This window comes from Lissotriton vulgaris, chromosome 1_1 (assembly GCF_964263255.1).
Source record: "Lissotriton vulgaris chromosome 1_1, aLisVul1.2, whole genome shotgun sequence".
NCBI classification, from domain to species: Eukaryota; Metazoa; Chordata; class Amphibia; order Caudata; family Salamandridae; genus Lissotriton; species Lissotriton vulgaris.
Window position 1 is genome coordinate 1,867,571,709 of NC_141685.1, and position 144,179 is coordinate 1,867,715,887.

A 144,179-nucleotide genomic window follows, 5' to 3' on the forward strand; every position below is an offset into this window, starting at 1 on the left:
CCCTTGTCAGCATTATGTACTACAATTTCCTTGTTTCTTTCTTCATAAGCTGATGATATTGTAGTGCTTTTTTTTTTGTTTTTGTTTCTTTGATAATTGTTTTATTGAGGTTTTTCAGATCAGTGATGTCCTGTTCCTGAAACATATCGATATTGTCCTTAACCATCAAAGGGTAGAATTTTGAAGGTGGTTTAAATGGTGTGACTACTCGAAGTTCAGATGGTCCTGGTCTTTCACTGGATATATTTGTTTCTTGGTTTATCTCCAGCAATATTTCTACCCAGCTCTTGTGTTGAAGGATTTCTGTCTATTCCTGAGATTGGCGGTTGGATACTAGTGTTATCAGCCGATATTGCACCCAGAGCCTTCCTATTTGCTTGTTCATGGAATTCGCGTAATTTAAGCTTTCTGGCACTTTTGTAGACATCAACTCTTGATTTGGTGTAGTTGAAACTGCTTTCCGGATAAAATGATAACCCCAGGGTAGCAGTTGTGTTTCAGCTGTATTTAGTACTAGATCAGTTAAGTTCACCACTGTTTTAGCACTGCTCTCCAGGATGTTTGGTGGTGTTATTTTTTCTAGAAGGCTTTCTGGAAATCTTCTTCTGTTGCTGCTTTTTGTTGCTGTTGTTGGGCAATTCCCCTTCTGCAGGCTTTTCTCCTTTCCCGCCTGCTTTTGTTCCTCCTTTGTTTTCGCCTGATTGAGGCTTCCTCAGTCTTAGTGTTTGCAGGCGTTACCAACATAAAAAATCCACTTCTTCAGAGAGTGAAAACTTGCGTCCCCTAGTTTGCTTTGCCTTATTCCGGATATCAGTTTCTGAGCCGCTTTCCACTGTTGAGCTGTCTTCCGATGCCGAGGTCAGCTCAGAGAGTTGATTTTCTGTTGCTGGCCCCTGCTTGGACGCCCTATTATCTGCTTTCAGAGCATCGAATTTACGGGCAAAAGTAAAGATTCTCCCTTGCTCATAATCACAGCGGTTGCGGTGAAATTTTAAGTTTTACGTTCCCTGATTATGTCCTCCTCTTTTTTGAGTCATTTCTTAATTTTGTCTTTTAGCTTAATAATTTCCTCTTGTTCCTCCATAGCATCAAGCTCTGTAGTTAGAGAGTCAATTTCCTCTGCCAATTTAGCACAGTCTTTTTCTGCGTATTTTACTAATATAAATAGCAATTTGCGGGATGAGTCTAAGTTTGTTTCTGCACATTCGTGCATCATTTCGCGATCCGGTGCCTCATAGCTCGGCGCTATCAGGATTCTCAGCCCACGAGGGACTCTCCCTACATCAATGTATCGCTGTAGTGATTTTGCCTCCCACCATCTTTTTTGCTCAGTTCTCCACAATTTTTCTAGTTGCTTACATTTTTCTTTTATCCCAATGTTCATATTGGATACTGTTGCCCTCTGGGAGTTGCAGTCCATTATTGGAACTGTGTCATCACTGAACAGGGTTACTGCCGCCTCCTCCCTTTCTCTTCTGGCGCCGGCTGCCAAAATTCTGTTTGTATTTACTGTGTGTGCTGAACAATTTCGTTGGCTCCTGTCAGACTGATAGGTTCGATAAGGAAATCCTCTTGGGTGGCCGTGCTGGCTGCTTACTGACCCAGAGTCTGTCGGTATGCTACTTCTTTGCACCCAGCAATAAATTATTCCCAGGTTAGATGTCGCGTGGCTCCTTACGGGTGCACCAGTGTCCCGCCAGTCGCGTCCTCCGACACTCCTCACATTTACCTTTGTGCTTCCTCTGGGCATCAACAGCTATGTCCCGGCGTTGCTTTGCTAGAGGGCTCGTGTGCTGTTACTCCTTCCGGATTGCTCTGCTAACTCGTTGCCGAGTAAGGAAACTCCTTTGTAGCCAATTGAGCCAGTTGTCATTTGAGATGTCATCAGTGATGTCACTGACCATGTCATGAATGATGTAATATGTGACGTCATCAGCAGTGCATTGCGGGGGTGTGAGTTATAGTTAGCTCAACTAACTATAACGGCCGAATTTCTATGGTGTTGTACGATTGAAATATATATATATTACCTACTGGCGGTCACCGGTAGGTATATATAGTTAGGACCTAGTTTCCATAGGAAATCCGCAACATTCTATTTGGAATAACTTTGGCGTCGATTGAGGAATTTGCGTGCAATTTTCCAAACTTTTGTCCAGCTCAGTTCTGCTCCTTCCCTGAAAGTTTTGGGGGGATTCATCAAGCGGGGGCTGAGAAAAAAGAGGGGGCCCAAAACGGGTTTTCCTCATGTTAATTTCCATAGGAGAAGTGTGGCTCACTGGTTAGAGCCGGCAGACCCTGAAGCAGAGGTCAGACCCGAGACCAGGGTTCAATTCCCGACGCAGCAGGGTCTTGAGCTCAAATGTCCATGGACTCGATAATTCTCGCTTCGGTGCCTGACCTAATCATGGGTTCACACTCTGCAACTCTGCGCATTAAGCTTGCTTAATCTCCACAACGGCCCCCCCGCGGCGGGATGCCTGGCTTTCACCTTGGGGATGCCCTGTAGGGGCTATCTCACAGGGAAAAGCCAGGACAGGTTCCCAAGGCAAGCTCGGAGATACCCCTTTGGGGGTCGATTCAGGCGCTATATAGGAAACATAATAATAATAATAATAATAGGACGTGTAGACACGGCTACAGCCCAAACCGCTGAATGGAATTACACCAAACTTGGCAAAATTGTAGGGACTGGTACGCAGAAGTGTCTTTTCTTTAAATGGTGTAAATCACTCCAGTAGTTCCTGAGAAAATCAAAAGAGAAAAAATATATATATCTATAGCAGCTTACTGTAAGCTTACTGTAAGCTTACTGTACTCTGTACCATTCCGAGCCCGAGCTGCATGATGATTGGCTGTCAATGTCTGTCCTTGTGGGACCCCCTGAGCAGGCCTAGGGGGTCAGGGTACTTCTACCCTGCTCCCCTTGCATGTTTTGCACTGCTTTCTTGTGCCTTGGTTAAACCGAGGCACAAGATGGCTGCCAACACTTCCTGGTTTGGAGTGCTAACAGACAGTGGCAGCCAATCAGCATGCCTTCCCGAGAAAGCTGCATGCTCATTGGCTGTCAACACTTCTAACCAGGAAGTGTTGGCATTCATCTTGTGCTAGTGTTGACAGACAGTGGCAGCCAATCAGCATGCCTTCCCGAGAAAGCTGCATGCTCATTGGCTGTCAACACTTCTAACCAGGAAGTGTTGGCATCCATCTTGTGCTCGATAGACAAAAGAAAGCAAAAAAACAAAAGTGAAGAACACAAAAAGGGGGCAGGGTAGATACACCCTGACACCCAAGGCCTGGCCAGGTTGTCACACAAGGACAAAAAAGGACCATGTGGGGGTATAGTGATAAAGAAGAGTGGGGGGGTCCACAATCCCCCCACACTTCCCCAGGGACCGCCGCCACCCCGGGGCAAAGCAACACAGCCCCTTGGCACATACTGCAGGTTCCAGGTGGGCTAGTTGGCCCCCAGGGACCCCCAGTATGCAAGGGGAATTAGTTCCCCCTCTGCAAACACACCCGGGGGCTGCATTGCAGAGAGGTGTAAAAAAGGGTGTGGCCTCATTACACCTCTCTGCAAAGCAGCCCACTGGCACATACTGGAGGTATTTTACAAAGAGTGATGAAAGATTTTACTAGTGTATGAAAAGGTGTATGTGATTGTCACTTGGATGATTTCATCAGTGATGTCATCATTGATGTCATTTGAGATGTCATCAGTGATGTCACTGACCATGTCACGAATTATGTAATATGTGACATCATCAGCAGTGGACTGGGGGTGCGCGAAATATAGTTAGTACAACTAACTATATAGGAGCAATTTCAATGGTTTTGTATGAGTGAAATGTCCAGCTAACTATAACACCCCTACAACTTATAGTTTTTTGAGTGAATTTTAAAGGTTTTTTAAAAGCTAATTCCTAACTATATAAGGCCTGAAACCTATGTTTTTTTCATATATATATATACATATTCACTGAAAAAAACATAGGTTTCACACCAGTTATAGTTAGCTGGAAATTTTACTGACAGAAAACCATTGAAATTCCCACGTTATAGTTAGTTGGACTCACTATAACTTGCGCGCCTGCAATGCACTGCTGATGACGTCACATATTACATCACTCATGACATGGTCAGTGACATCACTGATGACACCATCCTTGTGACAGAGTGACAGACCTCCTTTCAGTGTAATGTAACCCTTGAAACACATATTCAAAAATAGAAATTAACATTTTCAAAAAATGGACATACCCATACCAGTTACAACAACCAATTCAGTAATTCCACCATCTATATACACATCCACTCATTCACCAATATTTCTATATAGTCACTCATACATATACTCACTCATCATATGTAGTGATACACCTATACATCCTGTTACACACCGACAGTCATCCAACAGTTACTCACACACATAATCACACATGCAAATAAACTATTGAACATCCATTTTTTTGCATATACAACTAAACACACACTACCAGCTTACTTCTAAGGAAACTTACACATACTTACTCTTTTAAACAATCACTTATAGAAACACATACTTATTTAAACAGGAACTCTTACAATCTCTCACTCTCACATATACTCACTTATATACATCAATACTCACGTATACTAGATTAAAACATATGTCGTTACTAATAAAGACAATAGTGAGACAGTCATTCACTCACTAATACACACATATACACACTCATCCACCCATACAGTCCTGCACATATGCTGTCTTCAAAACACATACAAACAGTGAGTCAGTCACCAACCCATGCAGCCACTTATTCACAAAGTGAAACACTGATACATATATTTCAATATTTCAAAGTTACTCGCTAATATATGTATATATGTATTCACTAAGATACACTTAATAAGCCAGTTAACCACTCGATTTTTAAACAAAATCCATTTAGACACTTATTTAAACATTTATTCTTCCATCGACCTTTACATATAAATAAATAAAACATATTTATTTTTCAGAAAGACACACATTCACTAAAAACATTACATTACATTAAAAATTACATTAGTGATGTCCTCAGTGATGTCATTTGAGATGTCATCAGTGATGTCATCAGTGATGTCACTGACCATGTCATGAGTGATGTAATATGTGACGTCATCAGCAGTGCATTGCAGGCACGCAAGTTATAGTGAGTCCAACTAACTATAACGTGAGAATTTCAATGGTTTTATGTCAGTAAAATTTCCAGCTAACTATAACTGGTGTGAAACCTATGTTTTTTTCAGTGAATTTAATAGGTTTTTTAAATGCTAATTCTTAACTATAACTGGTGTGAATCCTATGGTTTTTTCAGTGAATTTCATAGGTTTTTTAAATGCTAATTCCTAACTATATATAAGGCCCCAAACCTATGTTTTTTTCAGTGAATTTCAAAATGTTGTTAATAGCAAATGTCTATAGCTATGAAATGTAATATTTTTGTAAATGAATGAATCCTATATTATATTTGTATTTAAAACAATTTTTTAAATGTATTTTTTTTGTTTGGTGTTTTTGCCCTGGAGCGCTCCTGGGGCGCGTCCTGGTGAGCGCCCCGGAAAGCGTAGTCTTTTGAAGCGCCCCAGGGCGTGCTCCGGAGAGCGTCCCATTAGCGCTTTTGCCACGAACGAAAACATCATCGTGACGTATCGCGTAGCCGCGTCCACGTGATACACACAGCGTAAGCGCACCCGGAAGCACTCGAGTGAATACGATCGCGCAACGTAAACATCAAACGCGCTTACGCGACGCGACCCGGGGCGCGCCTACGGGCGAGCCCTTGGGCGCGTCGCGTAAGCGCGTCGGGTCATGTGACCTGAAAATAACACTTTCAATTGGTGCAGAACAGTTTTGGTTTAATAATGATGAAATCCCTAGTATTGTGACCTGAAAATAACACTTCTCATTGGTTCAGGACATTTTTTTTTCCAAATGATGAAAGACCCCACCTTTTTTCCTTATTCTGACTTTGTCCTTTGACTGAGGAAGACCTGTTTTGCAATCTTTGAGGTATATTTTGTACTTTGAAATGGCTACAGTAGCAGCATCAGCTGGAGCATCTCCACCACCACCACCACCACCACCAAGAGGACCACCACAACATCACATTGGTGGTCAAGAAGAAGAGGAGGAGGAGGGGACGAGGAGGAGGTGGCTGGAAGAACACAATACCCCATACCAACCCAAGCCACACATTGCATGGGAGTTTTTTTCCATCCCTGAGGGAAAAAAGAAAGTGAATGTGGCAAAGGTGACTTGCCTTATTTGTGACACGGAACTCTCAAGGGGTAACCCAAATAAACCCAAATGAAAAATATTGATTTGGGAACAATACCATGATAAGGCATATGCAGCGCAAGCATCCTAACAACTATGCTTCCGCCGAAATGAGAGAACTGGCCAGCAACCCTCCCCAATCTACACCCAGCACCTCCAAACGAAAACAACCCACTCCATTGGGACCAGAGACAAGGGAGACAATCCCTTGCATTCAACCACGGTTTGGAGAATTTAGAGTCACCTGTATTTTTTGTGGTAGGACCATCTCCTATGGTGAGCAGAGCCTAAAGCTCATACTCCTTGCTGGTGACAACCACAATTGCCCCAAAAAAACCCTAATTTTTTCCTGATTTTTTTTTGCTCCTGTTGAGCCATTTTCAATTCCCTGTTTTTTGTTTCTCCCCATAAAAATAACCCCAAAAAAATACAAAATAGTTCATAAAAGCCAAAGAAAGTACAAAATGTTCAAAAAAACATTAAAAAAAATATAAAACAACAAAAAGAAGAAAAAACAATTCTTTTTAGAACTACCTCCAATTTCTAAAAAAAGGCTACATTTTTTAAAAAGTCTTTCATTCATTTTTCCCCATAGAACGCTCCCCGGTCCGCTACCCGGTGCGCGTACCGGGCGCTCCCCCCGCGCAAATCAAAAATTTTTTTTTTTCAACCGGGGGGCCCTTTTATAGCCCCCACATCAAACTTAGGAGGTCAAGGGGGGTCTACTCTTTCCCCTTATTGTCATTTCCCCCTTTGTTTTTCCCACCTCTTGTGTCTCGATCCTACCGAGACACATGATGGCGGCCGCTCCGGACTGTTTCGAATGTTTACAGACACCCGAGAGCCAATCAGCTTTCCGTGCGCACCTCACGTGGCGCGACCAGATCGATGCCCGGTGCGCGTACCGGGGCGCTGCCATAAATATATATATTTTTTTTAACCTAAATTACTCAAAAACCACTGGAGCACATATCTTGAGACATAGCAAAGGCACATCGGGCTACAAGTCCCTACAATTTTGCCAAGTTTGGTGGAAATACATTCAGCCGTTCGGGCTAAAAGTGAGTTCAACCGCCCTATGGAAATTAACATGGGGAAAACACGTTTTGGGACCCCCTTTTATCTCGGCCCCCGCTTGACGAATCCCCCCCAAACTTTCAAGGAAGGACCGGAGCTCCGCGAGGCAAATTTGAGGAAATTTTCAGGCAGATTCGTCAACCAGCGCCAATGTTATTCACAACAGAATTTTGAGATTTTGCATTGAAAAAAATCCTAATTATAACTACCTATTGGCGACCGCCAGTAGGTAATATACACACACGTATATATATATAGTTCACATGGAAACACTGACCTAATGTCTAACCATACAATGGCAACAATATTCAAGAATATGCCACTAGCAACTCACTTGCTCCATTTATAAAATTTCGTATGTTGAGGAGCCCTTAAAGTCAGCTGCTGGATCAGTGCCCTTGAAGATGATGATTATAAGTTCATCCAGTACCTTGAGAGAAAGATTAATGTGAATAATGAGTTAAGGAATTATGAAACAAAATGTACCAGTTGTATGGGACATCATATTTTAATACAGAAAGCTATACATGAAAGACAGCATAATCCATAGTAAATAAATAGAACATCATGAAGCAGCCATTAAACATTTTTATCAAAAGATGCTGAGAAAGTACAAATGATGAGATATAATAGTAGATGTCAGATTTTCACAGATGTATGTGATCAAAGGTTGTGTTAGCGCCCAAAGAATAGCAAAAAATCAGGGTTTTCTATCAAACACCCCAGCTTACGGTTTGAACCCTCAAAATCCTGTGGTGCTTGACGGGTCGGATAGACCCTTGCCACATCATTGCACAGGTCTTATGCATAAATAATCAACTGTCAGGTTCTCCATCCTCAGTCAATGATGAGAAGTTAAAGAAGTTTCCAGAACCTTTATTTATCTTTAAAGAAATAGTTTGATTGTTTCCTCTGTATTCCAGTAAGTCCACATTACAGGAATATTGAGAAAAAGGTTGATTAGTGACACCATAAATCAAAGAGAGTGTTCCGTAAAGGAGACTTGTCACTAGACTAGCTGAAAGAGCCTAAAATACCTTGATAGAGAACCCATGAAGAGTTCCTTCTAGAAAAGACCAAGATGTTAGGAGCATAGATAAAGTATTGAACTTTCCATAAAGAGCTGTTTTTTCTGGAAACTCAGCCAAATTCCCCTTAGCTTCAGTACCAACCATTAAAAATAAATGAGTGATAAATGGATGATTATTGCAGTAGCATTGAGCAAGAAGAGTCAAGATAAAGGAGGGTAAAGTTACTGTAAGCAGTAGCTTTCAGCAATGAGGAGCAAGGAGGGGGTCGAAATAGGGTCAAAATGGGTCTCACACTGCCTAATTAGAAACACTCAATTATAATATAAAATGCTCAATAATATAATGAAAATGAGTAAGTACATGATGCTTTCAGCCAATGGAAACCGGTCATTCGATGATGTTGTTGGCATCTGCTGCTTTTCCTCCTGATTCCCTCTGTAAACATTCACGCAAGTAAATAGTAAATTGAATGTTGCAGTAATGGTAGCATGAAGGAAGGTTCTCATGAGAGCCTTCTGACCTAAGCTATTAGCTGTGTTCAGTCTCCCATTGTGAATACAAAGGGCTAGTCAAATGAAATTAAACAAATCTATTGACAATGTTCTGGTTAAGCATACATAAATATTTCTAGTTATTCTTCATTCTAATAGTCAATTAATTATAAATCTACATCAAAGTTCATTGTTAAAGTAGGATGATCTAATATGGTGTGATGAAAGAAAGGAACATAATCCTGAAGTCAGCACATTCTTTAGTAGTATGCTGGTGCTAATAAACATCTATTTAACTGTGAGCAAGATTCGAGAGAAAAAAATGTGGGCCTAGTTACAGAAGCACATTAAAAATGATAGCCTCCTAAATAGATTTATTTTTTTCTTTATTTTCCTAACCTTTTAAAGCAAGCACATTTTACCTACATGTGATTTTCCTGTGAATTCTTTTAGCAGACTTTAAACGCATTCTCAAGTGATTCTTACACGTTCAAAGAGAACACATTCTTCCCACGTTTTATTTTTCTATGCAGAATTATTCTTTTAAAGACTTCAGTGCATTCTTAAGTGAAATCCTAATATGGTATAGAAGTCGGAATTTTATTTAAAAATGTATTTCTCACAGATATTAGGGGGCTGAATTGCTGCAGCAAGGATCTCCCTGAAGTCATCTATGGTGTTGGTCACCATATCGATACCAGGGGGCTGTTGCTTCACTATAGCTGGCAAGAAAGACTTATACAGAGTAATAGAAATGATAAGACATGCCTAAAGATGGTTTGTTTACATGATGGATGGACAGTAAAACAAACACAGAGGCACTGACTACGAGTTTAAGTGTTATTTAACACACAAGGTAAATAACGATATCATGGGTAAGTTATTTATTGTGTGCAATACATATTACCTATCACAAGTTGGTGGGGAAAAGTTTGCGTATTTAGGAGTGTAACACACCAAATTCCCACATGGTACTGTAAATACTGTACAATTGCCCCTGTTAAATTTCAGCAGGGTTGATGTGCCGAAATGTAATGACAGCTGAGGTATTTAACGCTTCCGATAAATATCAGATGTGTTAAATACAGTCAAACTCATAATTCTGACACATGTGTAAACCGGAGTTTAGGCATGGGTTGGAACTTCCCGCCTACTCGTAATCAGGGCCACCGTGTTTCTCCTGGATGTGATCAACTGAGCTAAAGCAAGATTTGAGTGCTTCCATTAAATGTTATTTTATGACATTAGGAAGCATAAAAAAGGATATAACAGTCAGGCTAAAATGGGAGCAAGGGTGGATGTAGAGATGTGTGACACTAAGCATACTCCTATCATACCACTTACAAAGAGATTTGTTCGACTCAATCCCAAAAGAGCAGATTGTATTTTTACCAGTCTCTAGTATCTATCTGCTGTGTGTGGCCATTTGCAGCGTTCATGCAGCACTAGGAGTAGATGTAGAGGTATACAAACAGAGGTATATAACTTGCAGAGTTTGTTGAGTTTTCCGCACTCTACATTTCGCGGAGCTCGCAGAGTTCCAAAAAACTCTGCTCTATCATAGCGGACCCTAGTTTTTTACTTGTTCACGTTTGTCAATGTCAAGCTTGTGAGCGTGAGCGAGGAAAATCCACCTCCCAGCAAGATTTTTCCTTGTTCGTGATCGACAACAGCAAGTTGGCAGCACAAGCGTAGAAAATCATCCTCCCGGCAAGATTCCTCAATGCCAGCGTTTAGATATCTCATTGCAAGTGGTCATGTATGCTTGCAACTGCTCGTGTTGAGAAACTGTCTGTTTGCGTTGAGAAAGCTGCCGCTCAAGTAAAAATCTACTCGAGCGGCAGAAAGGACGTAGCGCCTGTTTGCACTGTGCATGGTGCCGTTTGTGATGATTGCACAGTGCGGACAAGCATCTGGCACTGAAAATAACTACGAAAGGCATTCATCTAATGGAAAGGGGCGACCACTCGGTCCCCCCGAACGTATGGCAGAGTGCCTCGATCCCCCCGGGAAGACATTTTTGGGCGGGAGGCGCGTCTCGGCTGGTATGCCCGAAGCGGCGTAGCCGGGGCGCGCTTTTTCCCGCCCTTGAGTGGGCTGGCCTAGACACGGACGCCGCCGGCCACGCCCTCGGGGCAGGCAGGGGCGGGTTTACGCCCGCCCTGAAGATGGATAAAAAGAGACGCAAGACCAGAAGACGTCCTCTTGTTCCTGTGCTCTGAAGCTGCACCTCCCCGCTGCACGTGAGCTCGAGACGGAACGAAGAGCCAATTTTGAGCGTTTTAATCGTTCTTGTTTGTTTTTCAGTTACTTTGTTGGAGAATGCCGAAGAAGGTTGGAAAGCGCATGAATACCGACCAGATGCTGCGTGTTCTCATGAAGGAGATGTCCGAGCTAAGGAAGCGGGTGGACAAGAATGAAGAAAGGGGTCCAAAACGTCCTTTGGCGGGAGCAGCCCCGGGGGGGAAAAACAAGAGGCCCAGGAGGGGGGCAGCGGGAGAGGAGATCCCCGGTCCCAGTGCTCCGCTCGAGGCTCCAACTCCCGTGCCAGAGGAGGGGAATCCGATCACCCCCGTGTCCGAGGATGATATGCCGCCCGAGTTGGCAGCACAATTGGCAGCGTGGTTGGGAAAAGGTAACGAGGGCGCCACGGCTGTCGAAGCGCAGGAGCTGATTAAGCAATTGCGTGAGAAACAGGAAGCAGCCAAGGTGCCCGTGCCGGCTGCAGTGGGGGACAAGGCACCAGGGACGGTTGCGACCACAGAGGCAGCGTCAGGTGCAGGTAAGCGGCCATTGCCGATCGCGAGGGATGAGTCAACACCCTCTCGGAGGGAAAAGTTGGGGCAACATGTTCCTTTGGCAATTAAGGAAAAGATTTGGGCGGGGGAGTATGTGAACATTTTTTCGTTACTTGTTGATCATTATGAGGTGGAGCATGTAAAGAGTCAGAAGGACCTAATGCATCCGAGTGTTTGGCGCGCAAAAATGGCCGCCTTTAAAGTGAATGAGAATATCGCCAATTGGGGCAATGCCTGGGGAATCTTTACATCAATCCTGGGGGAACGTAGGCCTGAGTTGCTTTCCGAGTTCCCAATCTACCAATCACGAATCATGGGGTACTCGACATCGCACCAGGGGAATCATTGGTTTTGTTACGATAATATGTTCAGAAAGGAAAAGGAGCATAATAAAAGTTTAACCTGGGATTGTTATGATGCCTTGACCTGGGATAAAATGAAGGAGTCAGGGATGTTAAAAATGCCGTTGGTGGGAAGTAATGTGGGTGAATCCTCCCGACAATATGCGGGGACGCCCTTTCGATCAGGTTCGGGGGCCGACGATCACTCGAAACCTACCGGCAATACCGGAAGAAAGGGTTTCTGTTTTAATTACAACAGAGGAAAATGTACGAGACCGCAGGGATCGTGTAAATTCAAACATGAATGTAGTGGTTGTGGGTCGTCCCATCCTGAGGCCTCGTGCAGAGCCAGAACGGGTGATAACGGGGGGAGAGGAGGTGCCAAACAGGTCTAATATAGTCCGAGGGGCGCCTTTACCCACTCCCATTGATACCCTGGCAATGATCCCTTGGCTTAGTGATTACCCGGATCGTACTTCTGCTGGGGTGCTGCGAAACGGTTTTTCGTATGGTTTCCGCATCCCGGTAGGGGACTTTCAGGGTGTGGATAAGTGTAAAAACCAACTTTCCGTCCTGCAGCATACAACCGTAGTACAGGATAAGATCCGAAAAGAGGTGACTCGAGGTCGGGTCGCTGGCCCGTTTAGTGTACCCCCAGTCCAGAATTTTGTTTGTTCTCCCTTAGGGGTAGTCCCCAAGAAAGACCCTGGAGAGTTCCGACTAATTCATAACTTATCAGCTCCACGAGGTCTTTCCGTAAATGAGGCAATCGATCCAGAAGTGTGTTCGGTGCGGTACGCATCCTTCGATGAGGCCGTAGCCATTTTGAATCGCCTGGGGCCCGGGGCGCTGATGGCGAAGTCAGATATCGAGTCAGCGTTCCGATTGCTCCCGGTACACCCAGACGACCAGCGTCTCCTAGGTTTCATGTTTCAGGGTTGTTATTACATGGATAGGTGTATGCCAATGGGGTGTTCTATATCCTGTGCTTATTTCGAGAAATTCAGTTGTTTTCTACAATGGGTCTTCACAAAGAAAACGGGTTTCCAAGATGTAATGCACTACCTTGATGATTTCTTATTTCTTGGGGCAGCCGGGGGTCTTGAATGTGGCCGGGCCTTGGCCGAATTTTGTGTGTTGATGAAACAGTTAGGCGTGCCATTGGCGCCGGGTAAAACAGTGGGTCCTACGACTTGCCTCGAGTTTCTGGGGATCGAGTTGGACTCCATTGAGGGGTGTTTCCGTTTGCCAGCCGAGAAAGTGTTGAAATTCAGGGCTGCGCTGCAACTGTGTATAAATGCATCAAAAGTTACGCTGCAACAATTACAGCAGGTGGTGGGACAGTTGAATTTTGCCCTGAGGGTAATACCAATGGCCCGCCCCTTTTCCCGTTCAATTGCCCAAGCGATGGTCGGCCTTAAAGAAGGCCATCATCGCACGAGACTATCGGCCGAGATCCGCCAGGACATGCGTATTTGGTTAGCATTCTTGGCGGATTTCAATGGTAGAATCGTCTGGAATAAACCAGCCGTGTCTTCTGAGGAGCTGGGGCTATGGACAGATTCGGCGGGAAGCATAGGTTTTGGCGCCATCTTCGGCACAAAATGGTCGGCACAAAGATGGCCGACTTGGTGGCATGAGAAGGGTCTGACGAGTAATATTGCTTTCCTCGAACTGTTTCCCATCTTGGTGGCCTTGAGAACATGGCCCGATGGGTTCAAAAATCACTCGGTCATATTTTGGTCGGACAATATGACTGTGGTCGAGTGCATCAATAGTCAGGCAGCACGTTGTAAACTGATCTTAAGACTGCTTAAAGAAATTGTTTTACTATGTATGCAATTGAACGTGCTATTCAGAGCAAAACACGTGCCAGGGGTGATGAATCAGGCAGCTGACGCACTGTCTCGTTTTCAAATGCAGGCTTTTTCGGGTTTCCTTCCCTCAGCGGACCCGGAGCCGGCACCCTTTACCGAAGCTCTCTGGTCTCTCGGTGCCCCGAACTTCGTCACCTCGTGGGAGAGAGTCTAGCACCAAGGACGAGGAAGGCATATGAAGGGGCGTTTCGGGCCTATTTAGCCTTTTTGGGGAGTGATAGAGAGCGACTTTGGGGTCATGAGGAATGGGTGGTGAATTTCCTGATGTCCTTACGTAGGGCTGGGAAATCGGTGGCAACGGCCCAGAGGCATCGTGCTGCCATTTCCTTTGTTGCCAGAGCACACGCTATCCAGGACCCAACAGCGTCTTTCGTTGTGCAGAAAGCGCTGCGTGGGTGGCAACGCCTTGAGGGTCGCAGAGTAGATGAAAGGCGCCCGATAGGTTTGGATAGATTGTCCCAGTTGTTGGCTACACTTCCTGCCACATGTTCATCTCAGTTTGAGGCAGTGCTGTTCCGAGCCGCGTTTACGCTAGCATTTCACGGAGCAATGCGGGTAAGCGAACTAGTTGCAAGGAACAAACTGGATGTGGCGGGGGGTTTGTGCCAGGAACACGTCCAGATCAGGGGAGAAACAATGACTGTCTCCTTTGTAAGGTCTAAGACTGACCAAGATGGGATGGGTGACTGCGTCATCATACGCAGGATTCCTGGGTCCTCCATATGTCCGGTAAAGTGTTTAGAGGATTAACTAGCACGAAGGGTGGCATCATGGGGGGGGACTTTGTTAAGACACGCGGACGCCACCCCACTGACGAAATTTCAGTTTCAGCGGGTGCTTGCGATGTCAGTTGCCGCTGCGGGCTTGAACCCGGGCGAATTTGGGACCCATTCCTTTCGGATAGGGGCTGCTACGGAAGCTACAGCCAGGGGTCTTAATGTTGAGCAAGTGAAACGAATGGGGCGTTGGTCCTCCAATTGTTATAAAAGATATGTGCGGTTGCACATGTTGTGAAGCTGTAATTATGTACTCTGTACTCACGCTTCTTGTTTTTGTTTGGTTTCAGTTACGCAAGCCTACGAGGCGGGGCGGACTATGCAGTCGACCTTACACCGGGTCAGCGGTCAGACATCACCGGCTGTGAAAAAGGAGGTGTGGGTCGTGGGCCACTCATACGTGAGGCGTGCCGCAGACGTATTCAAAGCAGGTGACATGATTCACGTAGCTGGGGAATACGGGTACAGGATGTCCTTCTACGGAAGGGGCGGTCTCTGTATTGACCAGTTTCAAACATTTTTTGAGGGTTTGTTAGGGCGGACAAGGTCACCGCCGTCTATAGTTATAGTGCATGTTGGGGGCAATGATTTGGTCACCATCGGTAGACGACTACTCCTGGAGGCAATGCTTTCCACTGTAAGTTGGTTGGCGAGGAGAGTTCCGGGGTGCACGATTGCATGGTCCCATTTGATTCCACGAAAGGTGTGGCGGGGGGCTATCTCTATACCTGCTTTGAATCACTCTGTTAGAAAGCTTAACAATAAAGTGAGTAGGTTGTTCCGTTCCAGGACATTGCATTCTATTTCTCATAGCTGTATTAATAATGACAGGATGTATTCGGGGGATGGTGTGCATTTGTCTTGGGTGGGGAATGAGTTGTTCTTAGGAGACCTCTTAGCATGGTTGAAATCTTTGAAACATGACCTTTAGGTAGGAGTTTTGTGGGGGGTCCGGATAGCCGGTCAACTATCCGGCCTGTGGCGGTAAGGTCATGATCGGTGAGCACTAATTGGAAGATCCCTATGAGTGGGCGTCACCCAACACGGATGGGAGCGCTCGGGGGAGGTGGCCTTTGGCCCCTCAACGGGGAGGCGGTCCCTTCTAAGGACGGGTCGCCGGAAGAAGAGGAAAGGCGGTCAAGGCCCCTTCCTGTGTAGGAGGGGTTACAGCCCCCTCCTGGGGAATTTCCCGGGGCCAGTGACATCTGCGACGGCAGATGCGGTAAGTTGTGTGGGGTTGGGGGGAGGTCTACGATACCTTCTAGATACCTCACACGAGTCTTCGAACGACCTTTAACTGGCGTCGAGTTGATAAGTGCCCCCGTCAAGACAAGGGAAATTGTAGTAGTTGCACGTGAGTACGCCTCAGTGCTGTCGCCCCTCCCAAGTGGGGGGGGTATGTCTGGTTAGGGATCTTGACACCGGTTACGACCTTGCCGTTGGCCCTTAAACGTTAGGATGTACAATTTCAAGGTTTCAAGTAAATGTTTTGTAGGATGTTAGATCGGCTAGGAGAACCTCTGTATTAGAGAATCTGTTAAGGTTAGCCAAACATCGCAGTGTGGTATGAAATTGTACATTAATGTTTCAATGTTTTAATTTTGTTTTTAATAAATACGGCCGGGAGGGTCACTCCCTCCCACTTCCAAAAACTTCAAGAACTGTTTCCGGTTTCCCTCATTTGGGGATTGTGTTGAGAGGGGGTGGCGGGTATCTCAGCCATATGGAAAGGGGCGACCACTCGGTCCCCCCGAACGTATGGCAGAGTGCCTCGATCCCCCCGGGAAGACATTTTTGGGCGGGAGGCGCGTCTCGGCTGGTATGCCCGAAGCGGCGTAGCCGGGGCGCGCTTTTTCCCGCCCTTGAGTGGGCTGGCCTAGACACGGACGCCGCCGGCCACGCCCTCGGGGCAGGCAGGGGCGGGTTTACGCCCGCCCTGAAGATGGATAAAAAGAGACGCAAGACCAGAAGACGTCCTCTTGTTCCTGTGCTCTGAAGCTGCACCTCCCCGCTGCACGTGAGCTCGAGACGGAACGAAGAGCCAATTTTGACCCACCCACCAGCCCCTGAGGACAGCTAGTTGTTTTAATAAAGTTGATCAGTTATTCTATTTCGTTTTCAGGTTGTTTTGGTGTTATGTTGATATTTAATGTGTAATAAAGATTGGTATAATGTTACAAGTTGGTGATTAAAGAATGTCGGATTTAAGGTCCATTTAGACACAGGTTTTTCGGTCGTAGTGGCCAATGTAGTTTCGTTTAGTTAGCACTTGTCGTATTTATTTCGGTCAGGCGGTAGGCGGTAAGGTCATGATCGGTGAGCACTAATTGGAAGATCCCTATGAGTGGGCGTCACCCAACACGGATGGGAGCGCTCGGGGGAGGTGGCCTTTGGCCCCTCAACGGGGAGGCGGTCCCTTCTAAGGACGGGTCGCCGGAAGAAGAGGAAAGGCGGTCAAGGCCCCTTCCTGTATAGGAGGGGTTACAGCCCCCTCCTGGGGAATTTCCCGGGGCCAGTGACATCTGCGACGGCAGATGCGGTAAGTTGTGTGGGGTTGGGGGGAGGTCTACGATACCTTCTAGATACCTCACACGAGTCTTCGAACGACCTTTAACTGGCGTCGAGTTGATAAGTGCCCCCGTCAAGACAAGGGAAATTGTAGTAGTTGCACGTGAGTACGCCTCAGTGCTGTCGCCCCTCCCAAGTGGGGGGGGTATGTCTGGTTAGGGATCTTGACACCGGTTACGACCTTGCCGTTTGCCCTTAAACGTTAGGATGTACAATTTCAAGGTTTCAAGTAAATGTTTTGTAGGATGTTAGATCGGCTAGGAGAACCTCTGTATTAGAGAATCTGTTAAGGTTAGCCAAACATCGCAGTGTGGTATGAAATTGTACATTAATGTTTCAATGTTTTAATTTTGTTTTTAATAAATACGGCCGGGAGGGTCACTCCCTCCCACTTCCAAAAACTTCAAGAACTGTTTCCGGTTTCCCTCATTTGGGGATTGTGTTGAGAGGGGGTGGCGGGTATCTCAGCCATATGCAATCCGCCACTTTCAGAGCTCTGCGTAGAGCGGCAGAGTTTGTTTTGCACTTCACGTAGTTCCACATAGTGGAACTCAACAAACTCCACCCAAGCTTAAACATAGTGGCATACATGTGTGTGTGTGTGTTATAGGATAATCAGTGAGACAGATCCTGTGTTGCACCCTGCCACATTAGGAAGTACTGTGGACTCAGATGAATCAACCAAATTAATTTTACTGGTGACTGTATAAGAGGTAACAAGGAGTGAAATTAATTTATATATGAAGCATTGTATTTGAAGGGTGTGCATTATAGGATGTGTATGGTTTCTGCTTTATAGTGTAGGGTGGCAGGACAGAGTTGACAGACTGGATGTAGGATAACGTACATCAGGGCTGTCAGCAAAATGTAGACTATGCAGCTGGTTGGGATGCATTGTAGAGAGGAGAGACTCTTCAAGGTGTGCGAAACAGAGACTGGATCTAGGCCCACTTTTAAGGGGGGCCTTTGCCACCTGATCCTAGAGAACATCTCTATCACCCCTCTCCTCTTATCCTGCCGTTCCTTTTTGAAGTGTCCATGCTGCATACCTCCTCTCCCAATCCATTTATAGAATATGTGACCACTAGCTACCACACTGCTGTGTTTGTTCCACTGTTTTTGCATTGAGACAAGCCATATAGATGCTTGCAGTGTTTTACCACAAATTTAACTGAAAGGGCTGTCTCTCTTGAGGAAGTTCTTCTGCCTCTTGAGTGTTGTGCTCTGCACCCTCAGGGCTTTTTGGGTCATGTTGGTTACAGCATCATGTACTTAATGGAATGTTATGTGTGTGTGGGCCACTGGTGGCAAAAGGCTCCATCAGACAAAAGGTTTCAATATATTAAACATTTATAGTTGTAAAGTCGTTTGCAATAAATGTATAGCTATAAATTAGTTGCAGCACACCCCACACCTTCATTGGAAGAGGTGGACATTTTGAGACCATGTGCAAATCTTCACTCGGAAATGGCCAATAGCAAAAAAGTGAAGATTTACAACTTGGTGTACAAGTGGATCTAAACATATAAACTTACCTTTGTGGACCAGGCGCAATGTTTCTAATAACAGTTTAACTACAGTATGCCTATTGACATGCAAACATAGTCCGTTTTACTTTTACGATAGATGTAAAACTTGCTTTAAGCCATTGTTTTGTGTGTATCTTGAAATGACTGAATTGCCTAACTTCCATCATTCTTACTTTTCAAATTATGCTAAATGCAAAGTCAAATTCCTCAAAGGCATTATTGTTCCTGTATTGAAGAAACTGTTGACCTATTTTATTTTAAAATGTGCACAACTGCAAACTAAACAACATATAACTTTAAAGATGTTCCTCAGTTTATTACATTCTAAAAACCACAAAGGGAAATATGTGCACTTCCGTTATTTCAACCCGCAACATCGCTTGTTGGATGCACCCCACGTATATTAATGTACCTAAAATCGCACTTGTCCCATGGTGTCGGTGCAGGGCATGTTTTCCCCTGTGTCCTCAGTTTAATGAAAGCGTATTATTCCCTCCGCGGTTGCACTTGTTATTTTAAGGTCAGCTTTTCATTACCTATCGCACCAATTATTTACTGCTGTTATCCTGTTCGAGAGGAAACCGATGCAATCCTTGCTTTGAAAAACAACAGAGGGGTAAGTATAAATAGGTAGCACTACTGCCATTTCGTGTTTGAATGTTGACAATACCCGGGGATAACCAGGCGGTTTGTGAAGAGGACATTTTGAAGCCTGGAGATTGTGTGAGAGCAATGAGACGAGCGCGCGCTGCCCTGTTGTTGAGGTTGTTTCTGTTGCCTCTCTTGTTGCCGCAACCGCTCCCTCAGTCCGGTCTGCGTCAGCAACATTTCTTTTATGATACCATCCCGCAGCAAGCCGGTCGGAGAATATCACTGAACACGACATGAAAGAGAAAGAAGTAAGCTGCGTTAGGGAAGAAGAACTCATTATAGCTGTAAAATATTCCTGATATAATGTTCAAAGAGTACCTTAAAATAAAAAAAGAGATTTATAGGCTCTTCGGTGTGCATTACCCACAAAGACCCAAGCCCTCATGTATAAAACCAGATGAGAAGAAACAGTTGGGATTCAGTTAACAATCATGTTTTGGGATTTTGACTGACTTTGTTGTTCCTAGAGAAGCCAGGTACCGGCCTCTAGGGATGAGCTACAAAGGCAAGAATAAAGTGGACATGTGTGAACCTCAAAGGTGACTGCTGGGTTTGTAAAACAGTATGTTTTTCTGCTCACCAACTATTCCTCTCAGTGTGCAAGTGTATTAAAATATGTCAAAAGGGAAACCATTTGCTGTTGAGAAATCATTCAACTAAAATTTACAATTGCCAGCTGCTCTTGGAACTATATGATCGCAAACACACCAACAAAGCCCATATAGCGAAATAATTCAGCATATCTCCATTTAAGTATAAATAAACACTGAAAACGATAACAGCTGCCAGTTAATAAAAATAGAGAAGTAAATGTATATCCAACTCTCAAATGTTTTGCTATGCCATTTAAGGATAGAATAATAAATACTCAACATTTCTTGATGAGAAATTAATTAAAGGGAAATGAATACTGCAAAATGCAGACTCTGGGAATGTTGATGGTTTTGTGTTATAACAGACACTATGTTACCCACTCAAAATAATTAACATAGGTAAACATTCGGTATTCAAAGGGCACTGGCAATCACTCTGGCCGCAAATTCATCGTTTTTTACCCACCATTCCACCTCAGTTTGGACCCAGTCTTATGCAAATCAGCCTTGACACTGTTCCTGAACAGTCCTGCCGAACTGCCAGGCCAGGTCCTCCCTGAACTGGTACACATGCAATCTAGGACCTTTTCATCCTAGTTAGACCTCTTCAGCCAGGTATAGCTTGGTTCCACTGGCACAGTGAGCCTGGAATCCACATCTGGGCATACTCGGAGCCCCTAGTGCATCAAATGCAAAAAGGTGATAACAAGGTGATGGATGGAATACTTGAATTAATCTCACCCACTGGCAATCGCTTGGGGCTGCATTCCAATCCATAGATTGTTTTTCCACCATGGCACCTCAGTTTGGGCCCAGACATATGCAAATCAGCCAAGACTGATTTCCATGCAGCTGGGTCCAAACTAAGGCGACATGGTGTGCAAAATAATGATGGATTGGGATGCAGCCTGAGTAGTTTACCAGTGGTTGAGATTAATTTAGGCATTCCATCAATTACTTTTTTGCATACTTTAACGTGTTGCCCTTAGTGGGCGGATATGCACACACATGGGTCCCAGGCACACTGTGTCCCTGAGACCAAACTGTAGCCTGCTGATGAGTCTATAATTAGGGTGACCCCGTCCTGGATTATGTTGTGGTTCAGGGAGAACCTGGTTTGGCAGTTCAAGCTGGACTGTTCTGAATGATGCAGGGTCAAGACTAATTTGCATATTGCTGGGTCCAAACTGAGATGACATGGTGTGCAAAATAATAATGGGTTGAGATGTGGCTCGAGTAAATCCAGTGGCTGAAATTAATCCAAGCAGTTCATCAATCACTTTTTTGGATACTTTAGTGGGCCGCTAAAAGTGGGACCGACATGCACACGCATGGGTCCCATGCACACTGTGTCCCTGGGACCAATCTGAAGCCTGATGATGAGTCTATAAATAGGGAAAATGATCCTGGGATGTGCTGTGGTCCAGGGAGGACCCCGTTTGGCAGTTCAGGCTGTACTGTTCTGATTGGAGCTGGGTCAAGACTGATTTGCATATAGTTGGGTCCAAACTGAGGTGACATGGTGTGAAAAATAATGGTGGATTGGGATGCGGCCCGACTAATAACCAGTGGCTGAGATTAACTCAAGCACTCGATACATCACTTTTTTTGTGTACTAAAGCATGAAGTGAAGCACAGAGATGCAAGAAAGATGGATGACATTATTCAGATTATAGTGGTTTTTATTTACTGTACACATCAGAGTGTAGGAGGACAATACGTCGCCACTCTAACAGCAGTCATAGTCAATGTTATTGTGTAGTTAATAAAAATCTTTACAAATAGTAGCAAGTTTTGAAATACAAAGTTCTATAAAAGGCGTATGATAAGCCCATGATATAAACCTTTACAAATAATAGCAAGTGCTAAAATACAGAGTTCTATAAAAGCTCATGATAAAAACCGGTAATGGACCGTGCATAACATGGAACCAGCTGAGTACAAAAGAATTACAGACCATGTAAGCATTTTGCAGGATTCAAGACTGAAAATGTCTGAGGCTTTCTTGCTAGAGGCTGGGCTGATGCATGTCAGATTACACAGGGCAAACCAGCATTAAAGTGCAGTCCGTGCATAGCATCGCCCCGGTTAGGGAGTTTCAAACAATATCAGTTTTCGCCAATCCTAGACCTGCAAATGAAGCAGTAAAGATGGAACTCAAGTTCAATTACTCGTGCCTGGCCCGGTGCGCTAGGGTGGAACGTTTCAAGCTTGTTTACCGAGAGCAGATCAGCATGCGGCGGGCGGGCGGGCGGGCGGGCGGGCGGTACATAACTTTGAGCCGGCTAAGAGTATCGAGCCCTGTGCAAATTTCGCAAGTCCCAAGCCTGACAGTGTTTCCAGGAGTTTTGTGTGCCAGATGCAGGTTTCCCAGGCCATGTGTCTTAATGTGAACTATCAACCGGCGTGTAAAATGCGATTAGTACTTCTCTGTTGCTTGCCCGATGCAATCCAGGGGCCTCATTTATGAGGCTGTGCGTCACTTTTACGCCGCCGGTGCGTCACTTTTTGTGACGCACCAGTGGCGTAATAAATGAGCCTTGTTGCGCCATATTTACAAAGTGACGCATCTAGGTAGATGCGTCACTTTGTAAACCCCTGCGCCACATTATACCTGTGCCAGGTATAATGTATGCAAGGGGGGCGTATTGCCGCAAGGAAGGGTCGAAGAAGTGACACAGTGAAATACATGAGATTTCACTGCGTCACTTTTAGGACACCGTTGGATCAAAATCTTGCGCCTGCCTCACAGCAGGCGTAAGACTGACGCAGATCCTTTCACATGGGGCTTGCCCCATGTGAAAGGACGCATTGCTGCAGTTGCGTCACTTTTGTGACACACTCCTGCAATGCGTCACTTTTGCGCTTACAAATACGTCAGAAATACTGACTTATCTGTAACTCCTTGCGACATGATGCGTCATACATTAAATATGACGCATCAGGAATGTCGCAAGGAGTGCGCACTGAGAAGTGACGCATTGCTGCTTTCACGCAGCGATGCGTCATTTCTCATAAATGAGGCCCCTTGTTTTGTAGCAGGTCCGGTGAAAATGGTGGTCGCAGCGGGCAGTGAAGCCGGTCTGGTGCAATCCTATCGATGTTTTTCAAAGCTATATGCAGAAAGTGCCGGCTTAGAGAGTGTGAAGCGAAGCCAGCACTGTGCAAAGATGTGTGAGCTGTAAACTGGTTAAGGAAGTGCTAAGGCAGGATGGATGGTAGATTTTGTAACAGGTCCAGTGAAGATGATGGTAACAGCCTGGTTTTTGAAGGCGCAGTTCTAGAGATGAGGATGTCGCTGACATAAAGAACAGAACACATTGTGTTCAATGAGTGGCCAGATACAGTCTGAGCTGAAAGTTTTAGTACAGTTCAGATGGCAGTGTAAGCACTTAGGGGCAGATTTACAAGCCCCGTGCTCCAATTTTGCGTCACTTTTCCCATGTTAAAAGTGACGCAAAAGTGGCACAAGGGGCTTGTAAATCTCCCCCTTAGAACAATGGTAGCTGCGTTTAGCAGTGTAATGCCGTAGCACTGGGAATGCTTACTGTGCCTCTTTTGGTGGCTGCTGTCCGAAGAAATTTAACAGTTTTGATGTTTAGTTGGGAATTTTGTGGGTTCAGGCTGGCAATTACTGCCTGCTGGCATGTACACATGCCTATCCTGTTGAAATCAGCATGGAGAAGAGGTTTCCTTTCTTGCAATGGCTGTGGACAAATACATAAAACAAAGTAAGGTTTCTTTTCCTTGTCCGCATAGGCAACAGCTTGTGTCATGGGCGGCAGAGTGGTGCCAAGACGGGAGGCGATCTAAATAAATTCCACTTGCCCATTCTTAGAGCCACGAGGTGGGCTTTCATAGATTTTGGATAAGTGGAAGTTATGTAATTCTATTGCTTGGTTGAGGAGTACAAATTCATGATTGATGACGTATGGTTTTTACCTTTTTTTTGGCCGTGGAGTATATTAATTGCTATCCTGGAGTCCAATGCCTTTGAGTTGCCACCTATTAGCCAGGTTCAGTTTTAGGCTGAATGAGACCATCTTGGTTTTTGCTTAGTTGATTTCGAGCATGTTTTCTATTGTGTAATCATGAAGAGTGGCCAGTAGCCGTTGGAGGCCGATCTTTGTCTGCCTGAGAAGCATGAGGTCGTCTGCATATAACACATGAGTCATTTGTTGGCCTCCTAGCTTTGGGGGGGGGGGCAATTTACTTTGTCAAGTTGATTACACATATCTGCTATATACAGATTAAAAAGCAGAGGGACCAGCACACAACCTTGCTTCAGCTCGGAGTTTGTGTGGAACCTTCTTGAAGTGCAGCTGCCAACTCCCAGTTTGTTCTGAAGCCAGGTATTCGTGTACAGTTCCATTATTGCACCCAACAAGGTGTCTGGCGAGTCCCAGTCCCGCAACTTGCACCACAGCAGCCCTCTGGGTATACAGTCGAAAGCAGCCTTAAAGTCCACTGAGCAAGAGTAGAGTGTCCCTTTGTTTCTAATTGTGTTGTTGCACAGTAGGGCGAAAGCTATCAAATTCAAAGAAGTGTCATATTTATCTCGAAAGCCACATTGATTCTTAGGAACAATCCTTTGATCTTTTTGCCCAGGATCTGAGATTGTCGAGAATTTGGCTGGCATAAATGTTGGCATCATTGTCAATTAGTGCAATCAGTTGATAATGGCCTGGGTCTGATTTAGTGCCTCCTTTAAAAATTGGTTGGCTGATAGAGCCTCTCCAAGAGTCCGAAATGGAATGCTAAACAGTACTTGAACAATGGTGTTAATGCTTCGGACCAGAGCACAGGCTCGGAGGTAAACAGCAGTGGGAAGCCCATTGGGGCCAGGGGCTCTAGCTTTTCTTAACCTTCTTAATTTTAGTGCACAGGGTTCTTCCATTTTGCTAGTAATATCAGAAAGGTTTGGAGTGCCAGGTGTTCAGTTAACATACCGTGTCATTGGTAGTTTTTCTTAGCCATCTTCTGGGTGTCAATGGGGCATACCAAATGAGCAGAGTGAGCCGCCAGAAATGAGACCCACGCTTGTTCCAAAATGTTTGCAGTGGTGCATCTCCTACTGCCTGTTGAGGCTTGATTGAACAGTGACCAGAATGTTTTGTGTTCCTTCCCTTGCTTGAGATCAGCAATTCTATCCGGGACTAGCGGGCTGCGGTTCTACGTACACGCGTGTGCGTGCGTGCGTGTGAGTGTGTAAGAGTGTGATGACTGTGTGTGCTTGTTCAGCAGCTTCATATCACCGTCGCTATGCATTTTGTTAAAGTTAGGTCACGTGTGTTGATACCTGATGTTGGCTTAACTCGGATTTCCCTGCAAAATTTGCTTGATGGGGGTGCAGCCTTGAGGTGGAGCTTCATTCAGTAGGACTCTTATTTTTGACGTAACTTCCTGGCCGGTTATGTTATCCCATTTCAGCGGTCTTAGATTTTCTGCTGCCACGCCAAAACTGGTAGGGGGAGCAGCTTTTAGCATTAGGGGAGTTGTGATGGTGCTGCGACCAGTGGACACTGTCAAGGTGCTCACCTAGTGAGATGTCTCCAATTGGTTTAAAGAGGCCCACCGTGCAGGGACTAAAATCTATGTGGGAGATGGACTTGCCCACAGCTCTTGTCCAGCCGGGTGGGATGTCACCACAGAAGAGACCGTTGAATAGCCTCAGACCTAGAGAGTCGCATTAATTTAGGAAGAATTCTGCCAAGATATTCCGGCGAGCTGTTGACCTTGCAGCCGATCACTCCCCCGAAGAGATTTATATAGAAATCTCTGGATAGTATGATGTTTGTAGAGAGATGTTTAGTAAAGATCAGTTAGTATTGAAACAACGTTTTTTAGTGTCTCCTTCTTCCTTGATTTGGAGACATTAATATAGACACTGATGATCAGAAGCGAGAGGGTTTGGCATGGTGGAAGATATTCAGATGCATTGCTTGGGGCCAAGATTTCGAGTACGATCTCTTCCACTGGGTGCTGCAATGATGCTGAAATGTAGAAGGAGAAGCCGCCCAATGGTCGGCCATGCCTCTTGATTTTTATGGCTCGTTTCTGAACTTAACAAAGCCTATTAGTGCGACTGTTGATTGAGCCCAGGTTTCTTGTAGCAGGCGGAGATATAAGTCCTTCTAAAACGTCAGGGGTTCTTAGTTGTCAAGTTTTTGTTGGAGCCCTGTCCAGTAACATAAGGTTACCCTCCGTGGGCGTTGCCCATCTTGAGTTGTGATGGTTTGTCAGAGGGCATTACTGGTTTGAAGAATGGTTGGGAGCCAGTCCCAGTTAGAGTAATTTTACTTAGTCTTGCTGGGGTCATGTTCTCCTTGTTGGTTTTCGTTCCTAGATGGTCGTTTCCTTTAGAGACCAGTGTAGGTGAGTGTGGCAGGTCATTTTGTGCGTTGGGTTCCCTGAGCACTTTTTAAAATCCAAAAAGTTGAATGATTGTGCTGATGCAAAAAAGCTGTTGGATATCCTTCAAACCTTGCTCACTCTACTTTTATGCCCCAATTATCGAAGACTCTTAAATTGGCCAGGGTTGTTTCTATCCATGTAGGGGAAAGGAAGGAAACCAGAGTAGCTTCTCATTCATGCGGTCTTCTAGGCTCTAAAAATTCAATTATCAGGCTGTCTCCTGATCGTATGTGCTGTAGGTTCAGAATAGATTGAAACAGAAGGATCAAGTTGCCATGTTTAGGATGTTGTGGGCCTCACTTGATTAGTATTCTGGGGTGAAGCACAGCTTGCTTAGCCTAGAAGAGATTGTCATAGTGGTGGTAGTACCCTGAGTTCTCAGAGTTTGTATCAGGGATTCTTGCAGTTGACTAGAATCTCCACATTTTACACTGTTAAGAACTCTGTCGCTTCCCTGTTTTTGAGTCAATGAATGATGCAGTTCAGTGAAGCCATCATGTTTTTTACTCTAGCATACTCGGTTAGGTGCTTCAGACCTCGGACTTGAGTAGGTGATTGTTTTGCTGTGAGTCACTTTTTCCTCAATCAGACTTTCTCGCTGGCTGTTTGTAATGTTTGGGTGACCTGAGTGGATGGGTGTGGCTGTGGAGGGTTGAAGTGACTCTTCTTAAGATGTCGAGGGGTCTTGACCCTTGAACTGTTTGTTTCCTGGTTTTGGTAGCAGATTGTTGCAATCACCTGCTGCCTCTACTTAGTGGGGTTGGTCTGCTTTTTGGTTCTGCACAGCCAGCTCTACTGATGTCGAACTTGAAGACAAGACTGGGGTTGTTGCCTTTGAGTCGGGGTCGAGAGGTACTTTGTTTGATTTTGCTTTGGTGAAGATGGGATATAGCAGTTACTACATGAAGAAAATTGACACTTTTTTGGTTTTATATCTTTGTTTCTTAATTGTTTACGAGAACGTTTGCTTAATCTGACTGGCTGTATGGCAATTTGGTGGTGGAGAAAGGTCAATAGGTTGGTGGGACGCCTGTAGACATGTCTCCTGGGTGGGAGAGCTGGCCGATTTGTCCAGATGTTGAACGGTCAATGCTGTTGTGGCAAAGATTAAGTTTGTAGAAGAACATTTTATGAGACCTTGTGACTTGACCAGTTCCTTGGGGGGGGACTGTGGAGTGTGGTCTTTTCCTGTGGGTTGGTGGAGGGGAACTGGGATTTGAGATCTTGCAGCAGGGTTTCCATAGCTTGCGGCAGGGAGGCCAGCTTGTTTATTTTTGGAGGTCACAGGAAAATGCCTTCTATAATAGTAGAGGGAGGGCCCATTTCTGCTGCTTTTTGTGCATGGTTAATCAGGTTATTCAGAGAGTGCAGTTTACTGTTTATGCTTGTGTTGAGTATGGCTAAAGAGCCGAGAATGTCTACTTGGGCATCAAGTTTATCTAAGTGGTAGGATAAAGCTGACGCCATGGCATGTATTGTGCTCAGCAAGGAGGTCCACACATCACTTTCTTGTGGCGTTGTAGTTTATACGTTTATTCTTGACAGGTGATGGCCCTTAGCTAAGGAGCATAGCTTACCAGGAAGTCCATTAGTTCTTTAGACTGATTGGTCTTGGCCTCCAGAGCCTGTTTCAAACACTGCTTCTTCAAAGAGGCTTGACACAGATAAGGGAGGACCTAGTAAAAGTAAAGATTGGGTTACGCTGAAGTTCCCAGAATGAGGCAGTAAGCCATGCCCCTTTTGCTCCTTGTTTGCGGCTTCTATATTTGTGATTGTCTAGGACAGCTGAGCTGACTTGGCTCGATTTGGTAAGATTACTGGGTTTGTGCTATGTTCATCGACTCCCAAGCCTGAATTGGGCGGGGGCAAATGCCCCAAAGGAGCTGTGAAGCCTGTAGAACCGGAGGGATACAGATGATGGCCTCTGTTTAAGTCAGTTGTGGTTACTGTGGGTGATGCTATGTCAAGTCCCATTGTTGGCTGCCATTCCTTGTGGCAAGACTGCGGGATTAAGATTGTAGGCTGTGGCGTCAGCTTAGTTTTTGATCCATTAGATGAAGATATGTGCTGCTCAGTTTGGTCATTGGGCCATCTGCTAAAAGGTCTGCTGCTGACGACGTGTCTGATGCTAAGTGAGTTGGAGCTGGTGTAGTGGCTTCTGCAGATTCTAGGGTATCAGTCTTTGTACCAGCTGCTGATGGTTGATTTGTCGGCCGTTGGAAGAAGTCCATAATCCGGGTTCCGGGGACAGGCATTTGGCTCTTCTATTATGTTACTTTGATGGGAGGCCGGAACGAATAAGGAGCTAAGGATTCCTGGTTGATCTAGTTATACCTCCTGATCTATGTCTTTCAATCTGGATCTTACGGTGCTTAAGATCCATAGTGTCCATGGTGTGGGCCCTTATCCTTCTCGGTCTTAGGGTGGTCTTTCACACCATGCTCCCCCTTGGTCTGGTCAGTAGGATTGAATTAAAATTGAGGAAGCCTCATAGGACCCCAACGGGTCTGCCTTTGCTGATTGCCAGTACGCTAGCTATTGCTGATACTTTTTGCGGCTAGTTGACTATGGACAAATGACATTACAGATGGGCTGTGGTCCTCCGCTGCTGCATGGCTGATACCCAACTGCACCTCTCTAGTGTTGAGCAGATTGTAGGCTGGTACCGCCCTGGTGCCTTAATTGCCGTATTTGTCTGAGTTCCTCTGGGACGAGGCGTCAGGGTGGAGTGTAATCGAGTGCAACAGGTGTGTAGCTCCAAGAGAATGAAGTACATTCAAATGCACTAGTTTCTGGTAAGCTGGTGGGCTTGGAGGCTGGTGGATGAAGGAAGGGCCTGGTGCACTGGCAATACTAGCTGGATCACTTGCTGATCTTATAGAGCCCTATCCTGGCATCTGGGGTGTGGGCTCTATTTTTGAGGGGGCTTGAGGTTTGAGAGAATCCTTTGTGGATCTGTGGGGGTCTGTGACTCTGTGGAGCACAGCCTACAACCCTCAGGGGCCTCCCTGTGAATGCTCCTGCGCCTGATGCTCCACCTGGCGCCCTCAAGCCCAGAGCCCCCTCAGGTCGACCACTCCCCCTGGACCCTTTACCTCCAGCCTCCAGGCACCCGGTGCTCAGTACTGCCCTGCTGCGGTGACAGTGAGGTTGATGGAGGAATGCAATATTTTGAGATCATCGCCAGCCCTGCAGTGACCTCTGTGGGTGCTGTCAGCAGCTCCGGTGGAGGCATTAACAGTTTAGAGGTGGCCGCTCACCAAACTTTTTTGTGTTTTAATATCAAACCAAAGTGGGAGCAGGTTTTCTCTCAGGGTGTAGGGGTGAATAGTATTTTGTTTTTTGCTTCAGGGACACCAGGCTTTCCTGGGTGGTGCGAACAGGTAAATACAACATCACACTATCCACTCTAAATAAGGCAGGGGTCTAATGTTCTTATTAGGATTAATCAGATGAAGTGGTTATAGGTATATTATCATAGAATGACAATTCTCCAATTAACATAAAGAAAGAATCTTGATTTCATTAAAGAAAATGGAGGCTAACATTATGCAATACCCTTTATTGCTGCTCCACATGCAGCTCTTTAAAGAACATGTTGAATCATGAATAAAACATTCCATAGGAACTTTAGAACATCATAGAACATCATCGTAACTAGGCAGCATCCTCTAAGAGCTGCAACAAAAAACGTGAAATCATTTTTTTGGGTGCGTTCAACTCTAATTTCACTCGATAAGCAGAAGACTCACAGTGATGAATTGTTTGGAAAGAATGGGAAAAAAATCAGGGTTAAGCACATCATCATGCATTATGTTAACTAGGAAATCTAATGGGTTATGATAATAAAAATGTTGTACAATGTATATGTAAACAATGTATATCTATACACAACAAGTTTTCCTTTTACCCACTTGAATGTGATGGGTGGAATAAAGTTAGCCTCATTGTCTTTAATGAAAACAAGATGCTCTCTGTATGTTAATTGGAGAATCATAATTTCTTTATAAGACCGGAGGCTACCATAATGCATGTTTGAAGCTTTGTAACGACATACTGCTCATGTGCTCCACAGGCCTAAGGTAAAAGTTTGTAAAAGTAGATGCATTCAATCAGTCTGCTACTTTTAATATATCAGAAAGTTAGGCTCTGGCCATAAACACTTTACTGCCCGATGCACCCCGAGATGAGTGTGCATCAAATTTGGACAAATCTACTACTGCATCGAACATTACTGTTTTTGCCCATCTTGAAATGGTAGATCTAGACACCACCTTATAGGGTTTTACAAACTATAATAGTAATTGATCTTCGTCATTTGATCTAACATCAATCATGCTTTGTTCATAAACTTTCATGCAATTTACAACAAAGAGTTTCTTGCAATCAGCAAAGTAAGGATAAAATATTTGTTCATGGGGCGTGGCTAACCAAGACTGATGAGCGAACCTAAACCACTGAGGCTCTGCGGCTAGCCAATGGACAAAGTCACTCAAATCCCTGCATGAATGGTTCTCTTCGTTGCTGAAGAAATGCTGGGAGGCCAGAGGTAACGGAGGCATCGAGAAGAGACCAGGGACATGACACGATTGGAAGACTCCAAAACAAGAAGCATTGTTGATGAAATAATCATTTAAGAGAGTGCTATTTTGAGAGAGGTCAAAAGTGGTTAAACCTCGTACACTCCCTTTGTCTTTGTTTTTGTTTTGGTGATCTACAGTGAAGGAATGTTATGTGAAGGAATTATACATTGACATCCTTGTTCAAATAAGTGGGGCATTAGAACCGTGAGTTTGGTTCCAAAAAAAAGTGTATAGTGTATATATATGTAAATCAGAAGTATATGTGTTTTTTGTGTATATATGAATTGTGTACAGTTTTGTTTAATGTAAGAGACCAATAATTATGGTTTAATGTGGTTTAATTAAAAGAAAAAGTTGAACCATACATTTGATAATCATTGCTCTGTGCGTATGGCTATCTACTTGGAGATACTCTATATCTAAAAATTACTTCAATTAAATTGTGTTGAGAAGGATTAACCCAAGATTGGACAATTGATTGTATCCAGTCTTACAACCAGATAGACGTAATAGTGTTCCGTAGGCTTTACCTTGTTTTTTCCTTTGGGGACATGCCAAAAGGCAACAAGTGCCGCCGATGAAACAGAGCTATGCGGCAGCCGGAGTGGCAGCAGGAGGGCTTTACCGAGAGCAACAGTCAGCCGAGAGGAGTGGGGAGGGTCGGAAAGTCGACCCTGGCTGCGGGAGAAGATTGGTTAGCGGAAACGCAGAGGCCATGTAGGAATCGGGAGTGAAGGTGAGGGCTCCATTAGCACCGGTAGAAGATAATGAGAAGAGCGAGACTCAGACACAGCGGGCGTTCCCTGGTGGGGGCGATGGCTATCTGATGGCTAGGGAGCAAAAAGGACAAGAGAGAGGGTTGTACCTTCTTGTACCGGAGCGGCCACCGGGAGTACACGTGGAGGCTGCAGCCTGATGCCTGATGTTAAGATGGCAGCCCAGTGAGCTGTGGCAGGCCCAGAGACACAAAGGGTACAGTAGGAGTGGACATAGTGGATGAATTTGCCTGCACAACGAATGGGGAGCTGGAAATAAGCAGGCACTGAGCAATGGAAGCGCCAAGGGGCATTGCAGATAAGGTCATCAGGCATCAAGGCGCCTGCCCTCAACATGGTGGCCTCCCACGGATCTTAGAACAGCACCGGCCATTATAAGAATCTCTTGTAGACCCCAATGACCGGGCAGGGGCGGCCTTCATTATGAGCAGCACTACTCCCCTGAGTGGATATACAGACTGAGGGAGCGACAACACAATCAGGGAGCTACAGATTACAGGGCACGCCAGACCTCTTGATTGGCAAATGGAGGGAGAGCATCAACAGAGAACACACAAATGTGGGGATGGAGGGGCCTCAACTGGAGCACTCAGGTAGTTTGATGTGGACACTGAAACCACAGCCACATGCGTAGGGCTGAGACGCTAGAAGTAGAATTTAAGGTGCAGGAGCTGGAGTTTAAAATGGCGGCAATGGAAAGTGAGATGAAAGGGCTCCACAAGCAGTTACAAGTTAATAACCTCAATAGTGAAGATCTTGAGAACAGAGCCAGGAGAGATAATATCCAATGGAAGGGATGAAACTGGAATCCCTCATTGTAGGAATGTTTGGAGAGGCTCTGGGTCGGGAAGGTACAAAGATACAAATTGACAGGGTGCACAGTGTGGGTCCACCGCCATCTGGAGGACAGCAGAGTCCACGAGATGTCCTAGCTAAATTACATTCCAACAAGATGCGTAAGGCACTCCTCATGGCGGCTTGATCAAAACTTGAGGTTTCTTTCCAAGGCTTCTCATGTGATCTTCACAAAGACGTGTCACCAGCGACATTGGCACGCTGACAACTACTTCACCCAAGTACAGAGAAGCTGCGGCAGAACCAGATACAATACAGGTGGGCCTACCCTTTTGGCATTGCCTTCTCCCTACATAATAGGCAATAACACTGTATCTCCTATGCCAAAGTGGCAGAGTTTATAGGCCTGACAACACCTTAAGACCTGGAAGAAGGAGCTATACAATGAGATGCAAAGTGAGGAATGGCGAAGTCACATGGAGAAGGACAGTGGTGCCAACAGAAAATAAGCTAAAGGAAAGTGTCCTTTGGGAGTGTTTTTAAGCCTTACTTAACAGCACTTCACCATGCATAGAATGATACCTCAAACATCCATCATCAAGCCAAAGGGCTCACTGTTCAGACCAAATTACAGTTTGTACATTAGCCCTCACAATTTATTAAAAATTTAGCACAAGATTAAAAAACATTTCATAGAAAAAGGAAAAAATATTTTCCCTCAGAGACAATAATATCAATCACAATATAAATAATATTATTAAAAACACAACACGAGACTTAGAAAAGACATTAATATTTGTCATAAAGCACCATTACCATCACCATGAATTATACAAATTAACCCTAATGTATTGTAGTTAATCAACATCTAGGATAACTTAAGAATGGTGGATTTATGGCAAACAGGCGTTGACGCATCTCGAAGGTATAATCTGGTTAAATCCTCATTTTCATGACTACGGATTAATGTACTCTCATTGAATCAAAACATCTATAACACAAGCACATATATTAGACCAATAAATAGTTACAAGAAGTTTTTATTAAAAAAACTTGTACTTAATTGACTAGCCATTTCTGGATGAGTAAAAAGGGGACAAAATGCAGTTTGTGAACCCAACACAACAATCTATTTGATCCCAACAGTGCCCACATACATATTAAATGCTTATTTCACCAATGACAATAATTGCCACTCTCAGGCTTAATAAATACATTCATCCCACCAAATATGCACGTACTTTAATACCACAACATAAGTGGAAGCTTACCTATAGTACAGCACTTTCAAAAGTGCAGAAACTATTTGGAAAATGTTGTGTTTATCCAAATTACAGTTCAAGAGAACCATGAAGTAATTTGCACCTAATATGAGACTCCACAAAAAACAAAAATTTATCTGTTAATTCAGTCGTCAGCAAGGACAATACTATGCTCATACATCTGGCTGCAGCTCAAACTCCAGTGACAAGCATAAGGATGGCCTACTTACTTATATACACTTCTCTATCATGGAGAATCTGTTACCAAATGGCGGTATGGCTCCATAAGCCAGTTGCAGGATACGCTATACTGGTCAGCATCTACATTAGACAGCATGTAACACTTAGTTAATGATTAACCATGTAAACAACCACCCTTATTTAATCAGTTTTAGTCTAAGTTAGGATTATTTCTACTATAATTAAATGTGCATTCTCACCCACCTTCGGTCAACTGATTTGATATGGCTTACTACCGGTTTCCCTTCTTCCACAGGAACGATTTAGCCGTAATTAAAATCTAAGTGGTTAAAATGAAGACAAAAATTAGATAATGACCCGGTTTTCTCAAAACAGAAAAGAACAAAATCGCAAAAGCGGAAGTGACACTGCTGGGGTGAGAAGAAAAAAATGAGAGTGGACCCAGGCCGATACCTGAAATCAAAGCCACATTTTACAGACAAGGGTCTGAGACAGTTATACTAATATACCAGTGAGGTTGGAGGTATTCTAGAATGGGGAGAGTCCTGATAACCACCGGGGGATGAGACAAGTAGAGGTCAAGTTATAACATCCCTTGGGAATGGGACGGGATCCAACTGCTCAAAGCGTGTTCCTGCTGAAGGTGGCTGGGCTGGTCTCATGGGTCCAAGCTTGAGGCTAGGGGAAGGAGGGGAGAGAGGGAATCATCATTAAACTAAGGGAAGTCACACAAGGCAAGAGATGAGGTGGCTCCTGGAAGGGGGCTTACATTACTGGAGGCCTTGTGGGAGTCCACTCAGGAGCAATTGGCTTGATTATAGCACTCTACAGATCGGCAGAAGCGGACATGGATTAATACGTTCATGGTAGGTACACAACAAATTTACTTCACTAAAGTATTTTCTAGGAAGTTTCGTCAGGTTGACCCCAAATGTTCTCTTTTGGGACTTTTATGTTGCTACACGGGACATGCATGGGGAGGGCAAAGAGCATGAGTGGGAGATCACTTGTGACAGCGAGAGATGGGGGAGGAGCTCTAGAGATGGGCTAAATCTATGGTTGGTAGGTGGGCACCAAAACCTATACCTTAATCACAAATGATGCTCATGTTGCTCACATGGAATGTAAACATGCTTAACTCCCTGGGTAAATACAAGAAGCTATGGAAATATCTCCAGGACCAAAGGCATGATGTAACCCCGGGCATAGTGTGCATAGCGGGGCTACTCAGAGGTCCACGGAGTTGCAAACAAACTCTGTTGAACTCCGCTACACACACCCGCCTCTACCCCCCTATTAACAAGTAATCAAACATTAGTTAAAAGTAAATTTAAAACCACTTACCTGTACTTCAGCATCCCCGGGCTGATATCCTCCTCTTCCTCGCTGTATAGGTAATCCTTGAAAAAAGTGAGCATGCAGCGCACCCACGTATTTCTCGCATGAAATGCGAATGCACAGGCGTGCAGGCATTCGCAGTTTTTTCACGGATTACCTATACCGCGAGGAAGAGGAGGAGGGAAGCCCGGGGTCGCCACACTGCAGGTACGTTTTTTTGTGTTAGTCTTTTGCAATATAAATTACAAATACCATAGCATGAACCATACACGTATAATGGATGAATAAACTAGTGTACTAAAACTTATATAGTACTATGCTTTTATATGAATAATGAATGACAAATTAATTTAAATATATATTAAATGGAAATGTAGAAGTAAAATATGTAAATTGCAATTTTACATAAATCAAATCAGATATAGCCTAAAGTTCAGATATGGCTATTTATAAACGTGTTGGGAAAATTCCCCTAACTCACTTACGCCTATGTAAGTTTAATTCATAAGACATAAATAACAGTAGTATAAGAAGAGATTATAATAACGCACACATATGTGTCTTATTTAAAGATTAACTTGAAATTTCAGTATACTATTTAAAACGATTGAACTATTCTTATTATATTATTGCCTTTACATCAAGTTCATATCTGAAAAGGAATAAGAGGTAGAAAAAGTGTGCATGCAGAAAGTAAAGAAAAGAAAAGGGGAAGAGCGAGAAAAAAGAAAAAACAGATGTGGAAATGAAAAAGATATGGTGGTATATCATTAAAAGAAAAATATGCTTTAAAATAGAAACTTGATCAATTAAAATTCGGAATGGGAATTGATGCTGCATCTGGTATAATAATAATCATACAAAGAATAAATAATAAGTAAAGTTAAGGAGAGTAGTTCCCAGACCTCTATGGAACTATGTAAACATGTATGAGAGTTTGATGGCTGTGAGAGGTGATCTTAACAGTAGAAGATCTCCATTGCCAATCCTGCCCGCATTGGAAGCTTTCTACATGCAAGAAAGGATCCAAGACTTGCAGAAATAAATCTGTCTGGTCAGGTAAGTGGTTTTAAATGTATTTGTAATTAATGTTTAATTACTTGTTAATGGGGGGTGGAGGCACTGGCTGGCCAACTAGCTCGGCTGCAGAGTGTGCAGAGATTTGCCTTCTCTGCGTTCTCCGCGGAACATGAGAAGGGAAATCTCTGCACACTTCATGGGCGGAGCGGAGTTCCCCTGCCGGGGTTAGCATGATGTTGTAGTGCTGCAGGAAACTCACATGAAAATGGCAGAGGACCATCGGTTGAAACAAAGGGCATACCCTCTTGTCTATCGCTCATTATCCACAACGAAGCACAAAGGGGTAGCACTGCTCTTTCTCGGAACCCTGAGATTTCAGCCAGAAGGTAGCAAAGTGGATAAGGAGGGCAGAGTAGTTATGGTCAAGGGGAAATTACAGGGACACTGCTGTACCTATGCCTCTATCTATACACCCAATTCTAATCAAACTGTGTTCACCTCCAAGGTCCTATCGTGGTTGGAGGGGTTCGTGGAAGGGGATCTTTTTCTATTAGGGGATTTTAACTTAACATGGGAGGTGGGTATGAATAGCTCACAACCCATAAGGTAAACGTCTAGCATCTTCACTATAGCCCTGAAAAAGATTTTAATGAACTGGGACTAATAGACACATGGCGTATGATGCACCCTAACAATATGGACTACACTTTTTTCTCATACACATAAGTTTTATTTTAGGATAGACTGTATCTTTACAAGTAAAACCTTAAGTCCAGCACTGCAGGCCACCTCCATACACCCCATTCCTATATCAGACCATGCCCCATGCTCCTTAACACTGACCTGGGATAGTCCCCCCTCAAATTATAAGAGGTGGTTCATGTCAGTGGCCATCTCACGGGACCGCTTACTGAGGGGTGAACTTCGCAAATCCATTAAGGACTATTTCCTTTGAAACTACCCGAAGGATACTTCCCGGGCCACTAATTAGGATGTATTCAAAGCAATCCTGAGAGGACAATGAATTACACTTAATACAGAATTGATCAAGCACAAAGTACAAGAGAGACTGGCGTTGGAAGCAGAACTGAAAGAGGCAGAGAGGCAACACAAAAAACAACAATGTTCAGTCTGCAAAGAAAGGTTTCGGCCCTTCGGGATAAATTAAACGCCATACATAGTAATAGAGCAGAACTAACCCTCCTATGCCTCAAATGATCCACATACGAGAAGGGCAATTAGGTGGGAGCACACCTGGCCAGACAGCTGAATATAACATTGGAACAGGACTATTTAGGAACTATATATACACAGGAGGGGATAAAGTAACCACAGAGACAGACAAGGCGTATGCTGTTGGCTACTTTTTCCTAAAACTTTATCAAGAAGAGGATTATGAAGCAGCGGTGCAAGCACGATATCTAGAAGAGATAGAACTCCCAAAAGACAATCCGGGTGCACCAGTAACACCTGAGGAAGTTAGTAGAGCCATAGCTAATCTAAAACCACACAAATCGCAGGTCCCAGATGGCCTGACGGCGCAGATTTATAAACTGTATGGGGCTGAGGTTATCTCGCACCTGGTAAATTTTTACATATCTGTGCGGAGATGGGGAGGATGACAAACTCTATAGGGGAGGATATTATTACAGTGCTGCCCAAGCCAGGGAAGACCCTCAACTATGTGGCCCCCACCATCCGATTGCACTCCTCAACCAAATTCATACAAAGATACTGTCTAGTAGGCTAGAATCACTAATGCCAGAATTGATTAATCTGGACAAATCTGGGTTAATTCCCGGCAGGCAAACTTCCATCTTGTGGAAAAGGCAAATTAAAAATCATTACCTGCGGTCCTCCTGGTGCTAGACGCCGAGAAGGCCTTCAATCGGGTGGATTGGCCCTTTCTCTTCCAGGTCTTGAGGAAATACGAGTTTAGTGACAGATTTATAGCCATGATTCCTGTAAGTAAGTCCTAGGTGGGTAGAGCGAGGGGAGGCCTCTTAGTATTTGTAGATGTGTCCCTGGAAGGGAATTGGGTTGATTTAAAGTGGAACTCTGAACATATAATAGGCTTAGAATTTAAAAGCAGTGGTTTTAACATAACCCTGGTAAACTTTTACAACTCAGGAGGCTGTAGAGTGAGTGAGCTGGATGGAAAGTTAAAATCCTTATCCAAACAAAAAGAGATCACAATGGCTCCTATGCTATTGGTCGCGGGGGATTTCAATTGCCACTTGTGCCCAAAACTGTTACCCATCAAAAATGATTGGGTCGCCTGCAATATAGAGGAGGGACCCCATTTGGAGCACACATCTGAGGGCAAGGAATTGAGTAGGCTTATGGGTAATTATGGGCTTGAGCATACAATGGATTTGTTGGTTATTGAGCCTAACAAGCTGGTTACCCCAACATTTAAGGGAAGGGGCTGCAGTTCTTTTATTGATTTTATTTTAGTGTCCCAGTTGCTAAAGAGGTGGGTACGGGGTTTCTCAATAGAACTAAGCGGTTTTAGTGACCATAACCCCTTAGTATTGTCTTTGACAGCGAAAAATGCAAATAGGGCCTCAATGAGGGGTGCAGGGCCAATTGTAGAAAGGATTACAGATCAGGGCAGGCGCCTGAAGTGGTCAAGAATTAATGGGAAAGCTTTTATAGGTCCTTAGTTAAAGAAGGGGGACACCTCCTAGAGCAGTGCTTAGATATATCCATGCAGGCGTCACACTTAGTGGAACTATTTGAAGAAATGGGTCGTTTAATAGATGGCTTCCTAAAAACTACAGGGCACACTAAACCAAACAGCGACCCCAGGTGGTTCGATAGGGCATGTTCTCTTGCACAGAGAAAGTTAAGAGCCTCACTAAGATCAGACCCAAGGGACAAAAAAAGGGGGATGCAATGCAGTCTCAAATACAAACAGACTCTAAAACAACGGAGGAGGGCCCTCCAATCTCAAACTTGGGAGGACCTGAGAGGAGCTGCAGAAAGGAAGGATAACATTGCCTTTTGGAAGATAATCAACAATCCATATTTCCAAGACGCAAACAGTCCTCAGATAAGTTCCAATGTTCTTCCGGGTCAGTGGGTGGAGCACTTCAGAGGACTCTATAATCGGAGGAACAGTGAGTCGCACCATAATTGTGAAGGGATGGGGAGGTGGAATGTAACACTTGAATTCACCCTAGAGGAGATCACTATTGGCATTAGGGGCCTTACTAAAAACAAGGCACCAGGCCCGGATGGGATCCAGCCGGGCCTCTTTTTAAGCAAGGTGAACTTGTGGGGACCCATCCTTACAAGAATATTAAATGCCGCCATAGCCACGGGGCTCCCACGCTCATGGTCAATGGCCACAATAGTGCCTATCTTCAAAAAGGGGAACAGAGATAACCCACAGTGTTACTGCCCGATCTCCCTCATAGACGTTACTGCTAAAGTATTAGGAAGTGTTGTTCTAAATCGTCTGATGGACTGGGCTGAGGACCAACAGATTATTACTGATGTCCAATATGGGTTTAGGGCAAAAAGATCTACAACAGATCAATGTATACATTTTTATCTCCTTGTAGCTAAATACACCATTGCTAATAATGAAACGGTCTATTTAGCATTTATGGACCTTACAGCAGCATTTGACTGCATTAACAGGAAGAAGTTGTGGGCTCAACTAGCAATCTTGGGGTAGATCAGGATCTTATAAAAATTTTAAAAGCTTTACACTGGAATACTTCTGCCAAAGTAAGGTATAACTTAGAGGGCGGATGCACTAAGTCATTTATTTGCACCAGTGGGATGCATCCTGGCGCCTTTCTTATTTTTGCTGTATATAAACGGATTAGCCTAAAAGTAGACTAGCCAAGGGTAGGAAGACGGGCTATTCCCGTCTTGCTTTACGCTGATGATGTGGTATTGCTGGCACGGACCCTGCGGGGCCTCCAGATTCGAATAGATGGCTTTGTGGATTTTATGAATAAATTAGACCTGTCAGCTAACCTAACCAAGTCATATGTGATGGAAGCAGGGCGAAAGCAGTGGGAAAGCTTCAACTATAGAATAGGCGAAAACAAACTTGAAAAGGTGAGGTCCTTTTCGTACTTGGGCATTTTAATCGATGGGCAACTTAATTTTAAAGCATTAATTGATGAGCGCTGTAAAAATTTATGTCTAGCACTGGGGCAATTATAAACTTCGGCCGCCGACTGGGCCGTTGGTCCCGGAGTAAATAATGACTTTATATAATTCTGTGTGCTGCTCTAAAGTATCATACGGTGCGGAACTCTGGGGGTTCGCTAAGATTTACAAATTACAGGTGGAGGAGAACAAATGTATGAGGAGGCTCCTCAAGGTCCCACAGGGCGCCCCTGCATATATTGTGCATGAAGAATTGGGAGGGGTCTACAGTGAGGACAGAATACAAGTTAGACCCCTGCTAGCGTGGTTAAAGATCTGGGAGAACCCGGAGGCAACATTGACTAGGCAAAATATTTTGGATTGCCTCAGCAGAGATAGCGGTATGGACATTCCTTGGCTGAAATACATTAAATCAGAATTGGAAAAAAATAGGCTCCGAAGACCTCTTCCCAAACCTGACCAGCAAACCAGGCCGGGAAAAAGATCTAGTGAGGAAGAGGTTCTTTACCCATAAAATCACCATCAGAAAAGAGAGGGAATGGGGCAAACAGTCAGTTAGGACTTATAACTTAGTAAGTTCTAATTAAGGAATGGAGCCGTACCCGGCCCTTACCTTTAATGCTCATGACAGATTTTTAATAACACGTTTTAGGCTCAATTTTTTACATTACTTACTAGCTGAACCGGCAGGTTTTATTAACTTCTCTGAGCCAAAGGGACCCTGCGGCTGCAATCATCGATCTCCGCAGGATACCCTTCATTTTGTACTATTGTGCCCTTTTTATTCATTGCCCAGATGCCTCTTTTTAATTAGCCTGCTAAAGAAACTAAAATTTAGGCACGCTAAAGCGGCACTTTTATACTTACAAATAGCCCCAAACTCACCGACCCTCCTCTCCATTACGAGCTTTTTAAGATTAGCATTTAAACTCGGAGGCACTAGAGAATTGGCCGGAGTGAGTGGGGTTTAGTTGAGGGACAAATACACTGACATGAACTGAAATGAACGGCGAATCCCCTTTTTAATTTAGGATTATTGTTCTTTGATTCAATAATACATGTATTTTTAGTATTTTAAATCTGCATTTTTATGTTGTACTTTTATGGTGTTTGCACAATACCCAAAAGTGATTTTGATGATGATGATGGTATTGGGCTGAGGTTATCTCGCACCTGGTAAATTTATACATCTCTGTGGTGGAGATGGGGAGGATGACAAACTCTATGGGGGAGGCCATTATTACAGTGCTGCCCAAGCCAGGGAAGACCCTCAACTATGTGGCCCCCACCATCCGATTGCGCTCCTCAACCAAACTCATACAAAGATACTGGCTAGTAGGCTAGAATCACTAATGCCAGAATTGATAATTCTGGACCAATCTGGGTTAATTCCCGGCAGGCAAACTCACAACAACTTGTGGAGGGTCTTCCATCTCGTGGAAAAGGCAAATTAAAAAATTGTTACCGGCGGTCCTCCTGGTGCTAGACACCAAGAAGGCCTTCGATCGGGTGGATTGGCCCTTTCTCATCCAGGTCTTGAGGATATACGGGTTTAGTGACAGATTTATAGCCATGATAAAAGCAAATTATGCATGCCCTAGAGAATGCATGCCCTAGAGCCAGGGTCCAGGTTAATGGGGTGAGCTCAGCGGTGTTTGCCTTGGAGAGGGGGACTCGCCAGGGATGTCCACTCTCCCCACTGTTGTTTGCCCTCAGTATAGAAGTGTTGGCAGTTAAAATTCGTATGATGCCTGAGATCCAGGGAATTCCGGTTTGGAGAGGATGAACATAAGATCTCCCTATTTGCAAATGACATGCTCCTGTCAGTCACATCACCTGAAATCTTAATGGCGAGGATGATGGAGGAACTAGAAACTGCAGCAGTTTGAACGGGTAGCAGGGCTCCGGGTTAATCTGACTAAATTCTATCTGCTAAACCTCACATTGCTGCAGCAGGACATGGAAGCCTTAGTTAATTCCACATCCTTTCAATAGGCTAAAAAAGACACTGTTTATTAGGGATTAAGAATAATTCACAAGCTTCAAACCTCTAGAAGGCAAACTATCCCCCACTTCTCCAGCAAATAAAAGCAGATCTTCATAGATGGTCTCCCTCGCATCTCTCAAGGATAGGCGATTAGGATGATGATACTGCCTAAATTGCTCTACCTTTTCCAGGGCCTCCAGATTGAAATATAACAGGGGTACTTCGCTTTATATGGGGAGTAAAAAGAGCAAGATTATCTTTCTGCCAACTACGGCTCCTCAAAAATAAAGGGGGTCTGGTACTGCCAGACATGTATCTATATTACAAAGCAGCTCAACTCCGGGTGATTACAGAATGGTCATCCAGGGTGTCAGAGAAACACTGGCTGCTGATGGATAGGGCAGTGACAGGGAGAAGTATCTGGGACCTTTTGAGGAAACCCAAAGCGGAACATCCACCTAATGTTTATAAAAGCACCTACTAAAACTACCCTCAAGGTTCTGGAATGACATACACAGGCAGTCAGCCCTAACCACTTTCTCTTGAATTGAATTGAATTAGATATTTATAAAGTGCAAATTGTCACTCCGAAAGGAACATGCTGGCACTGATTGGAGGGGAGTAGGAGGAAGCCCAGGAGATCATAAATGAGTGAAAGATAGAAATCATCCGAGGATCTGAAGATCCAAGTTTTCAGTGCCTTCCTAAATTGTGGTTCTGTATTTAGAAATCTCGGATTAATTGGCAACAGGTTCCAGGCTTTGGCTCCCAAGGTGGCCACTGTTTTTCCTCCCTTTAATTTATATCTAAAACTGGGGGGATTGAGGAGGTTAGCTGACAAGGAACTAAGAGTCCTGGTTGTGATGTATGGGTGAACCTCACTGAGAGATACCTTGGTCCCAGTTTAAGTGAGGCTCTAAAGGTAATTTAGAGAATCTTAAACGTATTCTCTTATGCAGTGGGAGCCAATTAAGGCTTTTAAAGGCTGCGGATGTGGAGGACCTACGTGGCAGTCTTAGTACTAAACAGGCCACAGCGTTTTGGACCACTCAGAGTCTTTTTAATGTCTTTTTAATGTTTGTTTATTGGCTCCTGCCAGGAGGCTGTTGCAGCAGTACAGGCGCAAGAGGATCAAGGCTACAGCCACTGATTTCCTTGCGGTGAGTGGAATTAGATCAAAGAATTTGTTCAAGGACTTGAAAAGGTCAAAGCAGGTCCATGCTACTGTCGTTATGTCTTGTTGGAAGGTGAAAGCGGTATCGAATTGCACTCCTTGATTTTTGGCTACCTTCACCATATTAGGAGGAGGTGTCAAGTTCGGATTCCTTGGAGTTGTTATTCAAAGTTAAAATCAACTGAGTGTCGTCTGCGTAGGAAGTAACTTCGATCTCAAATGAGGCTATAAGGGAGATGAGTGTGGTCATGTATATATGAAAAACAGCAGCAGGCTGAGCGATGAGCCCTGTGGCACTCCTGTTGTGATGGTGCGTTCTACAGAGAGGAATGTTCCCAGGGACACAGCTTATCTGCGATTCGTCAGAAAGGATTTTATCTATGCGCGGTGTGATTTGAGCCTAGTTAGGAGAATACTGTGTGAGATAGTATCAGACGTGGCCGACAGGTTAAGCAGGATCAAAACCGCCTTCCTGCCTTTGTCAGCTATAATAAGTGTCCGCTATTTCTAGGAGTGAGAATTCTGTAGAGTCCTTGGGGCGAAAGCCAGATTGCTACGGGTGGAGGATATTGGTGGCCTCAGTGAATTTGGTTAGTTCTTTGTGAACTAATTTTTCTGTAATTTTGCCCAGAACCTGAAGCAGTTATAAAGGGTGGAGGTTGGAGGGAATGGATAAGTCAATTTTTTGCTTCTTTTTCAATGGTTTTACTATCGCTAGCTTCTATTCATCTGGCACTGTCCCTGAACTTAGTGAGGAATTAACTATCTGATTTATTATTGGTTTGACCATGTCTATGATTTGGTGGAGAATCATGGGAGGACAGGCATCGAAGGCGGGACCTGATTTACATGCGGCAAAGGCAGTACAAGTTTGCTTCAGCAAAACTGGTTCAAAGATTTGGATAAAATAACCAGTAGTCGCTGGGTCATACTCCAGGGTACAGTGTTGGTTAGGGGCATAATACGTTAGAAAGTCCTTTTGACTATTCTGAATATTTTCTTCAAAGAAGATTGATATTTGATCAAATAAACTCTGGGAAGGAGGGATTTCTTTCTGCAATGCTTTGATGCTTTGGGATTGGTGAAGGACTTTATAACCGAAAAAATTACTTTTTGGTCATGGTTCGCCTCCTGTATTTTGTTAGAATAGTACTCCTTTTTAGCTAATTAGATCTGAGTATAACAGAGCGTCCTGCTTATTTGAAATGCCTTTTTCTCTCCCGCATCAATGACTCTTCTCCACTTGCGCCCTTGTTGCTTACATTGGAGATGTATTTGTGCAAGTGCAGGTGTAAACCAAGGGGCTTTGTGTGTTTTTAGTTTCGCATTCTTATTGGGTTTCTCTGGTGGGATGAGTTCATTGATTATTTCAGTTAGCCAGGAGTGGAAGAGACGTGAGTCTACTGCAGTGATCCCTGTTAGGATGGGGATCCGAGCCTGGGCAGTGGTAGGCAACTTAGTATTGACACCTAGTTGTGCCCAATTGCACCTGAGTTGCTTGTCCGGACGATTCATCAGTAGAATCTTGAGTGCGAGAGGAAGGAGGTTGTGGTCTGACCATATCTGTGGAATAGGGGTATCTGCCGAAAGCAGGGAGAAATTGGAGCAGACCCCATCTAATGTATAACCAGCCCGGTGTGTAGGGGGGGGTCAACCAATTGTTGCAGCCTGAACACTTCTATTATTTGAAGAAAGTTGTCCACTCCTGGCTCACTTCAGCCTTCCAAGTGAAGATTGAAATGACCTAGCATGGTGAAGTTGGCATATCTAAGCAGGAAATGACTTAGGGTGTCTCCTAGTGATTTAATAAAGGTGGCGCTATGCTCAGGTGGACGATAGATCAGGGCTCCTGAGAAGGACAGAGAGGCATTTAGGGATAAGCAGAAGCCAAGGCTTTCTGCTCCCTTAAGTGTGCTTAGCTCAAAATTAGTACAGTGTTATGTGTCATGAAGGATAATGGCCAGACCCCCTCCTCTGGATCTCCTCTGTCTTTTCTACAAATCATATAGTTGGGTGGGAGTGCTACTGCGATATCAGGATTACACCAGTCTTTCAGCCAGGCTTCAGTAATAAAGAGAAAGTCTTTCTGTTGTTCCGTAATTAAATCTCTGATATCTTGGCAGTGCCTGCATAATGATAGGGCATTAATTAGTCCCTCTCTTAATTGAGCAGTGTTAGTTGTTGCGGCTTTCCTAGGGCTGTTGACTATGATAGGAAGTTCTAATCTGCAATTGTAACATGGAAAAGCCCCCATTATATTGGCAGGTAATATTGAACATCTGCAAGATCCCCTTTTGTTAAGATGTTTTGATGCAGTTGATGTATAAAGGATACCTGGATCTTTTTGGGCAGCATTTCCTGCACTTGATGTGGCCTTGGCCCGACGGGCGCATATGGGCTTGTTTTTGGCATGCCCTTGGCTTGCTGGCGGCGCACCGGCTGCGAGCGTCCTCTGCACGTCCGGCCCAGCATGAGTTTAAATAGCTGGCTGGGCGCAGGACTACCCCATTTACTGAATTCCCTGCCAGAAGTCAGGCAGGCCAGGCAGGTGGGTGTGTATGCTTCCCTCCAATCGATCGGCAAATGCCACATTCCCCGAGGAAGCAGAGACAGAGCAAAAGTGAAGACTGCAGTCAACAAAGGCAGTAAGTAACAACAAATACAAATGGGATAAAGTGTAAAATTAAAATTTAAAATCCAAAAAGGCTTAAAAAGTCTCTGGTGTTAAAATTGGTAAAATAGGTGTTCAGTGAGGGCTCCTCTCACCTCACGCTCCGCTGCAAGTCCTGCCCAGCATGAGTTTAAATAAATGGCTGGGCACAGGATTACCCCATTTACTGAATTCCCCACCGGAAGTTAGGCAGGCCAGGAAGGGGGGGTGTCTGCTTCTGATGGAGCGAGGTGGTAAAATCAAAATTTTGTGCACCCCTCTCGAAATCAATGTTCCATAACGTTAATAGTTTACTAATAGTGTGATGTGATAAATTAATCAACCATAGTATAAAGATGGATACACAAACATATGGGAGTACTAATCTTGCTTGCATGATGCAATAAAATTAACTAATATGTGTTGTTATTGTGATGTGAACTAATACACAGCTTAATTATAAACAAACGCAATTTAAATGTGCCTATTGTACACGTTTTGTGCCAAAAAAGTTGTTGGAGATGTAAGTATAAAGCACATTTATGTGGCTTATTTGCTAGGTAACAACTAATAGGGAAATATTAGAATGGTGGGAGGTAAACAGAAGGGTTTCATTACCACAATTAACATGCATTTGTGTTTGTTTCTATGATAGTTCCAAAATGTGGCTCGTGAGGCCTATACAGAAAATGGCCACTCTGATTCACTGCGAGCGAGTATTGGTCTGCGCATGTGCATCCCAAGCCTGCAAGCGCAAGTGAGCTGACTGTGCTTGGATGGGAGGTTCGAGGATGCCTTGCCCCGGAACCTAAGATGGGTGCCAAGCGTGGAGTCTAAGAACTTTTCCCTATGTTTCAAGTGAAGGAAGCGCCTAAGCCACAAACTGTCTTAAGACCTTGGCTGCTAAGGGTTTTCCCCTCCTGTGCTGGAAGCTCCAATAGTCCATGATTCATGACCAGCTCAGCTCATCATAAGCACAGCTCCACTGTGCCTCATGATGAGCTGAGCTCGTCATGAGCATCGAAGGGGTTAAACAAAGCCCCTTTATTTTTCTGCTGATTCATCGTGAAAAGCATACTGTAATGATGAGGAAGTGCTCATCTACCCCAAATTTGTCCAATCAAAACTCGAATTGGTGATGTTAGTTACTTTTTAGATAGATTAAGTTAGGAAATAGTGTATACAAACCTCTGATTTTACTTGGAAGAGGTCGCTTTTTCGATTTCCTCTGGAAATGCTGCCGTATTGAAGATTGATTCTTGGATGTAAGAACTTTTTGTTTTATTTGTTTTTCTTTGCAGGTCTGTTAGGATAAGATGAGGGTGTTAGCGAGGGATTTAGGAGAGAATGAATTTGGAACTATCTGTTCTTTGCTAAACTTCTTACTGAACTTTAAAATAAATGTCTATTTCTGAGCTTTAAAATAAATGATCATTTTGAAAATAAAGTTAAATATCCTTATTGAATAAAGAAATAAAGAAATGCCTAAATGTCGGACATACTAAAAGTTTGCTTTGAATAAAAATTAGATAAATGGAGAAGTAAAAGCTGGTCTTTGGTTTTTCCTACGTCTAGTTTTTGTTCTAGCAGATCCATTGCCATTATGGTGGTGTGTCTGAATAAAATGGTGTTTAAAATGAAGCCATGGTAAATTGCTTTACATTGCAGATATAAATAAAATAGTTAAATAGGTTCAGACACTCTGCCAATGTTATAGTAGGACTCCTGGTTCGTTGGTCAAATCTGTGAAGCTGAATTAAATGAAGTAAGTAAGTGTGCAGTGTAATGGGCCCCACTGTTGAATGAATGTGTGTTCTGAGGATTCTGGAAAATGGCCATGTTGATTTAGAATTTATTTTTGAAGTTCCGCTGTAGCACTTCCCTCCAATCGATCGCCAAATTCTGCGTCGGACCGAGGAAGCACCATTTACGCTCATACACTATAACCTAGCATTTCCACCAGCAGAGGTCCCGGGTTGTTTTGATGCGTGGATGGAAGGGGGATGTCTCAAAATTTCCGATCTGTTCCATAAGGGGGACATACTCACATTTGGGCACTGCCAGTGGGAGTTTAACCTTACAGCCAACGAACACTACCACTACACCCGGTGAGACATTGGGTTGTTATGCTGGGAATCTGGGAAGCTGCAACTAGAGAGCTCACGCTAATAGATAAACTGGCAAAATTAGAGAAAGTTGCAAAAGGCACGATTTTGCACCTGTATAAAATACTTCAGTCTACACTGCATACTGAACGGCCCAGACACATGCTCTTCTGGGAGCATACCCTGGGGAGGACAAACAGTGGGACAAGTTATATTTGGACATACACAAATACAGTCAATCAGCCAGACACGAATAGGCCTGCATCGGCTACTACAGGAGCTGACCCGTTACACAAAACAGAATATGATGGAAATAAATTGCGCAAAAACAAAAATCATGGTCATAACCCGACGCCATAAACCGCCACAAACATTTACCATAGACAATGTCAAACTTGAAGCGGTGGGAAGTTACAAGTATCTCGGAATACTGCTGGATAAGCGTCTTAACTTCCAGGCACAGTTCACCAGCATGGAAAAGAAGGGCATGGCCCTAATGCACGCCTTCACGAGCTTAGCTACTGAACTCAAGGGTCCTTTGGTCTCGCCACTGCTAACAATAATGAAAGCCAAACTTATTCCCACGATAGCTTATGGGAGCATACTGCACCATGGCAAGAGTGCACAACTTTTGGATAAGGTGCAAATGAGAATTTACAAGCGCATCTTTGCGCTACCAAGTGAAGCATCCCCGGCCCAGGTAAGACTGGAACTGGGCCTGAAATCTCAAGTGCTACTGAGGAAGTATGAGACCATAAAATTCTGGTATAATGTCTGGATGCACCAAGAGATCATGATCTATCGTGCTATGTGGGAAACCATCATCAAATGTCCAAACTCAAATTACGCCAAGTACCTCAAAACTTCATTGGAAACAACAAACCTGATTGAACTCTGGGAAACTAAGCTCCAAGTACCTTTATTCAAACAGGTGGTCAGGAAGGCAGCCATCAAACACTCATTGTTGGATGACAAAATAGCTTTCAGTCTCAGGTCACATGCCTGGATGACTATCCAATCATACAAAAAACTAGTGCCGGCACACTACCTGGACCTGACCTTCTCGCCTTATATCAAACATAAATATCTTAATATAAGGCTGGGTAGTTTGCCAACCAACGCCGAGCGTCCTAAGTGGAAGCCCCAAGAAAGTGAAGGGTGTGGTCTATGCGGTGCAGCAAGGCAAGACTTATCCACCTAATTTGCATCTGCCCGGCTCTCATAGAGGAACGTCGGAATTGGTTGAAAGCCAAGTTCAACCAGTTTGGAATACGTACCTGTAGATCTGCGATTATAAAAACATTATGCACCACAGACCCCCAATTTATTTGTAGATCAATCAAATTTATCGAACATTTTGAGAAAAAACAAAGATTATAGGCAAAATCTTGAACATGGAAATTGTTATTCTTTACTCTAGAAAGACACTTGTTTTTATTACCAATTCTAAATTTTATTACTCTCACATCAGTGTGTTTTTAGTATATTATCATATCTGTATTTTTGTAATGGTTTTAATTAACTATACAATAAAGTTTCACTAATCAGTCAATCAGTGGGGACAAGGGAGGCTCACTATAAATGAATATAGCATGTCACAACGCATGTTATTACATCGCTTGCTTTTACAACGCGGTCGCTAGTTACAACGAACCCGTTGTTAGTACGCAATACCTTTACATCGCAAGTCATTAGATCGACTTGCTCTAAGGGGCGAGCTGGACTTAGGAATAGTATTATTTACTATTCCTACACCAGTTTGCGCAACAGTAGGGAAGGTGTTGGAATTCATCTCCAATACCTTAGCGCCCCCTACAGAAATTCGATCTAATGACTTGCGATATAAAGGTATCGGATATATGATGTTATAACGCGGACTGTAACAACGCATACCGTTACAACGCATCTTTTACAACGCGAATACTGTTACAACTCATGTATTTACAACACATTTTTTTACAACGCAGGTACCTTTACAACGCATACCATTACAACGTAAGTATTGGTAAGTATATATTAATATTAATATTATAATCGTAAATTAATTTTCTAAAATATAATTAAATGTAATTTAATTTAATTTAATTTCAATTAATTAATTTAATTAAAAATTAATTTTACTTTATTTTTACCCTGTACCCCTGTACCCGAAAAACTCAAAACTGACCCTCAACCCCAAAAATAAATTAAAGTAATTTAATTTAATTTAATTCCAATTAATTAATTTAATAAATATTTTAAAAATTTTAAATTAATTTTACTTTATTTTTACCCTGTACCCCTGTACCCCAAAAACTCAAAACTGACCCTCAACCCCAAAATTTTTTTAATGTAATTTAATTTAATTTACTATCAAATAATTAATTTAATTTAAAATTAATTTTAATTTATTTTTACCCTGTACCCCTGTACCCCAAAAACTAAAAACTGACCCTGAACCCTAAAAATTCCCCTTTACCCAAAAACTAAAAACTGATCCTGAACCCTAAAAATACCCCTTTACCCAAAAACTAAAAACTGACCCTGAACCCTAAAAATACCCCTTTACCCAAAAACTGAAAACTGACCCTGAACCCTAAAAATATCCCTTTACCCAAAAACTAAAAACTGACCCTGAACCCTAAAAATACCCCTTTACCCAAAAACTGAAAACTGACCCTGAACCCTAAAAATACCCCTTTACCCAAAAACTGAAAACTGACCCTGAACCCTAAAAATACCCCTTTACCCAAAAACTGAAAACTGACCCTGAACCCTAAAAATACCCCTTTACCCAAAAACTAAAAACTGACCCTGAACCCTAAAAATACCCCTTTACCCAAAAACTGAAAACTGACCCTGAACCCTAAAAATACCCCTTTACCCAAAAACTGAAAACTGACCCTGAACCCTAAAAATACCCCTTTACCCAAAAACTGAAAACTGACCCTGAACCCTAAAAATACCCCTTTACCCAAAAACTGAAAACTGACCCTAAACCCTAAAAATACCCCTTTACCCTAAAACCCAAAACTGACCCTAAACCCTAAAAATACCCCTTTACCCCAAACATATAACATTAAAAATATAATTATATACTTACCAATACTTACGTTGTAATGGTATGCGTTGTAAAGGTACCTGCGTTGTAAAAAAATGTGTTGTAAAAACATGAGTTGTAACAGTATCTGCGTTGTAATAGATGCGTTGTAACAGTATTGCGTTGTAAAAAATGCATTGTAACAGGTGTATACCAAAGGTATCACATACTAACAACACGTTTGATGTAACAACCGGGTTGTAATAGTACTGCGATGTGATGACAGTGTTGTAAAAGCTGCTTCCCACTATAAAGTACTTAATAACTGGTATCTGTACCCCATGAAACTTAAAAGGATTTTCCCCAAAACATCTGACTTATGCAGGAGAGGCTGTGGTCTTCAAGTGGTCTTTAGGCATATCTGGTGGGACTGTCCTTCAATTCGGCCATTCTGGTCAGAGATGCTGGCACAAATGAAGGACATACCGGCTTACCCCATTCCCTCAGATCTGGGGTCAACACTGCTGGGTCTTCGGTCTGATGCTCGCCAAAGCCAGACAGTTAGTGATAGAGTCATCCTCTGGCAGTGTCCAGGGGTAGCCAAAATGGCAGTAGCAGCGGCATTGAAGCAGAGGGAGGCTCCTTCTTTGACCCAATGGCACGCTCAAATATGGCAGGCTCTCACTATGGAAAGAATGGCAAGCGTGTTAGCGGACACCTTTAAGAACTTCTAGTACACATGGGGACCCTTGGTGGAGAACTTATCGCAGGACCTCCCCCTATTTGCATGCCTTACATGTATCCGGGCCATACAGCTCTTCCAATTTTAGCATTCAGAGGGGTGGGGCGGGATCCCAAGATAGGGATGTAGGAAAGAGGTCTCTTGGGACCCTCTGACATTGCTAAGCAATCCTTACATTTAAACAGGCATCAACAGAACTCAGTGCATTCTTTATGTTTGGGGGAGGGGGAGGGAAAGGATGAGGGAGTTGTGATGAATTTTGGTTTTAATTGACTAATGTAAGAAGATGACCAGTGGTGCTATTTTACTGTTTACGCTTAGATCATCTATACATGTCGTCTCTGAAAGGAAACAAATGTACCTTTTTATACATCCATATTGTATGATGTAAGAGATGGGATTCGAATGGCACTATGTGATGATACGCTTTTGCACAAAATTTCAATAAAAACATAAATGACAACAATATATTCAGACATTGGTTTTATTTGATATTTATTTTGAATTGTATTCTATCTGGAGAGTATTATCTATCAGAGAGCTCTAACGCCTTAACATCTGGTATTCTTCTAAAGGATATTAGACAGAGTACGGGTGCTAATTTTATAGATAGCTATTTTCTGAAAAGATAATGGTCATCATGCCATACAACAAATAGGTCACATATAAGGTTAACATTCCATAACGATTCATGTCTGGCTTTGGGAGGGCCTCCAAGTCTGACTCCTTTATTACCCTGCAAATAAAGAGTCACTGCCAATAGAAACATTCTTTTTTATTGAGTGACCTGCCGAGATGTTCCACCTGTAACAGTTGACTCTTCTATAACATAAACCTGATCAAAATAAATCTGCAAGGTAGTTTGCTACATCCACTAAAGGAGCATCGACATGCACCAAATCCCGTTCCAGGCACCAACTACACCATTTCCTCCATACACCTGTATATTTTCTCCTTGTTCCTTGTACCCATGACTCATACAGTAGGTTTGTATCCTCTCCTGAAAGGCCTGAATATTGTTTAGATCTTCTAAAATCCTCCAAGCAACAAGGTTCATGTTTCCTTCAGGAAGAAGAGGATGTTCCTCCCCTTCTTGTCCTTGGAGAAGACCTAAGCTCCCTGGGATCAAATATAGAACGTCCAATGGCAATTCCATCACTCCCAGAAACCAAACCTGGGTATTCCAAAATGGAGTGACTAAGACGATGCTGTAATACTCTGCCCCTATCTTCAGTAAAACCCTCTGAATTAGTGCAAATGGAGGGAACACATGACAATTCTCTTTGTTCCAGATTTGGAGCAGAGCATCCACTGCCAAGGCTTCAAGGTCTGGGCTCCAACTGCAACACCGTTCTACCTGGAAAGTCAGCCTGCTGGCAAACAGGTGCACTTGAAAAGGGGCCCACAGATACTGAATCTTCCTGAAAAACACTGGCTTCAGCTGCTAGTCACTTGAGTCCCAAAAACCTTGAGTTCCCATCTACTCTTACGCTTTGATGCCCAGGAATAAACTCTGCCTTCAACATGATTTTTTGATTCCGATAGAAGTACCAAATCTTCATGGCTAGGTCTGTAAGTATCTTTAACCTTGCACACACCAAGCGATTGATATAAGAAACAGCTGTAAAATTGTCTAGTCTGATGAGGACAGCACTGTTTCTCAGAGTGGATCAGAAGCTCATCAAAATATTCAAACTCCTCACCATTTCTAAACAGTTTATGTGAAGTAGAAGTTCCACTTAAGACCATTTCCACCTTATTTCTATTCCTCCCATTTTCACACCCCAACCCAGGTTGCTTGTATCTGACTCCACAGTACGATCCAGGCTGTTCCTAAATATTGCCTTGCAATTTCATCTTTCTAAATTGTTCCACCACCATAGGAGGTCCTCCCAAACTTTCTGTGACAAGGGAATTCTGTCTGAATGCCATAGGCCTTTCTTAAACCTCAAATAAAGAAGTCTTTGCAAAGTCCTCTGGTGTAATAAGCCTAGGGAAACTGCTTGAATGGCAGAGGATAGAAGTCCAACTACTCTTGCTAGCTCGCGTAAAGTCTCTATGACTTTTGATAACACATAAGCTACCTCCTTTATTTTGGACAATTTCTTTAGTGGTAGTTATAGTTGGGCTGTAATTGTATCTACCTGAAACCATAGGAATTCTAGATATTGTGTTGGGGTCATTACAGACTTCTTGACATTGACGAAAAAATCATAACCCCTACAACAGATCTACTGACCAATTCATGCGCTTTACAAATCTTCCTGACTACATGACATCATTAGGTTATTGTCTAGATAAATCACTAATTGTACACCTCCTCTTCTCAAAGAGACGACCACTGGTCTTAAAACCTTGGTAAAGCACCAAGGGTAAGAAGAGCGGCCAAAGGGGAGGCAGCAAAACTGGTAAACTATCCCTTTCCACGTGAACCTTAGATATTTTTGTGAATGCTTGTGTTTAGGGATTGTGAAATAAGCATTCTTGAGATATATTTTAACAAGCCACTTCTTCATTTGCAGGATGTCTCTTCGAAAGTGGATACCCTCCATTTTGAAAGGTCTGTAGACTAGAAAAGTATTTATTTCTCTTAAGTTTATGACCGGATGCCAGCCTTTGTCTTTTTTTTCACCAGGAAGATTGTGTGCACAAAGCCCTGACCTTGGGTTGTTACTCTGCATATAGCCCCTTTTAGTAGCATCTCACTCAAATCTGAATTTACAAGAGCAGATTGTTCTTGATCTAGAACTAAATCTCTGTCTTTTCGTACTTGATAAGGTGTTAGGTTGAATTCTATCTTGGATCCCTTCATAGTATCTAGTAGCCAACTGTTGTTTGTTTTTAATGTCCACTTTTGGCTGAATAAGCATAGTCTTCGCCCTACCTTTGAATGGAAAAAATCAGTGGGGGATAAGACTCTTACCTTGCTGTCTGGGTCCCTGGAATCTGCCTCTGCAACCACCTCATATGTGAGTGATTCAGCCTCTGTGTGGGTAAACAGACTTGTTGTTTCCTCGGAAGTACCTTCAGTAACCACGTTGTGCTTGTTGGTGGTACAGGGACCTATAGCCACCATGGCTGACAGCCAGTCCCATCCTGTCAGCCCTTCTAAAAATTCTACCCCCAAACATATGTTTCATGTTCGTCTGGACCTTGCTAATGGCTGAGAAGGTAGAAACATACCTCCCTAATATTTTATAGAGTAAGCCTTTCCGGTCACCCTGAATATCCTTATTAGCAAGCTCTACCAATTTGGGATTTATTCTCATTAACATTGTTCTTCTATGTTTGGAGGTTAGCCCTGCATAGGCATTGCCAAGGAGGCATGAGGCTCATTGATCCCACACCAGGAGCCCGTCAACATCCACGGTGGTGCCCTTACGAGAGGCTTCCTCTGCCAAGTCTAGAATTCTAGCCAGTGGCCCTGAGCTATTTAGTACTTTGTCTTCGCACTGCTTAAGGCAGTGCTCAATCATTTTCTCGGAACTCTTCCTGCTTTGAAAGTTAAAATTATGAGTAGGGTCCTCCTTGTAAGATTAGAAGAGTGGGCAGAATCTAACGAGATTTTAAGTAATTGCCAGTTTGGCTTTAGAAAAGGCCGTGGTACTATAGAACAGTGTTTGAATTTAGAACTATTGGTGGGAAAATATACCAAGGCAAAAAACGTGTCGCTCTATCTTTGTTTCGCCGACCTTAGTAGTGCCTTTGATCTGGTAGACCACGCAATACTATGGGCCAAATTACTGGAGATGGGTGCCCCAGAGGGAATTATCTATTTCTTAGCCCGATTGTATGAAAAACTTCGCATCAGTGTTCGCTATGGACCCAATGGGGAGTGTACCACTAAGTTTGGGATAGGAAGGGGCATCAGACAGGGGTGCGTACTTGCGCCCCTGCTTTTTACCCTTTTTATTAATGAGGTTGAATCTGCCCTGCAGGCAGTCGCTGCAGATGCCCCTAGAGTTAATAACTTTAACATACCAGTACTACTCTATGCGGATGACGCAGTGTTAGGGCCCGATTCACAGAACGAACTTAAGACTCAATCTAAACTTACTACTATTTTGGTATTCACAGAATGCACTTACTACTTTTGGCATTCACAGAATGAACTTACTACTTTTGGTATTCACAGAAGTTAGGATTTTGTCTTAAGTCTGTCTTAAGTCTGTCTTAAGTCTGACTTAAGACAGACTTAAGACAAAATCCTAACTTCTGTGAATACCAAAAGTAGTAAATTCAATCTGTGAATGCCAAAAATAGTAAGTGCATTCTGTGAATACCAAAATAGTAGTAAGTTTAGGATTGAGTCTTAAGTTCATTCTGTGAATCGGGCCCAACCTGTCTAGGACACCCTTGGGCCTTCAACGCTTAATGGATTGTTTTGTATCCTTCATTAAGAATAGGAAACTGGTGATTAATAAGGCTAAGACTTATGTAATGGAATGCAGCTCTGGAAAAGTTAAAAGAAAAGGGAAAACCCACTATGTTATTGATGGTGAACCAGTGAAAAAAGTTGATAACTTTTGCTATTTGGGAATTACCTTTTCTCATAATGGGAGCTGGGCCACTGAACATAAGGTGGTCAGAACCAAGATGATTAGGAGCGCCAATGGGGTCTTTCTGTTTGCCAAGAAACTGGGGAATAGACGTATTAAAGACATGTTAAATATTTATCAATCAAAGTGTCTTTCTGCTGCCCTTTACAGGGCAGGAGTCTGGGGGGTGTCATCTGCAAAGAGCTTACAGGTAGAGGAGAACCTCTTCCTGAAAAAGCTCCTATGCTTACCCAGGTCTACCTCCAACTCCTTGGTTCACAATGAAACAGGGATCCAAGCCCTAAATGATCTGATCATGCTAAGGCCCATTCTACTGTGGCGCTCGATCTGGCTCAGTGATGGTACCACACTGAACAGAGCAATTATTAAGGACTGCCTTTTATTGGATCAACACTTGAAGATCCCCTGGATCAGCTACATTATTGAATGTGTACAAAATCTATTTGGAATCAATGTGTTAATGGACCCCTACAGGCTTTCGGAAATCCCCAAATCTGATGTGAAAACAATATTTTTAAATCACTGTAATGAAAGGTATCACTTAGAGGACTCTAAATTAACCACTTGTGTACTATACAATAGCATGAATGAATTTACCGGTTTCAGTCCATATCTATTACAGGTGACAAGAACCTCACACCAGTTTGTACTGACCAGAATGAGGATGGGTATAGCACATCATCTGGTCGCGTGGCCTAACATTAAATCGCGCCCTGTTGGTCCCTGTAAATGTGACAATAAGACTGAACAAAGCACTAAGCACTTTCTGTTAAAATGTGATTTGTACACTGAGTTAAGGAAATTCTACTTGAAGCCATTATTCATTAGATTTGGAGTGAGAGACATTACAGAGGCTATGAAATTGATTTTTAATCTGATTCACTCGGACATCTGTTTTTTTACTGCATCTTTTTTATTCAAAACGATTAGCGCCAGGAAAAGTATGTGTTTTTAAAGACTTTTGTACATTTTAAATATTTATTCCATCCCCCTCTGGATATTTTGTAATATGTGTATCTCTTTTTCTTTGATCATGTATATATATTGTATATTATGTTTGCCTCTATGAAATTGTTTGAATTGTCTGTATTATTTGTGCTTTTATGGACATGTTTTTTAAATGTTCCGAATAAAGCTTTATGAAATGAATAGGAAAGTCAGAAGTTGAGGGACTATGTTTGGGGTCATTCCAGATTTGTTGTCTAGGGCATTCGGCCCTCCTTAAGTTTTGGATGCTTTTTTAAGAGACTTAGAAATCCAGAACTTATTAAAGTACGCTACGTGATCCCTGGGCCACCAATCTGACCCTCTTGTGCATGTGATGCACATGGGGATTAAACAGCTCTACACCTGTTGGGCCACTGATAGTCTTAGAATTACTAGGCTGGTCTAAAGCCTCATCAGGGAGGTAATTATCAATGGTTTCCAAGGGGTCAAAAATATATTTGTCCGCCACATGATCAATATTCATTGAGGATGGATGCTCATCATTATCAGTTTGATAACTGAGGTCTTTTGTGCCATAAAGGTCAGTCGGTCTTCTTGTGCTGTGAGGTACACCTGAACTTATTGCGCCAATATGGCCACTCTTTCCAATTGTGACACTGTGGACACACAGGTCATCTGTAGCGCAAAGGCTATCTAGCGATAGTTCCCATTGCTTTGTAGCACACAGGCTACCACGAAGCTCAATGTGTTTAGCCTTTTTTAAGGCCTTACCTTCTTTACCTTTGTAGAGGATGTTCCTCCACAGAGAGGGAAATTGTGTCTACGTCAGTAGGGTGATATCTTTTACTCTTATTAAAAATGGTCTCCACTGCCACCTATATGGAGGACTTGAATTGTTTTTCAAAAAAGCTCATGAACATATTTTCATTAAGAGGTGCTTCCTGATCCTCTTGTTTGCCATTCTCTGACATGCTCATTATAATTTCCTTCAGGAGTCTTATCTCATTAGTTTAAATCCCATTTTATTTTATTTTATGTTATACTCTCTTTTTTTGGGGGGATTAAGGTCTTGACAGTTTCTTACCGGAGTTTTGTTGAGTAGCAAATTAGCCATTACTCACTCTTGCTTTGCATAGTCATTGCAACGCACAGCGTGAGCTATTTTTTTAGCTTAAACTCTTGTCAGTTTTGTTTATAATTTCTCCCTCTTTCGTGCGTTATCATTCACAGGAGGGGGTTGTTCCAGTCCTCTTTAGGTTGAAGTTAGCTTGGGCAGGGTTGAGAACGTGTCTCTTGACCTCGATCTCTTCTCCTTTCTCCCCATGTCTAGCGAGGGAGCAGAAACCAAGGAGTTCTGAGCACAGGCAGCTTTGAGAGCAGTTGTTTCTGCCGTTCTAGTCTCCAAGGCCCGAGAAGGGTGGCCAGGTGTTTCTGCTCATTTGGCATAGCATGACCATTGTACTGTGGCTCAGGAGGGCATAACTTTGACTGATACGGCCTATTATTTAAGGTATTTTCATTAATGCATAGCAACCTGTTAATTAATGATTGAATGTGGAAACCTGACCATAAATTGGAAGGGTGGTTATGCCAAATCAGCGTCACTTACCTTTTAGTGTAACTGGAATGCTGTTTCTAGTTGATTGTTTTAATTAAATTATCAAGTATAGTAAGTCTGTAAAGTCCACCAACAGTATCACGTATCTTCCTGTTGGTTGTATATTGTTATAAGCAAATATTGATAGTACATATCAATATCAGATAATAAATATCAGAGTCAAGGAAACTATACTTAACCATCCAGGAGAAGTGAATAAAAGAGGGTGATTCCTTATTACCATGAAGTTATACGATTATCTAAATTTCTTATGGAATGTTATATCCATGATGCAACGTGTTCTTTAAAGGGCTGCTTGTGGGGCAGCAATGAAGGTTGTAATGAAATTTGAATGACTTGTATGGTCACATACTATGTAAACACACTATGTTAAACAAATAAGAAAATAAGTAGATGCATAAATAAAAAGACAACACTTTAGGTCACTTTGGGCCAGATGTAGGTGGCCCAATACCTGTCAGTAACGACCAAAATTACCGAATTTTGGCCGTTACCGACCGGTATTGGGCTTTTCGGATGTAGGTTGCATTTTTTTAGGATACGGTATTTTACCCAATCGGTAATTTAAGGATTCTGTGAAATTCCGAATTCTTAACATACCGATTCGGTAAATTACCGAATCCAGGATGTAGGAAGCACTCAAGTTAGTGCATTCCTCAGTTAAGGATTTGTTCTTTAGACCCAACTACATGTTGGTGGTAATTAATGAAAACCTTTGAATTTTTTTTTTTGCTTTTCCAACAGTGCGATGTGGAAGACATGCATGCCCTTAGGGCATGAATGTGTCCCACATGTGCACCTATACACAATTGAGGGGTGCAACAAGGTGTCAAAGTGACACCCTGCCACCCTTCAATCTTTTCCCCCTTTTACCGAATCGGTATTTACTGATTCGGTAATTGACATTCATTACTATGAGCCTCCAGGCCCATAGGAATAAATGGCAATTACCGATTCGGTAAATACCGATTTGATAAATACCAAATCTTAACGATTGGGTCATTTTTACTGAATTTTTAGCTACATAGCATTTACCGATTCGTAAATATAGAATCGGTAAAATTCGATATTTACGAATCGGTAAATACTATTTACCTATATCTAGCCCTTTATTTCTTGTAGCATATAACACAGGCTGGAATCCATAATCATGTAGTGCTCTAGTCAGCTTATTCACTGTGAATAGTACCGTTTATATACTATATCTGAATTATAAATGTGCACATATTAGTTTATGAGAACTTACTTTTTGTTACCCAAGTATGAAAATGTATATGTCTCTTAATTTAGATAGAAAGCGGTAAGGTGATATATTGTGTTGCTCCTGGACGACAACAATGGAGGAAAATAAGCCATCGTAAAGTGATGCGCTTCTAAAAGAGTCATACTTCAGGGCACTTAGGAAGCTAGTCTATGTAAATCGGTTACAGAAAAAGGGTGTATTAAGTATATAATTATATGTAAAATTTCTAGATCAGACATTTAGACTACCCCTTTCCATCAAACTCAAGTTAGATTATAGAGTTCCAAGTGTCCATCTTGAATTAGGATCTTACCATGCATCGCTCAATGGCATGGAGGAATCTAGAATTCTGTAAAGCAGTAATAGGTTGATGCACAAGCAGTCACCTTCTGCCACTGGTGAGTAATACTATGAAGCCCCAAGCGCTACAAAAATATAACTTAGCAACCCTCTGCGAACTTCATAACACTTAAGAAACAAAGCACCTAACTAACCAAAGAGAACTAGCAAAAGAGAATGAAAACTAACAATAAATCAAGACACTGACACTGGAGGAAATCAGTATGTTAACAGTAAGGGAACATGGACAGATAAATAAACAGAGAGACTAACAAGAAACTTACAGTGAAAAGCTCATAACAGGATACCTACTCAGAGAACAGGATACCTGCAGATGTAATGTTTAATAGAAATTAAAGGGAAACAAGCAAAACTGAACATAAGACACAGAGAGCCTGCAGGAATTGATAATGGTTAAAAGATAAGCAGATTTGTACAGGTTTGAAAATAACGAAACATAATTACTGTATTATTTAAATCACTTGGTGGTGAAATGCACCTTTCAGAATTGGAGTGTCGCTAAGTGAAAGCTTGAAAAGCACAAGAGCCCATTCTCTGTGATGGAGAGTCCCACGCTCTGGGAAAGTGGTAGTCAGACAATGCACACTACAGAAGTAAACATTGTAATAATGCATTTTGACGAACTGTAGATATACAGGGAACTCTTATTGTTGATTTTGTTGGTGCTCCAAAATGCACAGAGCAAACAGTGGTTCCCCAAAGATGATTTTTGGCCACCTATTAATGAGGTCTCTATAGTTGCTTTGGTCAAGAAACATTAACTTAAGTTCCACATGCAAAGGTAAAAGGAAATTTTGGGTCAAATGACACACCTTAAAACTCCTTCAGGGGATTAGCATAGGTCTTCATTTTCTGTTGTAAAAATGTAAGAGGAGGACTCTGTGCATTGCTCATAACCTGTTGACACACCCACTATTAACAAGTCAATTGAGAGTGGATGTGCTCTGAATCTAGGTGTAGGTGCACCCAAGCTGTGGGACTGCAGGCTGCTGCCTCTGCTTGATTTCTTTGGAAAATAGGTCCATTAGTATTAAATACCATGGCAGTTAATCACAGCACCAGGGAGTTTCAATAATGCAGATTTTAGGATCATTGTTACTAGTAACTCAGTGCAGTCGCTATTGATTATCTCCGGATACTCACAGCAACTGGATGGTGTGGAGGATGCAAAATAGCAGATCTAATATCAACTTTTTTTCAGTGAATTTTGACAGATAATTTTAAGAGAAATAATGTATAGCTCTATTATAACCAACATAATGAATTATGAAATTTGAATATGGATCCTTTAATATGGAGGGTAAGTGTGAGGTGGTGATTACTTGGATTAGCATTATTGGAAGAAAACTAAAAAGGTAGTTTGGTCACATTCACATTTTATTTGTTTGTTTGTTCTTGGATTGAATAGGATTGACATATGATAATTTTTATAATATCAATCAATCAATCAATCAGGATTTGTAGAGCATGGCTGCATCACCTTTGAGAGTCTCGAGGCATTGCAAGAAAGTTGAGACTTACCATAAGGCTATGGAGTACATTGAACAATTTCATCCTCAGGTGCTTATACCATCGTCCTTGCAATGAGTGAAAAATAAAGGCACTCTATGCTTATCTTATCCAAAGTTGTGTACTATTTTACCAAAATGTGTGACTGATAGATTGCAAATAGGATACATATGCATATATCATATATATATGGAGTACATTTTCGATTTAAACATTTCTGAAAACATTTGTTCAGTGGTATCAAAGTACATTTTTTCCAGTCCTTAAAATAAAAGGCAATTTTCTCCAAACGCTCAATGAAATAAAGTAACCAGGAGGAGCAATTTTAGATTCCTTTCCTAAACTGCTTAAATAAAACACATTTTTGATGTGTGCAATACATATAACATCGCTCTCTTTACACTATGAAAGATACAAGTTTAAATATTCATTTCCAAAATTCTTAATGGCACTGTTAATTCTAGCATTTATTTTTCTTGATTTTTAAACTATGCTTTCAATCAATAGTCCCAAATGAATTTGGGGTATTGAGTGACAACTGAAGGGTACAAATATGCATTTTCATTGTAATTACCCCTCATTGTCCACCTTTTTCTTTGCCCTATTTTTCCAGAAATTGGAGTCTGTGAGTTGTAGAACTGCCAATCAGTATCACTGTGCATGTGCACTTTCCCTAAATTAATAATGTAATTTTGGTTTCAAACAATTGGTGTATTTATCTCTACAATAAAGCCATTATATGTGGTCACAGAAATTGCACCAGTGGCATGGAAGTTAAATGTCATATGTGAGTTGCAATGTGTATTTACACCAGCTGGTAAAATGGAAACAATGTAAGGCAGCATTTTCCGCTGGCTGGCCTCGAGTTTGTAGGGACTGTGGTGACTCAAGGTAGACAAAGTGCCCTTGACATGTAGGAAATTTAGTTTTAGTCATTGGATGTCACCCTCTATAGTGTGACTTTTTATACAACGGGACATGACCTTAAAATATGAAAATGTGGCACGCTACATATTGGGAATAGTATGCCCTCACAGTGAATAATTGCCCAAAAGTGTTTTCCCAAATAAATTAGGCTAGACTTTCCATGAACAGAATTAAGGGCCTTATTACAAGTACTGTGGACGTGGACTGCTATACTCACAGTAGTGGTGCAACCCCCACCACCCTGGTGGTCTGACCACAGTATTAGGAGTGTGGCAGTAGGACCATCACATGACCGCATCATTCACTGGGATCTAGTGTCCCACTGCGGCGGTGGACTCAAAAGGGGCAGAATACGCATGGTGGTACCGATGCTGGCACCGCTGAGCATAGTACGGGTCACATTTCCACCGCTCTTTTCAAGGCAGGGGACTAACCATAAAAAAAGGCTGGCGGACATGCAGGTAAGGGGGCCATAACAGTACAACCGGGTGAATATAGGCATGAGGGTGCATGGAGGGACAATTTCTGTGCACCCTTGGAATTGAACCTTCATTCCCGCATGGTGTTACATGCACAACAGGGCACATGCCACACTGTTCAGGAATGTGCTGCAGGCATTCTCACAGTGCTGTTTAGGCTCTCCTATGAGCCTAACATATCCGTTGCCGGGAGACCGATGTCACATCGCCAGCCCTACCTGAACTAAAGTAATAATCCAGCGGGCAGGTTCCCAACTTTCTGGGACTGCCATGGTGGTGGTCCCAGTGAATGACCTCCAAACTCGTCATAAGACCCAAACTGTCATAAAAATGTTTATTTTATGTCTTTGGTGGGGAAAATGCTAGTAAAAGGTATTTTCCACTAAGTTTCAAACGTCTAATTGAATGAGAAAGTATCTTTATGGCAGAGTTAGTGGAAATGTTATCAAATTATAGAGCATTTTTGCTTCTGAGACAAAAATGGTTTAGAATTAGTTTTGAGTTAATAACCCTGCTGCCAAAGGACAATGGCCTTGGTTCTGGGTTTAGGAAGGTAGAAGTGTCGGCAACAACTGGTTGCATCAACAGGGATTAGCAGATCTGGAATAGGGAGGTGCAGCTGCAGATTAAATTATATTTACACTTACCTTTTTTAAACCTAGGAGAAAATGACTTACATTTTTCCTTTACGTTTACCCAATGCAAAGTTAATGTTTTGTTGAAGCGTTCACCTACAATAGGAATACAGTACATTATTACAGCCTTACAGTAAAACACTACCATCTCACCATATAGCCAAAAAAAGAAATGGATATATTTTCTTTTGGATGCTCCAATAAATTATAAGACATGCACATACCATTACCAATGTACTCAAATTTGTAGGCTTTTTTTGTTAAGGAACTGGGCTTATTGTAACTGTGAAGCAGCAGACCTTATTTTAAGAGACAGGCAATGGGGGTTGGCACTCAAATCTAATTACCAAACTTGAAGTGAATGAGACTCAGTTAGGAAGACTCACTCACAGCAGGGGAAGAAAACACAAATAAAAAAAACCTTGCGGGTCAGTGGGTCAAAAACACACACTATACCAGAAATTCAGGAGCTCATCTGTCATTCTTTAAAGTGAAAGTTTATCTCACATTCCTCTCAATGATAATGAATGAAAGTCAGCAACCCCTAGCTCAGGACTTGGTCCTTGAACTCTAGGCCTGGGAAAATTTAAACTACGCTGCTGTAGTTTGGGGAATTTTATGATACTCAAGTGACATGAAATTCACAAAATTACATTATTGTGTCACTTTGTGTAGATAGGTATTCATACATTGTTTTTGTTTGTTTACTGAGTTTAGGGCCGATTTTAGTTAGGGATTGCTCTAGCCTTAGCTGTTGATAGCTCTGTTCTTTTTTATGGTTTCTATTAGTTTGTGTAAGGATGATTGTACTCTTCCTATTGTGGCTTGGAAGGCATTGTGCCATCCTTCCACTGCGTTATTAGTTTTAGCTTATTGAGCCAGAGTCCTATCGTAGATGTTCACGCAGGGGATTTGGAACTTTGGTTGTCTACAGTGCCCTGACTTATGTAGCCTTCCTGCCCAAGTGTCCTCAAAGTAGTCTAGGAAAGGAGTTAGTTTTGTTTCGTTTGCTTGGTGGACCAAGGGCTTTCAAAAAGTATGGTATAGTGGTTGGCTACTTCAGTTGTTGGTACATAGGCTACGTTTTTTCATTTTTTTATTTTATAGGCAAAGTTGCTATTGGTGGCGTAATCTATACTTAGAGTAGATTTTTGTAGGGGTCTCCAGATACTTTGGTTGAAGTGATAATAGCAACCTTGTATTGTGGTGTGTGGGTATATTTTTAAAAACGACTAAATCATTGCTTATTCCAAGTCAAGGAATATTTATTGTACAAAGTAGTTGGCGGTGTGTTGTTTTATTATCTAAGGATCTCTATGTAGGTGGTATTTTGCTAATTAGGGAGTAGTGCGTATATGAAGGGGATGTTAGTGTCTTTATATTTGCCGTGGATGGCATATAGTTGGTAAAAAGGCTTGAGGCAAACTTTGAATGTACCATCCATCACCCACATTTTGCAGTTTTTTAGTTTTTAGATGTTGTTATTGGTGGCAAAGAAGATAATTCATTTTTCATGACTGTTATTGTCATGAAAACTGAATTTCTCCTCTTTGTGGGTGTATTCCGGTAAGATATCTATTTCTGCAAAAGATGGGGGGGGTGGGTGGTGTTTGAGCAGTAGCTCTTTCAGTTCTGGCTATTGATCTTTTTATAGTGGGGATAGATGGTAGTTGTCCTGTGACATGTTCAGGGACCCTAGTTAATATGGTATTTAGTATTTTGGTACTGGTCTGTTGGGAGCTGGTGCTTGCTTCACTGAAATTTGTAGAGCATCTCTGACCTCTATTCCTGTCACATTGGGGGATGGTTGTGTTCCCTGATTAACTTTTCTACTGTTGTGGTTCTCCCACAGAAAGAATTGGAGTAGTATTTACTACATTTCCACTGGTTTTTGTTTTCAGTTATTTTTTCTTGCGTATAAGTGTAGCCCATGTAGCACAGAAGTTGTTTTCCTTTTTGTGATGTGATGAATTTTGCTCATTTTGCCATTTTTTTGTCTATCTGTGAATATATGTATATATATATATAAATATATAATATATAAATATATAATATATATATATATATATAGATATATAGATATATATATAGATAGATAGATAGATAGATAGATAGATAGATAGATAGATAGATAGATAGATAGATAGATAGATAGATAGATAGATAGATAGATATGTATATATATATATATTAATTATAAGGGTTTGAATAGTTATCATGTTTGTATAATAATTATATTGGAAAATAAACTTAAATTGTCTTGTTTTAGTTTTCTTGTATATTTTATCGATGGACATGGTTGATTTACTGGTTTCTGTTTTTCTTTTGGGTTAAAAGCAAAATGTCATTTTTATTAAAGTGTTTGATTATTTGTTTATTTAGTTTCCATTTTTATTTAGTTGAGAGAAACAATACTTACTATTTTTAGTTGATGAAGTTTACTTCATTGATGTTGTATGTTCAAGTATGTAGAAGCTGTGAAGTGAAAAGTATTTGTTAGTTATATTTTGCTTTTTCATTTAATTTATTGTTTTTTATTAGTTTGCTCTATTTGTTGGTTAATTTATATTCTAACTTAGTTTTATATTTTTGGTAGATGTTGATTTTGTCCTTGTTATCAAAGTTAAACCTTGTTTTGAGTTTTTTAGGTGGAGTTTTAGTGAAGTATAACAGATCCCTAATGCAACCCCAGGTGATATATGCACCTCTGATTAACTATTTCTATTAAGGTAATTTGATTATTTCGATTATTTAGACTCTATTATCATTTTTATAAAAAAATATACTTACTTTTTATAGTTGATGAAGTTTCTTTCAGGGATTTTGTGGTTTTGTTGACTTCTGTAGCAGCTGTTAAAAGAAAAGTATTTGTTAGCTATGTTTTGCTTTTTTATTTCACACCTTGCTGTATATTTTTTCTGGTTCTTCAGACACCAGACCAGTGAGTTTAGTTAACAAATACAAATCTACACAAAATGCACAATTCTTGTTCATCAACAGCAGTGCACTGCATGTCTATCACTCTCAATCTCATATCGATAGGGAGTTGGACTGATTCATTACTTGGAGTCAGGATTTGGGATGAACAACCTCAACAACCAGAAGAATATTATCTACTTCAAAGGGAAACAACATGATGATGACTCATCCCTGTGGACTAGAGAGACGTGCTTTGTTTTGGAAAGAGTAGTGTGTGTAGCCTCAAACGTTAAGTTTCTCTATTATGTGGTTGTGGTCGAGGGGACATGTAACTGAAGACAGACCAGTGATGTAAAATCATCACATGACAGATGCACTCAGCTAAATGGTATGACAGTTGTGAGATTGGTCAGCCAGGTACATGCAGCGACTTGTCTGGGATTGATTTCAAAATCGGTCTAATATCTCAGTTAATCACACATGAGTCATAATGAATGATTGCCGCAGCCTATGCTCTTGCTCAGCCTCTGGGTTCACCCTTCAGCTTTTTTCTGTCCTTCTCCTTAACTCTGTAATATTGTTTCTGTTTTACATTCGCAGCTCTTCTCTGCTTCTGCACAAAAGGCAGAAGCTCCATAATATAAAGCTTTTATATTAAAATTAAGTACCTTATGGGTCCAACATACAGAAATTCCACCATTTCCTTTCTCTGCGTTGCTTACTATAACTAATCCAGCTGCTCTGCTAAAAATATCAGTCATACTGAAATCTACTAAATTATTATTACACTTTTGGATTTGATTTTCAGTCTCCTGTCAGGTACATAATATATATCGCTATGATATAATTCTATTTTAAAGTTAGCTTGTCACTCGAAGTTTTGGCAATCTTGGATTAATTCAAGGATATTTCAGTAATAGTTAATCAAATCGATTTAGGTAAGTTTTATTAAAGTTACTCACGGTTAGATTATTCAGAAAACTATTCAGTTCATTTATCAATGAGTAAATCATTAAGAAAATAATTAAATGAAGCACATGTGTATATATTCAAAAAAAGATTTAGCATTGATTCAAGATTGTTCAGTTATACAGGGTGCATAACAAATAACACAATGTAGCCAGAAGTGATGATTACATGGGATTAAATATCCTTCACAGTTAAAGTTATGGACACATTTTCACAAATGTGTTTAAGGCAATTTGAAGAGTTTACACAAAGCAAACATTGCCTACAATACATTGACGTAAGGCATAGGTGTAATAGTTGAAGTTTCGGTCTAATTAGGTCTGTGTCCGTTAGCCATCCTCAGGACGTTAAAAATGTTATATATTCACCCCCTTGTGAAAACATTCCAGAAAATATTTACTTTAGTCAAGGAATGACACCAAGGGAGAAGTAAAAGAGAGCAACCTCTTTTGAAAAAATGAAGAATTTCAGAGAAAAGTGACTTTTTAGTCAAGGAGTGAAACCAAGATCAAGGTAAAGGAGAACCATCTTTGAAAGAGAATGGAGGATCTAACCCAATGGAAAGAGAGTGAGAATAAATGGAAGAGTTTGATTTATATACACTTACTTCGCATTAGGTAGTGATTCTATTTGGTATTTTAGAACCATAATTTATTGGACGACAACAGTTCGTTCATTATAGCATAAAATACTCAATGGAAAAGAACAATTTAAAACATTGTTCACCATATTCAAATCAGTTCTGGCAGTTATTAGATGAGACATATCTTGAAACCAGCTGCCTCCAATGGATATAATATGAATGACATGGGCGACCAGGGCTACCTTCGGTCAATACCTTGCTGCACTTTAAACTTGAAGAACCCTCCTCCACCAACCTAGTTGGTGGCATGCTTCCTCATCGCGTTCCCAGCTGGGATGCAGAGTGCAAAGCAGGACCAAAAAAGTCATGATGTGGCTGTGAAGATTGGAAGTAGTCACGTGAATATGTAAATGATATTCAGCACAAGTGCTCTGGTGTGCTGTGCATGTAGTGGATGAACCTTACTTATGGAACAACAATTAGTGAAAATCTGTAAGATAAAAGGACTAACAATGTAAAGGATATACACAACAAATATATAAAATAAAGAGGCATGCCATTGCGCTTTGTTTGGCTTCTCAGTCCTTTCGTACGTTTGGCGCTCACAGAAATGCTCTTGTGCACTTGCGTAATCAGAAACATTAGGTGGGTGGCAAAATATTGCGCCATTCATACATACACATATTATAGAAACACATAATAGCCCAATGCCATGCATGGGGAAGTGTCAGCATGCAGGTCCATTGGTACTTAGGCTCCTTGCATGGTCACAAATATGCACGTTAGTGGCGTAAGATAGCCAATGTACTCAGTAAATATTAAGATTAAAAAAAACGGCTTCAATTTAATTTTAAATAGGCTGGTACAACCGGGGACTCGCCGGTGGCGTGTTTAAATAAGTGAGCATTATGCACTTAGTATACGCTGGTATCGCCTTTCAATAAAAGCTCCTCATGTCACATATAAATTATAAACATGGGCAGACGTCAGGTGTCAATAGCTCGCATCTGAGGAATAAAATGCCATTCATGAATGCTAAATGATCAAACTGATCCAAGAATCGGGGGTCTACTGTAGTCACACACTGTAAAACCGAAGTGCAGCGGAAGACGTACTAAGCTGCTAGGTGCCGGTAAAAGTGGACCGCTAGCTATAAAGCATTAGGGAACTTAATTAATCAAGGATGACCTCCCATCTACAAACCTATTCTGGTCTTCAAAGGATCCCACCGATGAGGGCTCTGTGTGGATGTTACTCTTTGAACTATTGCCGGTGCTCGACTGGGGGCGTGGCAGCGTGGGATGGTATCATCACGCTGTGCATAATGAACATGTGATCGTCAGCTGGGGCTGCTAGAATGCTAAGTCCAGCGTGAGAATACGCTGATCTAAAGTGATTATGTAATCACAGGTGTTTGGTTGGAATCCAGACTACTGCAATGTGCTGTGCCCAGTATATCTAAAATTTTAGTCGCATAAAGGTAAACAACCGTTCAAGAAAAATTTGAAATATTAGAAAGAGAAGGGTTAGAGGGTAGAACCTCTCAATGTCTGTTTCTCATGGACCTTTACCGTGATCACAAAGTGTCATGTATTTGAGAAAGTGAAATTGGGTGCATTACAACCACAATTAGATGGTGCACATAATGCTTGGACACAAAATGCAGCTGAAGGGGATTGTTTACATTTTAACCACAAATGATGGTTCACATAATATTTGGACACAAAGTGCGGCCAAAAGGGATTGGTTACAGGACCATAGGCAGAACACTAGAAATAGTTAATCAGAGGTGCACATTAGGCATGGGCGGAAAATCCGTTCCGCTCGCGGATTTTGCGGATTTTCGGGAAATCTGCAATCCGCGAGATTTGCGAATCTCCCGCAAAATCCGCAAATCCGCGAGCAGCGGATTTTGCTCGCACTGCTCGCACTGTTCGCGTGAGTTCGCGTGAGTTCGCGCCCCGCGAATAAGTGCAAAATTGCAGAAATACGATTTTAGCAAAACTGAAAGTAACTACTTACCAGGTTCAAAAGTTCAGGCTCATCATTAGTAGCCATTTCCTGTAGTGCTTCCTGAGGGGCCCCTCCAGAGTTCAGTTGCCAGTTGAAACTATTATGTGACCCTGCTCTGAACCTCAGAATAGTTACACATATGCCACAAAGGTCCTGAATTACAGCTAAGGGAGACAAGCAGGAGCCAGGCTGGAAGTTAAAATCCATTAATCAGCCCCTAATTCATTATTGTCAGTTGGGGCAGGGCAGGTGTTGTAACTAATTTTGCAACAATGAAAGCACTTAGCAAGTGCAAAAGATCACTAATCAGGGCGCACTAAGGAAGCAGGTGCCAGCTAAAAAAATATTCTGTGACACATTAATCAGCCCCAAATTAATTCAGGTCACTTGAGGCAGGGAAGGTGTGCTTTGCTTTGCCGAAAATAATGTACACTGGGCAACCAGAGGGTGTGGTGATGAAACAGAGGGTGGCATGGGTGGGCCAGAGGGTGGCATGAGTAGTCAGAGAGTGGCAGTGGTGACAGAGAGTGGCAGTGATGAAGAAGAGTGTCCCAAACAGGCTGGACACGTAGAAACAACAAGTTCGCGAAACTTGCGACCCGACAGGTAAGTTCGCAATTTGCGAAAGTGTACAAAACCCTCGCGAACTGGCAGAAACACGGGCGAACACAAAAAAAAAAAATCCGCAAATTTGCGGGAATTCGCGGATTTTGCGGATTGCGAATCCGCAAATCCGCAAAATTCGCGAACGCGAGATCCGCAAAATTCGCTCATGCTTAGTGCACATATCACCCGGGTTGCATTAGGGATCTGTTTTACATAAGGGGGACCCCTGTCCTATTGCTGTGTGCAATATGAATAGTGTGACAGAAAAATGGAAACTTAGGAAATCCTGCAGGTAGGATGCTGTGTCCCCAAGGTGACCTATTCAATAGGTTCCATGGGGTATTGTCTTTCGATCCTTTATTGTGTGTGTATAGGCGGTATACCCAACGTTGTTCTTTCTCATGAAGGCGGTTTTGTAGGTTGGTGAGGCTTTTGTCTAACTGTTCAATTACTCCCCATCTCGTATTATTCGTGGTGTGGCCTAGTTCAAGGAAATAGTTCGTCATTTTTGTCGTATTTCTCTTGCAATGGATGTTACTCCTGTGTTTGCATATCCGCACCTTTATTTTGCGGCTGGTCATCCCCACATACTGGGGAAAGTAATCAGGTAGATAACGTTACATGAGTTACAATTTGAATGTTTATTGATTTGCCATGTTTTTCCTGGTTCCAAGTTTAGGGCTTTAGTTGGTTTAGTGAGATGGCACACACTACAATTGCCAGAAGGGAAGTGGCCAGTCACACTGGGAAGTCCCCACGCATTCAGGACTGTGTTTGTGGGGTTTGTTTGGGCGGGTAGGCGTGTAGCCACAAAGCTGTCCTTCAGGCTCCTGGCTCGTTTGTACAAGACCAGTGGTTTTTTCCAATTCAGTTTTCTACTTGTGAGTATTCTCCAATTTTTTTGAATGATGCGTGCCCCTCTATTGGGAATGCCGTATGTAAAAAATAAAAGATGCCTAGGACACCAATAATGCACTTTTAATACTAAATGAGATAGCTCAATTATCCCATCCTATAACAAATATATTGTCTTGAACAAAATAACTTCTTGTATTTGTTTTTGTAAGGCTTCCCACCTCCACACAGAACACACAAAATATTATTTTTCTTATTTGTTTTTCAATTTAATTGAAAAAAAATTGGATTTAGGCTAATATAATTTTTAAGCCCATTTCCTACGTGTAAATAAACAAACACATATATATATACACATCACTTTTTACATAAATATATGCAAACAAATATACATACATTGATCTATTAGCATTTCTTTTTTCAAATGTTGTAGCCCAATTTCTTTCAAAAAGATGCTTGCTACATGTAAAGACTCAGCATTCCTTCTCAAGTAAGATCAACCAGACCTAAAAACAAGGAGTATAACAAGTCTATATCTTTTTTAGACCTATCTAAAGTCATTTGCCCCTTGCAAAAAATATTTTCTTCACAACTTCAAATACTTTGGCTGGAGTCTTCTTTGAACAAAATGTCGACGCGTTTCAGCTCTCACAGTATGGGCCTCATCAGGACTCGGGATAACGAGATATTCCGTCTACAGGATCAAGAAATCATATATAACTATATACATCCTATGAATAACTATGTTAAGAGATCTGGGTTCTGTATTTAATATTTACATATATACATATTTGAATACCCAAGTAGCCTCGAACTGGTCAGATTAGAAAGGAATCACACCCTTAGTGCTATCACTCTAAAGCATGAGTGCACACAGTGCATTTCAACTTTCAGCAGACCTTCCAAGTACAAAATAACTAAGAATGGAAGAAACACCCTGTGTCGTGTTTTATTAGAAAAGCCGCAAGTAACAAGCCCCTTTCATACACCTATAGTCTTCCGTACAAGAACCTATTTACCGTTATAATTGCCTTCAATAGTATATGTGTCCTCTTAGACTGAACTCACAAGACGACGCTCTTATTCCGTCAAGCGAAACTAGAACAACATCATACGACACCTATTAGATGGAGAAGTGTGGCTCAATGATTAGAGCGTCAGACCCTGATGCAGAGGTCTAGCCCAGGACCAGGGTTCAATTCCGTGCCTCGGCGGGTCTTGGGCTCAAAAATTCCACGGACCTGATAATTCTCGCCTTGGTGCCTATTTCAATCATGGAGTCCCACTCTGCAACTCTGGGCAATAGCTTGCTTAATCCCCACAACGCTAAAGATGCCTGGCCTCCACCTTGGGGGTGCCCAGGAGTGGACGCCTCACAGGGAAAGCCAGGATGGTTTCCACAGCGGTATTCGTACAAGCGCCTTGAGACCCTTGTGGGTGAGTAGTGCGCTATACAAGTATCAATTGACATTTAGATACTGTATGTGTCGTTAGAATACCACATAACTCACAACTCTCAATTACGGCTCACCCATTATTTGCGTTGCAGTCACTGTCATTACTCCGATGCTGCTTTTGTTAATTTTTGGGGGAGGGCCCCATCGTACTATGGTACCCTTACAACAGTTCCCAAGCTCTTATGCACGACGCACACTGGTAGAGTAAGAGAAAACAGGACAATTAACTGTCATGCTCTAGCGTGGCAAAGACGCTTTATTTAATGGAGTCTGCTGCTAAAAGATGCCACTTACTTAATGACGTCCGGAGCATCCAGTTACTCAAAGGGCACACCGTTCAACAAACAGATGCCGGCTAATCCTTCCTTTAAGCTGTGTCCTGGCTAGTTCCTCTCTACAAACCTTGAGGTGACAAGGAAAGCGTGATTAATTACTGTCACGCTTTAGAGTTAAAAATCGCTTTATTTTACTGCGCCCTAAAACCCATTGTTACTCACTTGATATAGTTCCGAGAAATCCGAAGTGTGCACAGCTTTACACAAACGCGGGTCGGCTCCTACTGCCGATCACGTGACACGCAACGACCTATTCTCTTACTCGACACTAAAAAAGGACTCTATGGGCTGATTTAAAGATAGATATGGAAAACAGAGGCTGAATAGCACTACTGGGGCTGCAAGTTATAACTTACACTGTGCGGACACTTATCCACATATGTATATAAATGAATAGAAAAGGGGGAAACTAGAACTATAAAGAATAAATAAAAACAAGTGAAAAACAAAGAGTGTTTGAAAATTACTGAAACTTCTTACAGAAAGACAAGTGAGGGAATAGAAAGTAAAAACCCCAATCTGCCACTCCTAGCAATCTAATAATGACATCATATGTCAGCACTTGATATATACAGTTTGTATAAAACTGAAAAAATACCTTCAATCATCTCAATTAAACCTAAGTTCTTGGGACATATTATCAGGTACAGAACAGTGAAGCGGTATATTATTGAAAGCTTATACATTCAGATTAGTGCCCAAATTTCATCTCTGTCATTTAGACCAATACTTGCCGTCTTATATTTTTCTATTAATCTCGCCTCCAACCTGTCCGACTTGATTTTAATTTCCTCCTGTTTCATCTTTCCTAGTACACATAGGACTGTCCAAGTCATATCATTTTCTGTATGTTGATGGATTTCATAATGATGCACCAGGGGGGCTCCTTGTACCTTACATTTGACCCTAGATTTATGCTGGAGGATACCTTTCTTCACAGCTTGGGTAGTCTGTCCAATATAACATTTATTACATGGACACTTAATACAGTATATCGTATTCTTTGTATTACAGTTCGAAAAACTGTTTTGGTGATGTTTATATCCATTAATTTCATACTCTTTTGTATCTGCAGTTAGGTTGCATGCCACATAATTTTTACACCTATAATGACCTGTTATAGGCGATAGATTCAGGAGTCCTCGTAAGTCTTGAGGTGGAGAGTCGACTTTTCTAGCTGCTCTTACTAAGAATTATCTTATGTTTTTGCCTTTTTTTTTAAAGCAAAAAGAGGCTTTTTAATTCCTAGATGTTCAATAAGCTTCCAATGTTTTTGAATCACTTTTTTAACTTTGTTAGCTTTCGGATCATACATCAGTACGCATGTAAGGGGAGTATCTTTTTCTTTAATATTTGGCACCAAAAGAACCTCTCTAGGGGTAAACCAAGCCCTTTTCAAGGCGATCTTAACTAACCGTTTAGGGTAGCCTATGGCTACCAGTTTGTCCTTCAGAATTTTTGCATTCTTAAAATATTCTTCTTTTTTGCTGCAATTTCTCCTCACACGGCGAAATTGCCCATACGGCAAATTCTCCTTAAGAGTACGGGGATGACAACTCGTAAAATGCAGCAGAGTATTACGGTCAGTACTTTTTGTTTACAAGCTTTCTTCCAGGTGGCCATTATCATCTTGGATATTTACATCCTGAAAATTCAGTTTTTTTTGGTTGCTGGACATTGTGAAATTCAGTTCTTGAGTTCTTGAATTCAACCATTTGTGGAATTCTTGCAATAGTGTGTCGTTACCATTCCACACCATAAAAATATCATCAATATAACAACAACAAAAATTTACCTCGTTCTTAAAAGGATTGGTGTTGCTATATAACCACTTTTTTTGTCAATTCCGCCATCACCAAATTGGCGATTTCCGGAGAAAAACTGCATCCCATGGCCACACCAGAGATTTGTAAGTATAACTGGCCTTTAAAGTTAAAAAGTTGTTTTTTAAACAAATAGTAGCCAGTGACACAAGAAAATCTGTAGGTACTTGGTGTGGGCGTTCCCTCTGTTCTAATACATATCTCATTACTGCAATAGCCTTGTCTTGGAGAATATTACTATACAACGATTCGATATCGAATGATACTAATAATTGATTGTCACAGTTAAAAGACCGATCCTGTATTTTAGTTATAAAGTCCATAGTGTCCTTTATGTATGATTGGGTTTCCTTGACCAATGGGATAAGAAAAAAGTCTATATATTTTGCCAAGGGTTCTAGCATAGAACCACAGGCCGATACTATGGGCCTTCCCGGAGGATCAATTGTAGACTTATGCACTTTAGGCAATACATATATGTTTGGTACTTTATTCTGTTCTGAATTCAGGTAATCAAATTCCTTTTGACATAACCATCCTTGTTCTAAGCCTTCCGATGTTAAGTTAAGTATATTTTCTTTTAACCTCCCTGTTGGATCATCATCTAATTTTCTATAGTAATTTACATTAGATATTTGTCTATTCACCTCTTGGTCATATTTGTCAGTATCCCAAAGGACAATTCCCCCACCTTTATCTGCTGGTTTGAGTACCAACGACGGATTATCTGAAAGATTTTTAAGGGCTATTTTTTCTGCCTTGTCACAGTTAGAGTTAAAATAAATTTTTGGGGATTGTAAGTCATCCAATTCCCTAAGTACCACATCTTCAAATATTAGAATTTCTGGTGGTAGTAATACGCTTTCTGGGACAAACTTAGACTTATTCTTCAAACCACTAATGTTGTTTGACTCATATGATTCTCGTTCTAAAAAGAAGGCTTTTAATCGAATCTTTCTGAGAAAAGTCAAGATTTCTTTTTTGGTCTCTATAGGGTTTTGTAAGAGTGACGGAACAAAAGACAATCCTTATGATAGAATGGAAATTTCTGCTTCAGTAGGAGTATAATTGGAGAGATTATAAATTGGTATCATATTCGATTTATTACTCTCCCTCATCACATTCACCGTCTATATGTTTTCTTGCGGGTTCTGAATGGTTGGTTCTCTTGGATCTGGTATGGGTCGGGTTGTGGGAATTGGCCTCGGGGTGGAAAGTGCCCTATCTGTTGGTTGTACCCTCTCCATCTCGAACCTCCTCCCCTTGGTCGAAATCTGCCTCTGTTTAAAAAAGGTGGGAAGGATCTGGGGTATTGGGGATACTGATAATAGCCACCCGATGGTCCTTGGTCTGAGTCCGAGGAGCTCTCCGAAAAAGTAATGAATTTATTTCTTGATCTCGCTCTATATTGTAAGTTCAGAGCACTCGGATTGTTATTTGCAAAAAAGTCTTCTTATAGATAGGGATATACCTCATCTAATTTAAAGCTTTATATATCTCGGCCTACTTTATTGATTTTTAAATTAGTGTTGTGTACTGTAAATTCTGCAAGTGTTTTTTCAACTGCTTCCAATAATTGTTTGGCATCTGTAATTGTAGAATCATCCGATATTTCTTTTTCTAAGGTTTCAATCTTTTTTAATTCCTCCTCATTAAGGGGGTCATTAGGATGGCAGACGGAAATGTGTCCCGTCCGCCATGGTTGCGGCAAAAATACTCCCGACCGCACCGCGGATAATCTGCGGTTGCGATTAGGATAATAATGTCAAGAAACACTGACCGCAGCAGACGGATAACATGAAACACCGTCCGCGGCGGACGGAGCACCCCAAAGACTGCCGCAAGCGGACGGTACCAAAGAAACACCCTCCGCCACCTACATACATGACCGCGGAAACAGGCACAACCGCCGCCATACCTGCAGAGGCTCCGGCCGCGCGATTAGGATAACGCCGCCATTCCAACGGAACTCACCACCTTCCTCTACCGCTGCGGAAACAATGCATCGAGAAACGGAGCATGACTGCGGAAGGACCACACAAACACCATACCTGCCGTCAAACCGATTACAAAATGGCAGACGGAAGTAACTAGAAAACACACCAAACAGGACACCCACCCACCTGAAACACCCACCCCCAGCAACTACATGCCCCAGTGACACCCCCCCAAGCACCGAAAAATGCACCCAAACCACCACACCCACAGAACACCTGACTGCCAACAACCATTGGGACACAACCACCACACAGAGTATAAAATGGATCCCTCCCACAACCACAATCCTTTGCATCACAGCATAGCTGCAAGCAAGAGCCAGAATACCACTAACAGCAGACACACAAAAACACACATAAAACCTGCACACAAACACACCCACCACACAAACACCCACAACACCATCCCTACACACCACACACCGGCACATCAGACCCCACCCCACTAACACCTTGCACATCACACATCATGGCACCAAAGAAAAATCCCAAATTCACCGACAGTGAGTTGTAGGTCATGGTGGATGAAATCATCCGTGTCGAACCACATATCTTTGGTACCCTAGTCTAGCAGACTACCTTGGCAACCAAAAACAACATGTGGGATAGGATAGTGACCAGAGTCAATGCGTCAGGGACCGTGCCACGCACAAAACACGCTATCCAGAGGTGGTGGCACAACCTCAAGACAAGGGTGAAAGGCATCAGGGCAAAGAACCACCTGCGGGCACACCACACTGGTGGCGGCACACTCCCGGAGCCCATACCATATGCAGAATGGGAGGCGAAGGTGCTGGGCATACTGCACCCTGAGAGCCTTGAAGGAATCAAAGAGGGACTAGAGGCTGGTAAGTACAAACCAATGACCACCATCACACTGCCATGGTCTGGCTTGCACAACTGCCAAGACACATCTCCCAGGCTCAAATCCATGCACGTGGGCCACATAGTCACCCAAATGTGAAGTCCTGGGCTCAAATGCACCCACCATGACCAAACACAAATGTTGGCTCCTACGTTCCCAGCCTTGCATGCTGTTAAAGCAGCCAGCACTATACCTCCCCATACTCCCCCATGTCCACAGGGAGGGTGGTGGTGTGTGTGTGAGAGGTGGGTGGGGTGTTTGAGAGACCAGCACTACAACTCCCCAGAGGCCCCCATGTCCACAGGGAGGGTGGTGGGGGTTGGGGTGTGTGAGAGACCAGCACTACAACTCCCCAGAGGCCCCCATGTCCACAGGGAGGGTGGTGGGGGTTGGGGGGTGTAATAGACCAGCACTACAACTCCCCTGAGGCCCCCATGTCCACAGGGAGGGTGGTGGGGGTTGGGGGTGTGAGAGACCAGCACTACAACTCCCCAGAGGCCCCCATGTCCACAGGGAGGGTGGTGGGGGGGGGGGGGGTGAGAGGTGGGTGGGGTGTGTGAGAGACCAGCACTACAACACTCCATAGGCCCGATGGCCACAGGGATGGTGGTGTGTGTGTGAGAGGTGGGTGGGGTGTGTGAGAGACCAGCACTACAACTCCCCAGAGGCCCCCATGTCCACAGGGAGGGTGGTGGGGTGTGTGTGAGAGGTGGGTGGGGTGTGTGAGAGACAAGCAATACAACTCCCCATAGGCCCCATGTCCACAGGGAGGGTGGTGGGGGTTGGGAGGGTGAGAGACCTGCACTACAACTCTCCATAGGCCCCCATGTCCACAGGGAGGGTGGTCGGGGTTGGGGGGGGTGAGAGACCAACACTACAACTCCCCATAGGCCCCATGTCCACAGGGAGGGTGGTGGGGGTTGGGAGGGGTGAGAGACCAGCACTACAACTCCCCAGAGGCCCCCATGTGTCATCCCAGAGCAAGATTGAGTCATCACACTATTTTCTAACCACTGAATCTCCTCCTGCAAAATGTCATGTACATAGACATCTTCACAGGGGGAACATCCAATAGCAGGATGGGCCCACACATATCCAAGTATTGCCTTCCCACCTCCATGCCACCATATTGGCCTGTACTGTCAACCACAACAACATGATGACAACAACAACCATGTCCTGATTACATAGTGATTTGTAAAGTTGCTAACAAAAACAGGTCATGTCCACAACATTGATTCTGAAAATCTTGTCCATCAGGTGATCGCACCTTGACCGGCGAAAGCAGCAACCGCCATCAACAGTCGCCCCCCTCACAGCACGGACTCTCTGGGGACGATCCTATTGACAGCTCGGGTGCAGAGGACGATGCGGGCCCAAGCAGATTCCCAGGGCCATCAGGCTCCCAGGACATCCCTGCCTCCACCACCTTGGCCTGTGTCAGTACACCAACACCTACCATTTTGAGCTGTGCAGCCACCACCACCACCACCACCATCACCACCACCACCACTCCTGCCTGTGCCACCCTGCCTGACCCATCGCCCGATGATGGCCCATCGACATCCCAGGCAAGCAGGGAGAGTGGATGGGAGAGGACACAGGTGAGGCCACTGCTCACAACCAGAAGTGCAGTTGTTCGGCGAGGTGGTGAAGGACACCCACCCCATCCTGGCGCCGAAAGCCTGGAAGCCATCGCCAGAGTCCATGCCTCCTATGAGCGGGCGCAGGCATAGTCCGATCGGGCCCACCAAGACTCGTAAGAGAGCAGCCACCTGCTGCGGTCCATTGACACTCGCATTGGCCAAATTGTGGACCTCATGGGCCAGCAAACTGCTCTGTGGAGGGAATGGTTATCCTGCACCACACCACCCCCCCTCACCCAAGTGCCCAGCGGGACAGGTCACCAACACCACCACCACCCACACCTGAGCCCACGGACAGGGAGGTGGCCCCTGACCAACCTATTCCCACAGCTGTCTCCGCTCCGGCTCCAAGACGGAGGGGACGTCCGAGGCTGGATCCAGCTGAGAGCAGTGGAAATGCCTCATCTACCCACTCTAAGAGGGGCTGCAAATGACTTCACCCATCCTTGAGCCTGCCATTCACCCTGCCAACTATCCTGTCCCACAATGCCAAGCATTGGCACACGTCTGTTGGACTAGGTGGACATCACACAATGTGTTGTCCACACGGTGTTTCATCTGCTATGACCTTCAACTCTCACTTCCCCCCCAACACCTAATTGTAAATATGCACCAACATCTATCCACAACCTGTTAATAAACACCACATAAACACTCAATGCTGTGTGACCTCCATGTTTTAATCACATGATTGTCTTAGGAATTATCGTTACCAGGTGCAGGTATCAATGTTCTGGAGAATCATTCCACTTTGGGAGTGACCTAGGGATAATGAGAGAACAACACAGGTCAGGAAACTGTTTCACACCCATCAAAACACACACTACTGCAACATCCCACAAACCACACTCATCACCAATGAAGTGGACCACAGGACACACATCAGGGAGCTTTGCATGTACACCATCACACACACATATGTAAACAGCACATACCAGAACAGGCAGCATAGACACACCACATCCACACTCCACCAGCAAACATACATCACGTATTGTCTAGCTGCATAAGAGGTAGTTACTCAAATTCAAGGAAAATAGCGATCAATGAGCTGACGCCTCTGGTCCACACCTTCTTCCTCACCACTATCCTCATCAGTGGACATGGGTGGGATGGGAGGCGGAGCAACCTGTTGGTCTTCAGGGTCCATGATCAGTTCAATGTTATTGCGCAATGCCAGGTTGTGGAGCATGCAGCATGCAATCACGATCTTGCAAACTTTGGCTGGTGAGTATGGCAGGGCCCCTCCGGTTTTATCCAGGCAGCGAAACCTAGACTTCAGCAGACCAAAAGTACGTTCCACCACTCGACGTGTCCTCCCATGGGCATCATTGTAACACATTTCACCAGGGGTAGTAGGATTGCGTATGGGGCTCAGCAGCCACGGCCGGTTTGGGTACGCAGAGTCGCCTAGGTGGGGGAATGACAGACACAAATATCATTACCAGGATTGGTGGGAACACCATGCCGCACATACTACACAATTGTCCTCACAGCATACTCACCTACAAGCCACGCACGTTCTGGACGCAGATTAGCCATCAGTTGGGGGACAATGCTGCTCCGCAGGATGTGGGAGTCATATGCGGAGCCTGGAAATCTGGCACACACATGGGAGATGATGTTGTCAGCCAGGCACACCACTTGCACGTTGATCGAATGGTAGTGCTTTTGATTGCAATATACAGGTTCACGTGCCTGTGGTGGAATGAGAGCAATATGTGTGCCATCAATGGAACCCACTACGTGTGGTATCTGGGCCAGGGCATAGAAGTCCCCTTTGACTGCTGGCAACTCTGCTGGGCGTGGAAAATTGATGTAATCATCCTTGTAAAGCATCGTGGCATTAAGAACATCCCGCAGTACCATGCTGAACATGGATTGTGACATCCCCCCGGCATGTCCAAATCTGTACTGGAAAGTGCCAGTTGCAAAGAAGTAAAAGTGCCGCCATCACCTTTGCTGTGGGTGTAATAGCTCCAGGATAAGTTCTGCGTGGCTGCAGATGAGGTGACAATTGGGCTACAAGCTCAAGCAATCTACGTCGATCAAGCCGGAATTTGCAGAACACGTCCTCGTCAAGCATGTCCTCCAGCACAGTGTATGGTCGATGCACATTTGGAGCCCTCCTGTGTGGGAGTAGATGAGAGCAGATGTCAATTGACCAACAACGCATTGCTGTGCCACACTATCACATGTTGACCAACACAAAGCAAATAAGACATGTTGCAGACAATGATTATATGTGTGACGTGACCAATATCCAATGCAATACTGATAACTACACACACGATGTTCACGCACAAACAATAACATGTGGGCAAACATGTACAATGTAACGTGCACACATGTAGAAATGACTGCAAACAACACATGACTGAGGGCACAAATGTGGGCAAGCGTCAATACAGACACACAAGCATGTGCACACACAACATGAACATGGAACACACCCTCCGTGTCTTCATGCACCCATGACCCAAACTACAATGCCGGCCATCCTCACATGACATGCATGGGCACACAACAGGCAACACACATACGCATATACAGAATGCATGTATACCCCCATCATTGTTACTTGCACACACAAACCACACACTCACAACAGATTCTGAATGTGGTCAGACACCCTTGATGTACTGTGTAGATGTGTACAAATGGAAACGTGTGTCCACAAAACCAAGTCATCAACACGTCGCCAAGCATATCTGACGCAACTTGGGTGCACATGAATAGCCTTTGTTGACCACTGGCAAGGTCAATAATATGAACACACATGCCAATAATGGACATGAAATACACACGTGGCCACGGGCCATTGACTTGACATCATAATTCCTGCAGCATTCTGGACATGTCCTAACACACATGTACGACTATCAACATTACATGTGTGCCGAAACATGCAGTGTGTGTACATACGCCATGTGTGGACGCCTTCCACCTACACAGAAGTTGCTCGTATATCCTACTATAGTACATGACATATGCTGTATGGTCAAGGACCATCACGGTCACACCCCGCAAAATGCATGTGCGAACTACCGCGACGGTGCATCATTTGAAAATGATCACTCAGTGGCGTCGCTATGGCGGTGCACGCATTCCGCGGGGGCGGTGCAGGCTTACACATACTTTAGAATACGAAATTCGAAATGGCAGTTGATACTCCCTCTTACAGTCACATTGCAGCACCCACCGCAGACCGCCGGTCTTGGCCGGTCACACACAGCCGGGTGCTGGCCATGGTTGAGCGGCCTGTGCATTGAGGACACCATGGCATGGATGGGCCTGGCCAGTCACACACCTCCGGTCCTGGCTGGTCACCCACCTTCGGGCTTGGCCGGTCACACACCGCCGGTCCTGGCCGGTCACACACCGCCGGGTGCTGGCTGTGGGTGAGCGGCCTGTGCATTGAGGACACCATGGCATGGATGGGCCTGGCCGGTCACCCACCGCCGGGTCCCGGATGTGGGTGAACGGCCAAGACCGGCGGTGTGTGACCGGCCAGGCCCATCCATGCCATGGTGTCCTCAATGCACAGGCCGCTCACCCACAGCCAGCACCCGGCGGTGTGTGCCCGCCTAGAACCGGCAGTGGGTGACCGTCCAGGACCGGTGGTATGTGACCAGCCAGGACCGGCGGTGGGTGATGATCCAGGACCGGCGGTGTGTAACCGGCCAGGACCGGCGGTGTGTGACCGGCCAAGACCGGCGGTGGGTGACCGTCCAGGACCGGGTGTGTGACCGGCCAGGACCGGAGGTGTGTGACCGGCCAAGACCGGCGGTCAGTGACTGGCCCAGACCGGTGGTGTGTGACCGCCCAGGACTGCGGTGGGTGCTGCAATATGACTGTAGGGGGGGTAAGCATGGGCGAATTTTGCGAATCGGGCGTTCGCTAATTTGCGTATTTGCGAACTCGCAATCCGCAAAATCCGTGAACTCTCGCAAATTTGCAGATTTTTTTTTTGTGTTCGCAAGGGTTTCTGCCAGTTCGCAAGGGTTTTGTACCAGTTCGCAATTAAGAACTTACTTGTCGGTTCGCAACGGTCGCGACTTTGTTGTTTCTACGTCTGGTTTATCATCACAGGTTCACAGCACCCTCTGTTTCACCACTGCCACCCTCTGATTCACCCATGCCACCCTCTGGTACATCACTGCCAACCTCTGATTCATCACTGTAGATTATGGGGGGGGGAAAGCAAGCACACCTGCCCTGCTTCAACTGACATGAATTAATTTGTGGTTTATTAATGTGTCACTGAATTTAAACTTCCTGTCTGGCACCTGCTTCCTTATCTGTAATTTGCTTTCTGTTGCAGTGCAATTTTTTTTCCCAGGACCTTTGTGGCCTACTTGTAGCTATTCTATGAGCCTGCTGTGAGGGTCAGAGCAGGGTCATAGAATAGTTGCAAGTAGGCAACTGAACTCTGGAGGGGCCCCTCAGGAAGCACTACAGGGAATGGTTCCTAATGATGAGTTTGAACTTTTGCACCTGCTGAGTGCTTTCAGTTTTGCAAAACTCGTTTTTCTGCAGAACAGCAACTGTAATGCCCCAAACAAACGTAGACAACTGAACTCTGGAGGGGCCCCTCAGGAAGCACTAAAGGGAATGGTTACTAATGATGAGTGAACTTTTGCACCTGCTGAGTGTTTTCAGTTTTGCAAAACTCGTTTTTCTGCAGCACAGCAACTGTAATGCCCCAAACAAACTTACTTGTGAGAGTTGATTTCTAATCCAAAATTGATCCAAAGAAAGTCAAAAAGGCCTCAAATCCAAAAAAGTGCAGGCAAATGTCAACCTGAGGAGTTATTCTGATAAAAATCATTGTTTTCAGAAGGTTTATGCTGCTTGCTGACGGATTTCTTGTGCAGAAATGCAAATCTTGTAATTTCTCGAGTGCGAGATTGTTGCTGCCCGCCGCATCTACATGTTCGCAATTGCGAACTCTCGCGATGCGTCGCCAAACTCCCGCGGGATCCCGCAGCAAGATCCAAAATGGCGCAGCACTCCCAAAATATCGAGAAAAACAACTTGGCAAATGCTGAATGACGGTAAGTGAACGCCGCACGCCGCAATATTGTATCACCAAGCAAAAAAATCTGCTGCGTGGGAATTTGCGGATTTTCGGTAAATTCGTGAGAGTTTGCGGATTGCGAATTTACCGAAAATCCACAAAATCCGTGAGGGGAACGGATTTTCCGCCCATGCTTGAAGGGGGGTATCAACTGCCATTTCTAAATTCATATTCAAAAGTATGTGTTAGCCTGCACCGCCCCCGCGGAATGCGTGCACCGCCATAGCGACGCCAGTGTTTGTATTTTTTTCAAATGATGCACCGTCGTGGAAGCGCGAACATGAGGTTGCCGATGTGTGACCGTGACGGTCCATGCACATGTAGCCAATGGAAAGAGGTAACGCGGGTCGCGTATGCGCATTCAAAAATCGCGGAAGCCGTGCACCGCCACACCAGGGCCAGTCATTGGCTCTTTTTGAATGTGGCATCCAGGGAAAACCAATTGCTGCAGACATGTGCCACTGATGTGAGCTCAGGGCCCTATATATGTGTGAATTTCTGCAGCACACATTCACTGCTTTCATCCACTCCTGCCTGCGACCATCACCTCGACCTGCTGCTGCTGAGCTGACCAACAACTGCTGCTGTAGTGCCACAGTCCTGGACCTTGCCATGCAGAAAGTGCAAGAGATCCGGTCTCGTCCCTTCACCGCAGCGGAGCTGGATGTTCTTGTGGACGGTGTGCTCAGCCACTATGAACGGCTCTACGGTGCCCCCGGACAGGTGGTAAGTGCAGTGGGGAACATGTTGGTGTGCATGAGGTGGTCACAGACTCCTGGCTACTGCAAGCTTGGCTGTGTGCTGTGGGACCTTCACATGTATTGTATTGAGCATGGCTGCATGTAGATACGTGTTTCTACGATGTTTGTGAATGTCAAACTGTCCACTAACGTTCCCCTCTTATCTCCCATCATGGTAGGTCAAGCTGCACCTTGGCAAGGCCGTGTGGAGGACCATAGTACGTGATGTACGGGCAGTGGGGGTGTGCATTAGACGACACACACGCTGCCACAAGTGCTGGGACGACATATCCAGGCTAAGCAAGAATGTTGCGGAGATGACACTGGGGATGATTCCAAGATCGACCCGTCTGGCCCGACGCACCATGACCCCTCTAATGCACCGTATCATTGCTGTGACGCATCCTGACCTGTCCGCCCACTGAGAGGGGATCAACAGCAAACTAGCGGTAAGCAGACTGTATGTGTCTGTGACTTGTGAGTGCATGCATGTATTGGTGCTCAGACACAGTAGTGACATCCGTGGTGCGTTTGTTTTGCTGCAATTGCAAGTTGGTGCCATTAGCGGAGTGAGTGGTAGCATCCATGTCTGCCAGGTGGACAGGCTACTTGCTTGGTTGTTGAGGGTTCCAGGACATGCCGTTGAGGTCTGTGGTCCCATGGCATGTCATGTGTGGTGGTCTGCAAGCACTTGCCCTGTTCGTATGATGTACATGTTTCACGGCCACCACCGGTTCTTTGATATGAGGATGTCTGGTAGGGGTGGGTCGTGTGTTGGATGGGTGCTACATGTTATTAGTCTGTAAGGAAAGCTGTGATTTTGTAACCTTCAGTACGTGAGTGTGGCACTTAGTTAAACCTCTTTTCTCTCTGTTTCAGCTTTGGCAGAGGGCACTGACCCACAGACGATGGAGATGAGTGGTGGCAATGCATCCGGATCCGAGATCACACACATGCAGACTGACACTGAAGAGGGCAGCCCCGGAGAGGGGGACAGAACCGTCCCTGAGGACTCACATGTGGAAACACCATTGTCCTCATCTTCAGAAAGTGTTGGATGAGTCAGCACTGTTGTCACAGACAGGGAGTGGGCAATCAACACCTTCAGTCGGGACACAGCACACAGGGCCCACACTGCCAACAACTGCAACAAGTACTGCTCATGCTCGCCAGAGTAGGGGGAGCAGAGTTGCCTTCGGTGCAGGCACCGCAGACCCTGCCCCTGTGACACAGAGTGCACTTTGTGCTGAGGCTGTTGATCTGCTGCGACAGCTGTGTGTAGGGCAGACTAACATGATCAATGCATTCCAAGACCACGATAGGAAGTTGGGGCTGGTGGTGGCATTCATGGAGGGGATGCATGGCGATGTTGCTGGTCTCCAAAGAACAGTTCAGTCATTGGCAAACACTGTGTCTTCAGCCATTGTACAGTTGCATAGACAGTGTGCTACTTCTGTTCCCCCATCCACACCGCTTGATGTCTCAGGGGGGAGTGAATTTTCAGACCAGGCCTAATTTACAGGTTATTGCACTAGAAGCAGCCACAGGCAGCAAGGCAGGGCACGGAGGGCACAGACACCATCTCCTAGGTCTATGAAATCTTTCACCGAAGACGACGTGAGCTACACTGGAGTTGACACACCGGATCCTCAAGGGGTGTTGGGGGAAATGGCTTCACATGCTACACAGGCATCCCCCACAAAAGGTACTCCCAAGGCAAGGGCACCTCCCAAGTCCAGGGACACTCCCAAGGACAAGGACGCTTCAAAGGAAAGGGCAACTCCCAAGTCCAGGGACACTCCCAGGGACAAGGACACTACAAAGGCAAGGCCACCTCCAAAGAGCAGGGACACTCCCCTCCCAGGGACAAGGACGCTTCAAAGGCAAGGCCACCTGCAAAGAGCAGGGACACTCCCAGGGACATGGACACTACAAAGGAAGGGGCAACTCCCAAGAGCAGGGACACTCCCAAGGACAAGGTCGCTTCAATGGCTCATATGTCAGTCACTAGAGCTGTGGCTGTGTCTCACACTCCTGTTACTGGTGCTCGGAGTGTGTCTGGGTCTATGGCTCATGTGTCAGTCACTAGAGCTGTGGCTGTGTCTCACACTCCTGTTACTGTTGCTGGCAGTGTGTCTGGGTCTATGGCTCATGTGTCAGTCACTACATCTGTGGCTGTGTCTCAAACTCCTGTTCCTGGTGCTGGCAGTGTGTCTGGATCTATGGCTCATGTGTCAGTCACTAGAGCTGTGGCTGTGTCTCACACTCCTGTTTCTAGTGCTGGCAGTGTGTCCGAGGCAAGTAGTTCAATCAGTACACCAGATTCTGTGATGTGAGGTTTAGTTCCCATCACTCACATGTCATTTTACTTGGTGTGTAGATTGTCCATTGTAACCACCCTTGCATTATTGATGTCCTTGGGACGGGTCCTCATGTGCAGCCTCTGATGTACCTGCTGTGTGCCATGGACTGTTGATGCTCTTTGCCCCTCTCATGTACTGCCTCTGACGTACCTGCTCTGTTACGACCACTGCCCTGTTGCTGTTCTGATACTGGATTGTGCCCTCTCATGTGCTGCCTCAGATGTACCTGCTCTGTTGTACCCAATGCCCATGCTCTTGGCTACTGTAAGATTACACCCCTATTATGCTTAATAAAGCAAGTCAATCATGTGTAGTGGTTTGTCGTTGTCATTCCTGGTTGTGTACTTGCATTGTGAATATATTGGTGCGATCGTAAATGAAGTTTCTGAAACATGACACTCCCCCTCCCAACGTCACAGCCCTGGCAGGTACTCCCCTTCCGACACCAATTGATGTGTTGGCATACCTGCGTCGTAGTCGGTGATGGTCCATGACTTGCTGGTGGTGGAGCATGAAGAGTATCGGGAATGCGTGTAGCCCTGCGTCCATGATGGCGAGCTGCTTGTGGTGGGCATCTCTGCAATGTGCTGTATCTTCGCTGTGGGGAATCCGCCGTGTTCAGGCAGGTTGTTTTTCCGCAGCGATTTGATGTGTGTTTTCCGGCATCGTGATTTGGAGGACGGTCGGAGACGTCATTCCGTACGGCGGTGTCTCTGGATTGGTTACGCCTGCCGCGGGGTCAGGTGTAGTTCCGCGGCGGTGCGTGCTCTTCCGCCGCGTACGGACTTTTGACAGTGTTTCACATCCTAATATAGCGGACGGACAGACCGCGGCAGGCGGAATAGAAAAAGGCATTTTCCGCCTACTCCAGCCCGGCGGTCGTCCTTCCGTCCGCCATCCTAATCGACCCCTATGTCTTAATGCAGTTTCAACTGACAGGACCATCCAATCAATGGAACATTTTGTGTCAACCCCTCCAAATCTATTTAGATAAGTTTTATCTGTAATAAAGATGACAGGTATATTCTTGACCTGAAGTCCTATTGGGATTGTTTTATTTTTAAGATGTTCCGACAGAACCTTAGCATGTAATTGTGTTCGGATGTTTTTCTTTTTTAATTCTTTCAACTTTTCAACTTTATCCAAGTTAGTAGTCTGTGAAAGCACTTGGTTACCACTTAGAAGTGATGGTGTCCTTTGTAGAATAGCGTCAATTTCCTCATTACTTTAGCTAACCGTTACTGGTTCTGACATTGCCCAGAAATCGTGTAGTGATTTTATTAAAAACGGAAGAAATTATATTCAAAATATTATATACATCCCTGACTCCTAACATACATAGTTTAGCTAATAAATCACTAACATATATACTTTTATAATAAAGTGTATTCTAATAGGATACCTGGGTAGACAAATAACCAAAGGGCGTTTTCTCTGGTCTGCTGAATCCACTAGGACTCGAGTAGAGTAATCTGAACTGTACAACCTCAAACTTAACCAAGTGTAAGAAAATACTTATTCAAAAATAAGGGAGAACCCGGTAAACCATTGGCATCTGGGTAAGTAAAGTCCTATGTAAAAAATAAATGATGCCTAGGACACCAATAACGCACTTTTAATACTAAATGAGATAGCTCAATTATCCCATCCTATAACAAATATATTGTCTTGAACAAAATAACTTCTTGTATTTGTTTTTGTAAGGCTTCCCACCTCCACACAGAACACACAATAAATTATTTTTCTTATTTGTTTTTCAAATTGGGAATGGTATTGTTCGTGGTCATGCACATCAGTAGTATGTTGGTCCAAGTTTGTTGTGTTTGTTCTAGTAGGCTTTCTTGGTTTTGGTTACTGGCCCATCTTTGGGATTTTGTTGTAATTCTGGTTGGATATCCCCTGGCTTGTAGTTTTGTTGTCAGTGCAGCCACTTGTTCTTTGTAATCTTTTGTGTTGCTGTAGTTTCTGCACAATCTGAGATATTGTCCATATGGCAGGTTGACACGAAGGGGTCTTGGATGAAAGCTCTCAAAACGTAAGAGAGAATTTCTTGCGGTGGGTTTGAAATGAGTCTTTGTAGTCACCTGTCCATATTCTGCTGTGATATCTAAGTAAAGAAAGGTAATGATGTTTTGGTTAATGTTGTGGGTAAACCTGAGATTGGGGTCACGGTCATTGATCCATCTTAGAAAAGAGTGTAACACTTTTTCAGTGCCTTCCCATATTAGAAACACATCATCTATGTACCTTTTGTAAAATGTTATGTTTCCTGCGAAAGGCATTTCGTGGCTCAGGAGTTCGATTCTTTTAAAATTGTACACATACAGGCCTGCCACAGTGGGGGCAAATGTGCCCATTGATGTCCCATATGTTTGCAGAAATAGATCCCACTTGAATTTGAAGTAGTTATCCTTCCATAACACATGGTCCACCCTCATTAGCTATTTTTCCAAAGATGCATAAACAGAGGTAAACTTAGGGAGACGTAAGAGGAAGACCTCAGTCCTCTGGATGTATGTATGTATGTATGTATGTATAGGCATTTATATAGCGCACTACTTACCCGTAGGGTCCCAAGGAGAGGACTGGACGGAATCACTGGCTTCCCCTCGAGGGGCGGCAATAGCCATGCACCTTCGGCTGATCCAATTCAATCACCTACACCAGATTTAATATACTTGCGTTAGGCTGTGGAGGGTGGGTTTGATAGCGTCCCCACATTGTCTGTGATGTGGTCAGGAGAATGGTACCCTGTTCCACACGATTTGGCAGTGTACACTGCTTGTGAGGTTCTGGCGGGGGGTACTGGCCTGTCTTGCTGAAGTATTGGGGTGGGAGCTCTCCTATTCCCCGAAATTGGTGCTGCTACCTATAATGGATGGGGGGGATTATTTATAATCTCCATCTGATGTGTTTGGGATTTACGTTTGCTAAATTAGACATTGCTCGAAAGTGGAAGGCAGGGACTCCACCCTCGCTGTCAGCATGGAAAAATGGTCTTGATTTCAGCATGGGTCTTGAGGCTCCTATTTTTAAAGCTGGAGGGTGCCGCAGAAGCACTTTAAGATCTGGAGGAGGTGGGTAACTTATAGAGGCTTGTACCTAGAACCCCCATCCATGGGAGATGTTGCTGTTATGGGTTAATTGGGCAGGAATATGGTATGGTATGGAATATAGAGGGTCCAGCTCGATTTTCATTTATAGGCAGGCGGATACCTGTTGTTTATTGTGTGGTGCAAGGACAGTGCACTGGGGGGTGTTTGTTTCTTTATTATTTCATTTTTGAAAAACGCATATATTAAAAGTCAACGCAATACTTCCATTGTATTATGTAGCAGTTAGCAGTCATTTTATTATTGACACAATAAAAATTGTTGTTAAAAAAAGATGCTTAAACAGATCCCGAATGAGTTCCTGAATCCGTGCTTAAAGTGTATTATGGCTGCATTCCGCATCTCCACACGTTCAACTGCTGTGTGGCTGTGGGTGCAGTGGTAGGCCAGGATGACCATGGAGGGGTGTGGTCGTGTCTGGTAGGTGGTCGTGTAGTTTGACATGCTGATTGTGGTTTGGTCACGTGTGCATCCCCACAGTTGTGCATTGTTCTATGGAGGCATTGGGATGTGTGGTGTTTTGAATTGGTACTTACCAACAAGCAGTCCCGTTCCATTTCTGCCATTCTGGAAGCGCTGGTTAAGGATGGACTGTCGGAAGATGAAGAATTCATGCACACCGCCTGGGTAGTTGACGACATTATCTTTCTGCCCCCACCCCCCTTCCCTCGCTGTTCATCCTGTGCACCGATATGGACCCACGTGCCCTCCTTGATGATGCCCCTTCTTGACCCCCAAGGGCCTCAGCCTCGTGGGATCCCCACATGCTATGTATCTAGTGCTATTATCCCTTTTGCCCTGTGTTGTTCGTACATTATTATTTTCCATGTACCGTGCCTTCTGTCCCCCACCCCCTTTTCCTTATACATTGTTTTGCTTTGCTATTCCAATAAATAACTGTGAAACATAAAAAAGTGATTGCTGTGTACTAGGGTAGATTTAATGTCCTGAGATCTGCCCTTGAGCTAAAAATGGTTTCCTCAATATGCTTTATTTTAAATGTTAGAACCATGGTTACTGCTTCATTTAGCCAATATTGGATTTGTTTTCTCTTCTAGCCCTATTTACATTAATGAGGAAGGGCCCGCTGTTTTTCTATGCCACTCCCAAGCATTACATTCTGTACTATGGGTGAGTGCCAATGAAGAACTTTTACTTATTTTTTTACCATAACTTTGGCGCATGTGTTGTTTTAAATGTAGATTTCCTATGTTACAGAAATTATTTCATGTATGAACACTATAGAATGGGTCAACGTGTCAAGAGGGATGAGCAACCCTCCAACTACAGATTCATTTTGCATTTTGTAGAATTATAGGAGAACACACCAGACACGTTACTAACTGACAATATGCCCACTCAGGTTGCCCAGGTACCCTGTGCTGATGAGTGTCTGGGTAAAAACGTCGACAACCTACTATCTAGCCTGGACTGAATCATTATCCTTAGAGTGGAACTTGATTGAGTGGAACATTACCTCTATCAGAAGAATATTAATTAGGATACCCAATTACAGCTCAGACAGGCTTCATGCAGTTGCTTGCATACACTGAGATTTACATTCCATCTTTTTAATTGTAAATATTGACTACTTGCCACTTTGCACGAACCCCTCTTCTGCACGTTTTCACCCAATGGAGCAACCATTATCATGTTTTGAATTATTTTTATAAGGTACAAAACTTGAATATATACAATATTCTTCATAATTTGGCTTTTGGTTTGTATGTCCTGTTTTCTCTTAACTTTTTTTTATCTCCGCAGAGATCAGTGTGATAAATAGCATTTTGTTTCTTGTGAGAATGTGTTTTTGTTTTCAAATGTTTTGTCTTTTTTGCATGTTTGAAAAATTACATTATTTTGATAGTAAATAACGTCTGAAATACGTGTAACACATAAATGATTACAAATTAGAGCTTGTACCGCATTTTTTGACTAAATAGGTATTTTTTTCTCCTTATTTCAATTTTGCGCACTAAACTAGTACTTTGGAAGTTGCTTTGAGTGACATCATACAGAACCAGGATAGAGTGGCCTTTCCTGAAGTGATATTCCTAATGTCTCATTAAAGAAAGTCTGGGGTCTGACTTCAGAATTTGAAGAATTGTATATTTCTGCATTACCTTTGTTGTAAAGCTCACTTTACTTCTGTGTGGTTAAAACCAAAAAATCGTTCTGGCTGTGGCGGTTTACATCAAGCTAATCATTTTTTCCTGATAAGGGATTACAATGGCTAAATATTCTAAATGCATTTCACTCTCATTGCCCGAGTTAACATTGTGAAATTATAATTCTGTGATTTTATATTGAAGCCATGTTTGCTGTAGATGGTAATGAAGTAATAACAACACCTGTGTCTAGAGTACACAACATGGGATTGAAAAAGCATAGACGTGTAGATGCAGTATGCATCTATAATTGAGAATATATTGTAATGCCTGATCTGAATTACCGATTGCATCTGAGTGCTCCGTTCCAATGCAACTGAATTATGAGCACACGACTTTACTATGGAGCTTTCCTTTTGTATGTAGTTCTCACATATAACTCTTTCATGGTGCTCCAGGTCGCACTGTTATTTTCGTATGGCTTTCTTAAAATATGCTAACTTTCATCTATCCTTTTATTTTATTCAAAAATGCAGGTCAGCACCAGAACTCGTCTTTGCGAAGGCATTGGCCACTTTATGTGAAAATGTATTCTGTCAATTTGAACGGATGGAACCCCGTTCCTTTGTGTTTTCGCATTTTTAAAGGTATGTTGAAGAACAACAAATGTACTCCTCTCTTTCCTGTGCATCTTATTGAATATACAAAGAAGAAATAGGGAATAAAGATACAATAAAACAGGAGGCCCCAAAACGCTTAAATACTCTGGCCACCAAACGCTCAATATGGATATGTTAAAAAGAAAATGTTAAATACATACTGCCTCAGATTCGTAGATGACAGAGTATGATTTAAATTAGGTAAAGCATAATGTGGATCTTTCTAGGCTGTCAATCAATACTGACTGTCAGTCATTTAAGCCTACTGAAAACGTATTCCTACATTAATTAACTTTACATTTTGAAAATGCACACGAGCACAAAAATCCAATATCTTCTCAAGTATAGAAGATGTTCAGAATAATGCTTGCTAATACTCCATATTATATGCACACGTGAAGGCTGAATACCTATTCGCAGTGGTAGAGGCGGGTTACTCTGTATGATAGTCAGAAATGTTCAACCTTTAGTTGTTTGAACAGGAACAATGGGAGGGATGGCAATTTGTAAATGTATCAATAACTATGATATGTACTATGTTTGAGAGTAAGCTACTAGTTTTGTTCTCATTTGTCACAAGTCAGGAGAGATACAGTGAAATAGCTCTTCATCAGTTGGTCTGTAGTAACTCCTCTGTGGTGATCAGATTACTGATCAGTATTTTTCATTAATCTTAATCCTATTATTCGGTGTTCGAGTTCTTACATGAAGACGCGCATCCCTTGTCAGGGACCGGAACCCAATGTTTTTTGTTTTTTTTAAAGCCAGTCTATTCATTTTCTCAGTGGTGATGTAGTAGGGGATGGGAAGCAAGTTCAACGGCGGACTAGAGACTGTGACGGAGGCAGGATGGGTGGCTCTCATTAGAGTAATAATGGAGTGATAAATTCTAGGTAATATCAGTGAGAAATCTGGGCAATACCTTCACTACCCTCTTCCTCTTCTTTGTCACAGTCCCGTGCATACAAAAGGAGATATTAGGGTTTTAGGCAATTTCTACAAAGGACAACCATATGACTCAAACTAGGGAAATAACAGTGAGCTGCAGTATGATGCTTTCTAAAATTTAATCCGACATCACTTGAAATACACTAATTCCAATCCTAGAATGCTCGGAACCATTTTATGATGGTGGATGTGCTGTAATATATGAATAAACACATTTGCATCCTAGTGAATGCAACCAAGGACCAATAAGGCTTCCACTCTACTAGAAGTACATTAGGTTATTTTTACAATCCAGCAAATGTGCCATCCGTATTAGGAGAGATAATGCAAATGCCACAAAATCTCTGCACTATACTTCTACACAAGAAAAGTGGTCATTCACAGTAGGAATGTATAGAGGAATTGCATTTGCAAGGCAAGATTATTTCCCCGCCCAAAGGCATGGTCTTAAATATGGGTGGTTGAATTGAGTAATTCCACCCGTGAAATTGGTGAATTTTTGGTCACTCCGTGTTACTCTTGTACGCAGAGTTCTGGCCAAATTCCACCAATTGTCGCACAGTAGATGTTTTCTCCATTGAGACTGCTGAAAATAAAGCTACTGAGCAAGAGAGACATTTGGTGTCCCCTAGGAGGATTTTCTAACATGGGCAGTCCTGGGCAATCACGGGCAGCTATGGTCAGAGGCCTGTCACTTTAGTAGATTTACTGTCACTCGAGTAGATTTTCTATTCGAGCTGCAGTCAAATCACCATGTGCTGCACAAATGTGCATGGCCATTTGAGCTGCTTTTTCAGCACTGCTCGCTCTATTGGTGCTAAATTGCAGCACAAGCAGTGCAAGCTGCATATTTTCCAACACAGTGGTGGAACCCCGCGGAATCTCGCACCTGCAGACGCCTGGAGAAGAACAAGACAACAAAAACCGCACCACCTACAAGGACATCATGACGGACTACCACAACCAGATGAGAGCCACCAAGAGGAACTTCACCCACAACAAAATCCTGGCCAAATCCACCAACTCGAAGGAACTTTTCAGTGTCATTCAAGAATTCACCAACCCACGCAGCGGAGCCACAGACTTCACCCCATCCCAAGACCTCTGCGACAAGCTTGGAATCATTTTCAAGATCAAAAACCTCTACAACAACTTCATCGAATATCCAACAGGTGCCACAGACGGCCCCCGCCTCCTAAAAGCACCAGCCAGCCCACCATCTCCAATTGGACATTGATCCCGGCAGAAGACAACCCCCTTGACAATGAAAAGCATCCACTCGGGCCCCCACTAACCTCTGCCCCCTCACATCTACCACAGAGCCACGGTTGCCATTGCCCCTGAACTACTATGCACCATCAACAGCACTTTCAAAACAGTCACCTTCGGAGATGACTGGAAGCGCACAGAAGTCAGGCCCCTGCTCAAGAAGCTCACAGCTGACCCCACCTCAAGAACTATCGGCCCATCTCACTCCTCCCATTCGCAGCCAAAGTTGCAAAGAAAACAGTTAACAGGAAACTGACATGATTCATTGACGAGGACGCTGTCCTCGACCCGTCCTAATCTGAATTCTGAAGCAACCACAGTACAGAGACCATCCTACTCACCGCCACAGACGACATCTGCACCCTGCTGGACCAAGGCCACTCCACAGCCCTCATCCTACTCGACCTATCAGTGGCCTTCGACACCATCTCCAACTGCACACTAGTCACCAGACTATACGATACCTGCATACAAGAAACAGCCCTGGACTGGATCCGATCATTCCTCACCAGAAGAAGCCAAAGGATCAGACTCCCACACATCCTCTCCGACCCCACAAAAATCAGCTGCGGAGTCCCACAGGGTTCATCACTGAGCCCCACCCTCTTCAACATCTATATGGCCCTCCTTGAAGCCATTGTCTGACAACACGGCCTAAACATTGAATTCTAAGCAAATGACACCCAGCTCATCCCCTCGCTCACCAAAGACCCCACCACTACCACACTCAACTTCCAGAAAGGAATGCAAGAGGTTGCAATCTGGATGACTAACAGCTGCCTGAAGCTCAACGCTGAGGAGACAGAAGTCCTCGTCCTTGGTACCACCCCTTCTGCATGGGACAGCACCTGGTGGCCAACCGCCCTTGGAAGCCCACCTACCCCCTCAGACTACACCAAGAACCTCGGCATCACGCACTCATCACCAGCAGACTGGATTATGGAAACGCACTCTAATCCGGCATCAACAAGTCCCTACTCCACAAACTCCATACAATACAGAACAGCGCCGCCAGACTCGTCCTTGGCATCCCCGGGCACAAACACATCAGCCAACACCTACAAAGTCTCTACTGGCTCCCCATGGAGAAAAGAGTCACTTTCAAAATCCTCACTCACACCTACAAATGCCTACATAACAATATACCCAAATACCTCAATGACAGAATCAACTTCCACATACCCAAAAGAAACCTCCGATCTTCCAACCTAACACTGGCCAAAACACCGTGCACCCACAGAACCAGAGCAGGCCAGAAGATCCTTCTCTCACATTGCAGCCAAGACCTAGAACGAGCTGCCGGCAGACATCAGATGCGCCCCCTCCCTGAACACCTTCAGGTAGACCCCTTTGGCTAAACAGATCTGTGCCACCCTCCCCCCCCCCGCCTCAGTGCCTTGAGACCCTCACAGGTGAGTAGCAGGCTTACAATTCCCTGAATGATTGATTAATTAAAACTCACAGAGTTTATACCTAACTCACAGAATTCTGCAGAGGAAACTCTGCGAGTTCATCTTATCCCTACTCATAGACTCAGCAACAGCAAGAACCACCTACACAAGCTGGAATACCTGATGTAGTGGACTACAACAAGAAAGAAGAGAACTCTCCCACAGAAACATACATAACACCAACTGGGAAAACACATTTTACAGAAACAGATGTGAGACACTGAAATCTGTTGAAGTAAAAGTGAAGAAGGGCACCCCCAAGGAAGATATAATATTTGAATAAAAGAACACTGCCAAAAGCAGACTGAATATATCGAAGTTAGAGCCAGAGAGTGCAAACTCCTGTCAGAGAACTATCCAAAACCATTTGTGAACATATGTAAAGCCAGGAATTATTGCATATATTTTGACAATACTGCCATCAGTTACCTTTGTCGAGTAGCATGAATTGATGCTATTGGGTCATGGATTTAAACAAAAATACATCCCTACTGTCAGCGGTGAGGCAGGAAAACAGAGTCTCTTCCATGAGGGATTATATTCTTTAATGTGGTTGACAAACTTTTTATGTCCAGCACATAATCTTGGCGAGTAAGGGGTGGTGGCAGCCCGTCATGGCATTAGGCCATGTTCCCACTCCAAAAGGTGCAAATCAACCCACAGACGCATCAGGGGCAGAAATGGGGGCTTACCATTAATAAAAACGCATAAAAGAAGAGGTGATGGCTGACTATCCTGGCATTGGGACATTCCTCCTACTCAAAGGGTGCCTGCAACAAGAACATATCAAACCGAGGAGGCAGGGAAAACATGGCGGCCGGCTAGCCAGCGGATCGCGGATGTCCGGAGTAGTGGTGGTGTCGTTCTGAAAGAAAGGGTCGGTTGTCGGTGATTGCAGAGGCTCGTACGTACCTTGATGTGAGCTGGGACTGGGTGGAAGTCACGGCGAGCTATCGGCAGATTCTGGAAGCCGTCTGTCGGCTGGATTCGGGAGACCAGCGGCGGATGGCGGAGAACTCAGTCTTGCAAACCGCCGAGAGTGAGGGGACGGAGTCGCGTCATTTGCCGGCCGGGAGCTGGGAGCGAGCGGCTCAGGGTGTCAGCAGAGGACGCCGAGTACTGGCAAAAATTGGCACACCAACAAGCGGAGGAAGGGGACGAGGGCTGGGAGCTCTCACGATCATTCCCCCAAGTATACCGCAAAGGACCAACACGGAGCAAGTAAGCAAGGGGTTGAAAGAGGGAGGCAACCCAACAAGATATCAATTAAGGAGCAACAGATTGGGACAGGATAGTTTGGTGGGGGTAAATAAAGGTGACAGTACACAAGGGGGTGCTAAAAACGCTGTGACAGAGGAAAAAGCATTTTCTAAGCCCACTTCATATAAATTTAAGGTCTCTCCTTCAAAGAAAGAAAAAAAAAAAGGCAAAAAAAAGAAAAAGCTGGATTTAAGGCCCCAATAACCCCTTCACTTAACTCGTATTTCAAGCCAGTCCCAAAAGTGTTGGTGTTGAAACCTGACTCTACCTCTCAGCTTCAACTTAGGGCTGGTGAGGCAGTAGAGCTTGAGGAGAAAGCTGAGCATTCATTGAAATTTATGGAAGAGGAGCGTGAACAGGACTGGTCAACCCTTTTAACACCAAACCCCTTTCAGGTTTTGGATACAGAGATGGAGGCAGATAAGGGTGCTAGTCTTGACGCAGAGGCGTCTATTGAGCAGATATTCCAATCTACTACATCAGACTCATTAGCTGAAAGTTCAACTGTTGTTGTCTCTGCTGAGCTGGAAGAGAAGGCGGAAGAGGCCATCAGTTACCTTTGTCGAGTAGCATGAATTGATGCTATTGGGTCATGGATTTAAACAAAAATACATCCCTACTGTCAGCGGTGAGGCAGGAAAACAGAGTCTCTTCCATGAGGGATTATATTCTTTAATGTGGTTGACAAACGTTTTATGTCCAGCACATAATCTTGGCGAGTAAGGGGTAGTGGCAGCCCGTCATGGCATTAGGCCATGTTCCCACTCCAAAAGGTGCAAATCAACCCACAGACGCATCAGGGGCAGAAATGGGGGCTTACCAGCAATAAAAACGCATAAAAGAAGAGGTGATGGCTGACTATCCTGGCATTGGGACATTCCTCCTACTCAAAATGGCCCAACAGTCTTACTCCATGCAGTCTTTGCATCTTTTGTAATGATTTCCAATTACTTTTTGCTTTCTGACATCTTGTTATGACTGTATGCTGAACCTTGTTTTTTGCTGGCTTTAGGACTCTGCTTACTTTTTCACTGCTGACCAGTGATACAGTGTGTGCGCCTTGTGTCATGTGCAAGCAATGTAATGCCATTTGGTTTCCCAATGATTGGCATATTTGATGTACTGATAAGTCCCTAGTGCAGTGCACTATATGTGTGCCCTTGGCCTGTAAATTAAATGCTTCTAGTGGGTCTGCAGAACTGATTGTGCCACCCGCATGAGTGCCCTTTAAGACATGTCTCATGCCAGCCACTGCAGAGCCTCTATGTGGAGTTGTAAAGTGACATTTCAACCGAGCAAGTTCACCTACTTTTCAGGTTCAACCTTCCCTTTTTATACATATAAGTCACCCCTGAGGTAGGACCTATATAGCCCCATTGACAGCGTGCAGTGTATTTAAATGGTAGAGCATATACTTTTTAGTTTTACATGTCCTGGTAGTGAAACACTTGTAAAAACAATTTCACTAGAGCAATGCCTATCTCTTCCATAGGCTTGCAGTGTGGCTGCGTTGTAACACTTTATAAGTATAACTTCCAATTTGGAAAGGATAGGAAAAGTAAATATAATGGGCTCAAATCACAAAGGCAAACTTAGACTTAAGTCTCAGTTTATGACTTTCAGTAATCACAGAGGGCATTTATGAGTAGTATCTTTAAGTCCGCACTTGGGGCAGAATCTCCACACTTGTGGTGGAGTCTTCCCACATGTGGCGAGGTCTACGCACTCGGGGTGGAGGAAGTGTAATGTCATATACCTGCAGACAATTGACACCACTTGCAAGATTTACTCTACAAGTCAAATAAAAGCAGCACACAATCAAGTTTCTGGTTTGGCCACACAGTATTTATCTGCCTGCTCTTTGCCTTTCCTCAATAATGCTACCACTGAAGAGAAAGAAAAACTATTCTGAGGAGGAGACCACCATGATCCTGGAATACATTGGTCGGCACCACAAAAGGCTCCATGGTGACCCCCACTACAGCATCAGTGCCACAAAAAGGCAGCCCCATGGCAACATTTAGCCACTTCAGTCTCAGCATTGGGGGAGAATGTCCACACTGCAACAAACATTAAACAGAAGTGGCATGGTTATAAGAAGCGGGTGAAGGAGAAGTACCCCAGGATAGTGGTGGCTAGAGCTCTCCCTGGTGTACAAGCTGGACCCCACCTCTATCTCACTTCACTGAGGATGGATGGCCTCTTCATCATGCACCCCCACATGCTCTATGGGCTGCCTGTGAGTGATGTCCTTAATGTGGTGCCAGGTAATATGTGATGATACTAACAATGATACTAAATGAATAATGTCTTTAATACACTACAAGTGTGACTATGGAGACGTTATCCCAAGTATGTGCAAAATGCAGTCAGACCCTCATGTGTCTCATTCTGTCCATTGCACTCAAGTCTCAGAAGCATTCGTGATGGAATTGGCAACTCCAATTTTTTCAGTGCCGAACAGTGCTGGTGTATTCACCTAACAGTGGTTAATGGCAATAGATACTTACCATTACTGCAAGCTTGTGCATGAAAAAGAGCAAAAATATGACAAGTTGCACATGTACAACATTTCTTGGTCACTGACTTTCTCTTTTCTCTCATATTGCCAAATGTAGTCAGAGTACAGTCATCCACTGTAGCAGAGTTCCCTGCACCTGCAGGGAGGCAATGTCAAGGGGCACATCTGCCCATACCACCAGCACAAACTGGTATTGAAAAATGGCCAGGAGAGGGTCCAAACTACAACATTGTTATCAGATAAGCCAAGGTCATATATTATAGAATCCATCAACTCTCTCAGACCTGTGAACTGAACTAGGAAATTTTGTGCGTCACCTGTGTTAACTAGAATGTTAACTGAAAACACACATTTCATTCTGGGCTCAGTGACATTTTCCAGGAAATCAATGCCCACTGTGATCTCTGCTACACATTTGGGTGTGACATCTGATCAGGCACCACGCACTGTATGGATGAGAGACCATGGCTAGTGTACCTAATAATGACTTACCCAAATGCTCATTGTTGGAATTGGAGGTCCTTATCGCTTACCGCAGCCAACAAATGCTGGAGTTGGGAGTCCCCGACTCCTCCCTTCAACATTAGGCTAAGTAAGGACACCATCTGAGATAGCCCTGCTCACTCCCTTAGTAGCTTGGTACGACAGCCAGGCTTATTTCCAAGGCACGAATGTACAATATGTGCAACCACACTCACAGCAACCCAATGATGTCACAAAAAATAGACTCCACACAAGTTTTTATAAAATGAGTATAATCTTTATATAAGTAGTTATACAATATGACGACACGCTACAAAATCAACATATAAGAATGGGTAGTATTCTTTCCGGTGGGTTGGTAGGTTCTAATCCCAACCCACACTTCTAACCAACAGTTAGGCTCACTTCTAACCGTTTCAAAAAGGTTAGGCAGGTCGGATTGCTAGAATCACACATGTTGCAAAAGGAAACAAATACTGCAATGGGTAACAATATTCTCTGGTACTGTGCAACATAGAAACAATGCCATACTCACCCCCACAGGCATTTACTTTGCAATAAAAGAAATAATGCAATGGGGGCGTGGCTAGCTAGCCAACATGGCAGACGTGCCAGCGTAGAGCTCTGCTCCAAAACCCCTATTTATCCTGCATTTGCCCTACAGGAGGTGCCCCCAGAGCTTGTGCTGCGAGATGCTGGTGTGTGAATGCAGCAGGGAGCTTTCCGAGCCGGCTGGCATTAATGTGGGGCAGTGCACAGCGGCGGGGCGGTGGAGTGCTGCGCGGAGTGACTGGTGGCCATCACAGAGGCGGAGAGAGGCTCTGGACCGCCGGGTGCTGCTCCGGGCTCCCGGAGGACTGTGGGGCCCGCGGAGGAACTGGCGCTGCCTGGTGGAGTGACAGGCGGAGCGGCTGGCCACAGCAGCGGGGGCCACGCACCGACGGAAAGAGGCACGAGGGGACATCTGAGGCCAGTGCAGATTGCGGCCTGGCAACATCCGGAGGCCTGACACTGGAGTCCGGCCTGTGGCAACTTCCCTGCGGCCCCCTCACGTTGGTGACACTGGAGCAGTAGCTGGCAGGGTCCTGCCAATGGAGAAGAGCGGGACCTGGGGATTATCTGGAGAAGCCCTGTAGAGGTGTGGAGTTCGGGCGGCCGGCACCAGCTTTTGGCAATTCTGGAGGCGGGTGCGGCTCTTGGAGGCCCTGGTGCGGAGATTGCTGGCGCTCGAGGTGAGGGGAGAGAGCCGACAGGGGCGTGCCTGCTCCGAAGAGCAACACCTTGTGGGCAGCGCTGTACCTGGACTAGAGGTGAGGATAGGGGCCTGTGCCAGCGACCCGGGCAGCCCATGCATGAAGATACTGTTGTGTGGGGTAGGGCTGCCCCTGGGAGCTAGGCCGATACGGACTGGGAGACGAGGCCGCTGGGGGACGCAGGAGAGCCGGCGGTGGATAGCAGTGTTTGTCCCGGGCCCGTGGGGCCTCCGGGGCCCGGGCGCCCCTGCTTAAAGTGGACCTCTGAGTCGGATGGCGTTTATGGAAGGATGGATGCCCGTGACCCGTGACACCAGGGCAGCCAGCATTGACTGAGTTTTGCGCCTTTGGGCCGCCATTCTGAGTGCTGGGCGCCATTTTAGTGGAGGTGTGGGAGCCATCTTAATCTCCCTGTGCCTGGAACACTTCAGCACCCTGAGGGGAGAGGTCGTCAGGTGACCAAAGCCCCGTGGAGTGTGTTGCCTATCCTGGTTGCACGGCAGGGACCTCCGCTGCTGGGACCACCGAAGCTCTGCATTTGCCATCACTTGTGCGTGGAGGCATCTGTGTAGTAGCCGCCTGGGTCTGTGCAGGTGCGCCATCACTGTGGGCCGTGGTGCGTTGTGGGCTGCTGCTGGAGGAATATGCGGGACTGATGCCGGCTGGCAGGGACTGAGACTGGACAGATACTGTTGCCCCACCTGGATGAAGCTTGCCCCTAGCCTGGATGGTGGGGCTGGCGTGGATTGCAGTATTGGGTGCTGACTGGGGTCGACTGAGTGGCCGTACTTGTTATCCTTAGGCCGTGACTGCTGGGACCCGGCTGTACGCCCGTGGCTGGGCACAACGGGCTCTGGACGCCATGTTGTTATCGGCTTTGGAGCCATCTTTGTGGTCGCTGGTGTCATCTCGCCTGGTTCTGATCCCAAGACTGCTGCCCCTGACCCGTGCTAGGCGTCGTGCCCAGGAAAGGCACCTGGTGCTGTTGAGGGGGCATAGCAGTAGCTCATTGGCGTGGATCTGATGGTGTAAGGCCCCTGGAGGATTGGAGAGGCGCACCCCTGCCGGACTGTGCGGTGCCGGTTAAAACCCTCCAGGAGGCACCAGAGGGGCGAGTGCATTCTGTTGGGCACTAGGGCCTTGCCTGTGCGGACGTTTGGACTGGTTCGGCGATTCCTCTGGCGGCATCTGTTGACACTGGACTAGAGAGGTGCCTTCTCCATAAAACCCTTGGTGGGGGCCTGGAACAAAAGTTCGGACAGCTGTCAGCGAGAGTGGATGCCGTCTGTGCAGCAGCTTGTGATGGGCAGGCTCAGGAATAAAACCCATACAGAAACACCAGGCTGTGGATGGACCGGGCCAACCGCATGGCTCGCAGGGAGATGGTCTGGGTCCGACGGCGGCCCTTGCAGCCAAGATGGATTCCGTACTGGTGGCGGTGGAACTCATTGGCACCACACTGGAACAGACAAAGACCCGAATAGATAAGGTGACGTCAGACTTTACATTACTTTGCGCCGACCATCGCAAATTGGTGGACACAGTTACGGAGCAGCGCCATTCTTTCCAGGAGTTGCAGCCGGTGGTGCATCAACATACCTCGGCGCTTCAGGACATCCTTGACAGGGTACACGTGCTGGAGGATCGTATGGAGGACGCGGAAGGGCGCTCCCGCCACAAAAATGTTTGCGGTGTCGGGCTCGCGGAAGGCTAAGAAGGGAAAGACCCGGAGAGATACACCGAGCCCTGGTTGAGAGATCTCCTGCTATTGGGGATGTTGTCCCAGCACTTTGTTGTGGTACGAGCGCATAGGGTGCCGGCGTAGAGGCCTCGCCCTGGCGCCCGACCTCGCCTTTTTCTCTTCAAACTGCTCAATTACCGTGACCGGGATGTGGTGCTGTGAGAAATGAGGAAGCTGGACAATCTGACGGTGGGGAACAGCCATGTGATGTATTTCCCTGATTACATAGCGACAGTGCAGAGACGGAGGAGCACCTATCTGGCTGTGAAGAAGCAGTTGCGGGAACTGGGTCTGCTGTACTTGTTGTTCCCCTCCTGACTCAGAGTGATCACCAAGGATGGGGCCCGCTTCTTCGACGTGCCGTCAGATGTATGGGACTGGCTGGAGGAAATGGGGTAGTGGAAGGGCGCGCAACCTGAGACCGTGGAGGGGGAAGGTGAATGGCAGGTGCAAAAGTCGAGGAGGCACAGGAAACGGGGTGCCCGCCACTGCCAAAGCATCGGCAAAGCATCGGCAAAGCAGCTCCTAGCCTGGAGGAAAAGCGGCTCGAGAGGCAGGAAGCCCTCAAAGCAGTTGTGAACCTGGGAGTAATGCATGGCGCGGGCCGACAGAATTCGCAGATACAGAGCGACCCAGGCACGAGCAGCCCATCATCCTCATCAACTGTGCTCTCCGATGACGTGGCCATGCCAGTGGTGACACCACAGACAGCGGACCTTCTTATGTGATGTTCTCTGGGGTGAAAGGGAAGAAGGGGACTTGCTGTTAGCTTACTCACTGTTAACAATGCTTCTTTGCCTCCTATTGTTGCTGAGCACACGGAAGAGACACTGTTGAGACGCTCTTGCCTTCCCCAATGTATAGTTCCATGGCCGCTGATACTTGTTGGTCTGCGGGGAGGTGAGGTGTAACTCCTGGACTGAGTCTAGTATGCGCTGATAGCTTAATCGCCTAGGGGGCTCACTCGCAGGAGTCACACACAGCTAAAGCGAGGGTACAGATATTAGGTGCTCAGGGGCGCCTTCTGTGATCCCAGGCGATAAGTGTTAGGGGTGTAGAGCACTGGGATTGTTGGCAGCACACAAACCCAATCAGCAAACAAGCTGAGTTAAGCTCACTATGGTGAGGTGGATCTCGTTACTGTTTGGACCTACGCCCCGCTGGGGACTCGCCCTTCCTGTTATACCGTTTGTGACCGTTCACATGTTTTTTAATGCAGCACACTGGCCTTCCTACCCCCGCTGGCGCTCCCGGACCCCTCGTGGGGTGCTCCCTTGCTCCGATGCGCATGCGCACAGAACTTACACATGACACACAAAAACATAGTGTCCTGGAACATCCGCGATATGCACAACTTGCTCTCGTCGATATTCAGTGTTTTCCTACCTACAGCGTCATGGGGTGGGGATAGCACTTCTCCAGGAGACACATATGACACTGTCTGAGAAAGAAAAGCTGCGCAGGCCCTGGAGGGGACAGATTTTTGTTACAACCTTCTCCTCACACGCGCGCTGCACCCTGATCTGGATACAGGCGAGTGTCCCATTCAACTGTACAGACGTGTGGGTGAATCCTCTGGGCAGGTACGCGTTGGCACAGGGGTGTCTGAATGGCCAGGACATACTGCTAGGCTCCCTCTATGCACTAAACACAGAGCAGCCTGCCTACTTGGAGAGCCTGAACCACATCCTTCACCCGTACGCTGGACTCCCCTGGCTGCTTGGGGGGGACTTTAACATGGTACTGGACAGGCACTTAGATAGGTCCTTTCCTCCCCTTTGAGCCACGACAGTGGCGTCTACCGCACAAGCGTTTAGGGATTGGCTTGTACACTGGGGGGTGTGTGACCTCTGGCGTGTGCAGCACCCGACAGACAGAATCTACTCCTTCTACTCCCCAGTCCACGACTTACACGTCCGCCTGGATAGAATAATAGGTACCCAGTCTTTGCTCCCGCTCCTTGCCGAGACAGAATACTTTGGAAGAACGAACTCGGATCATAATCCCCTATGGTTTAAGATCAGCTGGGAGGCAGGCCGTTCCCCCGTGCCTATGTGGCGGCTGCAGCCTGCTGCGCTTGAAGACGCCGAGTTCCGATCCTCATTGGGCATGGCTATCCTAGCCTACTTCGAGGACAATGAGGGGACGGCGAGCAGCGCACTGGTGGAGTGGGAGGCACATAAAGTAGCTATTCGCGGGCATTGCAGGGGGGCCACATGGAACATACGAAAAAAGTTATTGGCTTCCCTGACGAAACTGGAGTTGGAGCTCCTCCGCTACAATATGGAGGGCGAAGGGACGGGTGAGCACTCGCGTGCGCTTAGCGATCTACATATTCAGCACGCGTCGCGTATGGAGCAGTTGCGCTGCCATAATTACGCGGCACACACGGCTAGGATGCATGCCAAGGTGGACAGAGCCGGCCGGTTGTTGGCCTGGTTGGAGCAAAGCTAAGGACATCAAGCCCCTATAGGCGTGCTGCGCACCTCGGAGGGAGAGATGGTATACACTCAGAGAGAAATTCACCGACCATTATAAGCAACTATACCAGTCTCGAGGCACGGGCCCCCGGCACGCGCTGGACGCATTCCTGGATGCCCTTACCTTACCCTTGGTGACTGAGGATCATAGGGACGTGCTCAACGCTCCACTCACTCTGCAAGAAGTGGGAGACGCAATTGGCGACATGGCGGCTGGCAAAACCCCTGGGCCTGATGGCCTGCCCGCAGAATATTACAAGGCGAACAGGCATACTCTGGCGCCCCTACTCCTTCAGCTGTTTAACACAGCCATAGACGAAGGTTCGTTCCCCCCATCCATGCGGGAAGCGTTTCTAGTCTCCTTACCTAAACCGGACAGGGACCCACTGCTTTAGGCTCGTATAGGCCGCTGGCAATGCTAAACGCGGACTATAAAGTCTTCACGATAATCTTAGCAGAGCGACTTGCGGCAGTGGTCCCACACCTAGTGCACACTGATCAGAACGGGTTTTTTGCCGGCGAGATCTACATCTCTGAACCTCAGGAGGTTCTTTCGGGTGGCAGCCGAGGCACCAAGGGACTGGCCCAGGGCAGAGTGCCTGATAATTCACTTGGAGAAGGCCTTCGACTGCCTGGAGTGGAGGTACCTCACTGCGGTGGTCTCGCGCTACGATTTGGGCGAGGGCTTCTTGCAGACAGTTAAGCTCCTCTACAGGCACCCTGAGGTTCGAGTGCGGCTGGGTCCATATATTTTCGAGTCTGTGGCGGAGGGCCGGGGCATCCATCAGGGATGTCCCATGTCCCTGCTGCTGTTCGCGCTAGCGGTGGAACCGTTGGCGGTGGTGTTGCGGCAGACACTGGGAGCGGGGATTCCACTGAGGGATGCGACCCATCAGGTCTAGCTCTATGCGGATGACCTGCTTGTGTTTGTTAAGGATGTGGCACACGTACTGGAGAGGCTGGCCCAGGTGCTGGAGCAGTTCGCAGTTGTCTCGGGGCTTAAATTAAACGCGGGCAAGTCATGTCTTAATGCCTTCAATGTGGAGACAGAGGATCCGGGGTACTGTCTTGGTGCCACGAGGGTCCAATGGAAGGCCGACACCTTCCGGTACCTAGGGGTACAGGTCTATAGGCAGCTGGCTAATCTGTTTGACGGCAACCTGAGTAGGGCGGTGGCACCGGCTTAGATCCCAGGTACATTTTTGGACTACCCTTCCGCTGACCACGATGGGCAGGGTGGCCCTGGCCAAAATGGTTATGCTCCCTAGACTCCTGTACTATTTTGTCAATCTGCCTCTCTATGTGTCGCCCTCCTTCTTTTCGTCGCTCAATACGATGCTATGGGACTTCATATGGGGCACGTCCCGACACCGGTTGGCGCTTGCAAAATTGTTCCTGCCAACGGATAGTGGCGGTCTGGCTGCTCCCTGTTTTGAGCATTATTACCTAGCGGCGCAGCTCCAATGGGTCGCCTGCTGGCTGGCAGACAGAGGTAGGGAAGACACCGCCACAGTCGAGCCACCGTATTCGCTAGAGCGAATCACTCAGCTTTTCCACCCACTTCCGACACCGGCAAGGCCTGCCCCGCTACTGCTGGCGGTAGCCTACAAGTGCTTTCGCAGAGCCCTCTACATTACCCGGAGAGTACTTACATATGCACCTGCGGTGCCTCTGGAGGCTTTCCTGGGGGGTGACGGAGTCCTTGCGCGGCCCATGTTGGACCATTGGAAAGAGGCGGACATACAGAAAGTGGGAGACCTCTTCCGTGATGGCGCGCTGGTACAGTATGAGACACTGGTTGCTGAAGATGGGCTTCCCCCTGGGGGGTTCCTGCCTCACCTATCCCTAGTGACAAAGATGACGGCCAAGTGGGGAGACATGACATCGGAGCCTGCAACACATTTAACCATGAAATACCTGCACGTCATGGGGAGGGGTAGGCACCTGGTATGTTGGTTTGCGGGGTCGTTGAGGGTACATACAGGGGCTAGTTTGACTTCACTCAGGGCTAAATGGGAGCAGGAAATGGGCAGGACATTGTCCGACAAGGAATGGGATAGAATACTCAAAAGCCCAGTGCGCTTCCCCAGAAACCTGCGCTTCCGCCAAATACTACTTTATGTAGTTCACAGGGCCTACCTCACTCCTGCGCTCATAAATAGATATTTCCACCGTGCTGGCGCGTCCTTCCCCAGGTGCAGGGAACTAGATGCAGGGCTCCTTCACCTCTTATGGAGCTGCCCCAGGTTGGACTCCTACTGGGGTGCAATTGGTGAGCTACTCCGTAGATGCACTGGACGTACTATACCCCTGGAGTGGCCGGAATATATATTGCATCAATTTAAGAGACCGCCCAAAGACAGGGCGTCCTCTCGCTTCTTAGACCTCAGGTTGGTGGTGGCTACGCGCCTCCTCACGAGGCGCTGGAAGGCGAGTGACCCGCCAAGTGTGCAGGCGTGGACCTCTTCCCTTCAGGCGTGAGACCGGGCGGAGTGGACGGCCATACGCAGGGAGAAAACAGTGGGCCCCCGGAGGGAACCCTTGGCGGATAGGTGGGAGTGCATGATTGGTGTCTTACATCAGGATGGGGGGCGCAGGAGATGCAGAGGATTGAGTGGTATCGTCACAAGATTGGGGTGGGCTGCGGGATGAACTCCAATTTGATTATTTATTTGAATAACACCCTTGATTGCTGGGGCACGTGGGCTACCGTTGTGTAGTATAGCTGTGATCAACGAATGAGCGCGTGCGGGAGGGGGGGCTGTTCCCGGGGGGGGGGCCAGTAGGTACTGGTGTTTTTCTTTACTGTTTGGTTTCAACTGTCAATCTTGTGCGCAAACCTGGTGCTGGGAGGATCCATCCTCAACTATGCTAATACACGAAGACTTAGCGTGTGGACAGCTATGGACTTTCCCCGGGGCGATGGCCCTGACAGAATGTGTTTGGCCAGCGCTGGGTGGGTATTCTTCCTACTAATTACACATATGGACTTGTACCCCATGATTACCAGTTACAAGGCCTGCCGTAGTGTGTCCGGTATACCCAACTGCTGCGCCACCAATGAGAAAAAGTCCAATGCACTGTGATTTTCTTTACTGTAATGTTCCTAAAAAATTGCTAATAAACAGATTTGACAAAAAAAAAATTCAATGTGTGTCACTACCAGCATGCCCTGTACCAGGAAGAAACAAAGCAATGTGTCACGCTACAATCCTATACAATGCAATGAAGATATAATGCACTGCGCCACGTTGTAATCAGATACTGAGCAAGGAAGAAATAATGCAATGCGCCATGTTACAATCAGGTAATCTGCAAGGGAAAAATAACACAGTGCATAGCGCACCAAGCATGTAGTTCATCAGGCACAAATGAGGTCAGGCATAATACGACAGTTCGATAGTTCGTTAGCAGCAATAATGCAAAGTGTATTACAACAGTTTACGTGCTCCGTTAACAGTGCTCCCAATATGGATCAATGATGGCACAAAAGTACTGCTTCCCACTCCGGCCCCAGTACTGCCCTACCTTGGGTCAGCATGGCTGGGATCCGAGCCTAAGCAACAGGCTTGTGCAGATAACAGAAGTGAGGGGCCGAGAGTGTGTCCCTCCGGGCCCACACCCCACCCTAGGTGGTGATCCATCTTACCTGGGGGGGGCGCAACCCCACTCTCCTCTCTAATGTCAGCGACTTGGGCCTTGATCCAGAACTCCATTGCAGGGTGTGGGGAGCTCGGGCCAGCGGCTCAGGTCTTCCGGGGCTGTACATCCGGGCCGCTGCTGTCTTACTCCAAGGGCCCGATAACTTGGCCCTCCTTCTGGTGGTCTCAGTGAACACCGAGACCCACCCTCAGCACTGTGAAAACCTTACTTCAAATTCGGTGCACACCCTACCCAGGCACTCCTCACCAGCGCCTCAGGTTGCACCTCAACAGGCAACCTGCGCGTTCGAGTCTCTCCTCTTCTCCTGGTGCACACAATGTCAAGTTGCTCCTCACCAACGTCCTGGCTGCACCACGAAACGCACTCTGCGCATCCAAGGTTCACCTCTTCTCCTGGTGCACACGATGACCAGGCAATCCTCACCAATGTCCTGGCTGCACCACGACACGCACTCCACGCGTCTGAGACTCACTTCTTCTTTCAGTGCACACGATGTCCAGGCGCACTTCACCAATGCCCTGGCTGCACCACGACATTCACACTGCGCGTCTGAGTCTCACCTCTTATCCCAGTGCACATGATGACCAGGCGCTTCCACCAATGCCCTAGCTACACCACAACACGCAAACTGCATGTCTAAGACTCACTTCTTCTTTTGGTGCACACAACGTCCAGGCGCTCCTTGCCAATGCCCTGGCCTGCACCACGACTCGCACCCAGCATGTCTGAGTTTCACTTCATCTCCTTGTGCACACAATGACCAAGCGCTGCTCACCAACATCTGGGTCTGCACCACAACACGCACCCAGCCCATCCGAGACTCAGCTTACTCCTGCGTGCCCATGATCACAAGGCACAACTTGTGAGGGTCTCAAGCTGCAAAAGCACACGCACACCGCGTTGCTTGGGACTTCTCTGGAAACTTTTATGATCCTGTATTTTCAAAGAGAGAGCCCGCTCACCTCGTGGCCCTTGAGGTTACAAGACACAGCACAAAGCACAGTCTTCTTCAAGCAGGGGGACCCAGCACCCCCAAACACAGTCCTAAAAGCCTATCCCTTGGACCTAACTTCAGACCAGTCCCAGATCGCGAAGCAAGGATTGGTCTTTCCACAGCAGTCTCCTCAGTTGCCCCATTCTGTAGCAGAGGTTCCTCTTGACCACAGAATGGGTCCAAGCCTTTTCAGTCTCAATCCATTTCTGTATCATTCCAATGTTCAGGGGTATCAGTTCTCATAGTTGTACTCCTTACTGTCTTTGAAGTTTGTTTGTGCTCAGGGGTCTCTGACCCCTCCCTAAATCAGTTCTGGGTATCTCCCTCACAGTCTCACTTCTCTCCCTTTGATACTGGGGGTATGGATCCTTAATCACTCCAGTAGGAGATGGGTCAATTGGTTTATAGCACAAGCCCAGGCCTTTTCACTCCTGGGCTTCTCCTCCCCCTATTCTCCAGATGCAGGGCAGCTTGGTGCCATCTCAACCCCTCCGAGGGTCAAGACCTCTTCCAGTCATCTCACCTTTCAGATCCAGAAGGACAATCCACGTTTTAGCAGAGACACACAGAAATGCTTAGAGCACAAAACCAAGCCACTCTCGAAAAGAGCGGTTTCTGAACACACAGTGACAAAACCACCTTCACAGAAAGATGTGTTATGACTCTGTGAGTTCATACATACTAAACTTCACCTCTCCATTATAAACTTGGAGAAAATTAGGCTAACAAATACAACTCTGAGCCGCCCCCATTCTGTCCTATGGGCAGGATGGCCTTTCAGCTGTGAAAAACGAAATGGAGAATTTTCACTGTCAGGACATAACACACACCTTAATATATATCCTGCATTTTACCTACACTGCACCCTGCCCAGGGATTATCCGGGACCTACCACAGGGGTGCCAAATGTGTATGTAAAAGGGAAAGTCAGGCCTGACAAGTGGTGCACTTGTCAGGACAATATGCTAACTTAGCACTCTGCGCACAGGCCGTACACTGGAGGCCCGAGTTCCCTTCTCCGCATGCCTTTGCATTACTAGCACTGGCCCATACAGTGCACATCCCTAGGGCCTTTACTAGTAAGGCAAACATACCAATCATGGCCAACCAATTACCATTACACTTTACATAGGAGAACACTTATACTTTGACACTGATCAGCAGTGGCAAAGCACCCAAAGCATCTAAATTGGCAACTCTATGTTAGGAAAACGATCTAGGGAGAAATCAAAACGTTTTGGGAACTTCAACCAAAAAGGCCAGGTACTACACTCATTTTCCTATAAAGTGGATAAAATGTCAGCAGTATTTTGTGTGTGTCTGATATCTCTGTCTACACTCATCTCCATATGACCACATATGGCACATTATAGTATGCCACCTCATACCATGCTGCCTAATGAAAATATGACTCAAAATTTATGGCAAGTGAGTGCAGCACATACCTAATTGCTTATATTGTCTCTTATGAAGACGAGTAGCCACAACTGGATTGAATGTCCATGACATGAAAACTTGCTAACAAAATCCCAGGGCCCAAAATATATGGGAATTGATGTGGATGAGGCCAACACTGATGCCAGGTGTTTTGAGTTTGGGAAGGGGGTTTGTGGCTGCTAAGGTGGATGTAGAGGAAGTGAAGTATATACATGTGGTGGATGAACTGTACTAAATAAAACCAGTTAAGGTTCCGAGCTCTCATAAACTCCAAATTGCGTGATCCTAGCTAAATGTTTGGTGTCAGCTTACAACCTCTTCTTTCAATATTCACATAGCAAACTGTTAAATACATGAGTTCAGAATGTGTGATGTATAATACCTCATTCAGTGACTGGTTAAATTGCCCATGATGTTGTACAATGTATAATTGGAAGACAGGCCACTCAAAAAGTGCACAGAAATCCAAAATGGGCATTGTGACTCCTGGGCTGGGGAGGACTGCAGGGAAGAACACATGTTACCCAAATCTTGCTTGCAATTAGACATTTCACTTTTTAGCTCTGCAATGCATGACATAAACCTATGTGCAAAGGGTGAGATAGGTGTGGATTTTGAGGTACACTCCTTTAAAGAGATTGCATCATACCCATGAAGACCCTAAAAATTAAGGTGCCTCCAAATGTAAAGGGTGCAGGATCCTAATTACCTCCTTACTTCAACTATAAGTAACCTTCTATTACACGTTTTCCTGTTAATGTGATATCCGGTTGATTTCAGTACTGGGTTGAGTCAAAAGCTGAAAATTCATGCTCTTGACCAGGGGGGCAAATGTAAAGGTCAGGAGGACCACATGCAATACCCTGGCCATAAATTACATATCTATGGTCTATACAAATGGCACATATATGCGAATGTGTAGGTGTACACAAACGTGGTCACACGTGGAACATTAATTGATGCAACTATCATTTGACTCAACCCTTCTGTTGCACCACATGATATACTAAGGCAACTACTTATCCTCTTGCAACCTTTGTCTCTCAAGGGCTGAGGATGATGAGGAAGATGGACCATTCACCAGTGGCAGGCAACAGGCTATTACAGGGGAGAACCCACTTCTCTTACAAGCGGCCATGTCAGCTGCCACTAATGTTCAAAAGGAGGAGGAGAAAGTGGAGGAAGATGAGGCAAAGTGGAGGAGGATGAAGATGATCTGGTACTTTATACAGAGGATGAGGAGTTTGATCACATGGCCACCATTGTAGGCCGACTGGGTAAATCATACAAACCAAACTCTGCTCTGCACATCAAAGTGCCTCCCACTCCAATCCTGAGGATTGCCCATTCCCTGAACTCAGCCCACCAGCCACAGCTTTCACCTACTCCAACACAGCCATCACTCCCTTATAGCCCTCACATCCAGGTCAAACATGCTAGTTCCCTTACACACTCCTCCCATGAAAGTGCATCCCAGGTGTTTTCTCCACCATCTGTTGGACCTACCACCCCTGTTGAGATGCAGGTATCCTATAGGCACCAATCTCCTCCCCACAGCCTGCCACCCCCCACAGATGGACCTGACAGTACTATCCGAAGCCATCCCATTGGGAGAGGACTAGCAAATGGTCATGGTGGTCAGTGGGAGGAGGAGTTTTTTCAAAAGCTGGCTGATGTGAGGCAGGATATTAGTGCCATATGGGATAATTTGTCAGATATTTCAGATGCACTGCAGGTCATGTATCAAATCCCTCAGGTGATGGACAGACTAAGACAAGTGTTAAACAGGATGGATAGATCTTGTCAAGACATGATCAAGAAGATTAATGATTCAGAAAAGGGGGTGGTGATGAACAGAGTGTCTGAATTAAGCAGACCACTCTTACCCAGTCCAAAGATCAGGGCTTGATCCATCACCGTTTTTTAGCTCACTGCACCATCCCAGCTCTGAACTTGGCTATATGCAAATTAGTCTGACCCTGGACCAGTGCAACATGGGAACAGGGCAGACCAAACTACCAAGCCAATTCTTATACTGGGAAGGAAACAAGCTACCGGGGACCGGTTTCTGGCATTTCAGCCGTCTTCGGCCCGGCTTGCTTGAATCCTGATGGTGCAATGAGCTAGGGACTCACATCTGAGTATACCCTTCCACGCTTATGGTGGACAAAAATGATTCAGAAAAGGGGGTGGTGATGAATAGAGTGTCTGAATTAGGCAGACCACTCTTACCCAGTCCAAAGATCAGGGCTTGATCCATCACCGTTTTTTAGCTCACTGCACCATCCCAGCTCAGAACTTGGCTATATGCAAATTAGTCTGACCCTGGCCCAGTGCAACATGGGAACAGGGCAGACCAAACTACCAAGCCAATTCTTATACTGGGAAGGAAACATGCTACCGGGGACCGGTTTCTGGCATTTCAGCCGTCTTCGGCCCGGCTTGCTTGAATCCTGATGGTGCAATGAGCTAGGGACTCACATCTGAGTATACCCTTCCACGCTTATGGTGGACAAAAATGATTCAGAAAAGGGGGTGGTGATGAACAGAGTGTCTGAATTAAGCAGACCACTCTTACCCAGTCCAAAGATCAGGGCTTGATCCATCACCGTTTTTTAGCTCACTGCACCATCCCAGCTCCGAACTTGGCTATATGCAAATTAGTCTGACCCTGGCCCAGTGCAACATGGGAACAGGGCAGACCAAACTACCAAGCCAATTCTTATACTGGGAAGGAAACAAGCTACGGGGGACCGGTTTCTGGCATTTCAGCCGTCTTCGGCCCGGCTTGCTTGAATCCTGATGGTGCAATGAGCTAGGGACTCACATCTGAGTATACCCTTCCACGCTTATGGTGGACAAAAATGATTCAGAAAAGGGGGTGGTGATGAACAGAGTGTCTGAATTAAGCAGACCACTCTTACCCAGTCCAAAGATCAGGGCTTGATCCATCACCGTTTTTAAGCTCACTGCACCATCCCAGCTCAGAACTTAGCTATATGCAAATTAGTCTGACCCTGGCCCAGTGCAACATGGGAACAGGGGAGACCAAACTACCAAGCCAATTCTTATACTGGGAAGGAAACAAGCTACCGGGGACCGGTTTCTGGCATTTCAGCCGTCTTCGGCCCGGCTTGTTTGAATCCTGATGGTGCAATGAGCTAGGGATTCACATCTGAGTAAACCCTTCCCCGGTAGCTTGACTCCTTTCGGGTGAAGAATTGGCTTGGTAGTTTAGTCTGCCCTGTTCCCATGATGCACTGGGCCAGGGACAGACTGATTTATATTATATAGCCAGGTTCTGAGCTGGGATGGTGCAGTGAGATAAATAACGGTGATGGATCAAGCCCTGATCTTTGGACTGGGTAAGAGTGGTCTGCTTAATTTAGACACTCTGTTCATCACCACCCCCTTTTCTGAATCGTTTTTGGCCACTATAGGTGTGGCAGGGTATACTCAGACATGAGTCCCTTTCTCACTGCACCATCAGGATTCAAGCAAGCCGGGCCGAAGAAGGCTGAAATGCCAGAAACCGGTCCCCGGTAGCTTGTCTCCTTTCTGGTGAAGAATTGGCTTGGTAGTTTAGTCTGCCCTGTTCCCATGATGCACTGGGCCAGGGACAGACTGATTTGCATATAGCCAGGTTCTGAGCTGGGATGGTGCAGTGAGATAAATAGCGGTGATGGATCAAGCCCTGATCTTTGGACTGGGTAAGAGTGGTCTGCTTAATTCAGACACTCTGTTCATCACCACCCCCTTTTCTGAATCGTTTTTGGCCACTATAGGTGTGGCAGGGTATACTCAGACATGAGTCCCTTTCTCACTGCACCATCAGGATTCAAGCAAGCCGGGCCGAAGAAGGCTGAAATGCCAGAAACCGGTCCACGGTAGCTTGTCTCCTTTCTGGTGAAGAATTGGCTTGGTAGTTTAGTCTGCCCTGTTCCCATGATGCACTGGGCCAGGGACAGACTGATTTGCATATAGCCAGGTTCTGAGCTGGGATGGTGCAGTGAGATAAATAACGGTGATGGATCAAGCCCTGATCTTTGGACTGGGTAAGAGTGGTCTGCTTAATTCAGACACTCTGTTCATCACCACCCCCTTTTCTGAATCGTTTTTGGCCACTATAGGTGTGGCAGGGTATACTCAGACATGAGTCCCTTTCTCACTGCACCATCAGGATTCAAGCAAGCCGGGCCGAAGAAGGCTGAAATGCCAGAAACCGGTCCCCGGTAGCTTGTCTCCTTTCTGGTGAAGAATTGGCTTGGTAGTTTAGTCTGCCCTGTTCCCATGATGCACTGGGCCAGGGACAGACTGATTTGCATATAGCCAGGTTCTGATCTGGGATGGTGCAGTGAGATAAATAACGATGATTGATCAAGCCCTGATCTTTGGACTGGGTAAGAGTGGTCTGCTTAATTCAGACACTCTGTTCATCACCACCCCCTTTTCTGAATCGTTTTTGGCCACTATAGGTGTGGCAGAATATACTCAGACATGAGTCCCTTTCTCACTGCACGATCAGGATTCAAGCAAGCCGGGCCGAAGAAGGCTGAAATGCCAGAAACCGGTCCCCGGTAGCTTGTCTCCTTTCTGGTGAAGAATTGGCTTGGTAGTTTAGTCTGCCCTGTTCCCATGATGCACTGGGCCAGGAACAGACTGATTTGCATATAGCCAGGTTCTGAGCTGGGATGGTGCAGTGAGATAAATAACGGTGATGGATCAAGCCCTGATCTTTGGACTGGGTAAGAGTGGTCTGCTTAATTCAGACACTCTGTTCATCACCACCCCCTTTTCTGAATCGTTTTTGGCCACTATAGGTGTGGCAGGGTATACTCAGACATGAGTCCATTTCTCACTGCACCATCAGGATTCAAGCAAGCCGGGCCGAAGAAGGCTGAAATGCCAGAAACCGGTCCCCGGTAGCTTGTCTCCTTTCTGGTGAAGAATTGGCTTGGTAGTTTAGTCTGCCCTGTTCCCATGATGCACTGGGCCAGGGACAGACTGATTTGCATATAGCCAGGTTCTGAGCTGGGATGGTGCAGTGAGATAAATAACGGTGATGGATCAAGCCCTGATCTTTGGACTGGGTAAGAGTGGTCTGCTTAATTCAGACACTCTGTTCATCACCACCCCCTTTTCTGAATCGTTTTTGGCCACTATAGGTGTGGCAGGGTATACTCAGACATGAGTCCCTTTCTCACTGCACCATCAGGATTCAAGCAAGCCGGGCCGAAGAAGGCTGAAATGCCAGAAACCGGTCCCCGATAGCTTGTCTCCTTTCTGGTGAAGAATTGGCTTGGTAGTTTAGTCTGCCCTGTTCCCATGATGCACTGGGCCAGGGACAGACTGATTTGCGTATAGCCAGGTTCTGAGCTGGGATGGTGCAGTGAGATAAATAACTGTGATGGATCAAGCCCTGATCTTTGGACTGGGTAAGAGTGGTCTGCTTAATCCAGACACTCTGTTCATCACCACCCCCTTTTCTGAATCGTTTTTGGCCACTATAGGTATGGCAGGGTATACTCAGACATGAGTCCCTTTCTCACTGCACCATCAGGATTCAAGCAAGCCGGGCCGAAGAAGGCTGAAATGCGAGAAACCGGTCCCCGGTAGCTTGTCTCCTTTCTGGTGAAGAATTGGCTTGGTAGTTTAGTCTGCCCTGTTCCCATGATGCACTGGGCCAGGGACAGACTGATTTGCATATAGCCAGGTTCTGAGCTGGGATGGTGCAGTGAGCTGAATAACGGTGATGGATCAAGCCCTGATCTTTGGACTGGGTAAGAGTGGTCTGCTTAATTCAGACACTCTGTTCATCACCACCCCCTTTTCTGAATCAAGAAGATTAATGACATCATATCCATCCATAGGGAAGAGAGTGCAAAACACCATGTCTTGGAGATGATGTAGGGCCTGCTGAAACTAATCCAAAGTCTTCCTTCAAGGTTAATGCATGGAGAGAAACCAACACATCTACGTGCAGCACATCACATCCACCCACCTGTACCACAATGTGCACAGGCCGCTTGCCAATCTTCACAGCCATTACCACCCTTGAACATGCCCACCTGCACAGCCACCATCACCCCTCTCCAGGCACCTCCCCCACTTGTGCAGCCATCATCACCCCCTTTCCATGCTCCTCCTCCACCTGTACAGCCACCATCTGCCCTTGTCCAGTCACCTCCGCCACCTGCCCAGGAAGGTGCACCACACCCACCCTCACATCAGCACCCACACAGTAAATGTAGTTACTCATAAGATCCTCACCACCACATTTGTAAAGTTGCAAGAGAGATCCACTATGATCACTATAATATTTATTTTCAAAACACTTTCAAATAAAATATATCTTCCACATTTCAATTAAGTAAAGTCCTAGTTAATTATGGTCAATTGGTTAATCTGGTGGTAGGCCACATATGTTTTTGCTAAATGTGTGTATGACATGTAAATTAGTAGAACCATCTGTGTACAGAGTGATCATGATGAAAGCATAGCTAAACATCTACTGATGTAACGTCAATAGCTGAAATCCAGCAAATGTAATGAAACACACTACACAGAGATGTAGATTGTTCAAATTCTCTCTGAGAAGATTCAGAAATATAAAAATCATTAACTGTCCATTGGAAAGGAAGAAAGGAAATCAAATAGGATCTTTAGTCAGATTGGGCAAGGGGGCTTGGAAGGGGTGGGCAACATAAATAAAACATGTTAGGAAGCGCTGGGGGAACCGGTCTATGTGCAAGGGGTGGGAGAAAATCTCTGGTCACAAAAATCTTCAGTCACTTGCCATCCATGACTACAATGTTCAAGTCCTCTGCACCAGTGGACTCCTCTATGCTGTCCAGGGTGAAACCAGAGTGTGCAACATGAGAGGTCTGAGAGGTAGCAGGTAAAATGGAGAGGGTGGATGCACAGGGAGACACAGCTCCTTGGGGGTGCTAGTGAAAGACAAACAATAGGGCTGACCACAAGAAGTGATGGAGGACCTGAGGTGAGCCATACCTCTGAATTGTGCCTCTCAGAACATACAGAGTTCATCTCAGATCTACTGTAAGGTAGAGTAAACACATGTCTTTCAACCTCAAATACTATCTCCTGTTTCTTTGATGCAGCACTAGGAATGACAGTACATGGAGGGGTCTTGGTTAAACAACAGGGTTGAGGGGTGTTGGGGCTGAGTACCCCCTCAGCTCTTCTGGGTTAGCACACGGAGGGAGAGCATTGGCAGGGGATACAGCTGAAGGACCCAAAGGAATGCGGGCCTCAGGAGTTAGGGAGATTTGGCGACAGGTGCAATTGTGTCTGCCTTGGGGATACCACATCCAATTCCAGCTCTTCTTGGCCAGGAGGAAACCTACTAACTTTAACCCCAGATGGTGGGGTCCCTCTTAATGTCCCCTTCTATGTACACAGCCTCCACCCCGCCCAATGGTGTTTTTGCTGAATGTTTGGTCAAGGTGTGTGAACTTACCCTGCCTTGATCTTCATCTCTCTCCTCCTCCTCCACACTGGTGGTATCAAGAGGTAGTACCCGCCTATGGGCAGAGGTTCTAATCTCTTGCCCCTGGTCCTGGGAGGATGTCCCTTGGCCAGCCAGGTCCACTGAAATATAAGGCTAACAATTATGCAGTTGGTGTACTAATAATTAAGAAACTCACCACAACATGAAGCAAGTGCTGACATTGCACTCATTTGATCTCACTGGGCAATGTGATGATTTGGGAACCCAAAAGTATGAGTATTTTCACTGTAATGTCTTGATACTACGCACACACTGACATCTATCTAAATTTTGCTCTGTATCTCCTTCAATATTTACTAACCCTCACCTTCTGCATTGTGATACAAGGTTCTTGAAAAAGAACATGGTTATCTGCCAATGTATAAATTTCCATTGGGGGATAGGACACAGTCAGGATGGAGATATTCACACCTACATTTGGATCCAGGATTGTCCTGTTTTTTGCAGTCTAAACAGTCATATACTTACTATCAAATGCCATCTGCTGTGTACCATACCTGCAATATAGGGTGTACAGATACAAACAAGAAGGCCATGTCAAAGATGTTTCTAAATATTAGGATTTTCCTAGAGAACATCAAACAGTGCATGTGGTGACTGCCTCATTTAGCAGGTCAATACTGCTTTGGTTATGCTGTGTACTGGTAACCACATGTCCATAGTTAAGACTTTGACCTAGTAATTCTGAATCATATACGTGCCTCTACATTGAAGATGTGGGTATGTCCTCTGAGATATGTTGGTATCAATTTGAGTACGACGGATACCACAAAGTCAGCCTTAACCTAATTTTCCCAACGTATTTTATTCAGGGTATAAACAAATACGCACATAAAGCATGAATGAGACAGCATCCAACACTAAAACCCCTCATATACCAACAATGGACATTGTAAAAGACCTTCATCCACATTGCATACAACAGTTATGAATTTTGTTGTAGCTTAGTCATGGTTTTGTATGTGTGTTTCTTGATTAAAATGTGAAATTTTTGCGAAATTCGGTTAACTACACTTCAAGTCCCAGAATGCTCTTTTAAATCAGCCTTAAATTTGCTCTAAGGAGACATAGCCCATATACATACAGTAACCACTTTGCACATCGGGTGAAGGTTGACACATGAAAATAAAGCAACCACACCATATGTGATACTGATAGCAAAATACTAACTGAGGGGGTGCAAGATAAGGACCCTTTGCATGGGGGGGTCAGAGGAGCAGATGAGTGGTGCAGCACACAAAGAATTATGAACTTAATTTGCTGGGTGCTGTAGGGTAGTTATCTTTGTACCTGCAATGGGCCTAAATGTGCCATAAGAGCAGGGTGTGTGTTTATACAATTTTACCAGCTCAGCCAGGGGCAGCTACTCCATGTCATATATCTCTCCATGGAACTGTTAGGTTAGCATGAGTCAGTGACACATGAAATGAAATGAAAATTAGGCTTATAAAGTGCTGCAGTTGCCCTGAGGCGTTCAGGCGCTGGAGCTAAACCAAACAAACCTGACCACTGAGGTTATTAGTTGTTGAACAGGAGGGTTTTAAGCTGTTTCCTGAAACTGGTGAGATTTGTATTGTTTCGCATCTGCAGAGGGAGGGTGTTCCACAATTTGGCAACGTTGTATGAGAATGAGCGTCCTCCTGCTCTGGTTCTAAATATTCGAGGGATTTTGGCAAGTGTAGCAGTTGAGGAGCGTAGAGTTTTATTGGGTTGGTATGGGGAAATCAGGGAAGAGTTGATTTCTGGGCCCATTCTCCAGAAAGTCTGGTGGGCGATGCAGAGAGCCTTAAATTTTACTCTATCCCTGACAGGCAGCCAGTGTAGAGTTTTTAGGCCGGATTTTATTGAGGTCCTCCGAGGGATTCCCAGGAGCGCCCGAGCAGCACAGTTTTGAGTGCGCTGAAGTTTTTGTAGAGTATAGTCCGGGGCTCCAAGATAAAGGGCATTGTTGAAATCCAGCCGTGATTGGATCAGGCCCTGTATGACAATTTGTTATGTTATGTTATGTTATGTTATGTTATTTGGTATTTTTATAGCGCACAGCTGCCCCAGCAAAGGGGCGTCCTGGCGCTCTGACAGATGCTGTAACATAACACATAGTAAAAGAAAAAGAAATTAACTAGATACCGGGAACAGGAAGGTTTTAATCGCCTGCCTGAAAATGAGCAAATCTTCAAGAGCTCGAATGTGAACAGGGAGCGAATTCCATAAACTTGCCGCTAGCACCCTAAAGGAGCGGCCACCCATTCTGCTCAGCTTGAAGCGTGGACAGATGGCAAGATGAAGCCCCTCTGATCTCAAGGATCTAGAAGGCTTGTAGGGTGTAAGCAGAGGAGCAAGTGCCGGCGGCGACGAAAATTTTAGAATTTTGAAGGCCAGACACAGCGCCTTGAATTTAATGCGCTGTCTGACCGGGAGCCAGTGCAAGGCCGTGATGGTACCAGACACTGAACAGTGTCTGGGAAGGCCCACAATGGCTCGTGCCGCGGCATTTTGTACTCTTTGGAGCCTAGAGGCCTCCGCTTGATTCACCCCTAATAGCAGTGAGCTGTCGTAGTCCAGCCGAGAAAGTATTGAGGCTTGGACTACAAGCTGTCTGGTAGGGGGATCAAAGTACTTTAGGACCGGCCTAGTACCACGCAGAATTCCGTAGCACGTGGCAGCCACCTTCTTGGTGTGATCTCTGAAGGTCAACGCAGAGTCTACCCATACTCCTAAATTTCTCACTCCAGCAGCTGGAATAGGAGTGACACCAAGCTCCGAAGGCCACCACTGATTTCCCCATTGCTCCGCGTGCTTCCCTAGAACCAATACCTCCGTTTTGGTGGCATTCAACTGGAGGCAGTTGGTGCGGAGCCAGCCGGCTACTGCCAAGAGACCCGCATGGAATCTGGGGGCCTCCTCCTCAGGGTCTTCACTAAGTGTCACCGCTAGCTGTGTGTCGTCAGCGTATGAGGCCATCGTAAGACCCCACTGTTTGACGACACCAGCCAACGGTTTCACATAGAGGTTGAACATTGTTGGGCTCAACGAAGATCCCTGTGGTACCCCGAGCTCCAAAGGATAGGTGGCAGATTGACCAGGTGGTATAGCCACTTTAAAGGAGCGGTCTGCCAGAAAGGACCGAAACCACTGGAGAGCGACATCCGTCACTCCCGCCTCCTGTAAGCGTTGGATAAGTATATGGTGGGACACAGTATCGAAGGCCTCGAATGGAAGGAGGGGAAGAATTTTTTTGATTACCCTAAGAAGGCCAATACAAGTGGCTGACACCTTAGTGGCCTGAGTATTTAGGCTCAGCGATTTGTCGAGCCATACTCCCAGGCTTTTGATATTGTCTTTGGGGAGAGGGGGGAGCCCATACTTGAGGGCCATATTAGCTAGGGAGTGGAAGGAGTTGCTGGGCCAAGGAGCATAAGCTCTGTTTTATCATCGTTGAGCTTCAAGCATGAGCTCGACATCCACCTTTTTACGTCCTCCAGGCAAGCCGCCAGGTCAGGTGGAGTCTGGAGACCGCTCTTCTGTGCAAGGGAGACCACCAGCTGGGTGTCGTCCGAATAGGAGATGATATTGACACCATGCGGACGAACAATCCCAGCCAGCGGCCTCATGTACACATTGAAGAGCGTAGGGCTTAGGGAAGAGCCCTGCGGCACTCCGCACCCCAGTGGCCTACTGGAGGATACAGATATGCCGTCGAAGACCTGGAAGGTTCTGTCTGACAGGAAGGATTCCAGCCACGACAGGGCATCTCCGGATACTCCCAGGTCGGCAAGACGGTTCAACAAGATCTTGTGGTGTACCGTGTCGAACGCGGCGCTTAGATCGAGGAGGATCACTGCCACTGATCCCCCTCGATCCAAGATCCGTCTTGCCTCCTCGGTTACAGCTAGTAGAGCCGTCTCTGTCCCATGTTTGGGGCGAAAACCCGTCTGGGAAGCATCAAGGAGGTGGTTGTCCTCGAGAAATGTCGTCAGAATGGTGTTGACGTGCTTCTCCAGGATTTTTGATGCCCATGGGAGCAAAGAGATTGGACGGTAGTTACCCGCATTAGCTGGGTCCAGGGAGGGTTTCTTTAGGAGGGCCCGCACCATTGCATGCTTCCAGGTTACGGGTACTGTCTTACTCAGTATAGAAGAGTTCAGCAGTTCCAGCAGGGTGGGGAAGATAATGTCACTGGCTAGACCCAGTGGGCCTGGAGGGGCCGGATCACAAGGGGAACCTGTTTTTATTTGTAGGGCTAGTTTCTTTAAAGTTTCCATTGTTATCAAGGGAAACGATTTCAGCTCAATGTCCCTGTCCAGGGCAGAGTCCAAGCATTGAGGGGACGGATCGGTAGGTGAGTTAAAGAAAGAAGAGTATATTTTATTTACTTTTTGGAAAAAGAATTCAGCCAGGTCGTTGCATTTGGACAATGAATTGTTATTGTCTGAGGCGGGCGGGGGTGGTTTTGTCAGAGAGTTTACTATGTGGTATATTTCTTTCGGTTTTGATTTTGCCACAGTTATTTTATGGGTATAGTAGGCTGCTTGCGCATTTTTTATGGCCATTTTATACTCCCTAATCATTTCCCTGTAAATAGTTTTTTCGGCTTGGTTGTAGGATGTGCGCCACTTCCTCTCTTGTCTCTTGCATAGGCGTTTCTGGTTTCTAAGATCTTCTGAATACCATGGGGCTGATTTGCTATGTCTTTTTGATCTAGATGGATATGATGGGAGACTTAAGTCCAAAGAGGTTGTTAGCCAGTCTTCATATCTGATGTTATTGGATGTAGGGTTGTGAGAGAGGGAGGGTCTGGTGTTACTGAGAGTCTTCGTCCAGTTGTCAAGAGGAAGTTTTGACCAATTTTGGGTTTTCCTGGATGTAAACAGGGAAGGGGGTGGTTTACTTGTAGTCCAGGTAAACGCTATCAGGAAGTGATCGGTCGATGGGAGCTTATTAATAAGGCCTACTTTGAGCTGGTCGCTAATACTGAAAATAGGATCCAGAAGATGCCCCTTTTCGTGTGTGGCCGAAGGAACTCATTGCTCTAATTGGATGGCGGCCAGGTTTGATTGTATCTCTGATGCTGTGGGATCTCGCAAGTTGTCAAAATGAAAATTAAAATCTCCCAGAATGGTGAAATTGGAGGGGGAGACAACCAGCTGTGAGGCCACTGACATGAGAGAAGTATTGAATTGTCCGGTGGAACCCGGGGGGCGATAAATGAGGATGCCAGAAAAACTGGAATTGGGGGAGAACTCGATAGAGAAAGAAAGGTTTTCGCAGTCCTCAATGTCGTCCGCTAAACAGCGGCAGACATAGTTCTCTTTGTAGATAATCGCGAGGCCGCCACCTCTGCCTAGTGGTCGATCAACCCGCGCTATCTGGTATCCTGGAATTATAGCCTGTGCTAGGTCCGGCTGAGAATCTTGGTTCAGCCATGTTTCAGTTAGGAACATAGCATCAGGGGAGTGTTCGTCTAATAACAAAGAGATTTCTGTACAGTGTTTTACTAATGACCTGCAGTTAAGTAGGAACATGGAATACTCCTGTGCCTCCGCTCTGGTTTGGGCAGTTTTAGGGGTGAGTTCAAACTTACAGTGCGTGCAGCGGCGGGGCGTCTCCAAAGGATGTCCTGGGATTCCACAGCTTGGTAGTATTGGTGGACGTAGCTGATGTAAGACACTCGAGCTGTAGATGTGTCTACTGGCCCCTGAAGGGCCAGGGGGCAGGGCCGCGGGGCCCGGCCGGGCGCGGACGAGCGCAGACGAGCTTGGCTTAAGCGCGCCTTCGGCGCGCAATCGGCGCACCCGCTGCGCTCGTCCGCTGCGCTTCCTTGGGAGGCACATACTTATGGGTTGGTGGGTAAGTCGGCGGTGGGCGTGGCCTCCGATGGGGGCGCGGCCTGTCGATCGGCCGAGGCTCTGTCAAGCGTTTGGCACGCCGGTTTCTGGGCAGCGGAGGGGCCGCTTGCAGTGGGAGAGGCTTGGGTGAGTAAGTAATAGTTTTAAAACACAACAAGAATCACAATTCAATTTTTTTAAAAACGGTGCGCTCTCCCGGCTTTCCGCCTCAGGAGCAGCGTTTGTTAGGTGGAGAGGCTGGTGAGCAGCGTCTCTTTTGAGCTTTAGGGCAGTGGGCGTGGCCTCCGATGGGGGCGTGGCCTGTCGATCGGCCGAGGCTCTGTCAAGCGTTTGGCACGCCAGTTTCTGGGCAGCGGAGGGGCCGCTTGCAGTGGGAGAGGCTTGGGTGAGTAAGTAATAGTTTTAAAACACAACAAGAATCACAATTCAATTTTTTAAAAAACGGTGCGCTCTCCCGGCTTTCCGCCTCAGGAGCAGCGTTTGTTAGGTGGAGAGGCTGGTGAGCAGCGTCTCTTTTGAGCTTTAGGGCGGTGGGCGTGGCCTCCGATGGGGGCGTGGCCTGTCGATCGGCCGAGGCTCTGTCAAGCGTTTGGCACGCCGGTTTCTGGGCAGCGGAGGGGCCGCTTGCAGTGGGAGAGGCTTGGGTGAGTAAGTAATAGTTTTAAAACACAACAAGAATCACAATTCAATTTTTAAAAAAACGGTGCGCTCTCCCGGCTTTCCGCCTCAGGAGCAGCGTTTGTTAGGTGGAGAGGCTGTGAGCAGCATCTCTTTTGAGCTTTAGGGCGGTGGGCGTGGCCTCCGATGGGGGCGTGGCCTGTCGATCGGCCGAGGCTCTGTCAAGCGTTTGGCACGCCGGTTTCTGGGCAGCGGAGGGGCCGCTTGCAGTGGGAGAGGCTTGGGTGAGTAAGTAATAGTTTTAAAACACAACAAGAATCACAATTCAATTTTTAAAAAAACGGTGCGCTCTCCCGGCTTTCCGCCTCAGGAGCAGCGTTTGTTAGGTGGAGAGGCTGGTGAGCAGCGTCTCTTTTGAGCTTTAGGGCGGTGGGCGTGGCCTCCGATGGGGGCGTGGCCTGTCGATCGGCCGTGGCTCTGTCAAGCGTTTGGCAGGCCGGTTTCTGGGCAGCGGAGGGGCCGCTTGCAGTGGGAGAGGCTTGGGTGAGTAAGTAATAGTTTTAAAACACAACAAGAATCACAATTCAATTTTTTAAAAAACGGTGCGCTCTCCCGGCTTTCCGCCTCAGGAGCAGCGTTTGTTAGGTGGAGAGGCTGGTGAGCAGCGTCTCTTTTGAGCTTTAGGGCGGTGGGCGTGGCCTCCGATGGGGGCGTGGCCTGTCGATTGGCCGAGGCTCTGTCAAGCGTTTGGCACGCCGGTTTCTGGGCAGCGGAGGGGCCGCTTGCAGTGGGAGAGGCTTGGGTGAGTAAGTAATAGTTTTAAAACACAACAAGAATCACAATTCAATTTTTAAAAAAACGGTGCGCTCTCCCGGCTTTCCGCCTCAGGAGCAGCGTTTGTTAGGGGTACATTAGCAGAGCATGTGTGGTGCATTCTGCTTTACACACTGTTGGACTTGGTCATCCCTGAACTTGTTGCCTTCCCCCTAGCCTTTTTTCAAACATGGTGTTGGTGGTTTTAGGACTCTGGGCACTTTAGCACTGCTGTACAGTGTAAAGTGTGTGTGCTCTCTGTGATAAATATGAAAAATTGGCCTACACCTGTTGGGCATATTTAATTTACCTGTCACTCCCTTGTAAAGTGGTATCTCGTATACCCGGGACTGGTAAATTAAATGCTACTGGTGGGCTTGCAGAGCTGATTGCGCCACCAACCAATATAGCCTATCAAACCTATCCCAGGCCTCTGCCATTGCAGGGCATGTGCACACAGTGTTACTGCCACTGTGACGTGGCACCTAAAGTGTGTGCCATGTCTGTGACCCCCTTTTACTACATGTCAGTCATCCCTAAAGTAGGCCCTAGCTAGCCGTATGGGCAGGGTGTATTGTAGGTAAAAGGTAGGACGTATACCTTAAGTGTGTGCCATGTCTGTGACCCTACTTTTACTACAAGTCAGTCACCCCTAAAGTAGACCCTAACTAGCCCTATGGGCAGGGTGTATTATAGGTAATAGGTAGGACACGTACCTTAAGTGTGTGACATGTCCTGGTAGTGACAAACCGCCATTTTGGTTTCTCACTTCTGAAAGGCTGCCCTTTCATGGGAATGCATTGGGATTCCATGATACGTGTTTCAGTGGTAATTCCTGATACGAGAGGAGCAGTGTGGCCAAGTTTAGTATGGTTTAAATAGTAATAATAAATGCTATGCAATGGTGTGCACAGATTTATAATCACTATTTTAGAAATGCCACTTTTAGAAGTTAATATTTCTGTGTGCTATGTGTCTGCCTGCCTGATGTGGATTGCATGTCTGGCTTTGGATTGACATGGGCTGGTGAGATGTGTGTGGCTTTAGGGAGGGCAGGGTGAGTCAGCGCTAGGCTCAATAGGGGATCTGCATTTAGAGAAGTAGTGGAGGGAGTAGTCCCCTGACCCTGAATAGGTCTGTGCCTGCCTGGGTGAATGCTGGCACCGTCCCCCTTTGGTGTGGCTGATCACCGAGCCCCCACCTGACAAAGGGAAAGAGGAGCCTTGTCGACACAGTGCTCAAAACCTCCCAGAACCAGTTCAGGGTGGTTCCCCCAGCCCTGTGCCAGGGCAGAACAAAGAAAATGTCGGTATAAATATTGGTGCTGTGACCCTATGAAAAGGTTGTGCTTTTTGGTGCTTCCTTGCGACCTGTCGCTGCTGGGCCACAGGAGGATCCACCACAAGGGACTGCCTCCCTGCTGGAGGACCCTGTGAGCTGGCCTCCCTGGACGCAGCCTTTGCCCTGGAACTGTGGGGTCCTCAGCGCCTTGTGGGCACTCTATTTACTTTTCCAAGTGTGTGGGTGGCCTGCAGAGCATTCCTGCATGATGACTTAGAGGGAATTCTGGTGTAGGGATTCCCCAGAGCTGCTGGGAGACAGTGGGAGCCCACCCCACATTTTGTGTTTATCTGTGGGAGCCCACCCGGCATTCGTGCAGCCGTACCGGCCGGAGCCCACCCGGCACTGTGGTGAGTTGAGGACAGTAGTGGGAGCCCACCCCAGAGAGGTGTTTATTTTCAGCAGGAGCCCACCCTCCACTTGCCGTTGAGAAGCGAGAGCTGCTGAAAGAAACCGCTGCAGCCCGGAAGTCAGGCAAAGTGCCATGTGGATGGGAACAGAGCCATGACCCGGAAGGGAGGAGAGGCAGAGTGACACAGCAATCCAGCTGACCGTGAATGCTGAGAGGAGAACGGACCCCGTGTGCTAGTGGGAGCCCCGCAGGTCATCAGGAGGAGTCAAGGAGGGAACCAGAGCCTTGCGGGCTCCGTGCTAGTGTGAGATGTGTGCTGGTGAGCAAAGCTGACAGCCGGCCAGTCAAGGCATATTGTCGGTGCCTACCAGGACAGCCCAGTAAGTGGGGCTCACATTTGCACATTGGGTGCAATGAGGAGCGCATCAGACGGGCCAGTGTTGTCTTGCACTCAGCTGCATCACAGCTACAGGCAGCTGCAACGTTTGGGCAAGATTATTTTTGGCGTTCCAGTGTGGAGCTTCCACGGCACAGTGGTGCCAGTGCCATTTTCTATTGGAGGCAACTTTGTTGATAGAGTCCCCAAGTGAGGGCTCACCAGGCCTAGTTGGTACCGGTGGTCATGTCTCATCAGCTGCATCGCCCATTAGCGGCAGCCGCAACGTGGAGCATTTTTCCTTTCACTATGATGAAGGAGTGAGATACACTCCTCTGCCCAAGCGCAGTGCGCACTTTGCTTTTTGCTGCTTTTTCAGTCCTAGTGCTAATTGAGAAGCCCTATCTTCGCGCCCTGACATTCTGAACAGGGCATTTTGAGCCCAAGTGAAAGGCCAGGTGGCCTGGGGGTCATTGTGGATGGTGATGCCTCATATGATTGTGGAATACTGTGTTTTAGGCTAATGTGATTTATGCCCAGGGTGTTTATGCTTCTGATGTTTAGGATAATGTGTATGCTGGTGATCTACTGCATAATGTGTTTATGCTGGTGATTTATTGCCTAATGTGGTTTATTCTTAATATGTTTTATGCCAAAGGTGATGCAGACATAATGCGTTTATGTCGCCCATGCTAATGCTGAGTACAGTATTCTGCCAGTAGTTAATGCTTGTGTTTTACATTTGTTACTAGTGCTTTCTAAAGGTTCTGACAGTGGCCCGATTGGCCCTGTCATGTTTATATAATCCCCTGTAAATATTGTCTAGTGCTAGTTGGCACAGTGCATATTGTGTGATTATGATCTAATGTGTTTTGGATAATAAAAAGGCAATGATTTATATAACCTTGTGTGGAGTTTCTTTTGTGGTATGACTAGTGTGTTGCTCCTGTGTGTGTGTGTTGCGCAAATGCTTTACACATTACCTCTGGGATAAGCCTGACTGCTCCTGCCAAGCTACCAAGTGGATGAGCAGGGGTTATCTTTGGTAGGTAACTCCCTCGCCCTGGCTAAAGTGCTGGTTTCTGCCTGGCTTTGGCGCATGCCCTAGCCAACCAGAAATCCCACACAATACGAAATGCAGAACCATTTTTGAATGGGGCCAGTAGATGTTGGTGTTGGTCAAATTCATGAGGGAGACAGATACTAAACATACAGCTCTGCCAGGTTTCCCAGGTCCATTCATGATGTGCAGATTCAGACCAAATGCTCACATTGATATTTGGGACTTTAAGTAATTTTCAATCCATTGTAACAGGTACGCAAGTTCCAATTTTCACATAATTTACCTACAGACCTGGAGTGGCAATTTCATTACAAGACCGGAGGCTACCATTATGCATACAACTTTTAATGCACTCCAAGCATAGCCGCATACATCACAAAGCGATAGTTCCAACTTAGAGAACATTATGAACCAGCAATAGTAACAAGCACTAGGTAATCAGCCTCTTTTAAATGTGGCTCCAAGCAGATAAGTCAACTTCTTATTTCCTCCTAAAACGTCTTGTCTTACTTAACTATATATTACTATCCGTTTAATACTTTTATCCTCTATTGTTTTATTAACAAGATTACACATGTTATAACTACCTTTTCAAGGTCAAGAGGTTATGGTGGTAGAGGATATCAGCCACCCAACCAACCTCAGTTCTACCCACCGAGAGGTAGAGGTTTCCGCTCAAGAGGATTCAGAACGAGGGGAGCTTCTGCCGACTCCACCACTCAAAGTGAGTATTCCTCCCCCTTCCCTTTCTTCGAATCCAAACGTGGGAGGGAGACTGAAATTATTTTACCACAACTGGAAAATTGTCACCCAAGATCCCTGGGTTTTAAACACTGTACTCGATTTTTCGATAGATTTCATCCAAACTCCAGTTCAGAATTCACTTCCGAGGCCGATTCCCCTTACACTAGATCAGGAAAAAATCATAGAGGAAGAAATTTCCTCAATGCTAAAAATAGGAGCAATTATAGAGGTTCCCATGGAATTTATGAGATTCATAAGTACACTCTTCCTTGTGGAAAAGAAAGACAAGGGTTGGAGACCTGTTATAAATCTCAGGGAACTCAACAAATTCCTTGTCTACCAACATTTCAAAATGGAGGGCATCCATCTTCTCAGAGACCTCTTATTAGAAGGGGACTGGTTAGTCAAACTGGATCTGAAGGATGCCTACTTTACCATTCCCATGGCAAAAGATCATTAACCCTTCCTTCAGTTTATCTGGAAAAATCATCTTTTCCAATTTCAGGCTCTTCCCTTCGGCCTCTCCTCTGCCCCATGTTGTTTCACCAAGGTATTGAGAGCAGTCGTCTCTTGTCTAAGAGAAAAAGGTATTCGTCTCATCATTTATTTAGACGATATCCTTATTCTTTCTCAAGATTATGCTCAAATTATCCAAGATCTCAAGACAGTTATGGAACTTTTAGAAAGTCTAGGATTTATAATGAACAAGGAAAAATCCATTCTAATTCCCTCAAAAAACATGGAGTTTCTAGGTTTTACAGTCGACACGACAAATTGTCTTCTCCTTCTTCCTCCCAAGAAGATTGCCAAAATCAGAAAGGAGATAAGACATGTCTTGAAACTACAAAATCTCTCCTTAAGAGAACTAGCGAGACTTTTAGGCCTCCTTTCTTCTTCCATTCAGGCCATTTTTCTGGGTCCCCTGAAATATCGAGCCCTTCAAAGAATAAAAGCAAGGGCTTTCAGGTCAGGCCTTTGGTACGGAGATCGCATTTCTTTGAACCCAGAAGCCACCTCGGAACTAACATGGTGGTTAGACAATCTGGATGCATGGAATGGAAGAGCGATCTTTGGTTCAGCACCGGATTTTATTCTAGAATCGGATGCCAGCCTTAATGGCTGGGGTGCTTGTCTCCAGAATCAGAACACTGGAGGAATTTGGTCACAGGAAGAATCTCTCCACCACATCAATTACCTGGAATTAACTGCAGGGCTTTATGCTCTGATGAGCTTCAAGCGATTTCTTCAAGGCAGATCAGTGGTTTTGAAAATGGACAACATGTCTGCCGTCGCTTACATAAACCGTCTAGGCGGGACAAAGTCGGAAGACCTTTCCAATCTTGCAAAGAAACTTTGGTTTTTCTGACTGGAACACAAAATCTCTCTCAGAGTAGAATATCTTCCAGGGAAGTCCAACCTTTGTGCAGATTGGAACTCAAGATTCATCCTGGACTACAGAGACTGGAAACTCAACACCTCTGTTTTCAACTCCCTCAATTTTTTCTGGGGACCATTCCAGATAGACCTATTTGCGAGCAGACTGACTTCTCAATTGGAAGCTTATTTCAGCTGGATGCCCGACTCTGGTCCTCTAGCCCTCTAGCAGTGAATGCTTTTCTCCAATCTTGGGTAGGGATCAACGCTTATGCCTTCCCTCCATTCGCAATGATCCAGAGAGTCCTTCAGAAAGTGAGACACCAACGCTCTTCAATTGTCCTGCTAACCCCTTTTTGGCCATCCCGAGCATGGTTTCCTACCGCTCTGGAACTAACCTACGATTTTCCCTTCCTAATTCCTCCTCTGAAAGACCTTCTCACAGACGCAGATGGTCAAATTCACCCTCTTATTCAAACAGGGAATTTGAACCTTCTTGCTTGGAAGGTGTCAGCAGATCCAACGATCTCGCAAGACTTTCGTCAACAGCTTCAACTCTCCTTGGAGAGTCCTGGGCCCCTGGGACACATTACCGGTACAACAACATTTGGAAAGTCTGGTCTCGGTAGTGCTTGGAAAGGGACTTGGATCCCGTGGAGGCACCTATTGTTGATATAATTAATTTTCTTGGAGAACAATTAGACAGAGGTCTAAGTTATAGATCTATCAATTGTTATAGATCTGCTATTTCCGCTGGACATTCTTTAATTAATAATAAAACGGCAGGTAAAAATCCTATCATTTGTAGAATACTTAAGAGTATCAGACTTAGAAGACCTCCCCATCCTAGATATCAATCTCAATGGGATGTTAATTTGATTCTAGATATTTTCTGCTCTTGGCCAGTTAATTCTCTTCTGAGCAGGAAGAATATTTCTATCAAATTGGCTACCCTTCTTTGCTTAATTTCTTGCAGGAGGGTTTCTGATGTTAAAGCTCTAGATATTTCTTATAGATCTTATGATATGGTTGGTGTTAATTTCAAACTGCATAAAAGAACCAAGACTATGTCAGATTCTTTTTTCTATCCATGTTTTGACAGTTGTACTAAACTCTGTGTTGTTCAATGTATGAAAGAATACGATCTGAGAATGAACTCTGTTCGTCCTTTTTGTGTGACTCAACTACGTATTTCTTTTGTTAAACCCCACAAAGGTATTTCTTCTACTTCTATTGCAAGATGGGTTAAAACTGTCATGAACCTTGCTGGTATCGATCTGAGTCTATTTAAACCACATTCCATCAGAGGTGCAATGGCCAGTAAGTCATTCTGGTCAGGTGGTAAGTTGGATGATATTCTCAAGGCTGCTGATTGGTCTAATTCTAGGACCTTTGCTCATCCTTATTGCAAACCTGTGACTCATATGTCTGATGTGGTTTTACATGGCTACCAACATGCAAAATGGTAGCCTCCGGTCTTGTAATGAAATTGCGATTCTCCTATTAACATGACCAGAGAATCTGGATTTTATTAAAGACTCGGAGGCTATCATTATCCCTTCCACCCTTTCCCTGGGTGGTTGATATTGTTTAATTTGTTTATCTGAATTTCTAACTTATTTCTTATTCCTTTTCATGACTGTTGTTTATTTGAATATTTAACTTACATTATTCTCCTTTTATCAGGACTATTCCTTATCGCCTATACTTTGGAATTATTGACATCTTTTTCCTTTTCAGATAATCTCTCCTGATTTCATCCTTTTGACTCCCGATCTGGTGGAATGTCCTGGAATGACCCTGCTCGACCTATTCTTCTTTCATCCTTCTTCAAGTTTGATGTGTTATTGAAGTTTATTGGACATTTTCCTTTCTTCCTGTTACCACATTTAAAAGAGGCTGATTGCCTAGTGCTTGTTACTATTGTTGGTTCATAATGTTCTAAGTTGGAACTATTGCTTTGTGATGTATGCGGCTACGCTTGGAGTGCATTAAAAGTTGTATGCATAATGATAGCCTCCGAGTCTTTAATGAAATCCAGATTCTCTGGTCATGTTAATAGGAGAATCGCAATTCAGATATGGAGCTGCCAAATGTAACAGCTTTGAGCATAGACAATCCATGTCATCACACAGGTCCACTTGAACCATGGTGTACTTATGACAGACATTTGGCCAAAATCCCACATGAGGTGCAGCACGCACACATACAAGGGGCCTGATTCACAAAGGACCTCTGTCCTCATGGCAGAGGACCCCCTGTTGTTGTTGGAATGTCCTCACTTGGGTGGGAACTCTGCAACCAGAAGAAATTACACACTGAGTGTGGACGATCCCCCACAACTGTGGCACCCCTGCACAGAGTTCCGAGACCCTTTGTGAATCAGGTCCCCATTGTTAAACTGTCCAGGTAAGTCTCACACAAGCACAGACATGTAATCCCCAGAGACGATGAAGTCCTTAGAGATGTTGTCCAGACTAGTCACTGAAATCTGTACTTAACGTATTGCATGGCCAATCGTTTGACTCTTGTCAACAGCTGATGTTTGCAGACTTTATGTATGTCTTACAAAGTAGTCTCAGGATGAAATGTATAGACAGCATGTTAAATGTCAAAATGTCTTCATTGGCAACTGACTGCAAACCACATGAAAGCAAAACACACAACAGGTTGCTCAGGAGAAAAAAGTGTCAACCAGCTGCTCACAGATCTGGATACCCTACCCACTGTTCTGTGCAATGGCCTGGTTGAATAGATTCGGACCTAGATGAGGGTCCAGACTATGTGTAAGCCTTGACTTAAAGCTATGTTGTGCAAGACACAAAATTAACATGATATTGCACACAACTTCTGGAGAGTACAGCAGCACCCCCCTGCATGGTCAAGGCATTTAATCTCGACTTCAGGAGATCATATTGCACTCTATGATGGCTCGAGTACTCTATGTGTGTCCAATTGTACCTCCACTGATGTGTAGTGGCTGCGTGTCTGTACAGTGTGAGGAGATGAGAGAAGAGTGCATATCCAGCATCACATCAAGAGGGAAGTGAGGAGATATTTTTGCATGTCCCTCTTGCATATGTACAGAACATGATGTATGAGATGGTACATACAGTGTTGTTTGGGGCCATGTATGTGCCATGAGGGTTAGTTGGGCTGAGGAGTTTCAGCTAGAGTGGTGGGGAGGGTAGGCACTGACACAGGTGAGTCAGGATAAAAGCAGATTTCCTAAGCCCTGAGTGCAGTGATTTCACTATGAGTGCAGAGATTCTGCTCTGAGTGCAGAGACGTGAAAACCAACTCATAAATGCCCTTTGTGAATACTGAAAGTTATAAACTTTGGCTTTTGGTCTAAGTTTACCTTTGTGAATTGGGCAATTCAAAAAACACATTTTTCAGTGAGGTTGGACAATTCAAAAAACACATTTTTTAGGTTACAGGTCTGAAAATGGCACTTTTAGAAAGTTGGCTTCTTTATGTTAACCATTTTGTGCCTCTGCCTGTCTCTGGAATACACATCTGGGTTGGGTGACAGATGCGCTTTGAGCATTCCTCCATAAACAATCACATCCAAAGTGAGCTGAGTTGTGCCCTGCATAGCCTGATGGCCCATCACCAGGCTGATGGGTCTTCCTGAGCTAGAGTGAGAGGGAGGAGCTGACACTTGCACCTGAATAGGGCTGTGCCTGCCCCTACACAAAGAGTTGCAAACCCCCCTTTAGTATGTCTGGAACTAGGGCAGGATAGGGCAGTGACTTCAAAGGCTAAAATGGGTATAAGTATTGAACCTCTGACGCCATATAATGAGAACACTTCCGAAACTAAGGACATTCTACCAGGAAGGAGAACTGTTGTGCTGCCAGGAGGGACTGCCATTTTGCTCTGCTCGCCTGATGCCTGCTGCTTCTTCCCTGGGAATGAAAGAACTGGATTTGACTAAAAATGCTGCATCTCTAAAGGTTCTGCAAGGGCTTGTTGGCCCTGCCTCCTGTTTCTGGAGTTTCAGGGATATAAAAGACTTCACCTGCATCTTGCTAGCAGCACCTGGGCTCCCTTGCTGTGAGTCCTGCTCTGCCAGGGGGTGCCAAAGCCAGTCCAGGGCCCTTGGAAGTGAGTTTTTGGTGCTGCAACCCAAGAAACCAAAGTATCAACACTGACGCATTGAGCGGACTTTGTACATTTTCCTGTGATATTGACGCATTGCTGCTGCCTACATCGAAGCCTTGGACACCACTCGCTTACTGCGCAACACAACAACCATTAATTTTTCAAATTTTCTTTTTATTGCTTTTTGATTTAAGAAACAGAACTTCAGTATCTGTACACATGTCATCAATTAGTTCAGACCGGATTGGTGTCAGTACAACGCGTTGTGTTACAACGCATTCCGTTACAACGCAGATTTTACAACGCGGGATCCATTACAACGGATGTCATTACAATGCATGGCATTACATCGCAGATGCTATTACAACGCATGGCATTACATCGTAAGTATAGGTAAGTATACCTTTTTTTAAAAAATTTATTTAGTTTATTGTAATTATTTTTTTTTTAATAATTTAATTAAAAGACATTTAAAAATTGTCAATAATTTAATTTAATAAAATAATATCTATTTAATAAATGTAATTTTATTAAAAATTGTAATTAATTTAATTTAATTAAAAAAAAGTAATTAGTTTAATGTACATATTTTTTATAATGAAATTAAATTAAATTAATAATAATAATTTATTTAATTTAATTAATTAAATTAAAAAATGTAATTAATGTAAAATAATTAATTTAATTTATTAAATATATTTTAATTAATTTTAAAATGGTAAATATAATTTAATTATCCCTAAACCCAAACCCTGCCCTAAAACCTAAAAACACCCCTGTACCCCAAAACCCAAACCCTACCCTAAAACCTAAAAACACCCCTGTACCCCAAAACCCAAAACCATATACAATATATGTACCATAATATATATACAAAACCCATGTACCATATACAATCAATAGCGCAAATCAACCCTTCTAACACATTGTTACTCCCTCTATGTTCACTAAGGACCATCTACAAATAGGTTTTTACTTGCTTTTTCCCCTATTTTGACCTTTATTCATCTCATATTTCAGTACAATCTTACCCATATTTGGTGCAGGTAATGTACTGAACTTCAGTATCTGTACACATGTCATCAATTAGTTCAGACCATATACAATCAATAGCGCAAATCAACCCTTCTAACACATTGTTACTCCCTCTTTGTTCACTATGGACCATCTACAAATAGGTTTTTACTTGCTTTTTCCCCTATTTTGACTTTTATTCATCTCATATTTCAGTAAATCTTACCCATATTTGGTGCAGGTAATGTACTGGTATGTGTGCAAAGCCAGCTCAGTCTGCTCTAGTGTCCTTTGTGTCCTTACTAGCCCCCTCTATGCAATGTGATTGCCAGTACCTCCCCTCTCCCCTCTCCCCGATTGAAACATCAGAACGGTCAGGAGAGGTTCCCAGATGTTCGCTGGGCATGAGGAGGGGGGTATAGCTCAGCATGAGTGGTGAGTTGGTCCTTACAGTGTAAAAGGTCGTTTACCCATTCCTTAAACTTATGTGCCCTGCCTCTACCCCACTTGCACGCTACCTTGCGCTATGCTAGAAGCAGGCCTGTGAGATGAACTTCCTGTGTGTGTTTGGCAGCTCTTCAGTGTAGCCTAACAATGCTGTGATCAGGGACAAGGGTACACGGTACCCGTCATTTCAGAAAGAGCTTCCATCACTTCCACCTAATATGTCTGAATAGTGCCACATTGCCATGCTAGATGCAGAAAACCCACCCCTCCTGCCTGCATCTATCGCATCTGTCATTTGTTCCTAAATTGTATCTGAATAATCTCTTCGGTGTATAATACACCCAGTTCAGAAATTTGAAGTGGATTATCCGAAGTCGGCTACTGGCCATAATCCTCCCCGTTTGTTGACACAAGTAAGTCCACTGTTTATCAGTGAGTGGGGTACTGAGCTCCTGGTCCCAACCCCTTCTAGTGTTTTCCTCTAATCCCGGCCACTCTCCATTTGCTCTGTGGTACAGTCTAGACACTGTATGGCACAGTGTGTGTGTCTGCACCACAGTATGTAAGATGTCCAGTGTGGAGGGGCTCCTGTGGAAAGTAAATACTTCCCGCTGCGTGGTATCATCGCTAGAGAACAAAGTGGCACAGTCCTTAAAGGAACCTTCATGATAGAGCTCCCCCCAGCTAGTGATTCCAAGCTTTATTGAGTATGTTACAACAGAGTTTTTCACACATAATCTGGAGTCAGGGGTGATATTGTTTTGGTATTGATGGCGAGTATAGGACAGGCTTACCCAGTCTCCTAGCCAGTTTGCACCATGCAAACTTTGTGCAAGCCACAGTAGAGTGGGAAAAGCCTTCCTCAGGCACCTTGGCACCAAGATAGGAAGTAGAAGGTATGGGGGGGCCATGTAACCCTGATCCACCACTATTTGTTGCATAAACAGTGCGGGCCGAAGCCTTTAATGTACGTACTGGGCTTGCGCACATATAAAAATTTAACTCCATGTATGGGACCTCAAACCCGCTGCGCGAGAAGGGCAAGGTGAGTGTATTCCAACTCATTCTGGGTTGCTGTCCTCCCCAGGCGAGCTGAACCAGCTGGGACTGGAGTGAGCCAAAGAAAGACCTTCCAGGGTAATATGGTATGTTAATAAAGAGATAGAGTAGCTTGGGTAATATTACCATCTTTGCCGGGGAGAGCCGTCCTGCCAACGATAATGGCAGTGAGATCCATCTGGTGATTGAGTCAGTGATCGAGATCATAGCAGTGCCGTAGTTCGCCCTCAACGTCTCCTCTCTATCGCTGGAAACTACTACTCCTAAGTACTTTATCTTGGAATCACACCATGTTACTGGGTAGTCTAGCTGGAATTTAGCTCTATTGGAAGTCAGGGGGTATAGCTGAGTCTTTTCCAAGGATAATTCCCCAAACCTAATGAACTCCCTGATTACTGGGTTCAGGTTAATGTGGGGATCACAGACATACAGAGTGACATCGTCCACATACAATGACACCAATATGTGTCTGGAAGGATACCGGAGTGCACAGTGTTTGTGATGCTGTCTGAGATTAGACGCTAGTGGCTCAATAGCCAGGGCAAAAAGGGGAGGCGTGCATGAGGGCACCCATGCCTGGTGACCCTTGAAATGGGAAACGGCTTGGAGTGTTCCCCGTTAACTAACTTGGATTGTGGGTAGTGGCTGGTTATAAAGTAGTTTGACCCAGTCTGTGAATGATGTGGGGAGTCCCATTCTACCTAGTATCATTAACATATAGACCCACTCCAGCTGGTCAAAGGCCTTAGTCGCGTCTAGAGAAAATGCTAATGCTGCCATATTAGGATCCAGGTCTTGCAAGAGAGCAAAAAGTGGAAGAGATTGTGAGATATGGCCCTCCCTGGTATAAAACCTGAATGGCCAGGTAAGACCAGTCTTTCCGTCAACAAGCTCAGCCTATTGGCCAGCACCTTCACCAATATTTTTGCATCACAGTTAATTAGGGATAGCGGCCTGTAAGCGCTACACGACGTGGGATCCTTCCCTACCTTGAGGAGCATTATTATTGATGCTACTCGCATTGTGTGCGGGAGTGCCGCATTCTGTTTTGCCTCCTTGTACACTCGCTTTAGGATAGGAAACCACAGGGCTGTCAGTTGCTGAGTTGCATTATGGCTTCCCGAAATTCTTCCTCTTCGACATCGATCTCCAGGAAGTCCCTTTGGGTATCACTCAGTCAGGGTAGTATCGTCAAGAAACATTGAAATATCCTCAGTGGAGTAATGTTCCACAAACATGTGTAGGATACCCGCAGCGTCTGTGTGTAATTTACCCCCTGCATTTGTGATCCCGAAAATGTAGTAGGAGTGGCTAGGAGTGCATGTGGCCTCTCCTAGTGCCCTGCCAGGGCATTCATCCTCGCCATACGCCCTGGATTGGAAATATCGAGAGCGAAAAAGAATCTCGCTCTCTGCTACCGTCCGGTTTTCGGTCACCAGCTCACGAGTTTCGCCCGTTTCCCACTGTCTGGTATGTCCTTATTTTGAGTGTCCACTTCTTTGATAGCCTTGTCAAACCTCTGAACTGATGTCCTATTGACCCTTATTATCCCCCTCCTTGCTCTTTCCAAATACTAATCATGGTGATTTTGACTGCTTCCCATACTCATGATGTCGTAGAGACTGTCTCTAAATTTCTGGGTAAGAAGTCCTGTGTTTCCTTCCTGATCGATTCTCAAAAGCTGTCATCCAGGAGGGCCGTGGTTTGGAGGCACCATGATCTGTAAGATGAGAGTCCTCCCAGGGGACACAGTCATATCAGCATGGAGGGGTGATCGGAGTATGTGAGGCCAAGATGGATAGCTTCAGTTAGCCAGGAACATAGGCCCTTTGATAATGACCAATAATTAATATGGAACCAGCTGGCATGTGCCAAAGAGAAAAATGTGCCATCCCTACCGAGAGATGTAAAAGTATCCATGCGTCAAACAGCTGCCTTTTTGGCATAATGTCTGTAATGTGCATTCTCGTCTTGGTGGGGTGGGTCTGCAAACTGTGTGATCAGTCTATGCTGGGATTCAGCACCACAGTGAAGTCTTCCCCCCAAAAATAATATAGGTTGACCTTACATCCAATATTAGCCCCCAGAGTTTATTAAAGAAGGTGGGATCTTCCACATTCGGGCCATAACAATTCACTAATGTGATTCAGTGAGTATTTATGTGTCCCTACATGATACAGTATCGATTATCTGGGTCACTGAGGGAACCGGCTGGCCGGTAGTGGACAGTGGCTCTAATTAAAATGGCATTTCCTCTGGCATAGGTTAGAGTAGGATGAAAAACATCTATGGGCTGCCCATTCAAACGGGGTGAAGTTCGGGGGTCTAAATGAGTTTCTTGGAGCATGGCTATGTGGACTTTGTGCCACTCTAAATAGCTCAATATAGGTCAGCACTCACAGGGACCGCGCAAACCATGCACATTCCATGTCATAACTATAGGTTAGTCTCCCCCATCCAGTGGGGAGCCTGTGTGGCCTGCCATTTAGAGATGTTTTTGCAGGCTATCCATCTGTCTAGAAGGGTGGCAGCTATGCTTGGGACGTGAAAACAAGAATCTCACTCACGCCCTATGATCTTATTATACTAACTAAAATATTCTTTTAATTCATTTCTTTTATCACAAATGTTTTCATCATCTTATTCTCTTTTTTACAATTTATAAAAAAAATATTTTTTACATATATTAAACAATACTAAACAGATTATTCAAAATCAAAATACATATATGCAGAAAGACTAATCAGGAAACATTATGTATACAACTCATATCAACCCCAGGTAGAGAGACACACACCAAGTTCACACAGCCCCTTTCATACCACACTCTCACCATCCCAAACCAGCCTTCACACACATCATATTAATCAGGGAAGTTCCGCTACAGAGTGATATAGTAGTTTAGTTGACGAAGTCCAGCAACTGCATATAGCAGGATTCTTCTCAACATCCCTCGTCGCAAGCCCACCACCCCTGCCATTCGCCATCTCCATTGGCTGAGAGTCGAGAGCCGTATCAAATTTAAGGCCCTCTGCATTGCCTATAAGGCAGTACATGGCGTTGGACCCAGGTTCCTCACAGAAGCCTTTCAGATGTACATCCCCAAGAGGCAACTAAGATCGGCCAACACCTGTCTCCTCCCTGTACCGCGTACAAGAACTGTCACCTGGGGAGACAGACGTTTTCTGGTGGCCACTCCGAAACTTTGGAATTGCCTGCCACTGGTTATTAAAACTGCCCCGAACCTGATGAGCTTTCGCAGGCTCTTAAAAACATGGTTGTTCAACCAGTAAGTTAATGGCTGATCTCTAGTAGCTCACAAGCGCCGAGACACCCTAGGGTATTTGTTGCGCTA